A 114,363-nucleotide genomic window follows, 5' to 3' on the forward strand; every position below is an offset into this window, starting at 1 on the left:
AGACAGGGGAAAAAAACACAACCACCCAAGGGTGACACACTTTAATGGTTCGGGCCAAATTGCCCCATTTGGACAAGTTGGCAACATCAACACTGAGTATGTAAACTGGAGGACTGTCTAAGACCATGGACCTCAGAATGACACGGCCTCAGATGTCACCTGGACAGCAAGGGACAGTGTGGGGTCACTCACTGGTCAGGATTATGGTCCCTTATCCTGGTAAAGCAGAGCTCACCCGGGATCCATCAGACCAAGCCAGGGAGGAGGCTGGGAGCCTTCTAGGGAATTTCTGCCCTAAAGTGAATGGCATAAGGAAGGCAGTTGTGCTGGAAATCCTGGTTCACAGAGAGCGGTCGGTCGTGTTTATGGAATGAGGCCCAGTGGTAGACTTAAAGCTGCGTCACAGATCTTTCCCATTGGATACAAAACAGCAGGAAACAGATTTCACAGTCCTGGACATGGACCCCAGCAGGATTCAATTCTAGGTCAGTGGTGAACATGGAGGCACTAGAGGGGTATCAGGAGGGAAAGTCCTGTCTGCCTTTAGTCCATTTGCAAATCACCTTTGCGGGCCTTGTCCTCTCCACATGCATGTTTTGATCTTTTTACATTGTTTTCCCCACTTACAGCTGATGCAATTCCAGAGATTGAACTAGAAAACTACAAGTTCCTAAAATTTGGTCAAAAGAAACCTCAACAGGAGAAGCAGAAAACATTCCTTCTTCCTCCAGAATGTAGAAAGGCACCCCCTGCCTATGGCACGACCTGGTCCTGGGTAGTGCTGTTTTAAAGACATCCACATTTCAGTGGTTGTTGCTTTGCCTGTGAAAGTACCATTAACCTTTAAATCCCAGGAGAACGGGCCGGGGACCGTGTCCGCCCCTGGAGCGGCTGAATGATACTGAAATGAACTTGTTCTCGGAGTTAGGGGGAATTGGGAGTGATGTCACTAGCCAAAAAGGGGGCTGGCCTTTCTCCCTTCTCCAACATACAATAAGTTGATGACTCAGAAGAGTTCTTTTTTTTTTTTTATAATTTTATTTATTTATTTTTTTCCCCCAAAGCCCCAGTAGATAGTTGTATGTCATAGTTGCATATCCTTCTAGTTGCTGTATGTGGGACGTGGCCTCAGCATGGCCGGAGAAGCGGTGCATCGGTGTGCGCCCGGGATCCGAACCCAGGCCGGCAGCAGCGGAGCGTGCGCACTTAACCACTAAGCCACGGGGCCGGCCCAGAAGAGTTCTTGATTCAAGGAGAAATGTGAGATTCTGTGTCTCACTCACATGCCTACAGAAAGCGACAGAACCACACCACAACTCCCAAGCTGTAAAGGGAACAGGACTTTAATATAATATTCAAATATGTCATTTATTATTTACAACAAATAACCACTGTCTCTCCCCAATGGGTGAGTAGGTGCTGAGGTAGAGATGTCAGGGAGCTGGGATGGGGTCATCCCTTCTCTCTTGGGCTTCAGGGGACCCCAGGAATCAGCTTACAATGCTCCCCTTCCCATCAAATGGGAGGAGCTGACCCTGTGCATCGCAAGCATCCCAGCTGTGTCCCCGCTGCTGAGGATGGGGCTGTGATCGGCCACTGGTATGGGGTTCGGGGTTGGGGCCTGGGGGCTGAGTAGAAGAGTCGGGTTATCTTGCGTGGCCTCCCTCAGAATCATGGCCCCCCACCATGTCCCCACTGCACTGGGTGCTCCAGACCCTGTGCTCAGTGCTGTCAGCCACCAGTACCCCATTTGTCCCTGCCACGTGAGCGATCATTTAGTATTACCTATTTCACAGAGGGGGAAACGGAGTCTCAGGAAGCTGAAGAGAGTCACCCCAGTCACAGGACTGGTCAATAGTGGAGCTGGGATCCCAGTGCCAGCTATCCGACTCCCCAAGGCCACGCTTAGCCCAAAGCCTTACTGAACCCCTAGGAGTCAGTCACCCCGGCCCAGACACTCACTCACCCCTGACCTTGATGATGGCCGGTTCTTCTTGGCCTTGCGTACTCTGCAGGCCAACTAGGTCTAGCGCTCTGGCTGGCAGGACAAGGTGTAGCTACAGGACAGAGAGGCACCTGTGAGCCTACCAGGAACCACACCTCAGGGGTCCCCCCACTGCCTGCCCAGCAGCTGGAGTCTGGGTGTCCCAGAGATCACCATGTAATCAGGCTGGGGGATGAGTGGGGCACCATGGAGACAGGCTCTCTGGACTGGCCAACAGGGAGAGTCCACCCCTGCCCTCACCCAACTCCTGCCCGGCCTCACCTCTCATTCTCGTTGAGCAACTCCATGTCCTGGAACGAGGCCCCAAATGGCTCCCTCGGGCTCTAGCTTGTAATTCTTTGCAGCCTCCTGGAGCAGCAGGATCTCCCTCATGACTCGGTATTCCTGGGACCAGAGGGAAGGAGAGGATGCAGACAGGGCCTGGGTGGGGGATGCTGCAGGGGTCTTGTTGGAGGTGAGGAGTGGGGCAGGGGACCAGTCCTGGAAACCATCCTTCCCTCCAGTTCCATCCAGGATCTACCAGTTCTCAGAATGGGAATAATCAACCCCTCCTCCAGGAAGATTTCCTTGATGCCATCCTCCCCTCAACCCACCCGCCAATTGGATGGGTCTCCCACTTCTCTGGTATCAAACTCTTCCACTCAATGTAAGATACAGCGGGTGAAGCCAAGGACTGTTCTGCCCAGAAGGTCTCTGATTTCCACCTCCTTCCTCTCCCCTGCAGGGAGTGCCACAGCTGCTCCTCAGTACTCTTCTCAAGGTTGATCCCATTCCCCTGGAAGGTAGACAGCCAGAGTCCATCAGACAAAGACCCCTAGCCTGACTAGCTCCCTATGCCCACCCCTTCTCATGTTGCACTACTGCCAGATCCCCAGAGGGGGCCAGGCATGCAGAGAAAACAGGACTTGGACCTAGGCTTGCCTCTGGGCTCCAGAGGAGGAGGACATGGGGGTGTAACTGAGGGACCTGGCAGCACAACTCTCTCTGATGACAGACTTGGAGGCTGAGGCTTCAGGCAGAGGGGACTGCTCAGGCACTTATGTGCTTCCTGACTTGGGGGGGGCCGACTTCTTTCTCCCTTCATGGGCAACATGGGAGTTACAGGCTGAGTCCAGCTCAGATAAAACCTCACGCAGCTCTGCCATCAGGCAACTCTGAGCTTCCCCAGCCTGGGTAACTGGAATGGGTTTCTCTGGCAGAAACTCTGTTCACTCATCGCTAAAATAGGCCTGATGCCCCAGCTGCCAGCGGTGGCTGCAAGGCTTTCATGAGAGGAGATGTGCCAAGTGCTGAGAACTCAGAGCTCAGTTCGGGGGCTCCCGCATCCCAAGGCTCAGAATCCTGGTCCTTCCTGCCTAGACCTCAGGTGCACCCACCTCGAAATAGTCACCCATCACCAGGTGCAGCATCAGCAGGTCACTGAGCAGAGTTCCAAGATAGGGGACAACACCTTGTGACATCGGGGTGTGGGTGGGATGAACCTTTGCTCTCAAGTCGACCCCATGTAGACCCTCTCCTGAAAAGTCCCCACACTCAGCCACCTGGCCCACCCCAGGGTTCCCACGAGGAGCAGCCTAGGACCCTCAGCAGCCTCCCGTCAATTCCTACTCCCTTCACACCCCAAGAACACCACACTCCTCCTCCTCACCTCCCAGGGCCGGCTTCTGGCAAATCACAGGGTGTGCAGTCCCTTGCCCTCCCCAAAACACACTCATCCTGCACCAGCTCTTCCAGGCCCTCCTCTTGGTCACTTCTACTGGGGGATTCAGACACTGTGGCACCAAGATGAAGGGCCCTCATCTTTTGATTTCAGGCCTCCAGCTGGGAGCACAGAGCCCCTCCCCCACAGGCACACTAACCTGCCGCTGCTGCTGCTTCTCCTGCACTCTCTGGGGGTTGCTCTCTGGGGGAGCAAACGTGGAGGGCCCCTCCTGCCAGGGTCGAGGACAGTGTCAGTGAGGACATACTCCCCTCACCCCATTTCTCTCCAGCACCACTGGCCTCCGACACTGGACATCTGACTTGAGTCAACTGGTACCAATGTCATTCCATCCTCCAAGGTCTTGTGATTCCAGAACAAGCCCAGCTCCAACTCTCACTCTGGGTGTGAGCTTGGGCTTGTGGCCTGGCCTCCTTGAGCCTGTTTCCTCATCTGGAAAGTGTGAGAACTCCGGCTACCACACAGGTTCTCATGAGGACTCAGTGTCACAAGACTGTCATCATTGTTCTGGCCCTCACCCCTCCAGGTGGAGTAGGCAGAAAGCTCCCACATTCCTTTCCTCCCTCTTACCTCAACACCACCCTGTGAGGCCTGCACCACACAATCACCATCCCTCCATTTCCCTGATGAGGAGACAGAGACCCAAACATAGGCAGTGTGTTGCTCAGGGGCCCACAGAAGAGAGGCCGCTTGCCCCTCTCAGTCAGAGGCCCTGTTCCAACATCCTTGCCTAACCCCCAGCCCCACCACTGACAAGAGTCCTGTCCCTTGAGCTCTCAAAGCTTGGTCCTGGGCTGAGTCATGGATGGAGAGGACGGGGTGTCTTGGGAGTCTGGTTGAGTGGCTCCTGCCTGCCCCAGTCCCGTGGAGTGTCTGGGCCCCAGGCTGGGCCAGAGGCCAAGCCAAAGCCTTCTCCTCCCCAAGGAACGCCTCAGGACATTCCCCTGCACTGAATCCTTTTTTTTTTTTTCGTGAGGAGATCAGCCTTGTGCTAACATCTGCCAATCCTCCTCTTTTTTTGCTGAGGAAGACTGGCCCTGGGCTAACATCCATGCCCATCTTCCTCCACTTTATATGGGACGTTGCCACATCATAGGTCGACAAGCGGTGCGTCGGTGCGCACCCGGGATCCGAACCGGCGAACCCTGAGCCGCCGCAGCGGAGTGCGCGCACTTAACCGCTTGCGCCACAGGGACGGCCCCTGAACTCTTTCTTTATCCACTCAAGAACTGGACCTCCAAGGTGCCACCTCTGATCAACAGAGAAGGGGATGACAGGACATTTTGATTCCCCGTTTACATGAAGCTCCTAAGGTCCTTTCAGCAGGATCCACTAAGAATCCATCAGTTGCCTAGACGCTTCTCATAAGCCACTGGGGGCATATGTCATTGCCAACCAGGCACTCAGGTTAGACTCCTGTGGTTGATTCAAGTGAAGTGACTGCTCTAGGGGTCGAGTGGGGAGTCCCAGAATGCACACACATCTCTCACCTGAGGATGAGCAGCCTGTTTTTCCACCTGGGCCATGGGAATCCTCTGCCACGCACATCCCTGGGGCAGGCAGGATGCAGCCCCTTGGAGATGTGGTGAAGATAGAAGGAGCAGCAGGGTCCTGGCTTCCTGAGGATAGGTTTAGGCTGAGGGCTAAACCCACCCCAACCACCCAACAGCCTGGAAGAAGCTACATCCAGCAGGATGGACATACATGGAAGCCAGAGACCTGTTGATGGCGCCAGCTCGGCAACTCCTCCTGGAACAGCCCAGCCAACACCATTGTGTCTCATGACCAGGGCCTCCCGCCCACAAATGGCACCCCACCTGCCCATGGGCAGAACAGATCCCTCTGCTTGTTAATCTGGATGAGATAGACGGGAATGTTTCAGAGAAAGTTCAAGGGAGAAACTATCAAAACCACAGCCTGCCCAGTGCCCCTCCTCCGCACCCCTCCTCTCTTTCCAGACCCCCAGCCTCCACTCTACCTTGATCATCAGGTCTCTGCTCAAGGACTTGTCTTGACTATTGAGTTCCTTAAGATTTTCAGAGCTCTCTCTCAGGGGAGGGGAAAGAACGAGGGATAAATTTAGGAATAATGTGAGGGGTCTGAATGCAAATCCCTTTTCTTTGCAAACCCAAGAGATTCAAACTGCCTGAAGGAGTGTTCTCACTGGGCTCCTCTGAGCGCTAAGGTCTCATGGTACTGGGAGGGGGCTCTCCTGTTGGTCACTGGGGTCTCCACTCCCCAGTTCTACAGAACAGCTCTGTTTTGACTGCTTTGAGTTTCAACTGGGCATGGGGTTCTGTTGCTATAAACACTTGAAAATCTCCAATTTGGCTCAACTTAGTACCTGACACTTAGGGAAGCCGAGTCCTAAAGCAGAACTGGTGCATTAAGGACCCCGGAAGGTTTAGAGACCCCCTGCCGAGGCCCAGGCCCTGTCCCCAGCATTTGCTGCCTCCCAGGAGTTCCCAGCTGACTGAGGGGCCAATGGCAGACATACAAGAGATCCCCCATCCACCCTGGTCCTCCTATGGAGAGAGGCCTACCCACCGGGAAACTTCCCCCGTGTGTTCTTCAGGTGGCTTGTGAAGGTTTTCTGCAGAGCAGAGTTGACAGTGCAGGACGAGAAGAAGTTCTTCAGGATCTCGAACTCCTGGGGAAGGGAAGAGAATGAGCTGTGAGGTGGGGCACTGTAGCCCAGCTTGCTCTAGCTTCAGTACCCTTCTATTTAAATCTCCCCTCCTGGATGAGACAGATGCTCAGGGAGTCCCAGAAGGGCACATTTAGGACCCAAAGAGTAACACTCACAGGGAGCAGGATTTTAGCTCAACCCAGGGAAGGAGCCAGGTAGGAAGTGAGCATCCTCTCACTGGGACCTGGAGTTAAAGTCAGCGGGCCCCTGGCAGGAAGGTCCTAGGGACTGTGCAGGGGCTTAGACCACACACTGCAATCCTGGGAGCTGATAAATGTGGAGAGGCAGTTCCCAAGGCTTCAGAGAGGGGCTCCACTGGGCCTCCCACAGCACACCTGGGCCACCTGGATCCAGCGCTCCACCACCCTCACCCTGTCCTGGGCTGTCTTGCTCGGGTCCCCGAGGCAGGGGATGATGACGAAGCTGGCCACCCTTCTGACGTGGTCGACGGTGGCCTGGAAGTTGGGTGTCTGGTGCTCATTGCCGGGCTTGTTCCTCTTGCCCCAGGTGGAGCCCAGACACGGAGAGGACACCACCTTCTGGAAGAGCTCCTGGAGAACAGGGGGAGTGTCACCGAGCCCTGCCACACCCCAGGTCTGTGCCTACAGCCCCCAAAGTCCCACACAGGAGTCACAGTTTAGAGCTGGAGCTCAGAAAGCTCAGGATGTGGCCTGAGCCTTGTGACAGTCCCTGGCTTTTCTTCTCTGTCCACTGAGGACACCCAGCACAGGATGACCCAGGACCCAATACTGGCAGGGAAGGGAGAGGGGCATTTGAACCCAGCCCGTGCTGGCTAACTCCAAGCTCCAGATGGTGGCTCAACTAGGCTCATCCCAAGGGGGCATCTTCCAATACCCTGATCCCCCCTCTGGTCCCACTCCACATTCTGATGCACATCCCCGCGTGGCAGCTACACCCACAGGCCTTGTCTGTCTCCCTTGTAGTGGAGTACACATCAGGCGTCTAATAAGTCCTGAGGCTGTTGAGACTCCTGAGCAGACGGTTGGGCCACCAGGGTCCAGGCTGTACACAGTGAGCCCTTCCCTGCACAGATGGGCCAGGGCCCACCCAGCTTTCCATCTCTTCTACCTCATGGAGTTGGCACAGTCACTCTGTGCAACAGGTCCTCTTAATGTCCACCTCCACGGTCTGCAGGTGGACAGCAAAGGCTTGGGTGTTCAGAAAGTTGCCCAGGTCTTATGATTGGTAAAGGGTGGAGCCTGGATTTGGGCCCAGATCATAGGAGTCTGGATCAGGTCTGGGGCAACGATAGCAGAGGGAAGGCCTGCCCCACACCACCCTGAAAGCCCAGCTGCTCACCGCATCCATCATGGTAAACTGCTCCACCACCAGCTTAGGAGGGAAGGCCATGAGATTAAGCTTCTCACGCTCCTTAAGAGCCACAGGTGGAGATGGACTTCTCACTAGAAATGATGGTCCAGGTGACTCTAGCTAAGCAGCTCCTACTCCTGCTGGAGCCCATGTTGGCCCTTGCTCCACCTCCAACACTGCTGGTGGAGGGGACACTGGCTCCAGTGCTAGAGGGGGTGGTGTCAACGGAGCTGGAGCCAGCTCTACCTCCACCACTGCCCACTGCTCTTCTTCTGCCGCTGGCTGGAGCTCAGCAGCTGACGCTGGAGTGGGATAAAAACAAAGATTCACCCACATAGCTGACTTTCCATGTGACCTTCTAAACACAAGAAAGATCCCACTCCCTTCCAGGAATACCCAGCCTGCAGTCCCCCTTACCATCTGGCTCTGCCTCAGTGGCCTCCAGAAGCTCACACCGGACAAGGGTAAGAGGGTCACGGCAGCTCATCTCCTAGCCAGGCAAGGTGACATTCATGTACATCCCCTTTAGCTTCAAAAAGGGACAGCCTGAGTCTGGTCCCTCCCTAGATCTAGTCCAACCTCATCATCTCAAGCTCCTGAGTGTGGAGACCCTCTGCTCCTGCTCTCATCTCAGAGCAGCACTGGAAAGTGTGGGTGGCCTCATGTACCTGCCCCTTGTCTAGTGAGTTTGTGGAGTTGAAACCATTGGGCAGTTACTCGACAACCTAATGAGTGGAGTTCTGCAAAGACTGCCTGGGAACTGGGCCAGAAGAAATCAGGGGCTGCCTGCACACTGCCACTGGGGCCAACCACCAAGAGAATATCTGTTCCTCAGTTCAGGCACAGAGGGGCATCTCTGCAAAGAACTCTGGTCAGGGAGGGAAGGAGATGAATCCTCTAGTGCTCGGTAACAATATGAGTAGAGGTGCTCACCTTCTCATGCTGCCAGGCATGGCCTGAAGTATGAACATGACCTAGCTGTTAGGTTTCCGACACCTAACAACCAGCACCTGCTCAGGAATGACCCGCCCCTTATGTCCTGCCTTCTCTCCTCCTCACAGACACATGCACACACACACACACACACAAAGAGGGGCAAGGGGTGTGGGGCTGATCAGGTGGGATCACAGCTGTGCCCTGGCCTGCACTAGCCTCCCCTGGGCTGCCCCGTGTTACCTTTCACAGCCTCCTGCCAGATGCCCAGAGGCGTCAAGAATTAAGGCTGAGCCAACATCGCCAACTACCAAAAAGATTCTCTTTCTGGGATTTTTTGAGCCCAGATCCTCCAAAAGTTGGGAAACAACAACAAAACATCTTTGCCTGTTGACTGTCTCCAATCAAGTGAGGTGGATGGGGCAATGTGGGTGCCTGGTTACCAGAGTTCTAAGATCTGTTGAGGTCTATGACCCCACGTCATCTCTTGAACTGTACACAATGAGACCACATAGCCCTACCCACAGGTCCCTGGAAACCTAACTAGGGACCTAGTTTTGAGGAGACAGAGATGAATGCAGACCTCCTTTTCCTTACTATTTCTTCATCCTGGGATAGTCCCTGTGCCTCTCAGGTCCTCCCCAGTCTCTAAACCTGCACCATGGGAATCAAGCTAGAATCTACTTCCTAGGGACATCACCCGGTGTATATGAGATAATATCTATTACCCCTGTGGGCTGGTGTCACATGTACCTAAGGCACAAACTTAGAGATGGAAGAATAACAAGGAGGGGTGGGATGTAGTACAGAACACCACTCAAAACAGGCCTGGGCTCCAAGAATGTGATATTGGGACAGTCACTTCCAACTTGGCCTCATTTTCAGGTCAACACCATGAGGGGGTTGCAACTAATGGAAATTCAGATATTGCCATCTGTGGCATAAAACCATTCAATTGTTTCCTGTTTTATGGAGAATGAGACCGAAGTGCCTCATCTTGGCCTATGAGGTGGGCAGCCTCCACAGTGGTACCCAGTAAGCCCCACCCATGTTATACACTTCCCCGTGGAACCACAAAGAGGTTAGTAACTGGCTTCTGAACATAATAAGAGCCAAAGTGATGGGATGTCTTGTCTAAATTTTAACTAAAAATGTCTCTCACTTCCTCTTACTCCCTCTCTCATGTGCCATCTCTCTCTCTCTCACTCTGTCAAATCCCTGGAAGTGAGGAATCAAATACCGGTGTATTGGGGCTGCCCAATGTGGAGGCACATTGAAGAGAGAAGCAAGGGAGTGCCTGGGCCAACAGACAGAAAGGAACTCAGGCTCTCAATACAAAATGAATTCTGAAGGCTGAGAGTGAACTTGTGGGCCAGTCCTCCCCTAGTCGAGCCTCAGTTGAGGCCACAGCCCCAATCTGTTAAACTCACTGAGACAGAGGCACCCAGCTAAAACATGCCTGATTGCTGACCCACACAAATTGTGAGATTGTCAACATTTGTTGTTTTGAAATGCAAGGTTAGGGGCAATGAAGTCAGAGAGGGAAAGGTAACAAACACAGCCTACCAGGCCCTGGCCCTACCTTCCACCCTAGCTCCTGTTCTCTTCTCCCAGCCTCCCTCCAGTTGCATTGGCCACCTTTCTAACCTCCTCTGGCCAAACTCACTTCTGCCTGTGAGACTCAGGACCAGTGGTGCCATCTCCCTGACACACTGCTCCCAGACTTGTGCAAGGCTGACTCCCTCTTGTCATTCCGGTCCCAGAAAATGTCACCCTAGAGAGGTCTTTCAGACCCTCCTACCCAGTGACGCCCAGCCCTCCCTCACAGCCCCCTGATGTGTTTCTCTACAGCACTTGCTCTTTTCTTTCTCATGTCTTTGCTTTTGTCCATTTCCCCTCTAGACTGTGAGCTCCCGGCAGGCAGGGACCACTTGGTCATTTTCATCCTGCACTTCAGCCCACCAGGGCACCTGGCACAGGGTGAGTGCTCAGGACACAGCTGCTGAATGAGTATATGGGTAGATCTTGCACCCCGCCCCCTGCTTTTGACCAACTTTCATTGTGGAGATGAACACTAGTAATAGGAGGTACAAGTTGTTTCTGAGGCAGGGGGACAGCCAGAAAGACCTCTGGTTGACTCTTCGCTGCTCCAGGAGCTCAAGAATAGTTCAGTGGACACCAAGTAAATTCCAGGATTACAGCAGAATGACTTGATATATATATATATTATGTAATGGTTACCAAAATAAGTTTAGTTAACATCAATCACCAAACAGAAAAAAAGATTGTTTCCTGATGATGAGGCTTTTTAGGATCTACTCTCTTAGCAAGTTTCAAATATACCACACAGCAATGTTAACTTAGTGCTGTATATCAAGTATACCTCAATACAACTGAAAAAAAATAAAAGCAAAAACTCACTGGCCACCACTGACACAAGAGGCTGCCCGCCCCCTCGTGGCCAGAACTAGCACTGCTGCCCAGGCCGGAACTCCAAACAGAAAGGAATCTTTCTTCAGGTGTCCTCAAGGCAGATGCTCTCCAGGGTCCCAGGGGTAAAGCAGCAGGACCTGTCAGCTTCGAGGGAGTGGGAGGAATCTCGGGAGCCTACCGTGCACCTCTCTTGCTTTTCCCCACCAGGTGTCCTCTTCACTCCTAAGGCATCCTAACTGCAGCCATGACAATGATTTCCCCTACTTCCAGATGAGGACCGCAAGGGTCCAACAAGGATTAGTCTTCTCCCTGGACTCTGGACTTGGTGTCCAGTGCTCTGGCATCTTCTTCCTTATCCTCAGTTCTCATCCACCCAAGCCCCCTAGCCTCGTCAGTTCTAAAGGATCTCCAGGGGCTGGAAATCATTTTCTCAGGGTTTCAGAGCACAGTAGGTCATCAACAGAGAACCTAGTCCAACAGACATGTAGTGAGTGCATGGAACACTTGGAGTCACTCGCTGGATGCACTCCACTTTATACAGGAGGACCCTCACTGAGATCTTCTCTCCTGTTCCCAATGCCTACACAAAGGGAGGATGGGCTCATCACAGTTTTGGGTGCCCACAGAGGTGGACTGCAGGACCCCAGTCCTGTGATCCCCAGGCTGGGCCAGGGATGGATCTGGAACAGGTAGACACCTAGGAACCTTAGGGATTCCTCTTCCCATCTCTGGGCCCCTGTGCACGAATCTAGGAGAACGGATGCTACTGCCCCGTGGGAGAGCTGCCTCCAACCTCTCTCCCTCCTGCCTCTTGTCACATCCCCGGTGTCAGCTCTTTCTTGACTGCACCTCAGTGTTCTCCATATGAGAAGTCAAGTATGACGGAGTGTGCCTGTGCAGGTGTGATGATGAGGAGAGGAAAATGACCCCATATGGAAAAGGGTGCGCAGCAATCCTCTAGGATCTTAAAGCCACTCATTGCCCAAGGAAACCTGAGGGAAGAGGTGGAGCCTTGGCCAAGTAAGCTGGAGCTCTCTCTAGTCCTCAGGACTCTGATGACCTCCTGTGGTCTGGGACAGTACCTGCCTCTTTCTAGGCCAGTTTCCCAACTGCACAGTGAGGGGTAAGATGTGCAACAGCACAAGCATGTGCTCGGCCAGGACAAGTCATCAGGCCCCATAGATACATTAAGTATGTTTTAATGTGTATTGAAGTGTATTGAAGACATTAATATTGCTGTGCAATCATCACCACGATCCATCTTCAGAACACTTCTCATTTTACAAAACTGAAACTCTATACCCATTCATGAATAATCCCCCATTCCCCCTCCTCCCACCCACTGGCAAACACCATTCTACTTTCTGTCTCTCTGAATCTGGTGATTTCAGGAAGCTCTAGAAGGGAAATCACACAAGGTTGTATTTTTGTGACTAGCTTATTTCATTTAGAGTAATATCTTGAAGGTTCATCCATGGTGTGCCGTATATTAGACTTTCCTTCATTTTTCAAGGATGAATAATATACCATTGTATGTATATAGCACATTTTGCTCATCCATACATCCCTGGACAGATACCATAGCAAGGCCCACAACCAAGCCCAAAATAAAATGGGGCCCCAGCCAGATTTTTCTCAACAGTACCCTGGAGACTACTTTTTTAAGCCATATCCCATATGATATTTACTAAGGATTTAATCTTGGGCCGAGAGTTGCTGTTCAGAAACTCCATTTCTCTTCCTTAAGCAAGTTTCAACTACTTTGAACCAATGAGACAACAAGACGGCTTGCAAGACTCAAACTGCAACTGCATAAGTGACTGGAGGATGAACTGGGGGACCAAGAACTCCCCTGCCAATCATGTTAAGGACACCGTCTTTTGAACGTGGGATGTGTGACAGAACATGAAAATCTGTGCTTGCACAAAATAAGTGACTGGAGGATGAACTGGGGGACCAAGAACTCCCCTGCCAATCATGTTAAGGACACCATCTTTTGAACGTGGGATGTGTGACAGAACATGAAAATCTGTGCTTGCACAAAATGCCTAGGACTGCTCCCAAACTTACTGCACCCGCTCCTTTGCCCTTTTCAAGCCCTTTTCAACAGCCCATTGGGGAGAAAGATTTAACCTTCGTCTCTTTGCTGGCCAACCTCGTAATAAAGCTTTTTCCCCTTCTACAAGAGCGGGTATCCTGTTTGGCTAATGGGTGCATTGGGCTGTAAGCCCTTCCTTGATTACAATACTTGTGTGGCTTCCATGTTTTAGCTATTATGAATAATGATGCCATGAACATGAGTGTTGAAATATGTCTTTGAGAACATGCTTTCAACTCCTTGGTGGGGTATACACCCAGAATAGGAATTGCTGGGTCCTATATAATTATATTTTTAATTTTTTTTAGGAATTGTTATACTGATTTCTAAAGCAACGATATATTCCCACCACAATACACAAGGGTTCCAACTTCTCCACATCTTGGCCAACAGTGGTTCTATTCTTTTTCTTCTTCTTTTTTTTTTCTTTTTGATAGATGCCATCCTAATGAATGTGAGGTGGTCTCTCACTGTGTATCTGATTTGCATTTCCCTAATGATTACTGATGATGAGCATCTTTTCATATGCTTATTGGTTATTTGCATATCTTCTTTGAGCAAATGTCTACTCATATACTTTGTTCAAATTTGATTTGAGTTGTTTGTTTTTTGTTGTTGAATTTAGGAGTTCTCTAACTATTCTGGATATTAAGCCTTTGTCAGATACATGGTTTGCAAATATGGTCGCCCATCCTATGGGTTGTGCTTTTACTCTGTTGATAATGGCTTTTGAGGCACAAAACTTTTTAATATCCATGAAGTCCAGCATATGTATTTTCCTATTTTATTGGCTGCTCTTGGGTGTCAGAACCATGAAATCATTACCAAATCCTATCTTGTCAAGTTTTGCCTTATGTTTTCTTCTAAGGGTATTATAGCATTAGCTCTTACACTTAGGTATTTGATTCACTGGGAATCAAGTTATGTATACAGTGTTAGGTAAATGTCCAAGTTGATTCCTTTGCATGTAGATATCCACTATTTCCAGCACAACTTGTTGAAAAGACTTTTCCCCATTTAATAATCTTGGCACCCTTGTCAAACATCATTTGATCACATGGGTGAGGGTTAATTTCTGGGCTCTCAATTCTGTTTCCATTGCTCAATATGGCTGTCTTTATGCCATGACAATGCTGTTTTGATACTGTAGATTTATAGTAAGTTTTCAATCAGGAAGAATCAGTCCTCCAACTTAGTATCTCCTTTCAAGATTATTTTTGGTATCTGGGCTTATTTGAGATTCCATAAGAATCTTAGGATGGGTTTTTTTCTATTTCAGCACAAAATGCCCTTGGGATTTTGATAAGGACTGCACTGCATTTGTTGATCTCTTTGGATAATGTTGATACCGTCACAATAAGGAGTGTTCCAATCCACGGTGATCGGATGTCTTTCATTTCTAATAGTGCCGGATGGCTGTTCAGGTGGGGGGGGGGCCCTCCTCGAGGTAGTCGTGAAGAAACCCACAGTTCCTCCTCACTGTGCCTTCCCCATTTCCTTAGAACCCATCAACAGTCAACAGAGGTCAAAATGCATGTAAAATGCACGCAGGAAGTTTTCAAAGATTGGATGTGCATGGAGCACACATTTCTTCCACTCCTCTCCATTAGCAAGAACCACGGACTGAAGCAGCAGACCCTAACACATGGAGACTGCAGACTCACCCAGCAGACCCCAACAAACGGGGACTGTGGACTAACTAAGGGCCAGGGACTCGGGTTCCTGGCAGAACCATCTGGCAGCTCAAGCTGAACCACTAAGCCTTTGCCTGGCACTGCTGACTAACCAAGTGCTAAGACTGATGCTCTCTTAGAGCATCCTGTCAGTCTAGACTGACCCACTGACCCTGGACTGGAAAGCCAGGTAGATCAGGAGGTCAAGGCAAACAGAGTGGATCTCAGATCCAAGAGAAACTTACCCACAGCCCTCAGAAACAGTGAAAAAGATGGAGAACTCAAAGGTTTTGCTGGTACCAATGACTGTTTCTCATCCTCGAAGCCATCAGGCGTCTCCTTTGGATCCCACTGCTGCCACCAAACTGGTACAAAACAAAATAAAATTCAGTAAATTTTAAACATCTTATTGGCTTTATTCAACAGTTCATGAATCAGGCAGCATCCAGTCTAGCAGAGAGAAAGGACCTCCAAGGAGTTCTACAAAATGAAGGAATTTATAGGCAGAAGGGAGCAAGAACAAGGAAGTTACACTAGATAAAAAAGCGGGTTGGTTACTGCAAGGTTACTTTCCTTTAGAGGATGGCAGGGTTCTATCAGGAAGATGACCTACCTGCCGCGCATGAGGTGATTCCTGATTGACTGGTTTAAGATTCTATTCCTGGGAGGGCCAAAAGTCTAATTAAGTCTCGACTTGTTTATGTGAGGCATAGCCTAAGCGGCTCCATTTGGGTCTGGTGTCTTGTTTTAAACACATGACTTCTGCTGGTCCCTGCTTTCCCCAGTTACCCCCCGGCTGTCCCTTCACTGACCATTGTTGGTCACACACCCACTGCACCTGCCTCCAGTCCTTCCCCTTCAACACCGTAATCTCACACACAGCTCCTCCCGACACTATCATGACGTCTCCCACCACACGTCGCCTATACTTTCCACACTGCCATCAAGATGCTTCACAAACACCACCACCATTTATGTCCAATGGGCTGAGAGGCCTGCCCGTGCACTGGGAATCAGGAGCCGCAGGGTCTGTCACTTGGCCTCCAATCACCTATTGTACCCCAGCTGAAGGGCTTACCCTGCGGAGACACTCAGTTTTACCCAACTCAATCGCACAACATCTTTGCCCCAGGCTTCCTTCAAAATGCTCCACCCACTTTCTGCCCCAACTGCTCCTTGAGGAGTCATTTTGGGGTAGCCTTCGAGACCACCTTGGTGATTTTGTGCTCAGGCCCAAACAGATCTTGGCCGACAAACACTTTAACCATACCCCCTGAAATCATATAGCATAGGTAACTAGTGAATGGGTGCAAATTACTGGTTTTACTTCCAAAGGCCGTAATGAATATTTCACACCAGGAACATCCACTTTTGGGTTTTACTGTAGGCTGATATCACAAGGCTCTCACACAGTGAGGCTCTCTCTTCCCCAGCCCTCTGAGCAGATTTCTCCAAGCTATATTCTGCAATACATCATTGTTTCTATCTCAGCCTGCTTCCCTCAGGTTGCAGGTCCCCTGAGGTTCCTGCCCTGACTGGCTACCACCAACCCATGGAGACACTGTCAGTCCTATAGGACTGGGTGTTCAGTTCTACTAGGACTGACTGACTGGACTGGACACAGGTGCGGTGGCCCTACCCACGCAAAATCAGGTAACTGAGGCAACCAAGAAGTATCAAAAACCGTAACCCAACATCGACAACAACTCCATAAGACCCTATCCTAGCCCTTGTGGAACAGTCTCATGAGTCTCTTGCCTAAATGGTTTTAGAGAATGGCCTGGCCCTAGATTGTCTATACCAACCAACGAAGGAGGGGTTTTTGCCTTTCTTAGAACCACTTGCTGAATGTACATCAACACACAAGTTCAAACCTACCTCCACCAGATGGCCCAAGAGGTTAAAATATTGCGTAATGTTACCTAAATCTTTTAAAAGATACCCAAGGCCCCCGAGATCACTGACCTATTTTCATGGCTGGTCTTTCCAAGTTGGCGACAATGGAAACAGACTGGATTTTAGACTGTTGCTTGTACAATTTTAGGATCTGTTACTATAGCCATCATCGGATATTTACTCTCTTGGCTACAATGTGCCCTATCCCTAATAACTCTATTAATTACGCTTATTAACTATCCCAACCAACTTTAAATTAACTAAATTAAAATTAATCAATACCCTGATTAATTTAAATAATTCAAAATTTTTATGGAGAATCTACTTAACACAGAATACACTGTTGTAAGCATTTAAAGTATACAGTTCAGTGCCATTTAGTACAATGATTATGTCGTGTGGTTATCACCACTAACTAATTCCAGAACATTTTCAACACCCCCAAACAAACCCATACTCATTCACACTATTTTCTCCTAACCCAAGCCCATGAAAACAACTCATCTGTTTTCTCTCCCTATTGATTTGCCTATTCTGGACAGTTCATTCAAATGGCATCATGCTATCTGTGGCCTTTGTGGACGACTTCAGTGAGCACACATGTTTCAAGGTTCATCCATGGCCGAGCATGTAGCAGTAGCTTATTCCTTTTTATGGCTCCATAATGTCCTATATTATGAATAGGGCACATTTGGTTTATGCAGTCATAACTGGATAGAAATTTGGGTTTGTTCCACTTTTGGACCACTGTGAATAATGTTGCTTTGAATATCCATGGAAAAGTTTTTCTTTGAACATATGTTTCCAATGGTCTTTTGGACATACCAACCTTGTGACTCTCCTGGTCCATGGTAATTCTAGGTTTAAGATTTTTAAAAATGGCAAACTGTTTTCTGCAGTGGATGCATCAAATTACTTTCCCACCAGTAATGTATGTGGGTTTCCCATTCTCCATATCTTTACTAACACTTGTTACTTTCCATTATGTGGAGTATAGCCTTCATTTTGAGTGTGAAATAGTATCACACTATGCTTTGAATTTGCATTTTCTTAATGATTTATGATACTGAGCATCTATCTAGTGCTTATTGGCCATCTGTGTTTCACCTGGAGACATGTCCATTGCAGCTAGTTACCCATTTTCATTGGGTAACCAATGAAAATGGTTTCATTTCAAATTTCTTTGAATGAAGTTTCATTTCAAACTTCTTTGTTTTTTATAATTGAGTTCTAAGAGATCTACCCCAGGTAGATTCCATGGCTCCAGGCTCCCCGGGGGCTACTAGGAACTCAGGCCCGTGGCTTAGCACACCACCTGCCAGTTCCAGCAGCCATAGACAGCTCTCATGGAACCAGGCTTCTGACAGGCTTCTGCAGAACCAAGCCCCCAGCCCACCCAGGTGCTTGCTGACTCAGGCGGCCCCAGGCAGCTCCCATGGCACCAGGCACTGGCAGGTTCCCATGAACCCAGTCTTCCATCTTGACCCAGCGCCTGCTGGCTCCTGCAATCTCAGGTAGCTCCTGTGGCCCCAGGCTACCAGGAATCCAGACTTCTGGCCCACACCAGCACAAACTGTCTCTCATGGCACAGGCTTCTGGCAGGCTCCCGTGAGCCAAGACTCTCAGATCATCCCAGCTCTGGCCAACTCTCATGGCCCTGGATGACTCCTGTGGTCACAGGCTCTCAATGAGGACCTGCCAAACCAGGGTCCAGTGGGGTTACTCGTGAACTCAGGGTCCCAGCTGTGCCCAGGGCCAGACACAATACCGTGGACCCAAGCTTTCCACTCACCCCAGTACCAGGCTGCTCAAGGACTCCAGCAACAAGCCTGCCCCTGGACACCACCAGATGGCCTACCCAGGACCCCTAGATGGGCTGAATGTGAAGGCTTTGGTTTACTAAAGCCAGTCTGTAATAAGTGGAAGAAATGCCTACTTCCTCAAATTTGCAGACACCAATGGAAGGTCACAAGGATCATGAATAATCAAAGATCCATGACACCACCAAAGAAAAAGAATAAAACTCCAATGACCGACAAAGAAATGGAGATATAGGAACTATGTGACAAAGACTTCAGAACAATGCTCTTTGAGAAATTCATAAAACTCTAAGGAAACAAAGATAGACTACTAAATAAAATAAGGAAATAGTGCATGAACAAGTGAGAAGTTCAACATAGAAACAGAAATCGTTAAGGAAAAATAAACAGAAATCCTAGAGTTGAAGAACACAATGACTGAACTGAAGAATTCAATAGAGACCTTCTAAATCAGATTCAACCATGTACAAGAAATAATTAGTGCACTAGAAGATGTGTCATCTGAAATCATCGAGTCAAAGGAGCAAAAAGAAAAAAAAGGAACAGATAAGATTGGGGAAAGGCAGTGTGAATTATGGGATACCTTGAAAAGAAATAGATAAGCATTATTAAAATACCAGAGGAGAAGACAGGGAGAAAGGAAAAGAAAGTTGACTTAAAAAAGTAGCAGCTGACACCCTCCCAAATCTGGGGAGAGATGTAGACATCCAAGGTCCTGAAGCCGATCAGTCACCCTAAAATTTCAAACTAAAACATTCTTCTCCAAGACACATTGTAACAAAACTATCTAAACTCAAAAAAAGGATCAAACAACATGATCAAGTTCAACATGATGCAAATCAATGAATGTGATGCACCACATTGATAGAATGAAAGATAAAAATCCTAAAATAATCTCTCAAATCAGAAAAAGCAGTTTGACAAATTCAACCCCCCTTCATGATAAAAACTCTCAAGAAAGGGTTACAGAAGGAACATACCTAAACATAATAAAAGGTTTACATGACAAACCCACAGCTAACATCATATTGAACAGTGAAAGGTTGAAAGCTTTCTTGCTAAGACAAAGAACAAGACAAGGGAGCCCAGTCTCAACACCACTCTTCAACATACTGCTGCAAGTCTTAACCAGAGACATTTGGCCAGAGAAAGAAATATAAAGCATCTAAATTGGAAATGAAGAAACAAAGTGGTCTCTGTTTGCAGATATGATTTTATGTAGAGAAATACTTAAAGACTCCTCCCCAAACTGTTAGGACTAATAAACAAATTCACTCAAGCTGCAGGAGACAAAATCAACATATAGAAATCTCTTGCCTTTCTCTACACTAACAATGAACTATTTAAAAATGATATAAAGGGCCGGCCCCGTGGCTTAGCAGTAAAGTGTGCGAGCTCCACTGCTGGCGGCCGGGGTTCGGATCCTGGGCGCGCACTGACGCACCACGTCTCCGGCCATGCTGAGGCCGAGTCCCACATACAGCAACTAGAAGGACGTGGAGCTATGACATACACCTATCTACTGGGGCTTTGGGGGAAAAAATAAATAAATAAAAATTATTAAAAAAAATGATATAAAGAAAAAAATCCTATTTACAATGCCATCAAAAATAGTAAAATACTCATGAATAAATTTAACCAAGAAGGTGAAAGATCTAGAAACTAACAACTATAAGACACAGAGGAAAGAAATCAAAGACACAAAGAAATGAAAAGATATCTTATGCTCATGGATCAGAAGAATTAGTATTGTTAAAATGTTCATGCTATTCAATGCCATCTCAAGATTCTCTGCAATTCCTATTAAAATTCCCATGGCATTTTTCAGAGAAATAGAACAGATAATCCTAATATTCATGTGGATCCACAAAAGACCTCCAATAACCAAAGGAACCCCGAGAAAGAAAAAGCTGAAGGCATCACAATTTCTGATTTCAAATTTTATTACAAATCTATAGTAATAAAAACAGTATGATACAGGTATAAAATGAGACATCTAGACCAATAGAACAGAATCAAGGACCCAGAAATAAAACCACACACATACAGTTTGCTAACAGTTGACAAGTCAGCTAAGAAGACTCCATGGGGAATGGATAGTTTCTACAACAAATGCTGTTGGGAAAACTGGATAACCACATGCAGAAAACTGAAATTGGACCCCTATTTTACACCACTCTAAAAATGATCCCAAATTGAATTAAAGACTTAAAGGTAAGACACCAAATATAAAACAACTAGAAGAAAATATAGAGAAAAAAGCCCCATGAAACTGGTCTTGACATCGAGTTTTTTGGATATAATATCAAAAGTGCAAGCAACAAATGCAAAACTTAACAAGTGGGATGACATCAATCTAAAAAGCTTCTGCATAGCAAATGAAAAAATCGGCAAACTAAAGGGGTTAATATCCACAGTATATAAGAAACTCTTACAACTCAACAGCAAAGAAACCAACAAAACAATATGAAAATGGTCAAAGGACCTGAATAGATACTTTTCCAAAGAAGACATAAAAATGGTCAACAGGTACATGAAAAGATGCTCGTAATCACTCATCATCAGGGAAATGAAATCAAAACTACAATGAGATATCACCTCACACCTGCTAGAATGGTTATTCTCAAAGAGACAACAGACAACAAGTGTTGGCGAGGCTGTATAGAAGAGAGAACCCTGTGCACTGATGGTATGAATGTAAATTGCTACAGTCACTATGGAAAAAATATGGAATTTTCTCAAAAAAATAAAAATAGAAATATATATAAATGAGCAATTCCACTTCTGCTTGTATATCCAAAGGAAATGAAGTCACTATTCTGAAGAGATATCTGCACCCCCATGTTCATTTCAACATTATTCACAAACAGAGAACATGGACACAATCCAGGTGTCCCTCAATGGATAAATAGATAAAGAAAATGTGAGCTATATGTATACATGTAATATATAATGGGATATTATTCAGCCATGCAGGAGAATGAAATCCTGCATTTTGAGATACCATGGATGGACCTTGAGGCATTGCGCTAAGTGATATAAGTCAGACGGAGAAAGACAAATACTATATATTCTCACTCATATGTGAAATCGAAAAAAGCCCAACTCAAAGGAATAGAGACAAGAATGGGTTTCCCAGGGTCCCGGGGTTAGGGGAAATGGGGAGATGTGAGTCAAATTGCACAAATTTCTAGCTGTAAAATGAACAAGTTTTGGGGATCTAATGTACAGCATGGTGATCATAATTAACAATACTATATTATAGACTTGAAATTTGTTAAGAGAGTAGATCTTGAAAGTGATCACTAGAAAAAACAAGTTAATTATGTGAGGGAATGGAGGTGTTAACTCAGGGTATTGTGGTAATCCTTTCACAAATCACCATCTTGAACACCTAAAACTTACATATGTTATATGTCACTAATATTTAAAGAAATCTAAAAAAAAAATCTCTCAACAAAGTAAAACCCAGGACCAGATGACTGCACTGGTGAATTCTACCAAAACATTTAAAGAAGTATTAAAAACAAGATTTCTTACACTCTGTCAAATATTGAAAAAGAGGGAACACTTCCAAGCTCACTTTACGAGGCCAGCATTACCCTGATACCAACACTAGACAAGGACACTAAAAGAAAATAAAATTACAGACCATTATCCCTGATGAACATAGATGCAAAAATCCTCAACAAAATACTAGCCAATTAAAAATGAATTCAATAGCATATTAAAAGAGTTATACACTACCACCAAGTGAAATTTATTCCTGGTATACAAAAATCGATCAATGTAATAAGCCACATCCAGAAAATGAAGGGGAAAAAAATGACCAACTCAATTGATGCAGAAAACCAATTGGCAAAATTCAACGCCCTTTCATGATAAAACACTCAACAAACTAGGAATAGAACGAAAGTGCCTCAACATAACATAAGCCATATATGAAAAACACACAGCAAACATATTACTGAATGATGGAAGACTGAAAGCTTTTCCTCTAAGATCAGGAACAAGGCAAGGATGCTCACTTGCACCACTTCTATTCAACACAGTATTGAAAGTTCAAGCCAGAACCATGAGGCAATAAAAATAAATAAATAAATAAAAGGCATCTAAATTGGAAAGAAATAAGTAAAATGGTCTCTGTTTGAAGATGATATCATGTCGTATGTAGAAAAATCCAAAAGACTCCACAAAAAAGCCGTTTGATCTAACAAATGAATTCAGAAAAGTAGCAGGATACAAAGTCAACACACAAAAATCGGCAGCATTTCTATACACGAACCATGAGCTCTCTGGAAAGGAAATTACAAAAACAATTCATTTATAATAGTATCAGAAAGAATAACATGCTTAGGAATTAACTTAACCAAGGAGGTGAAAGGCTTACACCATAAAAACTACAAAACATTTCAGAAAGAAATTAAAGAAGACGTTCATAAATGGACACACATCCCATGTTCATGGATTGGAAGGCTTACTATTGTTAAAGTGTCAGTATTACCCAAAGCAATCTACAGATTCAATGTATTCCCTATCCAAATCCTAATGATATTTTTTGCAGAAATAGAAAAACCCGTCCTAAAATTCACATGGAATCTCAAGGGACTCAGAACAGCCAACAACAATCTTGCAAAAGAAGAACAAAACTGGAGGACTCACACTTCCTGATTTCAAAACTTACTACAAAGCTACAGTAATCAATAGTATGGTATTGTCATAAAGACAAACATAGAGATCAATGGCATAGAATAGCAAGCCCAGAAACAAACCCTCACATATATGGTCAAGTGATTTTTGACAAGGGTGCCAAGACCATGGAATGGAGAAAGGTTTCTTTTCAACAAATGGTGCTGGGAAAACTGGATATCCCCATGCAAAATCTTGAAGCTGGACCCCATCCAACACTAGATACAAAAATTAACTCAAAATGGATCAAGGACATAAATGTAAGACCTCAAACAAGAAAATTCTTAGAAGAAAACATGAGATTAAATCTTCATGACACCAGACTTGGCAATGATTTCTTGGATATGACACCAAAGGCACAGGTAACAAAAGAAAAACAATGGAAAAATTGAACTCCATGAAAATTTTATAAGTTGGTACATCAAGAGGCACCCACAGAGTGGGACAAAATATTCGCAAATCATATTTCTGACAAGAGACTGGTATCCAGAATATACAGAGAAGTCCTAAATTAAACAAATAAAAAACAAGCCAATTCAAAAATGGGCATGGATTTGAAGACTCCGTTGCGAAAGAAGACTTAGAAATGGCATATAAGCACATGAAAAGATGCTCAACACCACTAATCATTAGGGAAATGCACATCAAAACCACAATGAGACACCACCTCACACCCACTAAGTTGAGTGCTATCGAAAAGACAAAACAGCAAGTGTTGGCCAAGATGCGGCAAAATGGGAACACTTGTACACTGTTGATAGGAATGTAAAATGGTGCAGCTGCTATGGAAAACAGTGTGGATGTTCCTCCAAAAAATTGAACATAGAATTATCATGTGATCCAGCAATTCCACTTCTGCATATGCACCCAAAAGACTTGAAAGCAGAGCCTTGAAGAGATATTTGTACACCCATGTTCATAGCAGTATTATTTACAATAGCTAAAACGTGGAAGCAACCCAAGTGTTTATTGACACATGAGTGGATACACAAAATGTAGTATATCCATACAATGGAATATTATTCAGTGTTAAAAAGGAAGCAAATTCTCCAATATGCTATACATGGATTAACCTTGGAGACATTATGCTAACTGAAATAAGCCAGTCACAAAAAGACAAATACTGTATGAACTGAGAGTAGTCAAATCATAGAGAGAGTAAGTAGAATGGTGGCTGCCAAGGGCTGGGGGAGGGGAGAAGGGAGGGTTATTGTTTAATAGGTATAGAGTTTCAGATTTACAAGAGTTATGTGGATGAATAGTGGTGGTGACTGTACAACTGTGGAAATGTATTTAACGCCATTGAAGTATACACTTAAAAATGGTTAAGATGAAACACTTTTTGTTATGTATATTTTGACTCAATATACAAAAAGGAAAAAAAAAGAAATGAGCTATCAAGTCACAAAAAGACATAGTGGACACTTAAATACATACTGCTAAGTGAAAGAAGCCAACCGGAAAAGGCTATATACACTGTTCCATAGTTTTCATATATTCCAATTACACGACATTCCAGAAAAGGCAAAACTAGAGAAACAGTATAAAGATCAGTGTTGCCAGGAGTTGGGGGGCAAGGGACGAAGAGGTAAAGCACAGGGATTTTAGGGCAATCCAACTCTTCCGTAGGATACTGTCATGGTGGATACATGAGATTATGCATTTGTCAAAATCCAAGTACATGACAGCAAGACAATGAACTTTAATGTAAACTACGGACTTGGTTATGAACGCTCTATGAGCATCAGCTCCTCACTTGTAAGGAATGGACTGCACTAACACAGGTGGTCAAGCAAGATGTTAACCGTAGGGGAAACTGTGGGGGAGGAGGGAGAAATGCTCTGCACTCTCTGCTGAATTTCTCTGTCCATCTAAAACTTTCCTAAAAAACAATCTATTAATTAAAAAATAATCAATGGAAGGTAGGGAGTGGGTAGAAATATAGACGAAACAGGAATATCAGAATATTAATAAATGTTGAAGCTGGGTAATAGAAACATGGGGGGCTATCACACTTTTCTGTTTAATTTGTGTATGTTCAAGGTTTTCCACAATAAAACATTTTGAAAGCTCCAGATTAAATCTAGATTATATGTACAAGGAATCAAAGAATGTGAAGAAAACAGATATTTTTGAAGCAAGTACACTGAGGGAACGTGCAATCACACTGGATAGAGAGTGAACGTCCTGGTTCTACCAGGAAGGTTCAGAGCTCAGTGAGCAAGGCAGGTGACAGCACAGTCAGGGAAGTGACAGATAATGATCACAGAAAAATGTTTGCCCTCACTAATCACAGAAATGCCAACCATGGGCCCTGACAGAACTGCCCCAGGATTTATAATGTCATGACACCCAGAATTAGAGCGGGCTCAGGGACAGAGCACCACGTCCTGTGAGAATACCAACCAGCATCGGCTTTCTGGAGGGCAAATCTCCCTAACCCTGGAACCTGCAGGCCACTGGCTCGGCTGCTCTGTTGTATGGAATCTGTCCAAAAACAAAGGGATTGGGTACAGATGATGGACTGAATAAACACATGTAGAGCCCCTTTGACATAGAATCCCTTAAAAATGACCCAAAGATTCCTTCATTGATGAACAAATTCATAATAGCCTTGGGAACCATCAAGAGAGCCGACATTTTGATGAAAACATCAAAGAGAGTCAACAGTTGGTGATCGGAGATCCCAGTGGGGAGCTCCATGTGAGCCATGAAGACCAAGCCACAGTGTCCTCTCTCCCTCTCCCTCCTCCCCCTGCCGTTCACCTAACACCTTCTGCATCGCCCCTCCACTCCCAACCACTGCCCACCTCACGCTCCAGGAATACAGGAGCAGAGGCACAGGGCGCCCTTTCCACGACCACATCTGTCCTCTTGCTCTCTGCCCGTCACCAGGCAGCGGAGCTCTCTTGACATTAGTACAGCCATGTTTGGCCGCTCCATTGACCTACAGCCACCAGCACAAAAAGAAATAAAAAAGCTGCTTTCTGCATGGTGGGAACTGGCCCTTCTCCCATGGAGATGGTTGCAATGTGTAAAAAATTCAAGGCCCCTCAAGCGCCGCAGCCTGGGGCAGACTGGCCATCTGAGCTGGGCTGGGAGGATAAGCAGGGTAAACAATGCACGTACACAACTACTGGGCTGGGACAATAGCCAGAGGGTGGGGCTCAGTGCTAGTACGCCACTGATAACCATTTGTGCATGGGAACATTGAATGCTCTCTCTGTAAACTCTGTAACTGCTTATATAAACTGCTGGAGACTGAGACACGGTGAGCGTTCCACCTGTGGAAGAGACGCCTTGCCCAGGACTGTGATTCCCGCCCAGCAGTGTCAATTGACAGGACTCTCCCAGCAGTGGGGCATGGATGTTGTGAGTAATTGATTTATTGTGAAGTAATTGATCTGATGTGTTCTCTTTTCAGTCAACCTGGTGTTTCTCTTTCTGGTTGATTTGTGTCATTTCACTTCAGTCGATCTGGTGTTTCCTTATCCGATAGATCTGATGTTTTTCCCTCTTATTATATGACCTATTCAAATGTGCTGCTATCTCAGCCGATGGGGATGTTTTCCCTTTCCAGTCGAGCTGGTGTTTTTTCCCTCTTATTATTTGACCTATTCAGATCTGTTTGCGGACTATCACCTTTACCATCCTCTCTATAATAAAATATACCTTCAGTCCATTTGTTTGGAGTGGAAAGTTTCTTTTACCTCTCCAATCGAATCCCCAAACCTCTCATAACAGGAGCCCAGCCCGGCACCTCTTCAGGGCCCAGCAGACTCCTCCTCCCTATCTGGTCCTACCTGCAGCACAGACACCTTGTAGCTAATCTCCGCCTTACAAACAAAACTCTCCCTTGGACCCATGCTCCCTTTTGGTTATTGTCCACTTTCCCAACTCCCCTTCATGGCTAAACCTCTTAAATAAAGTGCCTCATACCTACTGCCCTCCCATGGCTTCCCTTCCCCCACTCTAGACCCAGCTTTATTCTCACCCTCTCAAGGAGACTGAGGTCACCAGTGATCCCATGTGGCCGAGTCCAGCCATCTTTTCTCCATTCTGATCAGAGCTGTATCCCATCCAGCTGAGCACCCTTCCTTTCTGCAATACCCTTTCCCCTCATGGTTCCTGCAACTTCATGCTCCACCATTTCAGGCCCCTTTCCTGGACCCTCTTCAGCTACACCTCTGCAAACACTGCCTGCTCCTAGGCTGGGCCCAGGGCCCTTCCACAGCTACAGTGTCTCCAGGAAACCTCATTCAATTCCACGTTTTTAAATATCTCTGACCTCATCCCGACTCTGCTGACACACCAATGCAACTTTAAGAGGTTAGGTGCTAGCTCCCCAGCATCAGTACCTAAGGACTATCTCAGACTCGATTCGTCTCAAAATTTCACTGTCATATGAGTTCCAAAATAGCATCAAATCTTTCCAAAAGGAGGAAAAATTTGGATACAATAAACAGTTGTGAACAAAGTAACCAATAAAACGTATACTTACATCCAATCCTGGTTGCTTGATGGGGAAAATAAGAACACAGAACTAAGATCAGATATTCTCAAGCCGGGGACCGGAAGGTGATGAGTTGGGAGTGTAAAACACAGGAACTGATCAACTCTAAGCATTTACAGAAAGAGAGGCAGAAATGGTTGTTCCTAAAAGCTGAAAGACACCCACTAAAGGAATAGAAAAATCATGAGAAAACCTAACAAATTAAAAATTAAATTAAATGGTAGACTCACATTCCAATTTATCAATAATCACAATTGTAAATAGATCAAATTGCTCTATAAAAACATGAAGGTTCTCAAGTTGAGTTAAAATATTGTTATAAAATAAAGGGATATAATATGGTTGAAAATAAGGAGATAAAGAAATAAGACTTTAAATGGGACAAAAAGGGGTTCTCTGTGTTGATAACTGTCAGGGACACTTATGCACCTAACAATATGGTCTTGAAACATAAAGCAAAACTGGACAAACAAGAAGACACAGGCACCCCAAGGGAGGTGCCTTCCCTTTCCACAGGGAAACCTACCTTACCTCTCTTAAAAAGCCACAGGTCAAGTGATACAGTAAGTTAGGAAACAGATCTGCTGACAAACACAAAAAAGCTAGATCTAGCCTCAGCCCCAGGGACAACGTAAGCATCTAGTGGAGAGCGAACATTCTCCTCAAACCACGATGAAACAGTCACCACAATGGACTGTGTGCTAAGCCACAATGAAATCTCTAAAGAGTCCAAAAAGCAGAAATCTATAAGTGACTATATTACTGGAACTTAAAGCAATAAAAGTAAAAAATAATCACAAAATATTGGCTCCCCTCCCCCAACATAGCCACTTGAAAATCTGTCCACACCCTTCTAAATCTCTCAGGTTAAAGAGGGAATCCAGACAGACAGGAGAAACTCTTTAGAAATGAACAGCAATGAGAGCAGCATGAGGCAAATCCATGACGTGGGGACAAGGGGACAGAAGAAGGGACACAGCCTCCACTGCAGGTATCAGGGAATATCACCTGTACAGCAAGCTGAGCACTTCCCTCCAAGAGCCAGAACAACACCACAATAAAACCAATGACAGCAGAATGAAGGGAGAATTCACCAGACAGGAACAACAACATAGACCTGAGCAATGGAGTCAAGGGCTGGCTGTCTGGAAAGACCTGTAACAGTGAGAAACCTTGGTCAGTCTGACCAAGAAGAACAGACAAAGGCACCAAGAGGAACAGACAAAGGCACCAAATTGTACCATCAGGTACGAGAAACTACAGAAACAGCTTTAACGTGATAGGAGAACATAGTGGATAACTCTGACCAGGACATCAGTGGTCCTCAACTGGAGCCGTCCTTCCCATAGGATGCATCTGGAAACATGCGGGATGGGTTTTGTTTCTTGTTTTGGGTTGTCCTACTGGTTGTTGCCCTGGGGGTCCCGGAGATCCTGAATAACCTGTCACATAGACCCGTTTCCCTCTTGAAGTGTTACTGACATCTGGGAAGACAAGCACTGATCCAGATTAAATGAGCAATGTGGTAGGAAAATGTTTTCCATGGATGTATAACAGGGAAAAGATGGTACCCTCAATATGTAAGGAATATCGAGAAACCAATGTTTACAACTACTAAACTGTAAGAGAGCAGGAAAATCAGAAACATAGCAAAGAAACACACCAAAAATATATCCAACCTATTTGTACAGGTGGAGAAATATGTAGGTAAAGCACAGGAAACAGTGGAGGAGATTACACACCAAATTTTACTACCGACAAGGAATAAAAGTTGGGAGGTAGGTGAGAAATAGGAGTTTTTACCACTTCTTAGCTTATGTATTTCTCTAGTGTTTTAATTTTTACAAAAGAGAATGTATTCTACTCAAAAAGATGTTTCAAATTTTAAAGAAATTATTAAAATGTTCAAAATGACTTCAGTTCAAGGATATTCATTAAAACATGTATGGAAAGCACCTCCCCATAATGTTAAGAGTCTCCTATAACTTTTCCAATAGTTTACTATGTCGATTTTATTTCACATTTAGATCCTAACTCATTGGAATTTACATTTGTGTGAGGGATGCAACAGAAGCTGATTTTCTCCTGTTCAAGTGGAAAACCAACTATCCAGGCACCATTCATTGAGTAGGTCTGGCTTTCCCAGCTGACCTGCAATGCCTCCTTCCCCACCTGCTAAACCCTGACAACTACCGGTGCCTCTTGAGCACCCTAGAGCGAGCGGGGTGAGCTCTGCAGCCTGGGCTCCCTGTGTGCAAGGGGCGGCTACCAGCAGAGCCTTCTCCCAAGACAGCAGCAGGCATGCTGCACACAGAGGTGCTCAGGGGCCGTCTGCTGTGGAGCAGGAAACTCCTCATGAGGAGCAGGCAGTGGGGGAGCCCTGAGCCCCAGGACTGACCTCGGCTGGGGGCAGCAGGCTGCTCAGTTAGGGAGCCCCTCCCTTCAGCTCGTCCAGCTCCTCCTGCAGCGTGTGCACCTGGCTGTCGGCAGCTGCCCCTCTTCAGCTCGCTGTCCTTCTCCACCTGCTCCTGCAGGCGGCACCCGTGCTCCTGTTCCCCCGGGACCAGAAGCAGTAGGAGTGCAGCGAGTCCAGGAGTTCTTAGGCCCCAGCGCTGACAGGATGACCCCGCTGAGGGACCTGGGGCCGGTGTTGCTGTGTTCATCCTGCACATCTTCCACGGCTGGCTCCGGGGTGACATCTGTTGGAGGGTGAAGGGGCTCTGGGAGAGTTTCTGAGGCATCATTGTGAATGATGAACGTGGGGGCTCTGGGCCAAGCTCTCATCAGGCCCAAGGCTGGCCCCACTGTAGGTGGGCTCCACATCTCTCTTCAGCCTCTTTCGGTCAACAGCCTCTCGAGGGACAGATGGCCTCTCTTGAGTGTGTGCTGAGGAGAAACTGTAAGAAGGATGCCAGCCAATAAATCTGCATGCCTCAGATCCTGAGGGATAAAGTCACCCACGGAAATGCCACTCTTATCCAGCAGGCCCTGGCTGGGAAGAGGCGGTCTCATCGCCAGCATCTACAGCAGACCTGTTTGCATCTCCCTGGCTGCCTCACGCTGTGGAGACCACACTGTCTCCTGGAGTTCCTTCCAGAGACTCTTTGCCCGCTCCTGACTGGTGGCTTCCTGGGTGGCATTGGGTTCGGGTTTGCCCTGCAGAAGGGCTCGCTTCAATTTGCGGGACCCTTCCTGGGCCCTCAGGTTTTCCCTCGAGGATGAGGATGAACCTGAAGCTCCTTTCCCATCTGCTTCACTGGCATGTTCCTCTTGTCCCTGGCGGCTATCTTGGTCTCATTTCTTCTGGGGCGGCAGTGGCCTTCAGCTCCTCCTTCTCAGTCAGGTGGAAGATGGAGGGCAAGGCCGTGGGCTTTAACATGTAGTACTGACCCTCCAGCCTGTTCAAGAGTTTTTTTTGGTGAAATGTTCACTACAGATGAAAGAATACTTAATAGGGTCCAGTCATCCCTGTGAACAACTTTTAGCAACTGGACAAGACGTTTTGAGTCCTTTATGTGGAGCCTGCAAGGATACATGAAAAAGTAATTAAAAAGAAAGAATTAAATGTCTCCCCCTAAAATAATCAATTATAAAAGCAAAACAAGTGTTTTTGGGAACACCCACACTTAGGAATTTTGCCCATTTAAAACTTTAGTAAAGTTTTAAGGAACACCTCTGCTTGCAAGTTATTACTGTAATAGAAAGATGAAAGACCCACTGTCTACCTTAAGGAGCTGACCATCTGTAGGGCAGAGAAGGAAGGAAGGTGAAGACATTCTCCCAGGTTGTGGTAAGTGCCCTGTAGGAACAAAGATGCTCGGGCAGAGAGCACAGGATGGCACCAAGACAACACGAAAGGCTTCAGGAAGCCTCAGAAATAGTTCCTAGAAGCTCATGGCTGTCCAACCCTCCTGCTGTCCCTGGGATGCAGGACTTTGGGTGCTAAAATGGGGAGGATTGGTCCCCCTATTTCAAAGCCAGGCCAGGTGTCGGCCAGCAGAGCCTCCCAGGCACTCAGCAGGGCGCCTGGCCCCAGCTCTACTCAAGCAGCCGAGGATGCAGGACTGCCGCCAAGAGGAGGTCAGCCCCAAGAGCTGTGGTTCTGTGTTCCTCCTGTCCTTCCACTACCAGGAGGAAAACTGCTTCCTGTACCAAGCAACCAGCCCCTGAAATGTACTGACCAAGACACTTCATAATCTTTTCTCCTCATTAAGGTAAAATCTCTATTTAGAGAAAACTATGCACATGGGGAGGAAGGGGGTCTCTCTCGAGGCTTTCTTCTCCTCCTGAGTTCATCTAACCCTCATGAGGCCGAGTGGATACTAGGTCCTCAGGGAGTTCCAAGCAACCTGACCTTCTAACATTTCTCAATGCTTTGTGACAAGTTACAAAAGGACCCCCACTTCCTTTGCCCCCATACCACGTTAAACAATGACACATGCCAAGAGCAACCTTCTCTGTAGTGTTTTGCATCATTCTCAAAAACAGTAACAAAACTTTTGGGACACAGACTCTGAAGGAAACTGTCAAGAAAGCATGTTCTCTGACTTCTGAAACAAGCTCACATTACTAGTTCTTTGGATGGATTGTAACAACTTCCGACTTAAAACAAACCACTGTTAACTTTGAATAAGACTAAAGACAACAAGTGGCATTCAGGTCTTTAAATATTCAATAACAACCTGCAACATGAAACAAAAGGATCTGCCAGGAGGTTTTCAAAGTAGAATGTCTTCAGTGCACTGTTCTGGGACCTCCATTGCAGAGTCTGCAGGAAAGGACTCACTCAACTGGCTGAATTCCAGAAGCCCTCATGAAGGGAGCCAGGCCAAAGGGAAGGCAAACCCCTCATCTTGCTGTGGGATCCCAAGGAAGAAGTGAAGAGAGGAGCCCCTTCCCTGAGTCCCCAGGGTAAGCCTCCCAGTGAGGAGCGGGTTGCAACCTCCTCCACCCAGGATGCTGTCACATGCAGAATCTGCAGAGTCAGACGCCTCTCCAGGACTCACCTCCAGTGCAGAGCCACCTTTCCCTGCACTGCCAGGACCCTTCTAGCAACAGAGCATCTGAGAGGTGTGTCAATTTGGAGGTAGAAGCTGCATTTGCTCAGCCACATTCCTGATCTCAGAGATCAAGGCAGGCTCCCTGCCATCAAAAGAGCAGAAAAGTCATGGCAAATGCAAGAAGATAGTGACCTAAGAAAGAGTGTTTCCAGAATACCCTGTTTCTTGACATTGTTGGCCCCAGCCTGAATCAGTGGAGAGCAGAGTGGCCAGGGGGTGGGGGTGACAGTGTGGTGGAGGCCATAAGGTGGGTGCCAGTGGCCATGGGATGGCCGCAGTGGCCCGAGGTGCCCAGAGCAGAGACAGTGGCACAGACCAAGGCCACATAGCGCCCGGCGCTCACTCACCTTCTGGACCGGCCCCGAGGCCCCAAGCACAGAGTGCTGCCTGCCTTGGGCTGGAACACCAGGGGTCTGACTGGGCGGCAGCAGCTGGTTACCTGTGGAATGAGATGGCTGTTTCTCCTCGTTGCCCAGTGGTGGGAGCAGTTCGTGGCAGTGCAGTGATCACCATCCCGGGCCTCAGGCTGTCATGCTGCCAGGCTCCGGCCCCCTCTTCTCCGCCCCATAGTGGGACTGCCACAAGAGTAGGGCTCAAAGCGACACTGTGCAGCAAGTGGGAGCTGGTCCCCACGCCCCGCAGGATGGCAAGATGGCGGCGCGTGCCCATCTGTCCTCCGTAAAGCAAGATGGCCACATCTGTGGGCCTAGGCAAACTGCTGCCTGATGCACCCACCCTGGGGTAGCGCTGCCAAAACGCGTCTGTTCCGCTGCCCTGATGGGTCGCTGCTGCGGTGTTCATAGCAAATGACCCAGACCGAGGGGGGAGGGAGAATGTGGCCGGCCCTCCGAGAGGGGCCCCGCCGGACGCCAAGGTGGCGACCGATGCACTTCCGCCCACACTTCTGGCCCTGCCCACGTTGCTCACCTGGATTGGCCCCAGTGGTTGAGCATCACATTCTGCTCATTCTCCTGGGCAGCGGGGAGAGGGACGCGGGTAGGGGCACCTGCACCGGTCAGCATGGAAGACTGTGCTCGCCTGGACTCTTAGCCGCTGGGACTGGCTGGCATGGTTTGGGGCGGGGCCGTCGGGGGGAGCAGCTCCTCAGGTGGAGCGGGTGGGGGCAGCTCCCATAGTGAGACCGGTGCGTCTGACAACCAGGTCCCTGCGGGTCTGGACGCTCTTTCCATCCGCCCTCGGTGCTCTGGCGCTGGCCTGACAAGCCCATGGCTGTTGGGGCAGGAGGGGCAGCAGGGAGTCAGGGAGGGGAGGGGCGTGCTGGGCGGGGCTGGGGCAATGGTTCTTGGGAGGCTTTTTCCTTCCCCACCAGGATTAAGAAGTCCCTTCTCTGGAACTGGCTTCGGATCCAACCACACAATCCCTGTCTGTGTGCAGAACTCTTGCCCTGGTCTCACGCCTGGCAAAGATTTCTTGCTTTGACCAAACTTTAGTCAGGCTCCTGAACCTTCTTGTAGGCCTGTCTGTACACTTCCTTGTAAAATCCAGTTTTAGCAAGAACCTTGCTAATTCAGTTTAACCAGAACACCCACCCGTATGTCTGATCACCATCGAGATCTGCTCAGGCTCCTCCTCCTCCTCCACCATCCCTCAGGTGGTGTCTGATCACTCTGGCCTCTCTTTGGTAAGAATCCTGTTAGGTCAGGTTAGCCAGAAACCCCAACACTTGTTTTTTCTCTTAGTAATTTTCCATCCTGTGACCCCCACCATGCTGCCTGGCCATGAATTCCCACTTGCCCATGCTGCATTCAGAGTAGAGTCCAATCTCATTTCTCCCCCGCTGTGAATCCCATCACGGTGGTCCCTACGTATCACAGTGGTTCTGAATAAAATATGCCTTACCATCTTTGACAGGTGTCATTAAATAATTTTTCTTTAAAACCTCCAACCACAACAAAAACCCAGACCAGGCTCCTTTCCTTGCTCCCTCAAGCCATTTCAGAGCTACTTCAGATTCTGGCCCTGCTCTCCTCAGAGACCTCTATTATGCGAGTCATAAGACTTTTCCTAACTTTGGTGCGTGTGTGGAGGGGGGCACACACCAACATCAGTCTCTCCATGGGAACCCCAGCACTTGCCAGTGAGCAGTCATATTTTGAAAGGAATCTCTTTCTCTGAGTGGTAGGTCTCAACAGTGGACTCAAAATATTCAGTGAACCATGTTGTAAACAGATGTGCTGTCACATCCTTGTTGTTCAATTTGAGCATTGATTTTAACTTCAAGTCAGCAGATGCATTATGTCTAACAAGAGAGTGAGCCTGTACAAAGGCCCTAGGATGTGGATCGGAGGGAGAGGGGAGAGAACAGGATCAGTTAGAGGACCAGAGGTCAGAATGTGAGACAGGATTTGGAGAAGGAGCCAGAGCAGTCAGTAACAGCACAGCAGCCAGGTCAATGCCCCGCACACCATATCTGGGAGTCAGGACCATCTCCTAATTGCAGTCAGTGGCAGAGCCCCATTTCTGGTTGGATCTCTTGGGGGACAAGAAGGCAGTGTCTTACCACATCTGTCTGTCCACGTCTACCAGACCCTGGCCAGGGAGTGTGAAGAGCTGATGCAGAAGTACCTGCACCTGCTGCAGATCATGGAGACGAGAAGACAGTAGCCAAGCAGCTACGGCAGCAGATCGAGGATGGGGAGATCAATATCGAGTGGCTGAAGGCAGAGGTGACTGCTGGCTAGGGGTGCAGAGGAGGCTGGCCAGGGGGCCCAGGGCACAGGCCAAACACCTCACACTCTGGGCTCCTGCAAGATCGGGGGGGCACATGATGGGCAGGGGGACCAGCTTCCAGCCACAGCTATGCCAGCCTAGAAACTTAAATTTAGTGATGCTGGCAGAGTGAGAAGGGCCTTAGCCAGATCTGAGTTCAGATCCTACCTCTGCCACTTGACGGTTGCAACCTAGAGTACATCCCCCCATCATCTGTGCCTCAATTCCTTCATCTATAAAGCAGCCTTTTTATACTTGCCTGACAAAGTTGTGAGGATTGAGTGAGGTTATTTATGGGCGAGTTTTTAATTACTCTGCTGATGACCACATTGACTAAGCATTCCCACATTATCAGCTGAAGTGTCCGGGGACACAGAGTTACTGGTGAGTCATCACAGTGTGGGCTGCTGGCTAAGTTCTAAGCAGTCGTTCCCTCTGCCTGTCATAAGAGCTCCTACAGGGGCTTGCCGGGCATCAGTCTGGAGGCCACGCTGTTCCTAGGTTAAGGCTTCTAGAACTTCACTACTCAAAATGTGGTCCATGAAGCAAGAGCATGTTAGAAATGCAGAATCTCAGGCCCTGCACAGACCTCCAGAATCAGAATCTGCACTTTCACAACATCCCAGTCGATTGCCATTTACATTAAAGCTTGGGAGGCGCTGGCTCTCTGTCCCTTAGATGCCCCTCACCAGCTGTCTACCCCAGCGCCGAATGATGTGATTGCCTCTCCCCCCCTCATCTCACCAGTGCGCATCAGATGCTCAGAGCAATTTGGCCACATCACATAAGGACCGTGGACTCTGAGCTGAGGATGGGAAAATGGAAACAGATTCTAACCAGGGTTGGCTGCATGATTTGTAGGGCCTGATGCAAGGGAAAAATGCAAGGCCTTGGGTGGAGTCGGGGAAGTCGACCTCCCCTTCTCACAGCCCACCAACCCACCCATGGCAGACAGGCAACCCCCTAATATCAACCTTCAACCTCCTCTAAACTCTGTGCCATGATACACTTGGTACCTAGATGAGGGGTGGGCAAGATGCCCCTGCTGAGTCACCCACCTAGTGCCCAGGCATTGTCTCCTTGCCTTGCCCTGAGACAGGATCGGTTGTTCACTGCACCCGCCATTTCTGCACCTACCCCAAGGCCCCTGCAGAAGGTGGAGGGTGACTCACTGTGGAATGTGAGTCTTCCTGGCTGACTCCACCCATTTGCTCCCAGACAGAGGATAGAGGAGGTCATGGGTTCTGGGGGTGCCGGCATGTGAGGAGCAAGCAGCTGAGACACCATCCCAGGGAGGCAACAGTAGGCAGGAACACATGAGGGCTGAGGCTCCAAGCCCCTGGGGTGTGCTCCATTGTTCCATCAGATGTTTCTCATGAAAACAAATTCAAAGAGAAATAATAACTTCAAGGTTGCAACTGCAGAACTTGAAGCCCCAAGCATGGGGCCTTCTGAGCACAGGACTCCATCACACGCCCTTGAAGCCAGCTCTGCCTAGAATGTTCAACGCTCTGAAGTTGCTAATTCCACCTTATGGTGCCGCTGTCAAGCTCTGAACTAATGATCACATCAGCTTGAAACTTGAGCTTGAACAAAAGTTTCAGATTCCACACACCTCCTCTACACTGCAGCAGGCACTGTCAGAGATGCTTTCTTAGTCAGTCCCCATAACCATCCTCATAGGTTGGAACGAGGAAGCAGGCTCAGAGAACTCAAGGCACCTGACCAAGCTCACACAGCTGGGAGGTGGCAGAGCCAGGACTAGAACCCAGGTCTGTGTGTCTGCTTGCCAGTCTTGCCACTCTACTTGTGGGTCCTGGGATCGGGGCTTGTCCCATGTCTAAACCATCTAGTTCATTCTGAGATCTATCCTAGCCCTACACATAGCCCTGAAACCAAGCTGAGTCCTTGCTAAGGACGAAGGAATAGGTCTAAGGACCAGTACCAGGTTACTGGCTTCATGATCAAGGGGGTCATTCACTCACTCACTCATTCTCTAACTGCCTAAAATCTGCTGACCACTGCCTCATCCTCTTCCCCAGGCTCCTCTTACCCCATCACTCGGGGCTCCAGCCAGTGTCCCCGGTCATGAGCTGTGCACACCTTGGCCTTTGCATATGCTGGGGCTTCTGTATGGAGTGCCCCTTCCACCCCCACGCTTCCCTGCCTGGTGGAATCCTACCAAGCTCAAATGCCTCCTCCTGGGGACTCTCATCCCAGAATGTGCTCCATGACCCCTGCTGCCACAGCTTTCCCACCCTCAGCATGCCATGGCAGAGCCGGCTCCTCAGGTGTCTGTCCCTCACCTGGTCTGGTGGGACTTCCTTGAAGGCAGGGGTGTCCTTTATCACTCTGTCCCTTCTGCCTCGCACATAGTAGGTACTCTGTAAGGACTTGATGAATGAATGGACATCAGGTTCTGTGGGAGGCAGCAAAGAGATGGAAGCTTCTAGCCTTAAGGTCTGATTGTGGTAGAGTGTGATGGGCACCATAATATAGTTTGCAGTGTGAACCCAGGTAGAAAACGAGTCATTTTATGGCCAAAGAAGGTATGGGTTCATATCGCATATGGCCTTGAAAGTTTTCGGGGGTTGGTAGGCCAGAGAAGGGGTGGGTGCAAAGGGCAGGGCCCTCTCTGGTGCTGGAGAGCACAAAACTGGTCAGTTTTGGTGAAAGTGTGTGTGTGTGTGTTTGTGTCAGCGTGGCAGCAGAGGCCTTTGTGGTGAGAATTAGGAGCAACGTTTCCAACTGAGTATATTACTCTCCAGGGAAAACGATATTTTAAAGTAAGGCTTTTTTTGTGTGTGTGTGAGGAAGATAAGCCCTGAGCTAACATTCATGCCAATCTTCCTCTTTTTGCTGAGGAAGACCGGCTGTGAGCTAACATATATTGCCAGTCCTCCTTTTTCTCCCTAAAGCCCCAGTACATAAGTGTATATCACAGTTGCACATCCATCTAGTTGTCGTATGTGGGACGCCGCCTCATCATGGCTGGACGAACGGTGCGTCAGTGCGCACCCGGGATCCGAACCCGGGCCACCAGTAGCGCAGCGGGTGCACTTAACCACTAAGCCATGTAGCCGGCCCCTAAGTAAGACTTTGCAAGATCAGCTTGGTAAACCTTTCTGGCTGTAGTCTTTCTCTCTCTCTCTCTCTCTCACTCCCTCACTCACTCACTCTCACTCTCTCTCTCTCTCTCTCTCTCTCTCTCACACACAAACACACACACACACACACACACACGCACACCCTGCAGAGCAGAGGGCACTTGTATGTTCTGGAGGGGCTCCAGGAAGTTGAAACAGAGCCCATTTCCCAGGAAGTAGGCCATCAGGTAGGCAGGAGGTGCTGAGGAGCCAAGTAAGTGATGAATGATGCCCGTGACAAAGACAGAGGGTCATAGAATGTCAGAGCTGGGAGGGATCTGAGAACTGAGAGGTCCACAGAAGAGGAAAGGACTTATCCAAGGTCACTCCAAGGTCACTTCCAGCGCTGGAATCCAGGCTTAACTTTGGGTCTCCTGGCTGTAGATCCGTGGCCTGTGCCTGCCACACACGTTATTCCTTCCTTGCTGGGGAGACGGGCCATATAAAATGTGCATATTCAGGAAACACTGTGTCACCTGATAGCCAGAAAACTCCCTCAAGCCCCATCCCACGTATTCCTGAGGATTCTCAGGGTCTTCCATTTTCCTGGCCACATCTGGCTTCCAATTCTGCTCTCCTGGCTTCTTGTATCACTTCTCACAGTGCCAGTCTCCACTCAGTCTTGACTGCTCCTTGCCCCCTTGTGGTCGCTCCATGTGTCCGTCAGGTGGAGCTAGATTCTGCTGCAATTACAAACAGCCCCCAAGTCTCAGAGGCTTAAAACAACAAAGAATGCTTTCTCTCTCACACTGTGTGTCCATTGTGTGTTCTGCTCCACAAAATTCTCACTCAGAGTCAGGGACACAGGCTGACGGGGCTCCCACCATCAGGAAATTCACCAGTCCCAGGGCAGGGGAAGGAATGTGGCAAATGATGCCTGACAACTCTGCTCAAGTTTTATTGGACACAGCGAGTCACATGACCGCACCCGACTTCAGGGCCCTGGGCAGTACAGTCCTGCCCTGACCCAGGAGGAGAACCAGAGTATCCAGGAAAGCCCTAATGACACCCAGCTGGCTCCTCCTTCACTCCCCAAGCCCTCAACATGGGCCAAGTATGGACCAGACTTTCTGAAAGGCTTAGATGCACTCGAGGGGGTTTCCAGTACTGAAACAGAAAACAGCTGAAAGCTGAATAGAAGACATCCTTGCCCTCCTGTCACTCAGCCTTTCCTGCTACAGGGATTTCTTGCTGACCTCCTCTCCTCACGCTGGCCTCTCTACACACTCTCCCAACTGCCATTTTGGTGGTGGTGCGGGGGTGTTCATAATCCCTTTATCTGCCAAGACCCTCGCCTTACATCCAGTGATGTGCTGGAGCTGGCTCACACCAACTTGCAAGTCGGTTGTGAAATTTTCAAGAATCTTGCAAGCTTGTTATTCACTCTTTGGTAGCTTAAAATGGGCCAAGGTAGGAATGTTTACAGCATGGAAATTGGCCAGTGCTACCAATCAGAGTTTTTCTTTCAGAGAGCTGGTCATTAATCCTTTACCAATATACCCTTGTCTACACCTTTTTTCAGGATCAGCTAAATACTTTGCTGGGCCCAGTGCAAATTGAAAATGCAGGGCTCTTAAGAATTTCAAGGCAACAACAGCAGAGCCTTAAACCAGGCATTAGACCCTTCTTAGCAGGCTGTGCACAGGTCAGACATCGAGGACACTGGCCCTGTCTCTACTCCCTCTATACCCTCTACACTCAGAGCCCCCACCAGCAGCCAACTCTCCCTAGAGGTAACGGGAGATCACACCCAAACAAAAGCAAAGTTATTAAGCAAAACTGTCCAGCTCTGCTCAGTCTCTTCTCTCCCATCTAAAGAGTCCTCTTGGGCTTCATCTTTTGTAACCAAAAAGCTACAAGGACCATCTAAAACAAAGGGAACATCCTCTTCTGAGAAGAATCCTTCCCTCCTCTAGAATCCTCAGTTTGGCACCATTTCATTGTTTTAATAGTTATTTTTCTCCCATTTATGATTGGAAGTAAGTTGGGACGGCTCAGGCAGCCCAAAGGGAAGGGTAGGAATTTAGAGGTGGTCATGGTATTTTCCTGGCTTGGGAGCACTCAGAATCCTGGAAGGCTGACTCTGCAAGAAACTGCACAGATCTTCAGTTCAGGGTTTGTAGTAAAACTGTAGCCTTGGGATCATGTTTACAAACCAACTTTGACATGGAGAGGGCCACCTTGACCCTCCCCAGGCAGCCTCTCTGCAGGGCCCACTCCATGCCTTGAGTCCTGTTTCCCATGTTCCTCCTGCCATCCCCACCCCTGCTGCCCTGAACTCAACACCCTGTTGTACTCTGCATCTTTGTTCACATCATCCCTTCTGCTCCAATTCCTTCTATACTCTAGCACACATGTTGAGTTTCTTTTATTTTTTTTTGTGAGGAAGGTCAGCCCTGAGCTAACATCCATGCCAATCTTCCACTTTTTGCTGAGAAAGACTGGCCATGGGATAATATCTGTGCCCATTTTCCTCCACTTTTATATGGGACACAACCACAGCATGGCATGACAAGCGGTGCATCAGTTTGGATCCCGGGCCACCAGCAGCGGAGCTCATGCACTTAACTACCACAGCACGGGGCCAGCCCAATTGGGCTCCTGTTTTGTCCTTCAAAACCTCTGAGTAGCACTTGTGGATTCCATGGTGAGACCCTCCCACTGCATTAGGGGCCCACCTCTGTTCTGGCCTCACCTTGTTGGAGTATAAGTTACCTCTGTGGGTTTCTGACCCTTTTCTTAGGCTGGAAACTCCTCCAGTGAAGGGATCTGACTTATCCCCCTCTGGCTGTCTCACCCATGCCCAGCATGGTGCCACCACACGAACTCCATCAGGACATGCTGACAGGATTGGCACAAAGGGAGACAGAGATGGGCATCTCTTAGGCTTGGAAGAGGCCAGAGGGAATGGAGAAGGAAGGAGAGAGAACTGAGTTGTGTGGCAGCTGTTTGAAAAACAGGAAGTACAGAGATCTTTAGCAAAACCTTGACTGCTAACAAAAGAGAGAAAACCATGGACTAATTCCTCCATCAATGACTGCACCGACTAAATGCATTCTGGATTAAAGACACTGTCTCCAGAGAGGGGACTGTGGTGGGGCAGGAGCGAACGAGCAGTGCCGCCGAGGGATGCGGCAAATGAGGGTTTGCCTCTGATGGGCCAAGAAGGCCAGACTGTGGGATGGCAAGTGGGCAGGGCTCAGCTGAGACGCCCGACATTGAGCCAGGTTGGGTAGCCAGAGCTGGACTCTAGCCAGCGAGTTGGGATAATAAGCCGAATTCCCAACTCTCCGTGGTCATCATTGACAAAGGTCAACTGAGCAGGCCTTGGACGTCAGCCAAGCCAACCTGGATCCAAAGCAAATGCATCCTCAGAAGGAACCTTCAGGATAAGAGAAAGGCTGTCTCTGTGATCTCAGAGGGGCTGGGGTTCCTGCGGCCATCCTGACATTGGCTCCTAGCAGGGGTGGGCCGTGGCCCAAGGCTTCTGCAAGGTCTCCAAGCTCACAGCTCTCCAGAGCATTGCCCACCCAGCACAATCCTTAAATCAGACTCCCAGACTGCCAGTGTTGCCTGTGCAGGCAGCAGAGCATCTGACCTGACTGCATCTGGTTTTTGCTCTGGTCCCAGGGGAGTAGATGTCCTGTAGATGCCTCTGAGAAGAGCGCCATCAGTTTTACGTACAGACTACATTTACCCACACACCCACACCCACACGCATACCCCACAATCCTAAAGAAAAAAGGCTACCACGTGCAAATCCCAGAACTGACCAGGAGAGCAGACTGGCATGGGGGTGATGACATCAGGGCAGTGAGGGTGCTGACTGGGCATCCACGTGTCTCTGAGCTCTCCATGAGCCTGTGTGTGAGTCCCTTAGCTCTTTAGAGTTCAGATCCAAGAACAGCCATTATTTCATGTGCCTAGGTTCTCAGAGAATGGAAAAAATAGAAAAGCTTGCATTGACACTGAATATTTCTCCATTAGATATTTTCAGCCGCTCTTCAAGCACAGGCTGGTGTAGTTTTAGCAACCCGGAAGTGGAGAGTGGCTAACTGTCCCATTTTGCTTTCAAAGTGCTCCATTCCGTCAATTGTCAGAGCCCATTCATCCTGTGCTTCAGCAAGTGGCCTTGAGGGGACAAAGCCACATGCCCTGGAAAGGGAGGGGAGCTGGCTCTGTGGCATGTTTGTGATTTCCTGAGCTACTATCTTTGGACGTGTGCCACACAGCTCAAGGGTGTCTCTGTGCCCACTAAGCACGTTCCACCCCTGCTCTTGTTGTACTGAGAGAGTGAGACCCCAAGGTGGGGGTTTGCCCTCAGGGCACAAACTGCTGGGAGAGGAGACAGCCCCGTGGCAGCTCACAGAAGAGGAAAGCACCAGGGGACTCCAACACCCAAAGTGCTGGGTCATCATAGAGGGAGGGAGCAGAGAGCACACGTGGAGAATGGGACTAGGGAGGGGCATCTGATGTGGCAGAGAAAGACAGAGACCACTGCAGGGATATGAGGACAGGCTCCTACGCTGGGGCTGCCCTACTCCCGGGGGCTTCACTCTTTCTCTCTGGGTCTGTTTTCCTGTCTACAAATGGGGTGCACGACAGAGTCCCTTTGGCTTCCCCTCTGTCGTTCAGCTCAAACACCAGACACATTGGGGTGGTTCCCAGGTCTCCAGGGTGGTAGGAGCTGAGGGTGATGAACAAGAACAGAGGAGGAACAGTTGGGAGGGGAGGGGGCTGCAGGAAGTCTCTCTGGTATCCTTACAGCTCATCCTGAGGGAGGAGACTCGGGCTGTGTTCTGGAGCTGGCTGGCTGGGGAGCATGGGCGGGGAAGAGGGTGCTGGGAGGGGAGCCACGGCAAATGTGGCTGCCAGGGGTGCTCAGAGGCCCATTACCCAACCTGGTGCTAAGCTGCCACTGAGAAGGCATGATACCCAGGGATCTTTAGGTGGTGACAGGGCATGTGCTTGGGAGAATCTGGGTGTTTTTGCTTTTCTAAGTTGTCCCCACAAAAGGGGGTGGTCGAGAGGTAGTCTTTACTGAGCAACTTCTCTGTACCAGGCCCTCAAATTGTCCCATTACTTACAGGAGTGACGTCATTTCACCTTCATATTTTACAGGAAAGACCTGAGGTTCAGAGATATTAGGCATCTTGCTGGAGGTCACACAGCTGAGAAGCAGGATAAGGTGGATTTGAGCCTGATCTGTGTGGGTCTCAAGCCCTAGCTCTTTTCACATCATCAGTGGCATTTCCTCTGAATTCTCCAGAGCCCTGAGTTCCTCTAAGATCCCTTGGGGTCACCGCAGCAGGTGGACACTGAGGGTGCCAGGAAGGCTGGCAGCGAGAGCAGCTCCCGTCCTCTGCCAGCTTCTGGGGCGTGTGATCCATGTTTAGAAAAGTCTATGTTTGGTTTAGTGCTCTGCTGTCACCATCTTGAAATTTTGTCATTTTTTAAGAAGGGGTCCTGCATATTTTCTCTGCACTGGGCCACAAGTTACATAGTCCATCCCGCTGATGGTGTTTTCACATAAGGTGTCACTTGAGAAAGGCTGCTCGAGTCCCACCGGTGGTGGCAGCCCCTGCCCTCTCCCTAGTCCCCTCAGCTCTGCTGGACTTGTGGGCGAGGTCTTGGAGGGGCAGGAACTCCGTGGCCGGAGCTTACCCTGTGGTTCCTCTGTCAGTGAGGCCATCGTGTGTTTGCACCAGATCTTGACCAAGGCCTGAAGACCTGCATCTCCAGCTGGCCCTCTGGGATCTGGGTGAGGAGGCAGCCCTGGTAGAGGTCCCCAGCCCCACCTGCACCAAAATCCACCTGAGAAGTCCCTCTCCAGGGCCCACTCCTCCAGGCTGGCAGCTCTTCCATCCTCCCGGGGTGTAAAACACACCTTAAAACACACAGAATCCCTCAGAGGGAGCAGAAGAGGAAAGACAAGTTGGCAAAAGCTGTTTTTCTAGGAGGAAGTGATATATTTTTAGTTCCTTATCTACTTTTCCCTTTTAAAAATTATGTATATGAACCCATTTGAGAAAATTTGACAATCTAGAGAATCAGAAAATGTTCAAAGCTATACCAACCATAGTTCTCCTTCCCAAAGATAACCACTGTAAACACTTTGTTGTGTTTTCTTCAAATTTTTTTCTATGCACAGACCTTGGGATGTTCCCCCCGCTTTATTTACATAATATCACATATATGAATGTTGAATTTGAATCTTGATGTGTTTGTTTTTTTACTTAACATTATAGCACAAGTGTTTTCTCATGCTGAAAGTATGCTTTTTGATGGCTGTATGATCCTCCAGTACCTGTGAGCATGCCATCATCCATGCAGCCATCTCCCATCATTGGTTCTTAAAGTTGTTGCAAATTTTTGTTACTAGAAACACTCATCTCTGCAACTGAAATGTTCCTATGAGAGAGCGTCTCCTTGGGACAGGTTTCCAAAAGTAGAATGACTGAAACAAAAGGTAGAAGCACGGTCAAGGCTCCCACTCCTTCCACCCTGCGTCACTGCTCTCTGAGCTGACTGCAACGCCCTGACGGCCCCGAGGGCTGCACAGTAGGACCACCTGCATCGCGCCTCTCCCACACTGAGTGTGACATTTTCTTGTTCACTTCCCTAAGTCAGAGAGCCCCGCTTTTCCCCCAAGGTCACAATGGGAAGAGGCCCTAGAAAGACGAGGTCTGCACTTCCTGTAGTTGTGTGGGTGATGGTGCCGTCCCATGGGTAGTGGAATGCCCTGTGTAAGCTCCCACTTAGAGTTTATTGCAAAGGAGGCATGTTTTTCTTTAATGGAGTTTATAAGCAGAGGTTTCAGTGGACCCATCCCTGCCAATCAAGTACTGAAGGGCAGGTTTGGGGAGATTGGCTGGGCTTTCGGGAGCTGGAAGGCAGGGTATTGTGTTTCCAAGAGGTTGGGACAGAGCAGGCCAGCAGCAGACCCAAGTTGCTGAGCCTGGGGAGGTGTGGAAGGACAGGGACAAATGGATAAAGGGACAGACAGCTGAAGGGACGTGACTCGGGAGGGCATGTCTTGTGGAGGGAAGCCCTGGAATGGAGGACTCAGGAGACCTGGTTCCAGGCCAGCTACTGACTCACCTTATGACCTCGGATGAGTCACTTCTGTCACTGGTGGGGCACACTGGGAGGGAGGCCTCTTGGGGGAGCCAGGGCTGAGGGGGATGTGGAGCTGCAATTCAGTGACCACGGAGGCCTCAGCTGAACCCCCAAAACTCCGGAGCTGGGTAGCCCTTCAGACCCTTCAGGCGGCGAGGCACACCACAGCACCCACAACAGCCCTCTCCGACCTTCCAATACACAGGTGTCAGACAAGATGGGGCCCCATCTCTATAAAGATCTGTGACTCTGATGGTGTCCTGATGCCTGGGGCCAACTATCTGGCCCTGGATAGGGCAGTGGTGCCAGAATCATCCTCAAAGTCAAGGGTGTCTCTGGGTGGGAGCTCTGAACTATGTCTCAACCTCTGTGGGTGGGGTTGGGTGACCAAGGGCTTGTGGAGCCACTCCTCGTGCAGACCCATTAGACATCCTGCTGCCCATGGTCAATTTCTATCAGGAGTTGGTCTCCAGCTACCAGTACAGCCTGCAGATCCTGGCCCACTGCAAGCAGAACAGTGACTTTGACAAGCTGCTGAAGCACTATGAGGCCAAACTGACTGCAAGGAGAGAGTTCTGGAGATCTTCCTCACTGACCCCATGTTCCAGCTGACACCTAGCCCTGTCCTTGAGGGCACATGCCTTGGGAGCCTTCTGGGGGTCCATGGCAGTGAGGGCCCCAGCTGGGAACAAGCCACAGCTGGGGGCACCATGGAGCCATGGCCGGGAGAGCCCAGACCCTAACAGGCCCCAGCTCTGAGCTGCCTGGAGAATGGGGTTAGGGCCAGCCCTTGACCCAGCAGACCGCAGGGTTGTCCAGCTCCGCAGAGCATGCAGTGTGGGAAGGTGAGCGGGAGCTCCTGGTACTGAGCCCACCTCCAGGCCCTTTCTCCTGCTGGCTTAGAGCATCAAGATCTGGGCTCTTGCCCCAAACAAGACCCTGGAAGATCCTCCACATTAGAGTTGAGATCAGAAGTGCTGTGGGTGTCCGTCCTCATCCCTGCTCATGAGAGTGCTGGTTGCTGAGAGAACCATTCTCCGTCCACTTGGTCACTCTCTCTCCCTCTCTACATTGCTGTTTTCTCTCTGACTTACTTCATCACTGTCTCTCTCCTTGCCTCTGGCCCTGTCCCCCTGCCTCTCCCTGCCGCAGATTCCCAGGCACATTCTGACACTGCATGAGCTCCTGGCCCACTTTTCACGAGCACATAGAGCCAACAGACTGGACGATGCCAGGGCTAAACTGGGGGAGCTCTCTGGGTGAGCCCGGCTCCGGGGTGCCCCCATCAGTGGAAAGGCCAGGGCTAAGGATGCTCCCCAGCAGGAGTTTCCTGAGCCCCAGATGCTAAAATATCATGTTCAGGTTAGGATCCCAAGCGGTGGTGGTTGGGGCACCCCCAGCTTGCCCCACCTGGAAGCAGGGTCTCCGGAGCAATCTGAGGAGTTCACAGCTCAAGCTCAGGGGGCAGTTGGTGGGATGGTGTGGGTGGTGTGCTGTCCCTGGCACAGATGGGGTTTGAGGAAGGGCCCTGGGCACTCACGTGGGCCCATCTGCCAGAACAGGGATCCGCCCAGGGACTCGCAGACACTCTGCCAACTTCCCCTGTTCTCCAGTGTCAGTGTCTCACAACCTGTGGTATAGGAGCCCCAGAGGGAGTCCTGGCTGATGGGCCTTCATGTGCCCAAGGGTGCAGTCACAGCAGGCAGTGTCATGGATGGACAAACGCCTGACTTTTCCAGTGTCAGAGGCCCCAGCCCTCTGGTCAAGGCCCCTCCGCTGCCCCTCATTCAGTCTCCAAAGCCCAGGGGGATCCTTCCTCTGCCGGGGCAGAAGCAGAGAGACCAGGGAGGAGGCGCCTACAACAGCCCAGGCAGCAGTTGACGGTGGCCTGCACCAGGTGGTGGCAGTGGAGGTGAGGAGGAGGTTCAGATTCGGGGTGTGTTTTGAAGATGGAACCAACAGGAGTTTCTGATGCATTAGATGTGGGGAGAGAGAAGATGGGAGGCAAGAGTGATTCGACAGTTTTTGGCTGAGCAAGCAGAAGGTTGGAGTTGCTGCTAACCAAGATGGAAAAACTGGCAGGATGGGCAGGTGTGGAGGGGAAATCTTTCTTGCTTCACTGGATCTTGACTGGGGGCATGTTGAGCTTGAGATGGACAACAGTGGTGGAGGGGACAAGATGGAGGAGGGCGTTTGAGTCTGAAGTGTAAGGGAGTGAGCCATTCAGGAGCCATCAGCTCGAGATGGTATTTAAAGTCACAAGACTGGTGAGATCACCAAGGGAGTAGGTTTAGGCAGGAACGAGGTGCGTACCAAGAGCTGAGCCCTGGGGTCTGCACCTTATGGAGGCTAAGAGATGATGAGCAGCCTTGTACTCAACGATGGGCTGCCAGAATCTGCAAAGGAGGGTCGGTCTGCAGCATGTAGGATCCAGTACCCAGCCCTGCCAACCACTCAGTGCCCTAAATGGCTTCCCGAGCCCAGCAAAAGGCAGCCAGTAGGGCCACGTCTCCCAGCTGGGCAGAGGGAGGACCAGGCTGGACTAGGGCAGGGCACAGGCCGCGGAGTGGGGGTTCATTCAGGGAGCAGATGTAATCAGAGTGTGTTTGTAGACTAACAAAAACCATTGTGGGGTGGAGACCCCAGTCCTCTCATGACCCAAGGAGCCAAATCCTGCACACTTCCCCAAGGAGAAGACTTGGGACTCCAACGAGGCTCCTCATCCCTGTGGCATGCCCTGTACCGGTGCGGGCCATAGCAAGGAAGGCACATGAGTGCCAAGGCATTTATCCTAAGATCCCGATCCCCTTTCCCGAAGCCTACTCATCTGATCACCTGATCCCCTGCATCTGGCCTGAACACACCCCTAGTGGCACAGAGGAGGGTTTTCCTATAGCCCTGACAGCAGCCCTTTCATCCTCCTCTCTCTCTCCCTTGGGGGACTGAGGAAAGCTCCCAGCCCTGCAGGAAGCCATCAGATAACAAACCCTCCCTGGCTGTGCTCAGAAACACTCCTGCCCTGGGGCTGACTCTCTCCTACCTCTGGCCTTTGTCCCGCTTTTTCTCCTGAACCTCATCTCTTGGGCTCACTGTAACCCAGGTTGTCAATTCCAGCTGCCCCGGTAGACTGCGGCCCTGGGAACTCCTCCCCAGCTGCGTGGACGGTGTGGCTTTCAGCACAAAACCCAGCCGGAGCTGGCAGGGGTCCTGAGCAGCTGCAGCTGGCACTTGTCTAACAGTGAAACTAGTGTTGCTACTGTGGGATCGCCCCCTTGTTTGTAGCAAATACAGCCCTCCTCAGCAAAATCTCCACCATCGTCAAAAGAAATGGTTCTGTTTACCTTTGCTAACTTCCAAAAATGAATCCCTATCCAGGGAACTAGCATATCCTTGAATGGTGCCTCCCTGTGCCCCGACCCTTCCAGAAGAGGGCTAGGGACTGGGCTGCTGAGAAGAGCATTGCTGGGAGGGAGGGACTGAGGATTCTAAGGAAGAGACTCCATCTCCATGCCACAGTCTGATAGCCAGAAAACAACGGGTAATAATAGTTGGATAATAACACCTTTGCAACCAGTGATACTAGCAACAGTGATCACGGCCCTTTACTCAAGCACCTGCCGTGTGTGCTGGGCCTGAGGTCAGCACGTGAAATGCATTCTTTTCCATCCTCACTCCGACATTCTACAGGTGAGCACACTGAGGGTCAGAGGGGCCCAGTAATTGGCTCATCGCTGAGTTCGTTAATCACCGATCCAGCTCGACCAGTGTCATCTCTCTTTGCTGGGAGGGTTAAATTGGACAGTGTCTACTAGAGAACTTTGGAAGCCATGCATATTAAGCAGCCCTCTTGGTGATCTGGTCGTGGTTGTAGAATTTGAGGCATCAGCAGACAAATAAGACATTTGTGCTTTTCTTGGAGTAAGTGGGGTACTTTCTCCAGATGCTCATCCCCACAAAATTACTATCTTCCTAAGACTCCTGAAAACCCACCAAGGCTCTTAACAAAGTTGGCAACTCACAGGCCTCTTTTCCAACGAATGCTATTTGTTTGTGTGTGAGGAAGATCAGCCCTGAGCTAACATCCACGCTAATCCTTTTGTTTTTTTTTTTTGGCTGAGGAAGACCGGCTCTGAGCTAACATCTATTGCCAATCCTCCTCCTTTTTTTCCCCAAAGCCCCAGTAGATAGTTGTGTGTCATAGTTGCACATCCTTCTAGTTGCTGTATGTGGGACGTGGCCTCAGCATGGCCGGAGAAGCAGCGTGTCGGTGCGCGCCTGGGATCCGAACCCGGGCCGCCAGTAACGGAGCGTGCACACTTAACCGCTAAGCCACGGGGCCGGCCCCACCACCAATGCTATTTTTAAAAAGCAGTTAAATGGCGCCACCTCCTGGAGGAGGGGTGTTGCGGCAGTCAGAACAGGACAAATAGGAGAGTTGTCCTTATTCTCACATTAAGGGACAAGGTGTGTCTTGCTCCCACCAAACATGCTGGAGCCTACGGGAGTCAGACTTTCATTGAGCCAGCTGGATTGCCAGGTGCTCCAAAACTAAGCCATTCCAGGACCTGAACATTAAGGAAGCAGCTATATAACATGCATTGAGGGAGGGGTGGAGACAGTAAATGCAAAGGCCCTGAGGAAGGATGGGTGGGTGGAGTTCTATGGATGGAGATAAGGCCAGCAGTGATGTGGGGGGCAGAGTAATGAAGAAAGGTTGTTTCCTATACTCCTGTCCTCCCAGTTTTGCCGTCTCAGTTCCACGTGGTTCAAACTTTTAAATCAGACCTGCTTTCTAGCTGTTAATCTCCATTTCCATTTCCAACACCTGTCTCCTTGGGCTATGAGAAGGATGATGTGATACCATGCCCATAGAGTGCCCGGCAGAGCGGGCATTCAATATGCATGCTCTCTCCCCCTTTGTGACCACAGGCTCCACCTGAGAATCCTGGGTGCCGGGCCTTCTTCCTAGGTCTGGCCAGACGCCCGGCATTCCCTTCTCCCTGAGAGACGGGGGCAGCCTGTCTCTGACATTTTCTGTCCTGACAGGATAATGTACAATGAAGTAAACAAGACAAAGAGCATCCAGGAAAACATAGCCATGGAGGGCATGATTGTCGAAGGCTGTGAGACCCTCCTGGACACCAGCCAGACTTTTGTGAGATGGGGCATGGCACCCTGCCTCCCCCAAATCTCAAGGTAGACCCCAGCAGTGGTGGCACTTGGGGACACCACCAGTTCGTTTGGCTACTATGTGCCAAAACCTGCCAGCATGATTGTGGAGTATTCCAGGGCTGCTGGAAGAATGTGACAGCTGTATGTAGATGTCGGTATCTGCACACATGGATGCAGATATTACTGGTTTTCACAGTTCTCTTCTCTCCAGATGTACACATGATTCTTCCCAGATGCCCTTGATGTGTCTTTGGATGTCATAGTAAACACTGACATGTCCTTTTGGGGAGAGAGGAGTGGAGGAGAAGGACAGATACTGATTGGCCTGGTGAATCACAAGCATGTTCAGCATCCGAGGGGAAGTCATGTGGGTCAGTCCCTCTGTCCCTTGCTCATCATCCTTAGCCCCTTGTGGGAGGCCGTGATCACAGCGGTTCTCACGGGTAGGAGGTTGCCTTCACCCTCAGCCTCCACTCTCCTTGGGAGCGGTGTTTGTGAGGCACAACCCTGTGAGGGGGCAGCTAGAGGCTGTGACTGAGGGGACTGACTTCCAACTCAGAGACGTTAGTGCCGCAAGGAGTTTGAGGGTCACCTCTTCAGATTCCACTTGCTGTGGGACCCTCAGCTTCTGCTTGCATGCCCCCGAGGTGACCTGCACCTCAGATGGGCCTCCTGAGTTCCTTCTATCCAGCCCTGGGACTCTCGGAGCAGATGAAAAGCTCGCCAGCACTTCCTGTGGCCTGTGCAGCTGCCTTTGGCCCCTGCTGCCCTTAGCAAGGGTATCATCGACTTGGAGTTTTGTCCCGAGCCCCTCTGTGTGGCCCCCTGTAACTTTTCCCTAAGCCGACGCTGTGATCTGCTGGGCCCAGAGCCAGCCTCCCTGTGTCCTGGCTCCAGCTGAGCTGCAATGGGCCAAAGCTGGAAAAGGCCCAAAGAATGACCTCTCCTGGGGTGGGCAGTGTCACCACAGTCCAGGAATCTGCTCCATTGCCCTGAGCCTAAGAATTTCCTTCCCACCTGAGGGGCTGGGGTACACGTGAAGACCAGAGAATGGGGCCCAGCAAGGTTCCAGGCAGTGACAGATGTGGGCAGGAGGCAGAGTGGTGGCCCAGAGCAGGCCTAGGGAGATGGAGCGTCAGGGAGGGCTTCCTGAGGAGGCATCACTGGAGTCGAGTCTTGAAGGGTAAGTAGGCATGCACAGGGTGGATGACGTGAAGGAAGGCCCTTCCAGGCCAAGGAGCAGCACTCAGGAGCCACAGGTAACTTGCCCTGGAACTAGAGTGGGAGCAGAGAGGGGAGGCGATGGTAAGGAAGGAGAAGTGCTGGAGCAGCCTGCTGGCGGGCCTTGAAGGCCTGAGTCCCGAGGACAGTGAGGAGCTGGCGGAGTAAGTGGGGAAAGGAGGCCTGGAGCACGTCTTAGGGGAGCTGGGATGGCAAATGGGTTCATCACTGCCCCCTGCTCTGCCCGGGAGTGGCTTCCGTGTGCAACTTGTTGAGGACTGGTGGGCTCTCTGGGCTCTGCAGCCCAGCATGTCGTGACTGATTGGTGATGTCTGCTGTGGCTGTGTGTGGCAGCAGGTGTCCTGTGTCTCTTGCTCATCCCTCTGGGCCAGAGCCAGCTCCACACTTGTCCAGCCTCCTGCCTTCCCCAGACTCAGCCCTACAGAGGTACAGCCTTTTAGATACAGGATACAACCTTCCTTAGAGAGGGAGTACAAACAATACACTAGTTGGCCTAAATTCAGCCACCAATTAAGAAAGCCTTCAGGTGCAACAATATACTTATCTTAATTTCAATCTCAGAAACTAACTCCTAATCTAATACTGCATTAATCTATTAATTCATAGAAGTAGTACTGTTACTATGAGGAACAAGAATTATTTCTCCTTGCATAATCTTAGAACAGATAGATAATCACCGAAAGTTAACAATAAAATAAATTCAACCCAATAATTATTTATTACATTAACTGTTAACCCAACACAGGTAGGCATTCAAGCAAAGATTTAAAAAAGTAAAAGATGGGAGTGACGTCAGCATCATGGCGGAGTGAGCTTTCCCGTGAATTCTTCCCCCACAAAATACAACAAAAGTAACAGCCACAGACAAACAACGGAATCCCAGACAGTCAAAAGCTGGAGCGGAGGGATCCACACTGCCGCACATCTGAGAGCGGAACGTGCTGGGCCCCCGGAGGAAGTGGGGAGAGGTAAGGAGAACTCCGCTCCCTCCCCATCAGATCAGCGATCCGGTCCGCGCGGCTCCCAGAGAGGGGGGAGGGGCGGCCCTCGGCGGGAAACTGCAGCTCTTCGGGCGCTCTCAACCAGTGGGAAACTCCCGCACAGAGGGCTCAGAGGAGCCACAGGGCTACCATCAACATCTGAGCAACCCAGAGAGCGGATAAAGAGGGGCAAACGAGAAGCCTCCCACGTCAGGGACCCAGAGGGCAAAAGAGAGAGCTCCCCCCTCCCCACAACCCGGAGTCTGCAGCTCGACCAGATCTAGCGGTCCGAGGCAGACCTGAATAAATTGGACTGGACCCGTGGATCGCAGTGGGGAAAAGAAACAAAACAAAACAAAACAAAACTGCGGATCGCAGCAGAAAAACTGGGGCAGAGCGCAGGGGGCTTAGACTACACAGCCCTTCACCACCACACAGTGGCGGCAGGTGGAAAGTGCAACCAGAGACTTCCAGGATGAGGAAAACCAAAACCAACACAGGAACCACAATGCAAAAATATATGAAATCACCAGACCAGAAACAAAATGACAAGCAACCAGAAATCAACCCCGAAGACACAGAAATCCATAAACTAAATGACAGAGATTTCAAAATAGCTATCATAAAAACACTCAACGAAATACGAGACAACACAGACAAACAATTCAATGAGATTAGGAGTTTCTTCACAAAAGAGATTGAAATCATAAAGAAAAACCTATCAGGGCTGATGGAGATGAAGAACACAATGGAGGAGATAAAGGAGAATCTGGAATCTTTAAAGAACAGAGCTGACAATATGGAGGAAAGAATTAGTACTTTAGAGGATAGGAATACAGATATACTCCAGATGGAAGAAGAGAGAGAACTAAGACTAAAAAGAAATGAAGAAAGACTCCGAGAAATATCGGACTCTATTAGAAAATGTAACATAAGAATTATAGGTATTCCTGAGGGAGAGGAGAGGGAAAGAGGAACAGAGAGCCTATTCAAGGAAATAATAGCTGAAAATTTCCCAAATCTGGGGAAGGAGCAGGAAATACCAGTAAGCGAAGCCAACAGGACTCCTATATATATTAACAGACAAAGGCCTTCACCACGACACCTAGTGGTAAGGCTAGCCAGGGTCAACGACAAAGAAACAATATTAAGGGCAGCTAGACAAAAACAAAAAATAACGTACAAAGGAACTCCCATCAGGCTCTCAGCGGATTTCTCAACAGAAACTTTTCAGGCTAGAAGAGACTGGAATGATATATTCAAAATACTAAAAGACAAAAACTTTCAGCCAAGAATACTCTATCCAGCAAAAATATCCTTCAAATATGATGGAGAAATAGTAACTCTCCCAGATAAACAAAAGCTAAGGGAGTTCATGGCCACGAGACCGCCACTACAAGAAATACTCAAGAAGGCCCTCAGGCCCGAAAACAAGAAGAGAAAGGGAACACAAAGCTTGGAGTAAGGAGAAAAGTAGGCAGACAAAATCAGAGAAATAGTAGATCTTTACCGGAATAGGTTAGCAACCACTTAAATACTAAACTCAAAGATCAAAGGAAGAAATTCACCAAAAATAAATTTAACCTCATCACTGTAAACACACAGCCACAACACAAGATAGAATAAGGTATAACAAGAGCAACTTAGAAGGGGAAGAGGAAAGTGACTGAATTGACTTAGTATAAGGAAATAGGAGGCTATCAGATAATGGACTATCTCATACAGAAGATTTTTCGCCCAAACCTCAAGGTAACCACTAAACAAATAATCAAATTAAAACCACATATGATAAACAAAGAGAAAACTAGAAGAATCATAAGACAGAACAACCAAACTGAATTGGCAGTCCAAAACAAATGGGACAAGAAACAAAGGAAATGCAAAAGAACCAGAAAATAAGTGACAAAACAGCAACATTCAACCCTCATATTTCAATAATTACCCTAAATGTAAATGGATTGAACTCTCCAATCAAAAGATACAGAGTGGCAGGATGGATTAAAAAGCAAGACCCAACAATATGCTGCCTTCAGGAAACACATCTTAGCACTAAAGACAAGCACAGGCTCAGAGTGAAAGGATGGAAGACAATACTCCAAGCTAATGGCAAACAAAAGAAAGCAGGTGTTGCCATACTCATATCAGACAAAGTAGACTTCAAGATAAAACAGGTTAAGAAAGACAAAGAAGGGAAATATATAATGATAAAAGGGACACTCCATCAAGAAGACATATCACTTATAAATATATATGCACCCAACATAGGAGCACCAATGTACATAAAACAACTATTAACAAACCTAAAAGGAGAAATCAACAACAACACAATAATAGTAGGGGATCTTAACACCCCACTTACAGCAATGGATAGATCATCCAGACAAAAAGTTAATAAAGAAATATTAGACTTAAATGAAAAACTGGACGAGATGGACCTAGTAGACATATACAGAGCACTCCACCCAAAAACAGCTGACTACACATTCTTCTCAAGCGCGCATGGAACATTCTCTAGGATAGACCATATGTTGGGAAACAAAGCAAGCCTCAATAAATTTAAGAGGATTGAAATCATAACAAGCATCTTTTCAGACCATAAGGCTATGAAACTGGAAATGAACCAGGAAAAAAAAACTGGGAAAGTGACAAAAATGTGGAGATTAAACAACATGCTACTGAACAACCAATGGATCATTGATGAAATTAAAGGAGAAATCAAAAACTATCTGGAAACAAACGAAAATGATAACATGCCATATCAAACCATATGGGATGCAGCAAAAGCGGTCCTGAGAGGGAAACTCATAGCGATACAAGCCCACCTTAACAAACAAGAAAAAGCCCTAATAGGCAACCTTAAATTACACCTAACAGAACTAGAAAAAGAAGAACAAACAAAGCCCAAAGCCAGCAGAAGGAGAGAAATAATAAAAATCAGAGCAGAAATAAATGATATTGAGACCAAAAAAACAGTAGAAAGGATTAATGAAACAAAGAGTTGGTTCTTCGAGAAGATAAACAAAATAGACAAACCCTTAGCCAGGCTAACTAAGAAAAAAAGAGAAAAGGCTCAAGTAAATAAAATTAGAAATGAAAGAGGAGAAATTACAACGGATACCATGGAAATACAGAGGATTATAAGAGAATACTATGAGAAATTATATGCCAACAAATCGGACAATCTAGAAGAAATGGATAAATTCTTAGACTTATACAACCTCCCAAAATTGAACCAAGAAGAAATGGAGAATCTGAATAGACCAATCACAAGTAAAGAGATTGAAATAGTAATCAAAAACCTCCCAAAAAATAAAAGTCCAGGACCAGATGGCTTCTCCAGTGAATTTTACCAAACATTCAAAGAAGATTTAATACCCATCCTCCTCAAACTATTCCAAAAAATAGAGGAAGATGGAACACTTCCTGAATCATTCTACGAGGCCAACATCACCCTGATACCGAAACCAGACAAAGACAATACAAAGAAAGAAAATTACAGGCCAATATCGCTGATGAACATTGATGCAAAAATCCTCAACAAAATATTGGCAAACCGAATACAACAATATATTAAAAAGATCATACACCATGATCAAGTGGGATTTATACCAGAGACGCAGGGATGGTTCAACATCCGCAAATCAATCAACGTGATACATCACATCAACAAAACAAAGAATAAAAACCACATGATCATCTCAATAGACGCAGAGAAGGCATTTGACAAGATACAACATCCATTTATGATAAAAACTCTCAATAAATTGGGAATAGAAGGAAAGTACCTCAACATAATAAAGGCCATATATGACAAACCCACAGCTAACATCATACTCAACGGGGAAAGACTGAAAGCCATTCCTCTGAGAACAGGAACGAGGCAGGGCTGCCCACTCTCACCACTCCTGTTCAACATAGTACTGGAGGTTTTGGCCAGAGCAATTAGGCAAGAAAAAGGAATAAAAGGAATCCAAATAGGTAACGAAGAAGTGAAACTCTCACTATTCGCAGATGACATGATTGTATATATAGAAAACCCTAAAGAATCTGTTGGAAAACTGTTAGAAACAATCAACAACTACAGCAAAGTTGCAGGGTACAAAATCAATCTACAAAAATCAGTTGCATTTCTATATGCTAATAATGAACTAACAGAAAGAGAGCTCAAAAAGATAATACCATTTACAATTGCATCAAAAAGAATAAAATACCTAGGAATAAATCTTACCAAGGAGGTGAAGGACCTATACAATGAGAACTACAAGACATTATTGAGGGAAATCCACGATGACATAAAGAAATGGAAAGATATCCCATGCACGTGGATTGGAAGAATAAACATAGTTAAAATGTCTATATTACCTAAAGCAATCTACAGATTCAATGCAATCCCAATCAGAATCCCAATGACATTCTTCACAGAAATAGAAAAAAGAATACTAAAATTTATATGGGGCAACAAAAGACCCCGAATAGCTAAAGAAATCCTAAAGAAAAAGAACAAAGCAGGAGGCATCACAATTCCTGACTTCAAAACATACTACAAAGCAATAGTAATCAAAACAGCATGGTACTGGTACAAAAACAGACACACAGATCAATGGAACAGAATTGAAAGCCCAGAAATAAAACCACACATATACGGACAGCTAATTTTCGACAAAGGTGCTAAGGACATGCAATGGAGAAAGGAAAGTCTCTTCAATAAATGGTGTTGGGAAAACTGGACATCCACATGCAAAAGAATGAAAGTGGACCATGTGCTATCGCCATACACAAAAATTAACTCAAAATGGATCAAAGACCTGAAGGTGAGACCTGAAACTATAAAACTCATAGAAGAAAATATAGGCAACACACTATTTGACATTGGGTTTAAAGGAATCTTTTCAGATGACATGCCTACCCAGACTAGGGAAACTAAAGAAAAAATAAACAAGTGGGACTTGATCAGACTAAAGAGCTTTTATAAGACAAATGAAATCAGAATCAAGATGAACAAACAACCAACCAGCTGGGAGAGAATATTTGCAAAACATACATCTGACAAGGGGTTGATCTCCATAATATATAAAGAACTCACACAATTGAACAACAAAAAAACAAACAACCCGATCAAAAAATGGGCAGAGGAAATGAACAGACACTTCTCCAAGGAAGATATACAGATGGCCAATAGGCACATGAAAAGATGCTCAACATCACTAGTCATCAGGGAAATGCAAATCAAAACAACACTAAGATACCACCTCACGCCCGTTAGAATGGCTATAATCACCAAGACAAAAAACAACAAATGTTGGAGAGGATGTGGAGAAACAGGAACCCTCATACACAGCTGGTGGGAATGCAAATTGGTGCAGCCTCTATGGAAAACGGTATGGAGATTCCTCAAAGAATTAAAAATAGAGATGCCCTATGATCCAGCCATCCCACTACTGGGAATCTATCCAACGCACCTGAAATCAACAATCCAAAGAGGCTTATGCACCCCTATGTTCATTGCAGCATTATTCACCATAGCCAAGAAGTGGAAGCAACCTAAGTGTCCCTCGACTGACGATTGGATTAAGAAAATGTGGTATATATATACAATGGAATACTACTCAGCCATAAAAAAAGACAAAATCGTCCCATTTGCAACAACATGGATGGGCCTGGAGCGTATTATGTTAAGTGAAATAAGCCAGAAAGAGAAAGACAAACACTGTATGATCTCACTCATATGTGGAATATAAACAAACACATGGACAGAGAAAACTGGACTGTGGTTACCCGGGAAGTGGGGGTGGGGGGTGGGGGATGGGCACAAGGGGTGAAGGGAGTCATATATGGGGTGAAGGACAAACAAAAATGTACAACCCAAAATCTCACAATGTTAGAAACCATTAAAATATCAATAAAAATGTTAAAAAAAAAAAAAAAAAAAAAGGCCAAATACTGTAGGATTCCATTTATATGATATTCTAGAAAAGACAAACCATAGGGAAAGACAACAGATCATCAGTTGCCAGGGGTTAAGGGTGGGGGAAGAGTTGACTACAAAAGAGCAGCTCAAGGGAGTTCTGGGTACTGGAACTGTTCTGTGTCTTGATTTTGGTAGTTGCACAGCTCTATGCTTTTGTCAAAACAGTTGTACAAAGAGGAAAACAAATACATCATTTCTCACTCATCAGATTGGCAAAACTTTAAAAATCTGACAATCCCAATCTGACAATTCCCAGGGCAAGGATGACTCAGACACTGTTGGCGGGAATGGAAATTGTTAAAACTTCAGAGGATGATTTGGCTGCAGCTCGTCAAGTTGCAGATTCACATCAGCCCCTTGTCCAGCAATCCACTCACAGGCAGGTTTCCATTCTAGGGAATCCACGTGTGCTCGAGGAGACACACACAAGTATAGTCATTAAACATGGTATGGGAATGAGTTAATTGTGGTTAGTAGTTATTTAAAAAAGAAAGGAAATATGCATATGGGAAAGAATCAACCCTGCTGGCTACATATGTGATCTGGGAAGGTAACTCATTGGTTTGTCTACTTAATAGTATGTAGCACAGACAGCACTGTACTAGGAATCTGGAGACAAGCATCTGAGCATATAGTTCCAACTCTGCCACTAAGTAGCAGTCAGACTATGGACAACTTAACTTGAGAAACCTCACTTTCCATTTCCTGGAAAATGAAGAGGTTAGGCTCGACAACCACTAAAATTATTTCCAACTCCACAATTCTATGATTCAATGTCAACAATCAAAAATTATATTCCAAAGTACCTATGTTCAGAAACTGTTTTTCCCAGATACCCTGAAACTGGAAACTATCAGGGAAATAGGATATCTTAAAATATTGATACATAAAATGGCCCAAATTTCTTGGTACGTCTATGACAAGCTGTTTAATCAAGATTGTAACTCAGAAAGAGCATATAAACAGCGAAACCTACCATATTGACTTGGGTCACCCTCAGGAAAAACATATGTCCTCTCCCATTTTAACAATGCAAAACAAATTCACTATATTAATGAGTCCATCTTGTCAAGTTCAGGTCTGTCTAGCCAAAAGTCATTCATGTATATGGTAAGATTTACTTGATTTTTTAACAAAGATAAAAAGATAAATGGCTTTTTGTATTTTTGCCTGTTTCATCTATAAAGCTCTTACATTACAATTTAATAGCTTCAGCCTGCTACAATAATTTAAAGAGCCTTTTGAAACTTGTAATATGCCATGTCCAACAGGATCTAGTAAAAAAATCAGTAGTTCACAATCCAAAAATGCTTATTTAGATTCATTACCAACAATACTTACACTTCAAAGACACCTATAACCAACATGTCATTTGTTCCTACTGCAGAATTTAATAGGTTGTTAAATTCTGGTATCATCCAAAACTATAATTAGGCTGCTATCAATAAAATGTATTTTATTAATCAGAGATATTAAAACTAATGATTAAACTATTAAACTAAATGATTAACTAAATATTAAAACTAATGGCAACTAACGATCTGTTGTCTTTCCCTATGGTTTATCTTTTCTAGAATATCATATAAATGAAATCCTACCGTATTTGGCCTTTTAACCTTTCACCCTCTCATCCAAATCAAAATTTGAAAATTCTTGTTCTATGAGCTTTCCAAATCAATCTTACAATTCTAAATGAGTATGGAGACAAAACACACACTATATACTACTTCTAAAAACCTCCTCCTTATCCGATTTTAAATTTAGCACCAACTGCCAAGAAAAACCTTTCCACTGAAAACAAAATTCCGTACACATTATGTCAATCATCAATTGATCAGTCATCAGTCTATGTTAACATATGGTGAGTTATTATTAGGAAGCTACATAATTTTCACCAAAGACTGTTTAAAGCTCCTTTCATTAAATGCAGTTTACAACAATTCACAGGCTTCAAAGTTCACCTTGCAAATATAGAGTCAATTATCAGAAACCATTAATGGGATTAGGCTTTTCTCTGAAGGTGGTCCCAAGGAAGTAGGAACGTTTATTTGTTTAAAGAACGCAGTGAGGAGCCCAATAGCCTGCGCGGAGTCAGGCAGAGGATCGCAGACCACAGTCCATCTTCTGAAGGAAAGTGTTCACCCGGGGATGTAGAGACCTGGCCTAGACGGGGCCCCCGGGGGCACGAACTCAAGGGCGCGCGCAGAGGGCTGGCGACTCCCTGCCGCCCCCTGCACCTCCGCTGGGTGGACAGGAGGCCCCGCCGGGGTGGGGCCCCGCCAAGGCAGAGGGGCCCGCCGGCCAGGCGGCGTTCCTCTGCTCCTCCAAGGGACAGAGTTGGGCTCCCCCACCTGGGGCAGCCCGCCAGCAGCCCCGGCCCCCGGCCCCATCCGCCGACCCCCCACCGCGCTCCCGCCATCTGCGGCGGAGATCTCCACGCCGAGCCCGCCGCCCACCGCCTACCTCAGCGCTGCCTCCTGCCCAGCGCTCCTCCACACTGCAGAAAGGAGAGCTCCCCAGCGCTGAAAATCCTGGAGGAAGGATCCAGAAACCGCCCATCCCCCCACACAAACCTCCGAGGAGGCCACCTCAGCACCAGGGACCCCGCCTCCAGTGCACGTTCCCCGGGGCTCTCCAGCTCGCCATCCCCTCTGCCGCTCTGAGAGCCAGTCCTGCGCATGCGCGGCCTCCAAGGCTACAATGGGAACCTCTGAGGGGCACCGGGAGGGGGGTGGGGGTGTGGGGTCCAAGGTGTCCCTGAGAGGGAGAGCGGAAGCGGGCTGGCTCTCTGCAGCCCTTGACTCTGCTCTCCCTGGATGACCATCAGCTCCTGGAGAAAATCTGCCTTCCCTTGAGGTGGCTCCTCCTGTCCTGAGAAGCACGTTACATGATCTAACATTTGTTTAAAAAAGAATGACATCCTTAACACCTGATGTGTCGTGTCGTGTCCCCAGAAGAATTCTCTGCTTCCCCAGAAGACTAGACAGCGAGCAACTGGGACTGAGTTCTGACCTAGGAAGGAAGGACACTGAGGGCACAGCTGTCTCCCCTCTGCTGGCTACTTCCCCTGATCTGTGGCCGTGATGGGGACACAGCTTTGGGGACTCGTGCAGGTGACAACGCTCACATGTTTGCCCACCATATTACATTTCTTATGATTGAGTGGTTAAAACGGGAGGCTAGCTGTCTGTTTTTCCGATGATTTCACTTGCAGAAATGTCTTTGGACAAAGAAGTTTGTTTTCTTAATTTCTGATTTTAGTAATCAATAACAATTGTTAAAATACTTATTTTCTTAATCTCATTGGCATGCTAAAACAAACAAGTCACTTGGTTTTCACCAAATTGGCCACATTTTCATTAAAACTTTGGAAGTATTGCTGTTTGAGGTAAAGAAAGCATTTGGGAAGAACAATTACCCTTGGATAATATCTTCCCAGATAAATGTACAAACACACAGTTATGAGCCGTTATGAGGGGCCTGGGAAATCCAGTTTGAGTTCTACAATGGATCATCTGAAGTAAGGTTAAATCAGTAATTTCTGAGGAGTTTACAAGTAAATATTCACGTCGCCTTCATCAAATAGGTCTGGTGATTTAAATGAAGGTTGAGCTTAATGATAAAAGTTTTAAAGAGGCTGAGAAATGTTAAGTAAATGCACTTAAAACAAAAAGGTGCAAATCAGAGTAAAGCCTGCCATTATCCTCTTTAAAACAGAGTCACAGTAGCAGTATTGTCAAGGTATGAGAAGGAATAGAAATGCTTTATAAAGTCAATTCTTCACTTCTAAAGGACCTAACGTGACATTCTAGAAGTCTCCATAGTCTTTCACTCATCTAGATAAAATTGCTCAATTTATATTTTAAAGACTAATGAATCTGAGGGCAAAATATTCAAGGTCAGTGTTCAATTGTTTTTCATTGTTGCAAAGTACATGGGTATAAAATGTGTCTGAAATCCATGGTCTTGGAGAAGAAAAATATATAGAACTTATTTATCACTCTCGCAGCATGTCCTGACTTAATCCTACAAATATCCCAAGAATAAAACCTCAGTGAATTCCATTCTGTTCTTAAATATGACATCTTTCATTTCTAATGAATATTCTCAAATTAGGCTCTAGCTAGTAATTATGTTCCTGATGCAAATAGGAAGTAAAAAAGAATCCATGCTTGATTAACTTGGGCTCAAGAGGACTACTTAGAACCAAAATTTGTTTTTTGCTTTGTTTTTCTTTATCGATTTCTTTCTTTCTGCTCAGCGGAGTCAGCAGATAAATGACACAGAAAGCTGAGAGACTGGAGGGCAGGGTCTTGAAGAATGTAGGATTTCCTAAACTTCCAGATCTTTTTTATCTTTAAAATTCTGTGATTTTTGCTATTTATATAGGGGTTCATTTTTTTCATTATTTCTAATAGTGATCATAATAGTGAGACTAACAAAACTTAGCACCTGTGGAACATTTTTCGTCGTAAAAATTTACGTCATTCTGACAACTGTTAATATTTTAAAAAGCCACTAAGAGCTAATCTGATGCTCAGAGGATTTTTAGGGTGGTGAGATTGTTCTGTACATAATGGTGGCTACGTGTCACTATATGTGTGTCAAAACCCATGGAACTGTACAACATAAAGAGTGACCCTTAATTTAGGGACTGTAGTTCATAATGTGAGAGATCAAGATTTGGCCACCCTGAAATCTATCTCTTTACCTTGGTTGTTTTCTCTGAGAACATTTGACCTCCCCCACTAACTGCCTAAAGAATTTGACGTAGTAACTCCTTCCTGGAACAGATCTTCTATCTAATGGCTGTAATATATTGTAAAATAGATGTTACAATAGAAAAGGCACCAACAAGCCCATCTTATCAGAAGTTCTGTCTCCAGAACTGTCTCTTTGTATGGCCCTGCAAGGAGTTGCCAGACAGACATTTACATTTATAAGGGAAATCTCCATTTGTAAAGGTATCTCCCTCTCTGTATTTGGGAAGAGGGGGGATGAACTCATTCCTAGAAACTTATCAATGTGAAAAGTGAGGCCTTAAATCTGCATAACAGCCTTACTCTTGTTTACTGTGCTTTAGTGGTAATCTCCTGTAACTGACTCCCCCCACCCCCAACATCCTCCTTTGTCATTAGCTCCATATGGTATGTAAAACGAGAATTTCTGCTATTGTGTTGAGAAACGCAGTGTCCCTGCTTTCTCCCATGTATACATGTTATTAAACTTGGTATTATTTTCTCCTGTTAACCTGTCTTGTTGATTATTTGGGCAGCCATAAAATCCTTAAGGAAAAGGGCTTGGGGGGATTCTCCCTCTCTCCCCACACCTGCAATACCTACACATTTGGGTGAATTCCTCTCTTCCGAGATTCCCCCAAAATATTTCGAGGTTCCTTGTACCTGCTACATAAGTGACATTCTTTACTTATCCAGTAAATGCTGCTTGGAACATTGAACATAAGGTACCAGGCCAATATTTCCACATGGCTTTATTCCATAAAGTCCAATCTTCATTCCTCTAAACTGTATGGCTACATCGCAAATATGATGTTCCAGTCACAGCCTTGGTAATATAACCAGTGTTTCCAATTGTGTCCTGTTATAAGGAGAACAGATTCTTATTGAACTTATGCGAATAACTATATTGCCATGAAAACAACAATACTTACTTACTAAGAGTTTTTAAATTCTGGAGGGATCAGGTAGAGAGAAAAAGAGAAATATTTAATATTGCTTACAAAAGTATCGTTTAGCAAATTGCTATAAGTCATAGCTAGCTCAGGAGAAAAGAGAAAAAGTTTTCCTTAAATTTGAAAAAACAAAACATTAAAAATTCCACAATACTTCAAATAAAAAATCATAAAAATTATAATCATCCTTATCAGTTCATTCAGTCCTGTGTAATCCATTTTTGATCCCAATCATTTTGTTAGTGGCCTCATGAAGTCATCAGTTTCTCCATCATATTTCTGTAATTTCTTACCCAGTTCAGTTTTATGATCAACAAGTTTATCAGAAGCCTGTACTCCAGTGTAACTGTCACAGTCCTTTCCATGAATTTTTCTGAAGTTGAAACATTTTGCAAAAGCATTAGAGCAAAGAAATAAGTCTGCTAACAAGACCTCAAAATGGCAATTGACAAAGAAATTTGGTTAATTTTGTGACATACGACACTTTAAAATAATAATAACCAGAATTATGACTGATAACCAGGACAGATCAGAATTTCAGTAATTTTTACAATTTTAAAACGCCTATATCAATAACATTTACCCACAAACTACCACCTAAGCATGTTTATCATCACTTGTCTGACAATGCTTCCCATGTAGTTTAACATACTGAGTAAGCCTAATAAGTTTAGTATCTTCCTCCTTATAGGAAGAGAGCAAATATCTCCAAAATAGGATGAGAAGAAGACAACATCAGTTGTAGACAGCTGTCCCAAGACTCCAGACCAGGACTGTATTCCCAACTTTACATCCACTCATTTAAACCTTTGTTATGCTTAAACTGTATACCTATTTTATAATTGTTACATTTAAGATTTTCAGAATACTATCATACTTAAGGAAAGTGATTGATTTGGAACAGACTGGTCTTAAAGTCCAGGCATTTATCGGGTGGCTCCTAATAGAACTTAATGGTTGTATAGAACAAATCTCTGGCCTTGACTACTGGCCTGATGGCTAAAACTCTGCACCCGATCTTCCCTTAAATGCAGCGAAGGATTCACAGTGACAATTGCTGCCAACCTGCCGCTGCTTAAGGCCAGACGGGCTCATTCAGTGTTCCCCTGGTATGACCACCGAGCAGCTAGCTATATTTGTTCCTTTTTTAGGGCTAAATGGTGTCACATCACATACAGAAGCCCTTAAAGACAGTCAAGCAGGAATTGCCTTATTAAATACTAAAATGTCTTTAATAAAAACACTGTCCTTCAAAATAGAAGGGCCTTAGATATTTTAACTACATCCCAAGGTGGTACATGTACAATCATTCAAACTCAATGCTGTGTTTTCATACCTGACGAGTCTTATAATGTGTCGTCTCTGCTAAAGCCCATGAAAAAGCAGGTGAATGCCTGAAGCGAGCCTGCACCCGGTCTTGAGTTGTTCGGTTGGCTCCCTTCTGGTATTGGTTCCCTTTTTCCATCTGCATTGCAATTCCTATTTCTATTACTTCTTGGAATTCTTGTACTAGCCATAATGTTTAAACTAATTGCTGTTTTCTATACTCAGTGCTGTAAGACTGTCATGTAAGCTAGAGTAATGAAAGCTGAGGTGGTCGATTGATCTTATAACCTTGGACCAACTTCCTTTTTTCATAGGGACTATGCCTAAGAACTCATTTTACACTAATCTTTTCAAAGATGTTAAATTATTATCATTGTTACTGTACTTGTTCTATAATTGTGAATAGCGTAAATATAAGGATTCATAAAAAGCACAGATACAATGTTTGTGCAACAACCTAAAATTAATCCAAAACCCATGAAATGCTTCCTCTATTAATATATATATACCTCTTTGCTTGTCCACTATATCCAATTAATTCCCCCCAAGGTGGACAATTGGGCAAATAAATGAGATAAAAGCCTGGCACCGAGGGACATGAGGGACCCAGGGCAGGCAGCAACCACTCTGGTGCCGAGGGACAATATTTTGATCATTCAATGCTTTCTATCAAAAGATTATAGATCAAAAGGGAGAAAATGACAAATAAATGGCAAGCAATAGGATATATTGGAACATATGAGGAAGCCGTTTGGGGTAAAACAAATTTGGCCTGGGTTTGTTTTTCCAGAAGGGCCTGTCACCTGCGTTGTGTATCTGCTTTGCCATGTCCCAAAGAGAAGAATAAATGCCCTTAATATAAGGATTCAACTTCCCCCTCCTTGGCATTTCCTTAAGGATAAGCATTTCTCCCTAGGCTGGGATTTGACTGCTGCACTGATCCTGTGACCACCCAGCTCCAGACAACAGACCTGACACCAGCCACGCCCTCCCCACTGTGTCCATCAATAGCTATTCTGGCAGGGCAATCTGGCAGGGCGATCTTGTGGTTATTGTGAAAGGGACATTGCAATCTGATGTGATACATGCTCTTTGATGGTATATAACAGCTCTGTACACTCCACTTCTTTGGTACCCTTCCTTCTTTAGGGAAGGAAGGCCCTGGGCCATGGTCCTCAAAAGTTGGTTCATAATAAACTCACCCCAATTTGATTTATGGATTGATTATAGATTATTTACGTCGACATGTTTTACAAGTAATATCTTGAAAGGAAAAAACAATAAAGCAGCAGCCCTGCATTACACATGAAAGTTGTGCTCCCCCTGGAGGGAAAATGAGGATACAACATTGGTCAAGTACTTGATTTTATAATCCACTCGTGCCTTTCAAAAATATAGCTTTATTATTGTAAGAGTAAAGATATCCTTAAGAATAGTGCCACAAAACAGGTTTTCCCAGCTTCTTTTTGTCAACTATGAGAGTGACATCAGCCTGGGGCACTTGAAGAGGCATGGTGGACTCAGCTGAGGGCTATTTAATTACTGTGAGATGATTAGCCAATAGCAAATAAGATGCAGAATGATTAAAAAGAGTTAAAGGGACATAAAGTTGGAAATAATTAGGAAAAATAGTGCCTTCAAAATATCCTCTCATTATTTTATAGCATTTTTTTTTGAGGCATAACTAGGATAGTATGTTAGATTTTTCTAAATCTTTATCTCCAGGACATATATTACTGAGTTCTTCATTAAATAAGATAATGCCAAAGAAAACCTGGACAAAAGTATTCTGTACTATCAACAAGGACAAAACATGTACAATATTGCTCTATATATTAAGATTCCAGCTGTAATAGTTAAGATATATATTCATGTGAGTAAAATTATAATGAATTTCTATTTTTCTCAGGCAGTGAACCATGGTAAAATATATAGTAATAAGCAGAAAACCTGATGAACTAGGTGATTTAAAACACCTGATGTTACAGCTTGGACATTCAAGGGTGAAATAGATCAATTTAAATTTCACACCTTCTGCTTTCCTTGTAGCCAGTGAAGTGTCTGGAAGACGGAAAGCACATAAAATTAATTGAGAGTTAAGAGTATTTGGAAGCAGTTGAGGTTAAGCCCTCAACAATGGTGGCCCTTACTTCTGGAGCCATTGACTCTTTGTCATAAGTTTATTGTATAGACGAGTTCTCTCCTTAGATGATTTGTGTATGTTTCATAGAAGAGAGACAGGGCGGGAGAATTAACTATCACTCCACACCGGTTGTGGAGTGATATATATTACCTCATGCAATTCTTACAGTAATCCTTTAAAGTAACTATTATAATTCATATTTAACTGATAAACAAAACCATGTTTAGGGGCCTGCCCTGTGGCGCAAGCGGTTAAGCACACGCACTCTGCTGCGTCAGCCTGGGGTTCACCAGTTCTGATCCTGGGCACGCACCAATGCACTGTTTGACCAGACATGCTGTGGCGGCGTCCCGTATAACGTGGAGGAAGATGGGCACGAATGTTAGCCCAGGGTCGGTCTTTCTCAGCAAAAAAAGATGAGGATTGGCAGAAGTTAGCAGAGGGCTGATCTTCCTCACAAAAAAAAATAAAAAAGACCATGTTTACAAAATTGATCAAGGGTAGAGGGAAGATCTGAACATCAGTCTGTTGGGTTTTATGCCTCTATTCTCTCCACTGTGATAAAAATGGTACTTCAACATGGGTACTCACCATCTGGCTATTTAATACCGGCTCCTGCCAACATCATTGGATGAGATGAGATGAGAAGTTTACTTCCAAAGTTATCCTATTATATTTAAACTATACTGTTTATGAGTCAAATGTCAAGTCATATTTTAGAGGCATAGAGAACAACTGATTACTTCTCCTACACATTTTTCAGTTTTATTATAACTTTGTTGTGCCACATTGTGTCAACTTTGTGTCAACTTTACCAACTTTAGTGCTTCACTGTTCTTTTTTAAAACACTTACAATTTCATTTTCCATGTAAAGCACCTTGCTGTTTTCTTCTTAGTCACTAGATCGCAGTTCTGTATGTCTGTAAATTACCACTGCAGCAGGAAACAAGAGGTCTTAAGCCAGTTTGCTCTGTACAAATGATGGACATAGGAGGATTTCTGGTCCATCAAGGCTGCCTGTGTTATTCTGTGGCCGTAACAGGGATGTCCAGGACTGCTTAGTCAGAGGCATGAAGCAGAGTCAGAAAGCATCCTCTAAGTTCTTCTTCAGATGTGAGTTCAGGTACTTACCCTCTCACCTGAGCACACTGGAGTTTAATGAATGTGTTCTGACTCTTACTCTCACCCTCTAGTTAATAAGTCTGGGAGATCCATACCCCTAGAAAAAACACACGACTCATAAAGCCTTTTCTCAACTAAATGGAGTTGAGGGCTATGGTGCTGCCCGAGAGTCTGATGCTTAAAGCAAACGCAGCTGGTGCTCATATGGAGGGACAGAGCGTCAGCTACACCTGAAGCGCTTTTATTGATGCTCTTATGGAATGAGCAAGTTTAAAATAAAACCACATTGCTTAAACCTCACTAACTGATTATTTTATTTTCAAGTAATATGCTGTGAAAATCTGCTACGTCTAAGAAACTATTTCATAAAACTGAAACAATTCTGTTTTTTATTCTCTGGTATTTGAAATACTATTAAAACTGTAACTCCTTTAACGTTCTACAATATACAAATAGGCAAATATCAATTATATTCTCTAAAAATGTTTGCTCCCATGTTAAAGATTAATATATGGTAGCAAAACGGGTTACCACCCAGTTTTTAACTAATTTTTTGCTTTTGAAATTACATATAAAATTTGTGTTTTGAAGTATTTTCCTAAAACTCAGCAATTTTCCGATATAAATAGACTAGTTGACAGGTAACTAGAATGAAATTTGATCTTTGAAACTCTAGCTTTGTGTAAGAATTGATAATATCAAGCAGTTGAAAGTTGGGTCTCTCCACATTATGATATTTATTAATTGTGAATAGCCACATCTATTACAAAGTGCTGAATAATAAAAAGAAATTAAACAATATAAGCCTTCTCTTACCCCACATGTACAGTTTATACGCAAATAAACTCTCAAAGGTCAGGAAAATGCTTATGATTTCAGCTAACTGGTAAAATACTATCTCATTCCAGTTTTAACCTCATTTGAAATTGACTTAAAACTCTTCTCTTAGGATCCTGCTCTGATCAGTGCCCCCTGGTCCCCTCAATGTCTCATTTGATTGCAAACCTATCTGAGGAATTGAATATTCTTTTCCATTTGTTCTCTATAAGGTATCTGTGTCAGTGCTTTTTATACAATGACCACTTGGTACAATTTATTATTAGTTTCAGAAACATCTTTGGCCGGCCTTGTGGCTTAGCGGTTAAGTTTGCACGTTGCACTACTTGCAGCCTGAGTTCTGATCTCGGGCGCGCACTGACGTACCGCTTCTCTGGCCATGCTGAGGCTGCATCCCACATACAGCACCTAGAAGGATGTGCAACTATGACATACAACTATCTAGTGGGGCTTTGGGGGAAAAAAAAGGAGGAGGATTGGCAATAAATGTTAGCTCAGATCTGGTCTTCCTCAGCAAAAAAAAAGAGGAGGATTAGCATGGATGTTAGCTCAGGGCTGATCTTCCTCACAAAAAAAGAGAAATATCTTTATTTAGGAACAAATCAAGGAAACAGATGTGAGGAATGTGGGGTAGCCTAGTTGATGGTGCTTGAGGGATTCTTCACGTGTCTCAGCATAGAAAAATTTAAAGAGTAAAGCAGCATTGGTCAGATCAAAAGTGTGGGGTGAACATAATTCTGAAGGAATAATGATGGAGACGTAAAAACAAGAAGCCACTTGAATTGCATTGGAAGATATTAGACACATCAAAGGGCTGGGAGAAAACCTTGTTTAATGTAAGTTCTTTCTAAACTCTAAGGCAAAAAGTAATATGAATTTACATGGTAATTATAAACCACAAAACAATTGACAAGTAAACAACTAAAGTAGAAACCAAAATAAGAAAAATAGAGGTTAAAGGAGAGATGGAGAGAGCTGGTTGGGGTCAGAAAACATGGCATAGTCATCCTTGAAGTCTCCCTCAGACTCTGATCATTCTTAGTGCTCAGTAAACACTTTGAGCCCATGAGCCTGGGGAGGGGCACAGTGAGAGGTGGTTGGGAGGGGAGACAATGCAAGGATACCCTTGTGGAGGCACTGACATTGAAAATCAGTGACATTTTGCCAAGGTGTTAACCATAATATATTATGGATTATTCTGGAAAGTTAAGGATTTTTCTGGAATGTACATTTTCATTTTATAGAAACTCCAACTAGCCCAGAGAACGATTGAGACATTTCAGCTTTAGAAATAAAGAGAGGGGCCAGCCCTGTGGCACAGCGGTTAAGTGCCCGTGCTCCACTGTGACAGCCCCGGTTCACAGGTTCGGATCCTGGTGCACACCGACATACCGCTTGTCAAACCATGCTCTGGTAACATCCCATATAAATTAGAGGGAGATGGGCACAGATGTTAATCCAGGGCCATTCTCCCTCAGCAAAAAGAGGAAGGTTGGCATCAGAAGTTAGCTCAGGGCTGATCTTCCTCACAAAAAAAGAAAGAAAAGGAAATAATGAGAAACTTTTCTGTCAGTTTTAAGAATGAAAACCAGTTAGCATCTGGAAAACAGTTGCAATTTGAGATCAGAATGTGGAGAAAGAATTAGATGTCACAAGTTGTTTTTGCTTTTATCTAGGACAGTAAGGCTTGCGGGGGGAATGAAGTTCCATCTTGGCTCTATTGAGTTTGAGAAGGTGTAAAATTCATTTGTTCTGGTCAACACTGTTGACCTGCGGAGAAAGACAAATGGTTCAAGCAGCTAATCTAAAGGCATGACCTATATGTGCAAGGTATTTGTGGTAGGTATTGAAGGAAATACAAAGAATTATAAGGTTCCAAGCTCCTCCACATACATGACATGGCTTGCAAGATGTCACTTGATTCTGCCAAGGTATTTAGTGTATGTTGTATTAGAGAACCTAAAAAAAATGGGAATGTTATCGAGAAATTGTAATTAAGGAAAGCTTCTTAGGAGAGGTGGACTACATCAAGTGCTCAAAGGGACCACTTTTGGGCAGGTGGAGGGAAGAAAGTGTGAGGATTTCAGATGGGGGAAGAGAGGAAAGGTACAGACATAGAAAGGAACATGGCATTTGGGCATGGGGGTGGGGAGGCCATGACAGGCACAGTCTTCCCCTGACTGAGAGGGAGCTCAGTTTCCTCCTCCAGGAGCCCAGCACTGCTTCCCACTTCCTGGCCTAATCCACCTGCAGACCTCCCGCCTGAGCCAAGGCCTATCTTATCTGGATCACTGCCTAATCTCCCAACAGGTCCCTTTACTTCCAGTCTTAATTTCTTCTAATCTTTCCTCCACAATGCCTCCAGAGTTACCTTCTAGAATCTAAATTTGTTTAAATGTGACATCTGCTTATACTCTTTCAATGACTGCTCAGAGCATTGGAGAGAACATTCAGACTCCTGAGCTGGACACGCAGGCTTTCCCTTGCTGTCCTCATCTTTAGCCTCATCACCCACTGTTTCCTACATGTTCGCTTTGTTCCAGCCTTAAAAATACCCCCATACTCTGAAAGCTTTAGCATCCTTTATATCTGCCTTTTTTATGTGTGTCTACTGCACTCCTACTGCACTCCTTGTTTAATCAACTTAATTCCTATTTCTTAATCTAAACTCATATCAAATGTTCCTTCCTCTTGGACACTTTTCCTGAGAGGTCTCCATCTAGAGACTCCTTTTGATGTCCCCACTCTGGGACCCTGTACTTATCTGCTTTTCCATAACTGTTGTTTTATTCATGTCTCATAGACAGTGAGCTCCTTCAAGCTGAGACTATCCTTCTTCTTGATAAATAAATGGCATGCAGTGGGATACATTGGAGCATATGAGGAAGCCATTTGGTGTAAACCTAATTGGGCCTGACCTATTTTTTATAACTTTTTTCCAAAAGGGGCCTGTAGCCTCTGTTCATCCATTGTACATCCACTTTAAGCAGTTAACATGTCCCAAAGACAAGAACAATGCCCTTAAGATGTAAATGCAACTTCCCCCACATTGGCATTTCCTTAAGGATAAGCATTTCTCCCTAGGCTAGGATTTGATTGCTGTGCTCATCCTGTGACCACCCAACTCGAGACAACAGCCACGCCCATGGAGACAGCAGACCTGATACCCACTGTGTCCATCAATTGAGGTGCTCACAGGTCAATGTCACGGCTATTGTAAAAGGGACATTGCAATCACATGTGATACGTGCTCCTTGATAGTATATAACCACTGTGTACACCCCACTTCTTCAGAGTGCTCCATTTCTTCATGAAAGGACTCTCCCAGGCTATATGGTCTTCAAAGGTTGGCTCGTAAGAAACTCACCCCAGTTTTGATTTATAGATTGGTTATGGGTTATTTGCATCGACATTTCTTGGTGTAATTGCGGCAGGATCTCAGAGAAACCCACCGGATACCACCTGGAATCTACACTGAACCGACAGTTGGTACCGCAGGGGCACTTTGAGCCCCACCCGGATCACTGCATTCTTCAGGTGACCCTGGTGAGTTCTCCTGAATCCTGGACCTCTTTATTTTAAGTTGATAGTCCAAGAGTTTATTTGAGCTGTTTTAAGATATTAAGACTAGAGGCTTTGAAGGGTACCAGTACATTTCCTAGGTGGAGAAAAACCTAGGGGGAATTTCCCAGGCCAAGGAACTTTAGGGGAAGCTTGGAGTAAACTGGGTTGGTTGTCCTTTTAATTTGGCTTTAAAATTGGAAAGAATTATGTTTATAAGGTCTGAACAAAACTGCTTGATAGAGAAATGAGAGTCTGATCTTGTTCAGCTATGAAGAAAAGAGACATGGCTCCTCCCGGCTGAAAAGGCGTTTTACAGGTGACTGAAAAACCTCAGTAGGAGTGTCAGAGGTGAACCTCACGATGTGTAGCCGTCCTATAAGGCATTCCGTTATCATTCACGTTAATTAATTATAGCTTCGTCCGGGGATGCGCACATGAGGGTTGGTCACCCGCGCTCCGAACCGCCACAGTGGTCCTAGACTGCCAGCGGGAGAAACCTAGACAAATAAGACAGTGATTACGACATTCCTTTAGGGAATAACACTCAAAGCAGCACACTTGTGACCCACTACACAGTTCAAGAAGTTGTTCAGACTTTAGAAAAAACAAACGAACAAACAGAACTAAAAATGGGAAACCGTGCTTCAAAAGCCTGCCGGCTTCCAGATGGACAACCCCCGACGGGGACTCCCGCTGGTTTCCCGTATACTGCAGACGGAAACAATGCTTGCAAGTATTTAACTAAATGGGAAAGGTTAACTAAGGATGACTTAGGTCGTAAATGGCCAAAATGGGGAACGTTTGACCTCTGAAAACTACTGTATTTGCACGCCCATGTTGAAAAAGCCGGCGATAAAACCAAAACAAAAGAAGGGGAAGATTATTACGATTGGCATTTAGAGGCTTCAAAGTGTAATAATGATAAAATGACCTCTTTACAGGAGACTAACCATAAACTGACTGAGAATATTTCTGAATTAAAGAGAGATAAGAAGTCAGAAGCTGTCCACCCCCTTCACCTCCTCTACCTCCTCCACCACCGCTGCTTTCAGCACCTCAGAGCTCATCTCCTTCTCCCTCAGCACCCGTGTATCCTTTCCTTTCTGAGCTTCCGTACCCTGACCTATCCACTTCACCTCCTCCTCCCTCACCTCCTCCTCCTCCCTCACCTCCTCCTCCTCCCTCTCCTCCTCCTCCTCCCTCACCTCCTCCTCCTCCCTCACCTCCTCCTCCTCCCTCACCTCCTCCTCCTCTCTCTCCTCCCACACCTCCTCCTCCTTCCTCTCCTCCTCCTCCCTCACCTACTCCTCCTCCGTCACCTTCTCCTCCTCCTTCACCTCCTCCTCCTCCTTCACCTTCCCCTCCTCCTCCACCCCTAGAGAAAACAAGAAGTAACTCTCAGGGAGCAGATACTGAAAGTCCTAAAGTTATAGTGGCTGTCTTTAAGGAGAAAACTGTTACTGGGTGAGGTGAGCCTGCTCTTGTGTATACTCCTTGGACTAGAACTGAATTTAAGAATTTGACGAAGGACTTCCCAGGCCCTCTGCAAGATCCTTTAGAGTTTGCTCAAGAATTTGATTTTATTGTTAGAACATATGCACAGGATATTTAGATTTATATCAGCATGTGCATTTGCTGGTGTCTGAGAACAAAGCAAATGAATGGATAAAAGAGGCAGATTGGAGAGACGCCCTGGAGGATTTCCATAAGCATGAGGCTCACCACCTTAAGGAGTGTAGGAATATTGCTCGAAACTTACACAAAGCCATTCCAGTAGTTTTTCCCAGGAGGATAGATTGGGCTAAAGTCCATCAATGTAAGCACAGACCCGAGGACTCTATCTTTGATTATTTCGAAAGGCTTGAGAGAGCCTTCAAACAGCACTCTGGGGCGGCTCCCGAATGTTTTGAGGATCATTAAAATGATTCAATTTTCAATTCAATTTCCTTGGAAGGATTAGATGAGGAATTAGCAAAATTAGTTAAGAGACATGAACTGGATTGGACTTTAATGCACACTAGTGCTCTTGTCACTATTATGGATAAACTATCTAAAACCCTCCAGAGGGCCGGCCCCGTGGCTTAGCGGTTAAGGGCACGCGCTCCGCTGCTGGCAGCCCGGGTTCGGATCCCAGGCGCGCACCACTTCTCCGGAACATGCGGGGGATGCATCCCACATACAGCAACTGGAAGGATGTGCAGCTATGACATAAACTATCTACTGGGGCTTTGGAGGGAAAAAATAAATAAATAAAATCTTTAAAACCCTCCAGCAAAAAAAAAAGGCCACTGAGGTTATGAGTATACAGCTACAACAGCTTAGTGGCCCAACAAACGCCATCCTTTTAAAATCTGACCAGAAACGAAATCACCGTGTTTGTTACTATTGCAAAAATCCCGGTCATTTCAAACAAGACTGCCATAAACTCAAATGGGATTTAGGGAGTGACAACAAAACACAGGAATAGGGCTGCTCCAAGGATTACGAGAGGGCATTTCCCCTCCTCCTCACAAATGCCTTAGGGGAAATTAGATAAATAATGGAGGAGAAACTTTAAAGGTCCTTGTAGATACCGGGGCTACCTTATCTGTCCTCAACCCTACCCTTATTCATTGCCCTCTCCCTCGGAGTAAACAGGCAGTTGAAATGGTAGAGGTTTCGAATTTTCCAACGTAGGTTTTTAAATCAGAACCAATAATTTTTCAATTAAGAACCATCACAGTAAAAATGTGTTTCTCCTGGTTAAATGTGCTCCAATTCATTTGATTGGACGAGATCTTCTAGAACAATACAACGTCCATATTGCCTTTTCACGAAAGGGCAAAATGATTCTAGATTCAGAAAATCGGGATGCTGACCAGACTGTAATTGCTGAAAGGTTGATGATTGTGAAATCAATGACTCAAATAAAAGAGAAATTTGATGACCTGTTATTACAAGTGCCTAGAGAATTATGGTCATCGTCCTCTTCAGCTATTGGGAAAATTAAATCAGCCACTCCTATTAAGGTGACTGTTGACAACCCTAAGCCTCTATCTAATATTCGGCAATATCCACTTAGACCAGAGGCATTAAATGGGATAAGCCCTATCATTCAGGAATTTCTTGAAAAGAGACTTATAATTCCTTGTACTAGTCCCTGTAATACACCTATCTTGCCTGTAAAAAGCCAAATGGGAAAGGCTGGAGATTTGTTCAAGATCCCAGAGCTATAAATAACATCGTGATTCCCCGACATCCTGTGGTTCCTAACCCACACACTTTGCTCTCGGCCATTCCAACTAACAGCTGCTATTTCTCAGTCACTGATTTATGCAGTGCCTTCTTCAACATTCCCGTAGAAAATAATAGTCAATATCTTTTTGCCTTCACGTGGGAAGATCGTCAGGATACCTAGACAGTTATGCCACAGGGCTATACTGAGATGCCCACTTATTTTTCCCGGATACGCCAGGCTGATTTAGTGAATATAGAATTCCCTAATGACTCCACTTTAATTCAATATGTGGATGATTTCTCTTGTGTTCAAACACTAAGTTGGATTCTGAGAAGGACACAATTTATCTGTTGCAACAGCTAGCATCTAAGGGGCATAAAGTCTCCAAGGACAAATTGCATTTTTGCCTGCCTGTTGTAAAATATCTAGGACACTTGATATCTAAGGATGGACTGTTGATTGATTTTGAAAGGATTAAAGGAATCCTGGCTTTTTCTCTCCCTAAGACAAAGAAACAGTTGAGGATTCCTAGGACTAACTGGATATTGCAGGAACTGGGTACCTAACTTTTCACTTATTGCCCAGCCCTTATATACATTACTAAAGTCTGACCAGCCTGATGTAATTGAATGGACACCAGAAGGAGAGAAGGCAGTAACTACCTTTAAGTCTGTTTTGGCCCAAGCACCAGCCTTAGGACATCCTAATTACAGCTTGCCATTTTTCCTCTTCGTACATGAAGATAAAGGAAATGTTTTAGGTATCTTAACTCAAAAACACGGAGGTCGACATCTACCTATAGGGTATTATAGTCAGCAGTTAGACTCAGTGGCAAAAGGGCTTCCGCCTTGTATGAGAGCCATTTCAGCAGCAGCGCTCTTATGCAAGACCACTGAAGAAATAGTGATGGGGTCTCCTTTGACTATCTACGTTCCTCACTCAGTCTAATCTCTCCTAAAATCTCATCACACTCAGCATTACTCTGTCAGCTGACTAGCCTCCTATGAAGCTCTGTTGCTCTCTGCTCCTAATATTACCTTAGCCCGGTGTAATAATCTTAACCCTGCAAATTTACTTCCAACATCACAAGAAGAAGATGCCCACTACTACATTTATTAACTAATTACCTACTTACTCCTAGGAATGATTTGCAAGAAACTCCCATTGATAATGCTGATCTAATTTGGTTTACAGATGGATCTTACTCAAAGGATGAACAAGGGTGTTATCGGGCTGGATATGCAGTAACGTCCTCAGTAGACGTAATTTACCAGAGATAAAGTCAGCACAGCAAGGCCGAGTCAATTGCTTTAACTCGAGCTTGTCAATTGGCCAGAGACCAGGTAGCAAATATCGACACTGACAGCCGTTATGCTTTCGGAGTAGCACATGACTTTGGAATGCTGTGGAAACAACGAGGGTTTTTAACCTCTTCAGATCAGCCTATAAAGACGGAGAAACAGGTTGCAGAATTATTACATTCTATACAGCTGCCGAGACAACTAGCGATTATTAAAATACTAGGGCATTCCAAATCTGATACTTTGGAAGCTAAAGGAAACCGGCTTGCTGATGCAGCTGCTAAACAAGCAGCCTTGAAGGCTTGCCCTACCCAGCCTCGAGAATGCCTGCTGCTTCCTAGTAACTCTGCTAACCCAGGAAAAGACTTCCTTCTACAGGCCCAAGAAGTGGCCACGGAAGAAGAAAAACAGATATGGCAGTCAAAAGGGGGAATTTTAGACCCCCCTCACAGATGTGGTTTGGGCCCAATAGGAAACTCATAGTACTTGTTGGAGCACAATTGCCCCTGCTCCAACATATACACCAACTAACCCACTGGGCACCTGAAAAGATGATTTTATGGGGAAAACAATACTTTTGGAAACTTTCTCCCACAGTGGCCCATACAACTTATATTCGTTGTGTTATATGCCCAAAGTAGAATCCAGGGAAACCACTTCATGGGTCACAAGGTCTCTTTCCCCTTCCTAAGGGACCCTTTGAGGTATGGCAATTGGACTTTGTCTAAATGCCACCACCTCAAGGATATAAATACATCTTGGTAATGATCTGTATCTTCTCACATTGGGTTGAGGCCCTTCCTTGCAGAAGAGCAACGGCTCTAACAGTAGGTAAATTACTATTAGAGAGAATAATTCCTGCTTGAGGAATTCCTACCGAGTTACATAGTGACAAGGGAACTCATTTCACCGGACAAATAATTAAATCTATTTGTAATATTTGGCCAATAATGTAGCATTTCCACTGTGTTTACCATCCCCAATCCTCAGGATTGGTGGAAAGAACTAATAGCAGGATCAAACTTCAATTGGCAAAGCTTTCAGAAGCATTTAATCTCTCATGGCCAAAAGGTCTTCCGTTAGTGCTCCTCAGTCTTAGATCTACATCATTTGGTAAATATCGACTGTCTCCTTTCGAAATAATAACTGGACGACCTATGCAATTAAATGAAGAAATGTATGAACCAACTTTACTTAAAGGAGATATTTTACATTATTGTCAAGGTCTCATTGAGGGTCTTAAAAGAAATGAGAAACTGGTAGCTAATTCTTTTCACAGTAAGCTCCCGGGAGACGAAGACCTTAAGGATCATGGATTACAACCTGGAGATTTTCTTTATTGGAAAAGACACCTGATAAAGGACTCTTTGCAGCCCCGTTGGAAAGGACCATGTCAGGTGCTTTTAACCAATCCATGTGCTGCAAAATTAAAAGGCGTAGACTCATGGATTCACATTTCTCATTTAACATAGTCTTCTCCTCCTGAATGGACTTCAACTCCAGTCTCTGACACCCAACTTCGACTGACCAAGGCGAATATCTCCAAACCATGATGAGAAGAAGATGACATCTGTTGAAGACAGCTGTCCCGAGACTCTGGACCAGGCCCGTATTCCTAACCTTATATCTCCTCATTTAAACCCTTGTAGTGTTTAAGCTTTATGTAATTGCTAAAATAATCAATTTCTAGATTGCCTTACCATTTTCCTACACCAATGCTTTACCCTTCAACTTTATAAGATAGATCAGAACCTAATTACAAAACCTTTTGTTGATTACAAAAAAAAAAATGCCATTCAAGGTTTCCCTAATGCTTTGTTTTTCCAGTCTACATCTGAATGGACCTCTGACGGCAATGTTTTTCTGCAATGGGCACATTTCTCTGCTACACACAAAAATCAGTCCAATTGTTGGCTATGTGGCCAACTTCCGCTTTCTAACACCTCTGGGTTGCCTTGGTGGGTCTTTCCCTTTCAAGGCACAGATTGGAAAGCTCTAAAGCAATTTATTGTGATAGAAAGATCTAGTTCTAATGTTCACAGTTCATCTGATATTACTAATTATGATCCTGAAACATGGTCAATAGCCCATACTATTAATAATACAGGACACGGTTATTCTTTTTCTGTTACTCAAACCATCCAATTATCCGAACAAATTGCAGATAAACAAAAGAAACCAGACATTACAGTAAAAACTATGGAAGGTTTCACACAAATTTGGATGGGTATGTTTGGCTTACTCCTAGCCATGGATCTTTAAACATACCAGCACCTTTATGTTGGGAACAGAGAAATCATTCCAAACAAAATCTACCAAATTACACTCTAAAGATGGGCTGGATATCCCCCGAGTAATGTCAGAATACTATTATACATAAAAAAAGTGATTGGTTTGGAACAGACTGGTCTCGAAGACCAGGCATCTATTGGATGGCTCCTAATGGAACTCAATGGTTATGTGGAACAAATCTCTAGCCTTGGCTGCCACCAGGATGGCTAGGGCGCTGCACTCTTGGCTTCTCTTGGATACAGGGAAAGATTCGACCAGAGCTAATATCTGTGGCTAATCTGCCTTTCCTTAAGGCCAGATGGGCTCGTTCAGTGTTCCACTGGTATGACCACCTAGCAGCTATATTTGCTCCTTCCTTGGGGCTGGAAGACGTCATATCACATATAGAGGCTCTGACAAAATTTACTCAACAAGCCCTTAACGATAGTCAGGCAAGAATAGCTTTCTTAAATACTGAAATGTCTTTAATGAGAAAAGCCGTCCTTCAAAATAGAATGGCCTTAGATATTCTTACAGCAACCCAAGGTGGTACACGTGCGATCATTCAAACTGAATACTGTATGTTTATACCTGACGAGTCTTCCAATGTGTCATCTCTACTAAAGCACATGAAAAAACAGGTGAATGCTTTAAGCGATCCTATACCCAGCCTTGATTTGTTTGGTTGGCTCCCTCCTGGTATTGGTTCCCTTTTTTGAACTGGATTGCAATTCCTATTTCTATTACTTCTTGGAATTCTTGTACTAATCATAATATTCAAACTGATTATTGTTCTCTTTACTTAGTGTTGTAAGACTGGCATGCAAACTAGAGTAATGGGGGCTCAGTGACTTGAGATGGCCAATCAATCTTATAACCCTGGACAAATTTCCTTTTCTGATAAGGACTATGCCTAAGAACTCATTTTAAACTAATCTTTTAAAAAAATGTTTAATTATTATCATTGTTACCGTACTTGTCATATAATTGTGCACAATGTAACATAAGGGGCTATATATATTTAAAAATATATTTTTTTAATATAAAATAAAAATAAATATAATATAAAATATAAAAAAATTTTAAAAAAGTGCATATACAATGTTTGTGCAACAACCTAAAATTAATCCAAAACCCATGAAATGCTTCCTCTGTTTATATATATATATATATATATATATATATATATATATATATATATATATATATATGTACCTCTTTGCTTGTCCACAATATCCAACTAATTCCACCCAACGTGAACAACTGGGCAAATAGACGAGATAAAAGCCTGGCCCTGAGGGACATGATAGACCCAGGGCACGCAGGAACCACCCTGGCTCTGAGGGACAATATTTTGATCATCAATGCTTTCTGTTGAAAGATTATACATCAAAAGGGGGAAAATGATAAATAAATGGCCAGTGATAGGATATATTGGAGCACATGAGGAAACAATTTGGTGTAAAACTATTTGGGCTTGACCATTTTTTTTTTCCAAAAGGGGCCTGTAGCCTCTGTTCATCCATTATATACCCACTTTAAGCAATTAACATGTCCCAAAGACAAGAACAATGCCCTTAAGATGTAAATGCAACTTCCCCCACATTGGCATTTCCTTAAGGATAAGCATTTCTCCCTCGGCTAGGATTTGATTGCTGTGCTCATCTTGTGACCACCCAACTTGAGACAACAGCCACGCCCATGGAGACAGCAGACCTGATACCCACTGTGTCCATCAATCAACGTGCCAACAGGTCAATGTCGTGGCTATTGTAAAAGGGACATTGCAATCACAAGTGGTACATGCTCTTTGATGGTATATAAGCACTCTGTACACCCCACTTCTTTGGAGTGCTCCCATTCTTCATGAAAGGACTCCCCCGGGCTATATGGTTCTCAAAGGTTGGCTCATAATAAACTCAACCCAATTTTGATTTATATATTGGTTATAGATTATTTGCATTGACATTCTATTTGTCCCTCCAGTATCTAAACACAGTACCTGACACATTTGGGGCACTCAGAAAATGTTTGATGAGTGAATAAGTATGTGGGAGACCACACTTGGTGGAGCAGAAGGGGCTTTTTGGGGAGTGGTAGAAAATTCGCTCACATTCCCACCATAGTAGTTGAGGCTGTGGGCTTTGGACTAGTTTGTCTGGGCACCAATCCCAGTTATTCCACTTTCAACTGGGGAATCTGTGCAAAATATTTACTCTCTGAGCGTTAGTTTCCTCATCTATAAAATGGGGCTACTGCTAACTCCTGTCTCATAGGGTTTTAGTGAGATTGAAATGCATTAACTAATATAAAGTGCTTAGAAGAGCTCCTGGCACATAGTAGGCACTTAAATGTTAGCTGTTGTGTTATCATTATTGCTCTTATATCTGAGCAATACTCTGGTTTTGAAAAGATGCTTTCATAATATAGTTGATCCTCATTATTTGTGGATTCCGGGTTTGCACACTTGCCCACTAGCTAAAATGAACTGGCAGCCCCCAAATAAACACTCTCAGGGCTTTCATGTCCATTTGTAGATATGCACAATGTGTTGAAAAATTTGATTCACTCGACGTGCATGTTCCCAGCTGAGGGGAACAAGGTGACGCTCTGCCCTCTTGTTTCAGCCCATACTGTAAACAAGTGTCCTTCTTGCAGTCTATTTAGTGCCCCATTTCTTATCTTTTTGTGCATTGTGTTGGTGACTTTGCTGTTTAATATGTCCCCCATGTGTAGTGCTGCAATGCTGCCTGGTGTTCCTCAGGGCAAGAGGCTGTGACGTGTCTTTACAGAGAAAGTATGTGTGTTAGACAAGCTTCTTTCAGTCACGAGTTACAGTGCTGTTGGTGTGAGTTCAATGTTAATATATCAACAATATATATTAAATAAGGTGACTTTAAAGAGAAACACAGAAAACAAAGTTATGTATTGATCAGTTGAAGAAAATGTGACTAAAGCTTGCAGGAACCTAACCCTGCATTTCCCATAGGAGCAGTGTTCCCGTAGGAGCATATTCACTGATTCAGTGTTCACAGTGAATTTATAGAATGTCACACTGTGCATAATGAAAACTGACTGTATCTTATGTAATCCTCACATACTCCTTTATAGTAGATAGGTAGGGAACAGGGTGTCCACATTTTACTATTCAAGTAAGGCTATTAAAGACCTTATGAGCCAAGTAGAGAATTTAAAATGTCTTGTGCTCACCATAAGAGCCATGAATTTTTTCTTTTTTTTTTTGGTTAGGAAGATCAGCCCTGAGCTAACATCTATGGCCAATCCTCTTCTTTTTGCTGAGGAAGACTGACCCTGGGTTAACATCTGTGCCTATCTTCCTCCATTTTATATGGGACGCCGCCACAGCATGGCCTGACAAGCGGTGCATTGGTGTGCACCTGGGATCCGAACCTGGGCTGCCAGCAGCAGAGCATGAGCACTTAACTGCTACGCCACGGGGCTGGCCCCTAGCCATGAGTTTTTGAGCAAGGAAGAACTATGATGAACTGATGTTTAAGGAACAATTACCTGGCAAGAGAATGTAGTATTGAGAGGAAGAGGGAGAACTGAGCCAGAAAGGAGAACCAGCTGTGAAACTCTCCAAGTATTCCCATTGCTAGGTGAGGAGATTCAGAGCTAAGGTGTTGATGTGATAAATGAAAAGTAGCAGCCAAAGGATGAAATAATGGATTTGGTAACCATATATAGGGTGTAAGTTAGGCTGTGGTTCTCAAAGTGGGGTCCCTGGACCAGTAGCATTAGCATCACCTGGGAACTGGGTAGAAATGCAAATTCTCAGGTGCTGCTGCAGACCTGCTGAACTGGAAACTCTGGGGTGGGGCCTGGCAATCTGGGTTTCAACAAGGCCTCCCAGTGCTTCTGGTGCCCATCAAGTTTAAGAGCCAGGGAATTAAAGAAATGATTCCAACACGTCACCATGCCCAGGTAAGCCGCAAGGCAGGGAGGTGGTATTTGTTTGGAGGATAAGACGCATTTTAAGTTTTAGGAAAAAATAGTTTAGCGTCTGTTTCATTTTAAGGGTTCCAGAGATGCCATTTTAGCTCTCTGCCTGTGAAGCTGTTTTGTTCACAATATGTTCTCCTCTAGAGAGCCCTTGGTAAGTTATTTACCACTTACCACATGTTCTGAGAGTCCCTTCCTTCTTGAAATCCCCTTTCAGACTTGAATACCTACTTTATTTTTGTGCACAAGCTCCTCTACTTAAAATCTGGATTTTTGGGCCGGCCCCGTGTCTTAGCAGTTAAGTGCATGTGTTCTGCTGCTGGTGGCCCAGGTTCTGATCCCAGGAGCACACCGACACACCACGTGTCCGGCCATGCTGATGCTGCTTCCCACATGCAGCAACTGGAAGGATGTGCAGCTATGATATACAACTATCTACTTGGGCTTTGGGGGAAAAATGAATAAATAAATAAAATTTAAAAAAAAACAAAATCTGAATTTCTCTTCCTATAGGATCATGTATGCCCTACTGTCAATTTGGAATGCCATTGGTTTGTTCCAAAACCTTAGAAGGTTTTAGAATTTAGAACCTGATGAATAGAGAATGTATAAGCTTCTGTGTAGGACTCATATTTTTCAGATGTCTAGAGGTATCCCAACTTGCCAGTAATGTGGCCTTAGATTTAGCGGAACTTGATAATCCTAATATAGTAGAAAATGAATTACATCTCTCACATTAACATTTACAAAATAAATGATCACAATGTTGACTTACCAATAATGACTTTCTATATTCTAAGCTCTGAAAGTATCTTGCTTACATAATAAACATGATAAAGTTTCAAAGATGAGACAATTAACTTTTCAGCAAAAGCTTGACTTGAGTGTATCTTGGCTTCCTTTTTGACAGTTTTAGCCTTAATTTTACAGTAATATTTTCTTTTTCTGGGAATCAGATAACCTTGTATTTGGTGAATATTTTAATTTTTAATGGCCACTTGTGTTTTGTGATATGCACGTGTTCGAACAATCTATAAGAACTAACCATTACCACCCATATATAAGATTATACAGGAATGGAGGAATTTTGGCTGACTTGTTGTATATAACTGTTCAGCCAAAGCAGATGGCAGACTCTACCACTTACAATGATTTAGGGGTTTGAAGCAGTATTTTTAAATACAAATAATCTCAAAATTGATAATATATAAAGTATATTACTTACTGTGTTAACTAACCAAAATAGTTAAATTTGTTATCTTTCCTCCATTTATAAGGATGCACCCATTACATAGATTCTGTACAAAATTGCAAAGATCATTTTTTTGCTTTACAAAATTTATTTATTTTAATTTTCAATAGTGAGAACCTTAGTGTTGGGTAAACTGCTGCACAATTACTGGAAATGCTGAAAGTCTTTTTGAAAAGTGTAGAAATCTAAAGATAATGAAAAGTACATTTCTCCAATGTCAAGTCCCTTGAGGATCTGATAGGCCTCTGTCTAGTTGCACCCTGAAGAGATGGAAGATTAAACACCAGCACAGGACACAAGGGAAGAGGCTGCCAACTTGAGGGCTTCCCACGGACCACAGAGTGCCTGGCAGACAGTTGGAGATTAAATCTGGGCTTTGTCCATGGGTGGACCCTGAGAGGAGGATTTTGCATAACTGACCAGAGAATAGACAATATTGGTTCTTGATAACAAGTAATACCATGTAAATTTCTTTATTAATCTCTGAATAAATAAAAATTATAACCTGTATAGAAATCAACTCTTACTGACAAGCCCCGCAGCCTTCTCTGGAGAGCTCACCAGAAAATGTCTCAGCTGACTGTGAATTGCTCTTTTCTGAAAGCCAGCCAGCCCTTCACTGATAGCCCTGGATAATGAAGGCCAGACACAATTCTTTGAAGATGTTTAGCTGAATTCAGAAGCAAAAATCCTACCTCCAGTTGGCTTCTCTGTGAGAATGGATGGCCGGCCTTATTTCACAGGCTGGGCAGTTGAGGTTTCAGATGAGCTTAATTGCTCTGTTCCCCAAGTATGGAAAAGGAGGATTGTGACATTGATCCAGGGCTGAGATTTTGCAGATAAAGATAGGGTCATAGAGGGGAATAAGTATTTCAGCAAATTGATTTTTTGTTCTCTACTGTGGAAGTAATTTAAGAAGCAGATTGTCTCTTAATCGAACTTCTCTTCCCTGTTCTCGATCTGTAATATCGCTGTAAAATTCTCTCTATACAAATTTTAGTCTTTTCTTTGCAGTCTGTTTATTATCATCTTTACGAATTCTTTGACTTCACCACCTTCTTGGCACCGCAACGCTAGCCATTGTGATATTATCATAGATTCAGTTTTGCAATCTCATCCTCTTATCTCTATCTCCTCTACCATTTTGTTAGTTTTAGTTCTTATTGTATCTTATGCTTGAAAATATTTGAAGCTTACAGAGTATATCAGTTCCTTATTTTCTCAACTTTTGATTATCTAAGTGGCCTCAACTATCACTCTTTTTTTTTTATAATTTTATTTATTTATTTTTCCCCCCAAAGACCCAGTAGATAGTTGTATGTCATAGCCGCACATCCCTCTAGTCGCTGCACGTGGGACGCGGCCTCAGCATGGCCGGAGAAGCGGTGCGTTGGCGCGCGCCCAGGATCCAAACCCGGGCCGCCAGCAGTGGAGCGCACGCACTTAACCGCTGAGCCACGGGGCCGGCCCTATCACTCTTTTTAAAAAAATGAAATACATAACAGAACAATACACTGTCATAAATTGACCACTTATAAAATTAAGTTCAACCTGAAATCCCTCCCCACTTAACAGAGACCATCTTTTATAATTCACCATGCATTAGTTTGGGCAGGGTCAGTTTATCAATGATTTTTGGATGTTTTAAACAATATGAGACAAATACAGTGTAAGCTGAAATTGTTAATCTTGCAGAAGTTGTAGAATTTCCTGGTTGGTTAGGGAAGTTGATGGCAGAGAACCTGAATCATATGAAAAGTAGTTGATTAATTACCACCTGACAGAGTTTTTTAATTTGGTAAGGATGATGATATGACATGTTGAAAAGATAACTTTGCATATCAGAGTATTGTCAGAGGCCACTGGGAAAATTCATAGTGTTCTCAAATACTACAAAAAAATGACCATTTTTTCGTAAAAGATGTCATACATGATGGCATCATATACTCCTGTCAGAAAATTTGCAATGAAGAAAATTAACACTTGAGTCATTTTAATTCTAATGATTTGTTTATGCTTACTATTAGGTTAAAAAATCTTTTTAGAAATAAAGTGATAAGTGATGTTCTTGCTTAATTTTTAATTTTTTTTAGGAAAAAAATTTTTCACATTAAAAAAATATTTATTTATATTACTTTATGTTGAATTTATTCCTGGGCCCAAAGACTTTCTTTTAATTCACTAACACCAATCCTTTTCAAACTATGCCAAAAAGTTGAAGAAGAGAGAATGCTTCTAAAGTCACCCTAGGGTGTTAGCACTACCCTGATATCAAAGCCAAAGACACTAAGAGAAAAGAAAACTACATGTCAATATCTTTGATGAATAGTGATACAAAAATCCTCAATAAAACATTAGCAAACCAAATTCAGCAGCATATTGAAAGGATTATACATCATTTTGAAGTGAGATTTATTCCTGGAATGCAAGGATGTTTCAATATATGAAAATGAATCAATGTAATAAACCACATTAACAGAATGAAGGAAAAAAACACCTGATCATCTCGATGGATGCAGAAAAAGTGTTTGACAAAAGTAAACACGCTTTCATGTTAAAAACACTAAAAAACCCTCAGAGTAAAAGGAAGTTACTTCAACATAATAAAAGCCATGTACAGAAATCCACAGATAACATCGAACTCATGGGTGAAAGACTGAAAGCTTTTTCTCTAAGATCAGGAAAAAGGCAAGAATGCCCACTTTCACCACTTCTATTCAACATGATATTAGAAGATCTAGCCAAAGCAATTAGGCAAGATAAAAAAAGAAATAACATCCAAATTGGAAAGGAAGAAGTAATATTATATTTGTTTACAAATAATATCTTATACGTTGAAACCCCTAAAAATTCCACATAAATAATTGTTAGAACTAATAAATTCTGCAGACTAGTGGAACACAAAATAAACATGAAAAAATTAGTTGTTCTTCTATACATTAATAATAAGTAATCTGAAAAAGAAATTTACAATCATTATATTTTTATTTACAATAGCATCAGAAAGAGTAAAATACTTAAGAATCAACTTACACAAGGAGGTAAAAATTCCAATGATGTTTTTTACAAAAATAGAAAAATCTATCCTAAAATTCATATGGACTCTCAAGGGACCCTGAATAGACAAAACAATCTAGAAAAAGAAGAACAAATTTGGAGAACTCGCACTTTCTGATTTCAAAACTTACTACAAAGTAATCAAAACAGTGTAGTACTCGCATAAACAAACACAATATACTAACGAAGTAGTATACAGAGCCCTGAAATAAACTTTTACATATACGGTCAAATGATTTTTGACAAGAGTGCAAAGACTATTCATTGGAGAAAGGATAAGTTTTTCAACAAATGGTGCTGGGAAAACTGGATACCCACATGCAAAAGAATGAGGTTGGACCCTTATCTCACACGATATCTAAAAATTAACTCAAAATGGATCAAAGATATAAATGTTACAGTTGAAGCTATAAAATCTTTAGAAGAAAACACAGAGAAAAAGCTGCATGTCATTGGGTCCAAATGCCATTGCCAACAATGATTTCTTCAATATGACACCAAAGACATAAGCAACAACAAAAAAACAAATTGGACTTCATTAAAATGCAAAGGTTTTCTGTATCACAAGATAAAATCAACAGAGTAAAAAGGCAACACACAGAATGGCTGAAAATATTTGCAAATCACATATCTGATAAGGGATTAATAACTAGAATATATAAAGAACTCCTACAACTCAACAATAAAAAAAAACAATTTAAAAATGCACAAAGGACTTAAATACACATTTCTCCAAAGAAGATATAAAATGGTCAATAAACACATGAAAAGATGCTCAACATCACAAAGTATCAGGAAAATGCAAAAATAAAACCACAATGAGATACCTCTTCACACCCATTAGGATAGTTACTATCACAAAATAAGAAAATAACATGTGTTGGTAAGGATGTTGAGAAATTGGAACCCTTATACTTTGATGGTGAGAATATAAAACTGGAAAACAGTATGGCAGTTCCTTCAAAAATTAAAAATAGAATTACCATATGATCTAGAATTTCCACTTATGGGTTCTGAAATGATAGAAAATATATTTATTGGTGTCTGCCTCCAATTCCTGGCACAGAGCTACTGAAAACCTTTTACTTTCCTAAACAATAAGAACACTAAGAGCATCTCTTGTTCTAATATTTGTCTTTGACCCATTCCTTGACACAGAGCTCCTAAAACTTTTGTAATTTCCTAAGTGATAAGAACACTAGGAGAATCTTTTGTTCTATTGAGGCAACTCTGGGTGGGCTCTTGGATGGGGGCTGGTCACCAGAAAGACCAAGCCCTCATTAGAAGCTTGGAATTTTTAGCCCTACCCCTTATCCTCCAGAGAGGGGAGAGGGGCTGGAAACTGAGTTAATAATTGATCATGCCTACGTGAGGGAGCCTCCATAAAAATCCCAATAGAAGGAGGTTCAGAGAGCTTCCAGGTTGACAATGACAAGGAGTGCTTGAAGAGTGGTGCATCTGGAGATTGCATGAAAGCTCTGTGTCCCTTCTCACATATCTTTCCCTATGCACCACTTCCAACAGGCTGTTCTTGAGTTATATCCTTGTATAATAAACTGGTGATCTAGGAAATGTTTCTCTGAGTTTTGTGAGCCACTCTAGCAAATTAATCAAACCCAAGGAGGAGGTTGTGGGAAGCTCTGGTTTACAGCCAGTCAGTCAGAAGTACAGGAAACAGCCTGGGCTTCTAACTAACATATGAAGTTGAAGTGAGGTTGGGTGGGTGTGCAGTCTTATAGGACTGAGCCCTCAACCTGTGGAATCGGATGTATCTCTGTGTTGACAGCATCAAATTGAGTTGAATTATCTGACGACCAGCTGCCATTCCAAGTATTTCTTGTTGGAGGTGTGGGGAACCCTCCTCCATGTGAAAAAATGAATCTCAAACACCATTTATGGGTATACATCCAAAATAAGTGAATGCAGAGGTATAAAGACATATATGTACACCCGTGTTCTTAACAGCATTACTCAAAATAACCAGAAGCTTGAAGTAAGCCAGGTGTCCATCAAAGGATGAATTGACAAAAAAGAAAAATGTGGTTTATAACATAATGGAATACCAATCACCCTTAAAAAGGAAGGAATTCTGGGTCCGCCCGGTTGTGCATGCGGTTAAGTGCGTGCGCTCTGCTGCGGTGGCCAGGGGTTCACCGGTTCGGATAATGGACACGCACTGATGCACTGCTTGGCAAGCCATGCTGTGGCGGCTTCCCATATAAAGTGGAGGAAGATGGACATGGATGTTAGTCCACGGCCAGTCTTCCTCAGCAAAAAGAGGAGGACTGGCAGATGTTAACTCAGGGCCGATAGTCCTCACCAAAAAACAAAAAAAAAAAAGGAAGGAATTCTGACGTATGCTATGACATGGATGAACCTTGAAGACTTTATTCTAAGTGAAATAAAGCCAGCCACAAAAGGAAAAATACTGTATGATTCTACTCATATAAGGTACTTAGAGAAGTCAAATTCATAGGAATAGAGAGGATAATGGTGGTTCCCAGGGGCAAGAGGGAGGGATAACAGGGAGTTGTTGCTTAATGGGCACAGAGTTTCAGTGCAAGGTGAAAATAGTTCTGTGGATGGTTGGAAGTTATGGCTACACAATAATGTGAATGTACTGAATATCACTGAACTGTACACATAAAAATGGTTAAAATGGTCAATTTTATGTTATGCATATTTTATGACCATTAAATAATTAATTATTTTCAACAAATGAACGAACATTAGCTACATGCAATAGCATGGATGAATATCACAACCATAATGATACATAAAAGAAATTATATTCAAAAGGCTATGTATTGTATAATTCCATTTATATAAAATCCAAAAAAGAAACAAAACCGAGGTCTGGCTTCCAGTAATGGTGGAGTAGCTTGTTGAACTAACACTCTCACAGATAACAGTGATAAAATCTGCATAAAATATTTTATATATTTATTGTATATACATATTGTATATATATATATATAGTATATACATATTGTATATATATAGTATATATATATACTTTATATATATATATTTACATAGACTCATGTATCTATATGTAATACACATACAATAAATGTGTATATGTGTGTATGTATAAATCTCTTCCAAAGCAGGCAGAACTGAGAGGGAGTCTTCCCTTGAATGATGGGAATTGCACCAGGAGATATTTGTAAGCTTGAGGCTTTTAACTCAAAGCATTCCAAAATCTGTACGTGGCCCAGACAGGGGAGAAACTACAGTCTTACTTGTAATGTTAGAGGATGTATTTTGGGGCTGCCAGAGTAGCTGGAAAGTTAGGGGAGAAATTCTGGAAAGGAGGGAGCCACTAAGAGGAAAATCTCAAAATATGTATGAAAGTCTCCCCCACACACACACCAAATTGGCAGATCTTTGAACAACACACATGCAGGGTAGGTCCCAGAGGGACTATTGTAAAAACAGCAGTTGGAGGATGAAAGATCTGATTGAAGATTTCAGCTATGCCCACTGTAAAGGAGATAGGATTGGAGTTTCAGTCCAGCCAAGTTAACTCCCTGCTAGAAAAATAACAACACTCTTCAAAGGAATACAATAGAATCCAAAGTCTCTATAACTATCATACATGATTTCCGGTACACAATTTAAAAAAGCATGAGATTTGAAGAAATAGGAAAATGTAATCCATATATGACCAAAAGCAGGCAGTAGAAACTATCCCCAAGTTGTTGCAATTAGCAGACTAGGATAAGAAATTAGCTTTTATAAAGATGATAATGGTGGTAAAGAAACATATTCTCATAATGAATGAACAGATGTGGAAACTCAGCAGAGATATGGGAATTATAAAAACGAACCAAATAGGAAGATGAAATAAAAAAAGTACTTATGAGTTTACCAGTAGATTAGAAACAGTAGAAGAAACATGAAGACAGAGCAATAGAAATTATCCAGTCTGAAGAAAAGAATGTAAAATTTTTGAAGGAAGATGAAGACAGCCTTACAACCTGTGAGATGATTGAGTCCCCAGCAGAGAGAGGAATGACAGAAAAATTAAATGAGACAGAAAGGCAAATCAATAAGTAATAACATAAAACTTCCAAAATTTGGTGGAAAATCTAAAATTTTAGATCTAAGAAAGTCAACAAACCCACAAAATAAAATACAAAATAAAACCATACCTTGGCACATGATAGTCAAGCTGTTAAAATCCAAAGATAAAAAGAAAATCCTGAAAGCATTCAGGGAAATACATACATACCAGGGAAGACATTACATAGAAGGAGAAATAACGTGAATGAAGGATGATATATTAAAAAAAAAAAAATAGACAAATCAACAACAAATTCACATCTTTCAAGTACAGAAAGAAAACCCAAAAGTCAACACAGGATCCTATATTTAGCAGAACTCACTTTCATAAAGGAAGCAGAAGCCACAACAGGATACCACACACCAATTAGATGGCTGAAATAAAAAAATAAAATTGCAAATACCAATAAAATTGCAACTACAAAGTGCTGGTGAGGACTAGGAGCAACTAGAACTGGGAATGCAACATGATAGTTGCATTCAGACAACAGTTTAGCAGGTTCTTATAAAGTTAAACATATACTTATTATATGACACAGATATCCCACACCTAGGTATTTAGTGAAACAAATTGAAAACTAATGTTTAAGGAAAAATCCTTGTGTGAATCTTCATAGCCATTTTATTCATAATTGTCAAAGATGGAAGCAAACTAAATGTCCTTCATAAGGTGAATGGAGAAAGAAACTGTGGTGCATCGGTACATTAGAATACTACTTGGCAATAAAAAGGATAAACTCTTAATTCACACAACAACATGGATGAATCTTGGATGCATTTCTCTAAGGGAAGGAAGCCAGATTCAAAAGGCTATATAGTATATGATTCCATTTATATGACATTCCAGCAAAGGCAGAAATACAGGGATGGAAAATGATCAGTGGTTGCCAACGGATGGAGTGGGGGAAGGGGTTGACTACAAAGTGACAGCATGAGAGAAATTTGGGGGTGAATAAAACAGCTCTGTATGGTACTGTGGGGGTGGATATACGACCATAAAGTTGTCAAAACCCATAGAACTGTACACCACAAAGAGTGAATTTTACTCTGCAAATTTTAAAAATCAATCAGGATGCTAGGGAACTCAGATGGAATGAAGTGACAAATGAATCTCACTGTATTATGAGCATGTGACATAACCACACTGAAGGTGTGGAGATGAAAGGTCCTGACCTGAGTAACTGTGGAAGACAATGTTTTGACGGGATATTGTAAAACTAATGTACTCGACACAAATACTGTACTCTAGGTGGTAAGTTTGTTTTTCATAAGGGTATGGATTAGCAATTCTGAAAGTAGTTGACACATTAGTAAATATATTGTAGCTAACTGGAGTTAAGTTTCTCACTGTTGGTGAAAGAAGTTACAAATAAGCAAAAGGAGAATGCTAGAATAAACTCTGTGGTGCTGGATTGGAGTTGGAATTATCAGTATGAATCCATGTCTCTTTTAATATATCTATCCAGATAGACAGATTGATAGATAGACTGATAGATCGATTGATAGATGTGTATACCTGAGTTTATATTCATACATACATTTCCAAGCTCTGCTGAGAGGGTCTAGAAGCAGTGACACCCTAGTATCAATGAGCACACCTAGCTCCTAGATCTTGGTTTCTAAATATCATTTTCCAATAAAAATAAGCAGGTTTTCTTGGAGAAATGGGTACTTCTAGGGCTGGAGATGGAAAATACAAGATAAGCCTGGAGCATCTTGTAGTGCCAGGAAGTCTGAAAGTGCTTTAAAAAAAAAACACAGAAAATGATGAGATGTGTCAAAAGCAATCAATCTGAAAGACTTCCCAATGGCTCAAGTTGGAAAACTGTGAGCAACAAAATAAATAATGGTAGCATTGGATTATTACCCAGAGAATAAAATAAATATCCATGAGTCTATACTGTTATAAAAAAGATTAAATAAGAAAGAAAGAAAAAAGGGGGAAAAAAGAATGAAAGAAAGAGAGAAAGAGAGGAAGAAGGAAGGGAGAGGGAGGAGGGGAATCTTCCTCACAGAATTCCAAATAATAACCGCAGCTGGATAGCGTGAAATAGAAAATTGCCACTAGAACACCACAGTAATAATTACTGTGGGCAAGACTGACTGGTGAATGCAAAAACTGTGGGTGAAACTTAAAGAAGAAACAGTACATTTGCAGAACCTCAAAGCATCTACCACCAAATACTTAACTTTTTTCTCTTAATTTATTTAAAAGTCCTATGACTATTTAAAGCAAAAATTATAACACTGTATTGTGGGATTTATAACATGAGTAGATGTAAAATTTATGAAAACAATAGCACAAAGGTCAGACAGAGTTAAGTGGAACTGTTCTGTAGCAAGGCTTCTATATTTTACATTGATTAAATTGGTGCACTATTAAGTCTAGGTAGGCTGTGATATGTTAAAGATGTATATTGTAATCTGGAACAACCACTAAAAAGTGCAAAATGTGTGTCACTTAAATGCTAATAAAGGAATCAAACAGCATACAAAAAGCTTTTGTACAAGAATGTTCGCAGGAGATGACCTGCAAGTCCCCAGGAGGAAGACGAGCACACTGTGGGGCATCCACAGAGCAGAACACCCTAAGCCGTGCCAAGGAGCAAATGCTGACACACACATGCTGGGTGAGTCTCATCAACCTCGTGCCGAGGGAGGCAAGCTGGACAGAAAACAATACACGTGGGATGATTTCAGCCAAGATGAACCTATGGTGAAAAAACCAGAACAGAGGTTGCCTCAGGGGAAGGAAAAAATTGCCTGAGAATGAACAGGAAGGAGTTTTCTGGGGGTGTTGGAAACATTCTATTCTTAAAGGGGTGAAGGTTATATGGGCATGTTTATTTGCCAAAACTATAGAATTGAGATTTGTGCCTTTCACTGTACATCTTACCTCCACACACACACAAAAGACTAAAAAAATAATAAAGTGAGGTGGGAATGGGATGGAGTGTGGATGAAACAAAAATGGCAGATGATTAGTAGTTGTTGAAGCTGGGTGATGGGCCTACTATGCTATTTTGTTTTTTAGTATATTGTTTAAATTTTTCTGGCATCCACAGAGCAGAATGCTCTCAGATATTGTTCTGTAATAAAACAGAAATTTTCTGTAATAAAACACTTGTATAAGAAGACAAACTTGATATACAGTGTTTTTTGGTAAGATATTGGTTACCTTTGAGGAGGAAGGAGGAAGAAAGGGATTGTCCAGGTCTGAGTGAAGCTGCTGCTAGTTCTTGGTCACACAAGTATCTTCACTTTATAATAATTCTTTGAGGTTTACATGGATGACTTCTGCATATATTTCTGTACGCATGTTATACATCAATAAACATTTTAAATCCTGCATATTTGCACAAAGATCCTAACTCAATATCTCAGAATAACAGCAGGGTTTTGTTTTAAAGTGGAACACATTCACTCATGACATCATCAGATGGATTTTAATACTCCCAAGTATCTATTAATGCCCTCACCCTGTGTGGTCCCCTGGGTCTTTCCATTCTTGCCTCAATTTGGTAACTGGCATGGTTTTGAGATTTTATGATGTCATCTTTCTCCAGCAAGTTCCACTCCCACGATGATGCTCACCAAGGCCTCGACACCTAGCACAGTGCAGTGTTCACAGCATGCACTCAAGACCTGTGGGACTGGGTTGAATGAGGAACAAAACGAGGAGTACATGATGTTCGTAACTTATGTCTAGGTGCCATATCATGACTTAGGAAATTGGTAGGGTTTTTCGATAGATTTGCTATGTTTTCTAATTTTTCCTATTGAAAACAATGGGAAATAGGGTCTCAGAGTTCTTTCTCAGAGACAGTCTGACATTTCAGGCACAGATTACTGACAATTATTAATGGCATATGACTTTCCCACCTCATCTTAGTTTTAAGTTTTTAACTCCTTACCTCGGAAATGACATAACTTTGCTTCTTCTAAATCTTGTAGTAATACTGATGCTCCGGAAAGTCGGGCCATGGATATTCTGCTGTTGTGCATCCTCTCTGCAAAGAAGTGGAGCTGTGCATCCACCAGTCTGAGAAGCATGTGGTGCTGTAGTATTTGGAGTCAGAGTAGCTAAATGGAAAAATGACTTCAGAGAATTATCACCATAACCCCCAACAGCAACAAATTATTTTGCTTAATTATTTTGTGATTCTGAGGGTATATTTAAAAAGGGATATTAAAACTGGTTGCCAAGGAGCCAGCCCTATAGTAGAGCAGAAATTGCATATTACCTTCCTACACAAACTTGCCTAACATAGTGGGAAAGAGCAACGAGAAGTTTTGGTGCTGTTGCCTGTGTTAACGAGGCCAAGAGGTCCACACTGGGATAAAGAAGTCCAGTGAACAAGCCTGTGTGCAGCGTTGGACAAGGGGCATGAGTGTGGTTACCCAAAGTGGCTTAGGGGTCACTTACCAGTGCATCTGAGTTTCCTGTCTGTACAATGCAGGAATTGGGGCTGTGCACTGTGATGTTTTCTCCTTTTTATGACATGTCTCAGGGCAGTCCTTCTAAGATGCCTGACCAAGGTATGGGCCCTTCAGGTGGGTGGGGTCCAAAAGGAGGATCTCTGCAGCGACCCTGACCACGGGGTCCAGAGGGAGGATCATGGCAGCCTGGAGGGATGCAGGGGATGGTAGGACCGGTGGCCTTGAAAAGGCAAATTCCAGGATCCCAGGCACCCGGTATTTCCATTTTAGATATTGAATTTACTTTTCAACTACTGACCAAGGTGCTTCCAATAGGGCTGCAAGCATCCTCAGCAACAGCTAGTCTGGTGAGCCCCACACCTACCTGAGTACCGGGCTCAAGGGATGCAGTCCATCCTCACTGCGCATACTCTGGGGGGTACACAGGGCATGAAGGGTGGGTGTGGTATAGAGAAGAGGCGGGGTAGAGAGTGGGGTGGAGAAGCAGAGGATTGGGGCCCAGGGACGGAGGGACGAGGCAGGAATTGGGGCCCCTAGCTGTGCATGCTGGGAGCTTTTGTCTCTTAACTGCTCCCAGCAGGCAGCCTGTAGGGCTGCAGGACTACAACTCCCAGGATGCTCTGGGCACAGGGCGGTGCCTAGCCCTAGGGGGAGGAACAGGGTGGTGTGTGTTTGGCTGAGGGCAAAACCGTCATTGGTTGCAGACACTTGTCCTGCACCTGCTCCACGTGGACTGAGCCCCGGAGGGATGTGATGGGACGAGAAGGACCAGGGAGTTAGGAGGGTGTGGCGGCTGCGTGGGCAGCCTCGGGCCTGCAGCGTGCAACTGCTTTTGTCCAAAGTTGAAGCCAGACTCATCCCTCTTCCACACCGCCTCCCTCCGTGGCTTGATTCCTCCTCCCACCTGCATGCCTGTGGGTCTTTCCACAGCCTCCTACCTAGTCCAGGGCCAGGTGCTTCTCTAAAATGCTTATGGGAACTGGTTTGACATCCCAGAAACTTTCCACTTTGCATGTTGCCCTCTGCCTTCTCCAGCCAAAGTGCCAACATTTCATTAGCTTTTGGGAGAAATTCGCCCTTGTGGCCCCTCTTACAAGCACAACTTAAGAGCTTTGCAGGGTGGTAACATTGGCTGTTGCTTGCCTTTTTTGCAGATGTGGAAGTTGAGGCATCCTTGAGGTTAATCACTGGTTTCCCCAGGATCCGCTAAGAGCAGAGGAGAACAAGCCAATTCCCAGGAAAGTATCTAGTAGGCCATTTTCACCAACCCATTCCAGTGTAGAGGCCTCTGAAACAGCATCCTTAAGATGAGAATAGCTTAAGCATTTTGCCCTTTAGATTGATCACCTAATCTCAGCTCAGGCCTGAGTGGCCAGTCTCTCAGAGACACAGGTGACGACTCTGATCCCTCAGGAAGAGACCGGTGGTCCACCTTTGGGAGACGGATGTGTAAGGTAGACAGCACTTGGGCAGCATTTGAAATTCGTCAGCTTTAACATCTCTGCTTTGGATTCCGGCAAAGTTCCCGGATAAACACGCCCAGGGATAGTCAGATGTACCGTATTCTTTAAAAATTGATTAGAATAGTGAAAGGAACAGAGCATAAAATAGCTTGCTTATTTGCAAAAGATGAAATGCAAGCAAGATCTTCTTGTCAATTTTTTTCTGTTTATTCTCTTGGCTGTACTGTACACTTGAATGCAGAAATAAAAAATTTGAATGGCCAAAATCTCTTTTCCTGAGATTGGTAAATTAATTTAAAAGTTCTATTGAAACCTGTGGAGGAGTGGTTAGCAGCTTTCACGACTTATGTCCTCCCCAAAAATCTGGGCATTGATCTACATGAAAAAAAGTCCTTGTTTATATTACACATCCCAGTAGGTTACATTTCCGATTCCTGAATGTGGGATATTATCAAAACAACTGAAAAACCTGGTCATGGAAACTGGACCCTGTCACTTTGTCAAGAATTTGCCTCTTTATGAATAAATGACACATGAATTCTCTAACATTTTTGTAAAATGTTATTTTGTAAAATGGACGAGAAACTCTGTGGTGTCTCTGAATGTGGCAAGACAGGGAATTCTCTTTAGACCACATCCTCGGATTCTTCTCTCGTGTTCAATAGGCCCAGGTGATAGTCCGTGTGGTCAGGTGCAGCGCTGCTCCCCCAGCGCCCAGTGTTCCATCCCACTCTGGCCTGTGCATTTTTCAGGGGGTTCTGACAACACTCGTCCACATGGGTTGGAAGGAGACATTGAAACATGAGGATATTCATCATCTTAAAACAAGAATTAATGGAGAGGAAAGTTTTGGGGTGTGTGTGCTCCGATGCACTGCTGTTGAGGTGTGGCTGCAGTGACCACTGTGCCCCCAGCGTCCCCACAATGGCTTTCTCAGATGTTTGATCTCCTAGCGCAACCACAACAGCTGTTGACAGAGCTGGGCGCTCATCGTGGTTCAGTGTCTTCCATCAGATTTTGTGGCTCTTACCCTCCTCTGCTTGCCCCTTTCCTATTCCTATCTGCTGTGTTGATTGCTTTGTAGTTGTTTTCTAGGAGCCACTGTGTGTAACTGTATTTCGCAGTGTCTTTAGGGACCCACCCTCACTACACGAGTCATTGTACAACATTGACTTATCCAGGTGTAGCCCGTGTTCGTCCTCTCCAGTGGAGCTGTGAAGAACCCTGCTTAGTCAGAGCTCCTCTCACTCTCATGCTGCTTACGAAGCTGGGCATCTCGTCTTTGGTCTCATTAACATTATTCTTTTCATCGATTATTCTGAAGTCAGATACAACTTTGTTAATAATGTGGACACTGGCTGTCACAGGCACTTTTATGTATCTTCCCCAACAGCTCTGTGAAGTAGACCTGTGATCCCCATTCTACAGGGGGGGGGACACTGAGGCTCAGAGAGGTCGAGTAGCTTCCTTCACTTCACAAAATTTCTTGGTACATTTTGAATCTCCACTTGGAACTCCGCCTCTCACCCCATCCTGAGTCCATTATCTGCTTGATGGCAGTCACCTTGCATAAACAGGCCCCGGGCAGGCAGTGGACTAGTTGGGCGTGGTCCTCCGGCTTATCCTGGGAAGGTTCTAGGTTTATTGCGAGAGCTGGAGCAGTGGACACTGACCATCACTCGCCTGGAAGGTTTGTTTATGTAGAAATACTCTTTTTGCGGGTGTCATGTCTTCTTTGTCTTCATTGCTCCCCTGGGCTTTCTCCTACAGTCCGTGCTGTGCAGTAACATACAGTACAGAGACTGGTGAACATAATACTGTTGCCCTGCACAAAATGGCCACATCACTCATTTTTCTAATTATGAAAGAAATACATCCTGTTAAAAATGTCAAATTACACAGATCTATAGAAAGCGAAACCCTCCACTTTCATCCTCTTCCCTGAAAACTCACTCCTCTACTCAGAGGGAACTGTTGTTAACAAGGTGGGGTTTATTCTTCTGGACATTTCCTATGTATTTATAAACACACATAAAGTTTTTAACATAAATTACATAACTACATCGTTTTGCAATTTGCTGTTTCCTAAACCATATATCATAGACGTTTCCCGTTATCAGTGCACATCATTCTAACTTACCATTTTAAATGTTTTAGAGGTATTCCAAAGAACAGGAATACCATAATCTGTTTACTTCTTCTTTGATAGAAATGGGATTACATCCAGTTTCACTATTGTACATAACGCTGCAGTAAGATCATTGTATGGAATTTATTGCACTGCTATTCAACTCCTCAGTTTGCTTTGTTTCCTTTTAGTGAGAGACTATGATATATTTTTAACATTTTTATGGGAATTATTTTATAGGGAAATTAATTTTATCACTGAATAAATACATTTATGGGGAAATTGGCCTTCAAGGTCATCCATCTCAGTATTCTGGAGAAAAATCTTGAAACTTAGAAGGTATTATGCTTGCTCCATCACATTCTAACGAGTCATGTTAACAATTTAAAGTTGAATGTTTGAATAGCCTCTACTCTCTCTGTTCAGAAGGATGACTTTTTCTTGTCTTGAAAACTTCTGACTCCAGGGGCTCTCAGTTGGACTTCAGAGAGGATAAGATATTGGTGTCGCATCAGTTTCTCTTCAGCTGTAGGCTGAATCTTCCAAAGATCATAGAATTGAGCATGGTCCAATCGATATATATGATTTGGGTCAAAAATTCAAAGTAATGAACCCAAGATAGGAATCTATAACTTTGGTTCTTAATAAAGAATTTCCTTTGAGGACCTGCCCAGTGGCACAAGCGGTTAAGCCCACACACTCCGCTGCAGCGGCCCGGGGTTTGCCGGTTCAGATCCCAGGCACACAGCGATGCACCGCTTCTTAAGCCATGCTGTAGCAGTGCCCCATATAAAGTAGAGGAGGATGGGCACGGATGTTAACCCAGAGCCGGTCTTCCTCAGCAAAAAAGTGGGGGATTGACATTGGATGTTAGCTCAGGACTGGTCCTTCTCACACACACACACAAAAAAACAACAGAATTTCCTTTGATATTCTTAAGTCTCTGTGATTACTAGTAAAAACTCACCTATGGGTGAAGAGATTTGGTTCTGCTGGCAATGTCTGGCTTGAACATCCATAGTTAAGCCTGCCACATCTGTAGGTAGATTAGACTTGACCTCTTGATGACCTCTGCCCTTGGTCTTTGACCGGGGAAAAATAAGAATTTTAAAAAGCTGCTGTTATTAGCACTCAATGCTAGAAATGCCCATTAAAGAGTGAGTTTCATTTGGTAAACCAAAGGGAATATAAGCAAAACAATGTCTTTAATATCTATAAAATTTCAAAAAATTCTCATTTTTTAAAATGTAACTCTGTTTTTGCCACAGTGAAAACTGTGTATATATAGGAATGAAATATTCCTCTGTTCATTTCTTAAGTTGTTTCCATTGACTTGGATTTATCCTCTAATCCGTATTCCAACTGTGAAAGAACGTCTTGGTCCTTGAAAGAAAAGAAGCCATTGAAATTTGATTTTCTTTTAGCTCGGCATCCTACAGGTTTGAGGAATAAATGATCATGTAATGATACAATGATTTTGAAATCTAATTGTAAATTAGAGGGGTGTAAGGGATGATTGAATGGTGTTTCATCCTCATGGTCAGGGGTATTGTACACATGGACATGTAAACACAATTCAGAAAGCTGCTTCAGCCCCGTGACATCCCTGAGAACCACAGTTCAGGGAGGATCTAGGCACACAGCCATCTGCCTCGATCTCCTGGGTTACATGTAGATCCAGCTGTCTTGAAAGTGGCTTTAGAGCAGCTATCTATTTCTCCCCTACCTTCTCTCCAGCTTATCTCAAAAAGTCTTGACTATCATATTTTAAAGTAAGACCAATTATAGTTATTTATATGAGCTTCTTGATCATTATTGCAGAGTAATAATCAGGCATACCATTAAATATCATTTAATTGATCTAATTAAATTTGTTGTACCTTATAATTGATTAGAACACTAAGTTTAGTTTAGAGTTTCATATTCACCAAATCTGTTAATCTACTTACAACTGCCATGTGCCTCACTCCTCTTAGAAGTGTATCTTTGGCCCATCACAAGATTTTAATGAATGAAATCATCATAAATTAAGATAATGTACTGTCTTTTGGATGATAGGGAGGCAGATGGGTCCATTTTGGAAATATGCCCATCTGTCTTTGCTCCCCATGGGAAGTTTCTGGTCACTAGGTCTCCAGGTGGCTTGCACAAGCCATAGGTCTGTAACAGCTTGGTGCCTCTCCTTCTAATTGGGGTAGAAATAAAAGAGGTCAGAGAGCCTTATTAAAGTTTTGGTTGCATGAAGTCTTCTATGAAGACCATCCATGCATATTGTTCTGGGTAACTCTCTGTTCCTAGGACTACTAGTTACTTAAAGCGCTTGTCAGGAACTGTGAAAGGCCTGATATTTTACCTTACCTGCAAGTTAATAAGTCAGCCTACCATGGTCTTATAGATCTTGGCAAAAGACATGAGACCCATGGGTCAGAGACAAAGGACTTAATGTCACAGCAATAGCAGTGGCCAGAGTATCAGCATTTGCACCGGTTCACTAAATCCCACTTCTTACAGGGTGATACACAGTGGGCCGGGTGACATGCAGAGGTTTGCAAGAATTCAGAGCTTAAGGAACTCAAATCTTTGATAATGGGCAGGAAGTCTGCTGACCTTTGCCCCAGGGAGGGGTGTTATTTCTATTATACTGGGCAGTAAGCAAGCCTGCCCTTTGCTCCAGAGGAGGTCACTATTTCTGTCTTCCAAGGCTGACAGCTCTACACACATCCTTGAAAAGATAACCTGGTTTTACTGGCTTTCAAAGATAAGCTTGAATGAGAATCAATCATCATTCAGTTCTTCTGTTTCCTTTATTGAGTGTGCAAATATGCTCTTTTCTCTGTAAAGTTCACTAACTTTATTCATACATAAGGGATGCTTTTGGTTTTATTTATTAAGTTGAAATTTTCTTATTAGAGCAAATAATGAAACTATTATGGGTTGGATCTGAAAGTATGCTTTTCCAAGAAAAGGTGAATGATCAGTGCTCATAGAACTTTGCCACAAGGAGCTCATAGCAACTTAAATGATTTTAATTTGATTACTGTTTTGTACAACTTTCTTCCATCTTACTTCATCCTCTCTGCTTCCAGTAACTCTCATATGGGAATGGGGCAGTTTCAGGGATTCACTGAACTCATTTACAATATTCAAATGGTTTTCTCTGTTATATTGTCTTTATTGAGGTAATGTTGACATACAACATTATATTAGTTTCAGGGGTACAACATAATGATTCATTGTTTGTATATATGTTGAAATGATGACCACAATAAGTCCAGTTAACATCCATCCCCATACATAGTTACAAATTTTTTTCTCTTGTGATGAGGACACGGTGTATTTCAAGGTGCAGAGGAATCAACGATTATGTCTTACTTTTCCATATACAGCTTGATGGATTTGGACCTAAGTATACACCCTTGAGACTGTCACCACCATCAAGGCCACAAACATATCCATCACCTCCCAAAGTTTTCTCTCAACTCCTTTTGTACTATTATTCTGTGGTAAGAACTCTTAATATCTACTCTATTAGCAAATGTGACGTATGCAATACAGTCTTGTCAGCTGTAGGTACTATGCTTGTCCTACATCTCCAGAACTTATTTATCTTGATAACAGAAATTTTGTATCCTTTGACTATCAGCTCCTTATTTATCCATCCCCCCAGCCCCTGGTAACCACCATTCTAACCTGTGCTTGTATGAGTTTGACTATTTTAGATTCCACATATAAGTGAGTATTCGCCTTTCTCTGTCTGCCTTATTTTACTTAGCATAATGTCTTCCATGTTGTCAAAAATGGCAGAAATTCCTTCTTTTTTCAAGGTTGACTAATATTGCATTTCTTTATCCATTCATCCATCAGTGACATTTATGTTACTTCCGTGTCTTGGCTATTGTGAATTAGCTGCAATGAACATTAGAGAGCAGGTATCTCGTTGAGACCCTGATTTCAATTCCTGTGGGTATATACTAGAAGTGGGATTGCTGCATCATATGTTAGTTTTCATTTTTGGAGGAAGCTCACTGTTTTCCATAATGGCTGTACTAATTTACATTCCCACAAGGGTTCCTTTTCTCCACATCCTCACCAACATTTGCCATCTTTAGTTTTTTTGATAATCACCATCTTAACATGTGTGAAGTGATAGCTCATTGTGGTTTTGATTTGCATTCCCTGATTAGTGATGCCGAACACCTTTTCATACACCTATTGGTCCCTTGTATGTCTTCACTGGAAAAAGTCTATTCTGGTCCATTGCCCATTTTTTAATTGATTTTTCTTTTTGTTATTGACCCAACACAAAAAAAGAGAACAAAATTTTCAGGCATTATGGGTGCTTCCCAGTTGATGCAGATGGTTTTGTTTTTACAATGGTACCAAAAGATAATGTTTCATGTTTTTTCTTCAGTTTGTTATAAGACCAGCAGTAGCTACGGCATGGCAGATAATTGGGAACGTCTTGGTTTGGAGGTTTACAACATAAATGAGTGGTAAGGAATTTTTTATTATTCCAAGGAAAGTATTGAGATCATAGTCCATGGAATCCAGGATTGATAGGTGTAGGAGGAACTTAAGGTGGGGATCGGTGATCTGGCATTACTTCTGATCTTGAGGGACAGGTATCTACTGTATGAGTGTTTGAATAAAAGTATTAGAGATCAGGAATTTGTGGTGACTGAATACGTTTTCTGAATTATTTACTTTTGACCATAATTGTTTGGATTATGTGAACATCTGGGATATGGGAGTAAGTCGTTAACAGGGGGTGGTTGATAATGTCACTATTGATTTAACTTCTATGAACACCAAGTGGTCAATGGATTAAGCAAATGAGTAGTCAGAAAACACAGAAATGGTAGGATTTGGGATTTAGTAAAGGTTTGGGGACCGACTGCCCTGAGAGGGAGTGTCAGGACTTGTGCGGTTTAGAGTGACAAGGACAAGAATATAATAGAAACACACTCAAACAGGGAGGGGTGTTAACAGGATGGGGGAGGAGAAATGATCTGGAGTAGCCTTGAATTTTGACCTGGAGCTTTCTGTTCTTGATGCAAATTTGCCTGATGACATCCCAGGACACAAGTCAGATCTATCCCTGGAGGACAGAGGGAGGGTGGAAGTACAAAACAACCAGGATAATTGTCCTAAAAAGTCAGGGTTCCTTTGTCATTTGACCCAATTTCATGATTTACTTTTGTAGGGTAAAAGGAAAAGAAGGATGATAGTCACATCTTCACAGAGGAAGCAGTGTAACTGTGGGAACCAGTCCAAACCAAAGCCTGGTTTAAGCATCTTCAACCCTTTGAGGATGTCCAGTGACATATTCAAGAGGCCGGATACTAGAATCCCATCCCATTCTGGCAGTGACGGGTCTCTGGGAGGACACTTTGGACCAGCCCCACCAGGTCTGCTGGCCCGAGAGACCGCAAGGACTCCAGGCCTGCAGCAATGCAGGACAACTGGTAAGTCCTTTCAATCTTGCCAAAGCGTTGCAAAAACTTGCACCTAGTCACACAGGTGAATCCCTGCCAGGTGTGCTCGCAGGTAGTCTGCACTCCAGGTTCCATGCCCACTCCTGCCGGTCTTCAGATTTGGCAGAGATGATTCCAGGAGCTGATCTGGGCATTCCACAGTTCCACTGTCAACAATTTCTGGCGACTGAGGAAGGTATCAGGAAGGAGGAAAGGGCAGTGAAGAGCACAGGAGAGAGACTGGTGGTAGCACTGATGGCGGACAGACTTGCTAGCGAGGCAGAGAAAGTGAGGGGCCAAGAAGGACGTCCTGACAGCAGATGAAATGGAGCAGGCACCTCAGTGAGGTCTCTTGGCAGCGTCCCTAATGTTTCCTTGCTTTGAGCTCTTGAAACTTTAAAACATACCAATACGTTTCTTTTATTAAACTCTGCTGCATGAAATAGAAAATATAGACAGTGGTTTCTTTCTGAGGTGAGAGGTTGAGTTTCAGGCGAGGACAGAAAAATCTTTTTTCATGCTGTTCTCTCATTTTCCTTTACTATGCACATTATTTATTTTTACTTTCAAGTCAGCAGAGAGTTATCAACGTCACGGGATGATTCAGTTTTTCCCCATACAGTCACAGTAAAACCTACTTAAAGTGGATTATTCTTTTTGTGTAATATTCCAATAGATTCCAAAATATTATTTCAAAAGCACTTCGATGTCTATGTTCTCAAATTAGATATTTACTTCTAAGTCTCCATTTTTATGTTCTTTGTTGCATGCTACTTCAGAGTTGCATCTAAGGAAATACCAGATTTCCCTCAGTTTTTTAGATCCATATGTGTTGGAAATTTTATTCATGTAGATGGACACGGCAGTTGGGGGATCGTGCTATTATCAAAAGAGGCCTTTTCAGCATCAGTAATCTGACAAGAACCCACTGCTTGTTGGGATTCAATTGTCTATTTGGGGGATCAATCTTTCACTGTTGGCACTTCGCTTTCTCTTTGGAGGGAAAGTATGGCCTTCCCAGTTTTTTCATTACCAAACCACTTTCCTGGGTGGTTATGCTGTGTCAGGAAGGGCCTGGGATGCCGGGAACCCGAATTCATCCTCAGCTTCTGGCTGTCCTGAGAAGGCTTCCCTGACAGAGTCCAACCTGTGTGTCTGGGTGACACTTGCAGCCATCAGAAAGGAGGCGATAACTCACAAGTGCCAAGCGATTCATCTGGCCCTCGTCTTACAGGGTGTTCCCAAGGGAAGAGCTTCAAAATGCCACTTAGTAACCCTTTGAAAGCTTCTAGTCATGTGGTAGGTTCTCGGTGTGAGCTCAGAGCAGTGTCTATTCACCATCAGATGGGGAGCATTTCAGTATTTTAATTGGTAAGGCTGTGTTCATGTACGTCCATGGATCATCAGTTCCGTGGCTTTCCCTGCTGGAGCCCCCCACACCTCCGTCATACCTGATCTTTCAAAGCTCCAAACAGGGTTCACACCCCAGCAGGTGGTTGTAATGTAACCACAACACAAGACTGGGGAAAAAATCACAGACACCCAGGGTTGACACACTTTAAGGGCTTGGGCCCAGTTGCCCCATTTGGACGAGTTTGGAGCACCAACACTGAGTGTGTAAACTTGAGGATTGTCCAAGACCATGGACCTCAGAAGAACACGGGCTCAGAAGTCACCTTGGACAGCAAGGGACAATGTGGGGTCACTGACTGGCCAGGATTATGGTCCCTTATCCTGGCAAAGTAGAGCTCACTCGGGATCCATCAGGCCAAGTCAGGGAGGAGGTTTGGGGCTTTCTAGGGAAATTCTGTCCTAAAGGGAATTGCATAAGGAAGGCAGGGGTGCTGAAAATCCTAGTTCACAGGGAGCAGTAATGTTTATGTAACAAGGCCCAGCTGTAGCCTTAAAAGCTGCATCACAAATCTTTCCTCCTGGATACAAATCAAGCAGGAAAAGGAATTCAGGGTCCTGGACAAGGATTCCAGCAGGATTCAAATCTAGGTCAGAGGTGAACATGGAGCCCCTAGAGGGCCCTCAGGAGGGAAAGTCCTGCCTGCCTATAGTCCATCTGCAAATGAACTTCCGCGGGTCTTGTCCTCTCAACGTGCACATTTTGATCTTTTTCCATTGTTTTCTCCACTTAGAGCTGATATATTCCCAGAGATTGAACTAGAAAACAACAAGATCCTAAAATTTGGTCAAAAGAAACCTCAAGAAGAGAAGCAGAAAACATTCCCTCTTCCTCCAGAATTAGGAAGGCAGCCCCTGCCTGTGGCATGACATGGTCCTGCGTAGTGCTGTTTTAAAGTCACCCACATTTCAGTGGTTTTTTTCTCTGCCTGTGAAAGTACCTTCAACCTTTAAATCTCAGGAGAAGGGGTGGTGGGCTGTGTCTGCTCCTGGAGGAGCTGAATGATACTGAAATGAACTGGTCCTCGGTGTTAGGGGGACTTGGGATTGTCCCCACTAGCCAGAGAAGGGGATGGCCCTTCTCCTTTCTCCCACATATAATAAGCTGATGACTCGGAAGAGTTCTTGATTCAAGGAGAAATGTGAGATTCTGTGTCTCCCTCACATGCCTACAGAAAGCGACAGAACCACACCACAAGTTCCAGGCTGTAAAGGGAACAGGACTTTAATATAATATTCAAACATGGCATTTATTATTTACAACAAATAACTACTGTCCCTCCCCAATGGGTTCATAGGTGCTGGGGGATGTCAGGGAGCTGAGATGGGGTCGTCCTCTCTCTCTTGGGCTTCAGGGGACTCCAGGAATCAGCTTACAATGCTCCCCTTCCTGTCAGGTGGGAGGAGCTGGCCCGGTGCATCGCAAGCTTCCCAGCTGTGTCCCGGCTGCTGAGGATGGGGCTGTGATCGGCCACTGGTATGGGGCTCGGTATTGGGGCCTGGGGGCTGAGTAGAAGAGTCGGGTTATCTTGGGGGGCCTCCCTCAGAATCATGGCCACCCACCCTGTCCCCACTGCACTGGGTGCTGCAGACCTTGTGCTCAGTGCTGTTAGCCACCAGTACCCCACTTGTCCCTGCCACGGGAGAAATCGTTTACTATCACCTATTTCACAGAGGAGGAAACGGAGTCTCAGGAAGCTGAAGAGAGTCACCCCAGTCACAGGACTGCTCAGTAGTGGAGCTGGGATCCCAGTGCCAGCTATCGGACTCCCCAAGGACACGCTTAGCTCAAAGCTTTACTGAACTCCTAGGAGTCAGTCACCCCAGCCCAGACACTCACTCACCCCTGAAGTTGATGATGGCCGGCTCTTCTTGGCCTTGAATATTCTGCTGGCCAATTAGATCTGGGGATCCAGCAGGCAGGACAGGCTGTAGCTACAGGGCAGAGAGACACCTGTGAGCCTACCAGGAGCCACACCTCAGGTATCCCCCCACTGCCTTCCCAGCAGCTGGAGTCTGGGTGTCCCAGAGTTCGCCAAGCAATAAGGCCTGGGGCTGAGCAGGGGGCCATGGAGACAGGCTCTCTGGACTGGCCAACATGGAGAGTCCACCCCTGCCCTCACTCAACTCCTGCACAGCCTCAACTATCATTCTCGTTGAGCAGCTCCATGTCCTGGAATCAGGCCCCAAATCACTCCTCCAGCTCTGGTTGTAATTCTTTGCAACCACTGGGAGCAGCAGCATCTCCCTCATGACTCAGTATTCCTGGGACCAGAGGGAAGGAGAGGATGCACACAGGGCCTGGGTGGGGGATGCTGCAGGGGCCTTGTGGGGGGTGAGGGGTGGGGCAGGGGACCAGTCCTGGCAACGCTCCTTCCCACCAGTTCTATCCAGGCTCTACCTGTTCTCAGAATGGGAATAATCAGCCCCTCCTCCAGGAAGTTATCCTTGATGCTATCCTCCCCTCAACCAACCCGCCAATTGGATGGGTCTCCCACTTCTCTGTTATCGAAGTCTTCCACTCAATGTAAGATACAGGGGGTGGAACCAGGGACTGTTCTGCCCAGAGGGTCTCTGATTTCCACCTCCTTCCCCTCCCCTGCAGGGAGTGCCACAGCTGCTCACCTCAGTCCCTTTCTTAAGGTTGATCTCATTCCCCTGGAAGGTGGAGAGCCAGAGTCCATCAGACAGAATGCCATAGACTGACTAGCCCCTTATGTCCACCCCTTCTCATGGTGCCCGACTGCCAGGTCCCCAGAGGGGGCGGAGCATGCAGAGAAAACAGGACTTGGACCTAGGCCGGGCTCTGGGCTCCAGAGAAGGAGGACATGGGGGGAGGCTGAGGGACCTGGCAGCACAACCCTCTCTGATGACAGACTTGGAGGCTGAGGCCTCAGGCAGAGGGGACTGCTCAGCCACATATGTGCTGCCTGACTTGGGGGGGGCCGACCCCTCTCTCCCTCCATGGGGAACATGGGAGTTAGAGGCTGAGTCCAGCTCAGATAAAACCTCACGCGGCTGTGCCATCAGGCAGCTCTGAGTTTCCCCAGCCTGGGGAACCGGAATGGGTGTCTCAGGTGGAGCCTCTGTTCACTCATCTCTAAGATGGGCCTGATGCCCCAGCTCCCAGGGGCCACTGCGAGGCTCCCAGGAGAGATGTGTCAAGTGCTGAGAGCTCGGAGCACATTTCGGGGGCTCCCGCATCCCAAGGTTCAGGATCGTGGTCCTTCCTGCCTGGCCTCAGGTTCACCCACCTCGAGATAATCACCCATCGCCAGACACAGCATAAGCAGGTCACCAAGGAAAGTGCCAAGATAGGGGACGACACCTTGTGACATTGGGGTGCGGGTGGGATGAGCCCTTGCTCTCAAGTCGACCCCCTGCAGACCCTCCCCTGAAAAGTCCACAGCCACAGCCTCCTGGCCCACCCCAGGGTTCCCACGGGGAACAGCCTAGGACCCTTACTAGCCTCCCCTCAATTCCTCCTTGCTTCACACCCCAAGAACACCACACTCCTCCTCCTCCTCTCCCAGGGCAGGCTTCTAGCAAATCACAGGGTATGCGGTCCCTGTCCCTCCCCACAACAAACCCATCCTGCACCAGCTCTTCCAGGCCATCCCGGTCACTTCTACTGGGGGATTCGGACACTGTGGCACCAAGAGAAAGGGCCCTCCTCTCTTGATTTGAGGCCTCCAGCTGGGAACGCAGAGCCCCTCCCCCACAGGCACACTCACCTGCTGCTGCTGCTGCTCCTTCTCCTGCACCCTCTGGGGGTTGATTTCCGGGGGGCAAACGTGGAAGGCCCCTCCTGTCAGGGTCGAGGACAGTGTCAGTGAGGCCATAGTCCCCTCACCGCATTTCTCTCCAGCACCACTCGCCTCCGACACTGGATATCTGACTCGAGTCAACTGGTACCAATGCCACTCCACCCTCCAAGGTCCTGTGATTCCAGAACAAGCCCAGTTTCAACTCTCTGAGTGTAAGCTTGGGCTTGCGTCCTGGACTCCCTGAGCCTGTTTCCTCATCTGGAAAGTGTGAGAACTCCAGCTACTTCACAGGTTCTCCTGAGGACTCACTGTCGCATGACTGTCATCACTGTTCTTGCCCTCACCCCTCCAGGGAGCAGGCAGAAAACTCCCACATTCCTTTCCTCCCTCTTACCTCATCACCCCCACGTGAGGCCTGCACCACACGATCACCATCCTTCCATTTCCCTGATGGGGAGACAGAGGCCCAAACAGGGGCAGTGAGTTGCTCAGGGGCCACAGAGGAGAGGCCACTTGGCCCTCCCAGCCAGAGACCCTGTTCCAAAATCCTCACCTAACCCCCAGCCCCACCACTGACAACAGTCCTGACCTCCGAGCTCTCGAAGCTTGGTCGTGGGCCGAGGCGTGGATGGAGAGGATGTGGTGTCTTGGGAGTCTGGTTGAATGGCTCCTGCCTGCCCTAGTCTCGTGGAGTGTCTGGCCCCCAGGCTGGGACAGAGGCAATGTCAAACCCTTCTCCTCCCCAAGGAACCACTCAGGATATTCCCCTGCACTGAACTCTTTCTTTATCCACTCAGAAACTGGACCCCCAAGGTGCCACCTCTGATCAACAGGGAAGGGGTGAGAGGACATTTTGCTTCCCTGTTTACATGAAGCTCCTAACTTCCTTTCAGCAGGATCCACTAAGAATCTATCAGTTGCCTAGGCGCTACTCATAAGCCACCTGGGGTATATGTCATTGCCAACCAGGCATTCAGGTGAGACTCCGTTGTTGACTCGAGTGACTGTTCTAGGCGTCCAGAAGGGGTCGCAGAACGCACACACATCTGTCTCTGGTCCAGCTGTTCAGATCCAAGGATGAGCATCTTGTTTGTCCACCTGGGCCAGGGGAATTCCCTGCTGTGCCCGTCCCTGGGGTAGGCAGTGTGCTCTCCCCTTGGAGACATGGTGAAGATAGAAGGAGCAGCAGGGGCCTGGCTTCCTGAGGACAGGTTTAGGCTGAGGGATAAACCCACCCAACCACCCAACAGTCTGGGAGAAGCTACATTCAGCAGGACGGAAGTGCATGGAAGCCAGAAATCTGCTGATGGCGCCAGCTCGGCAACTCGCCCTGGAACAGCACAGCCAACACCACTGTGTCGCATGACCAGGGCCTCCTGCCCACAAACGGCACCCCACCTGCCCATGGGCCAAACAGATCCCTAAGCTTGTTAACCTGGAGAAGATAGATGGGAACGTTTCAGAGAAAGCTCAAGTGAGAAACTATCAAAACCACAGCTTGCCCAGTCCCCCTCCCCCCGTGGCCCTTCCCCTCTTTCCAGACCCCCAGCCTCCACTCTACCTTGGTCATCAGTTCTCTGCTCAAGGACTCGTCTTGGCTATAGTGCTCCTTAAGTTTTTCAGAGCGCTCCCTGAGGAGAGGGGAAAGAGGGAAGGATAAATTTAGGGATAATGTGAGGGGTCTGAGTGCAAATCTTTTTCTTTGACAACCTGAGAGATTCAAACTGCCTGGAGGAGTGCTCTCACTGGGCTCCTCTGAGGGCTAAGGTCTTGTGAGACTGGGAGGGGGCTCTCCTGTTGGTCACTGGGGTCTCCATTCCCCCGCTATACAGAGCAGCTCTCTTTTGACCACTTTCAGTTTCAACTGGGCATAGAGTTCTGTTGCTATAAACACTTGAAAATCTCCAATGTGGCTCAACCCAGTACCTGGCATTTAGAGAAACCGAATCCTGAAGCAGAATTGGTGCACTAAGGACACCAGGAGACTTAGAGACCCACCGCTGAGGCGCAGGCCCTGTTCCAAGCATTTGCTGCCACCCAGGAGTTCCCAGCTGACTGAGGGGCCAATGGCAGACGTACGGGAGATCCCCCATCCACCCTGGTCCTCCTATGGAGAGAGGCCTACCCACCAGGAAACTTCCCCCATGTGTTCTTCAGGTGGCATATGGATGTTTTCTGCAGAACAGAGATGACAGTGCAGGGCGAGGAGAAGTTCTTCAGGATCTTGCACTCCTGGGGAAGGGAAGAGAATGAGCTGTGAGGTGGGGCGCTGGAGCCCTGCTTGCTCTAGCTTCAGTCCCCTTCTATTTAAATCTCCTCTCCTGGATGAGACAGATGCTCAGGGAGCCCCAGAAGGGCACATTTAGGACCCAAAGAGCAACACTCACAAGGAGGAGGATTTTAGCTCAACCCAGGGAGGGAGCCAGGTAGGAATTGAGCATCCCTGCAGTGGGACCTGGAGTCAAGGTCAGCATTCCCCTGGCAAGAAGGGCCTAGGGACTTGCAGGGGCTTAGACCACACACTGCAATCCTGGGATCTGATAAAGGTGGAGGCAGTTCCCAAGGCTCCAGAGAGGGGCTCCACTGGGCCTCCCACAGCACACCTGGGCCACCTGGATCCAGCGCTCCACCACCCTCACCCTGTCCTGG

At 45.1% G+C, this 114,363-nt stretch overlaps 2 protein-coding genes and 1 long non-coding RNA gene across 11 annotated transcripts; all 3 read right to left on the minus strand.

The window, feature by feature from the left end:
- Positions 1–1,325: 1,325 nt before the first annotated feature.
- Positions 1,326–113,324, minus strand: LOC131410021 (ral guanine nucleotide dissociation stimulator-like 3). Of its 8 annotated transcripts, none has more exons than XM_058547739.1 (7): positions 61,682–61,808; positions 15,129–15,248; positions 6,273–6,375; positions 5,216–5,344; positions 3,865–3,936; positions 2,599–2,780; positions 1,762–2,057 (listed from the first exon to the last, which is right to left on the minus strand). In XM_058547739.1, the coding sequence occupies exons 4-7, from the start codon at positions 5,249–5,251 to the stop codon at positions 2,027–2,029; spliced, it is 321 nt and encodes a 106-aa protein (XP_058403722.1). In that variant the 5' UTR covers positions 5,252–5,344; positions 6,273–6,375; positions 15,129–15,248; positions 61,682–61,808; the 3' UTR covers positions 1,762–2,026. The 8 variants fall into 8 exon arrangements, 6 of the variants coding, with proteins under 6 accessions (XP_058403722.1, XP_058403724.1, XP_058403723.1 ...); XM_058547741.1 differs by lacking the exon at positions 61,682–61,808 and adding an exon at positions 30,200–30,267 and having other exon boundaries at positions 5,216–5,340; XM_058547740.1 differs by lacking the exon at positions 61,682–61,808 and adding an exon at positions 30,200–30,267.
- LOC131410023 (ral-GDS-related protein-like) lies at positions 6,605–7,818 on the minus strand. 2 transcript variants are annotated; one of them, XM_058547745.1, is made up of 2 exons: positions 7,735–7,818; positions 6,605–6,965 (listed from the first exon to the last, which is right to left on the minus strand). In XM_058547745.1, exons 1-2 carry the CDS (start codon positions 7,783–7,785, stop codon positions 6,714–6,716), a joined length of 303 nt encoding a protein of 100 aa, XP_058403728.1. In that variant the 5' UTR covers positions 7,786–7,818; the 3' UTR covers positions 6,605–6,713. The 2 variants fall into 2 exon arrangements, 1 of the variants encoding a protein (XP_058403728.1); XR_009221101.1 differs by lacking the exon at positions 6,605–6,965 and adding an exon at positions 7,549–7,634.
- Positions 109,179–111,879, minus strand: LOC131410024 (uncharacterized). The gene is made up of 2 exons (XR_009221102.1): positions 111,682–111,879; positions 109,179–109,453 (listed from the first exon to the last, which is right to left on the minus strand). It is a non-coding gene; the product is annotated as an uncharacterized LOC131410024 (long non-coding RNA).
- Positions 113,325–114,363: the final 1,039 nt, after the last annotated feature.

The sequence above is a fragment of the Diceros bicornis genome, chromosome 9 (genome assembly GCF_020826845.1).
Source record: "Diceros bicornis minor isolate mBicDic1 chromosome 9, mDicBic1.mat.cur, whole genome shotgun sequence".
Lineage (NCBI taxonomy): Eukaryota > Metazoa > Chordata > Mammalia > Perissodactyla > Rhinocerotidae > Diceros > Diceros bicornis.

Coding starts and splice junctions, on each gene's coding strand:
- LOC131410023 (XM_058547745.1), bottom strand. CDS start 7,785: ATGGCCTTCCCTCCTAAGCTGGTGGTGGAGCAGTTTACCATGATGGAT. Junction 6,966..7,734: donor AGTTTACCATGATGGATGCG/GTGAGCAGCTGG, acceptor CCTGTTCTCCAG/GAGCTCTTCCAGAAGGTGGT.
- LOC131410021 (XM_058547739.1), bottom strand. CDS start 5,251: ATGGCCCAGGTGGAAAAACAGGCTGCTCATCCTCAG. Junction 3,937..5,215: donor AACAGGCTGCTCATCCTCAG/GTGAGAGATGTG, acceptor CGACCCTGGCAG/GAGGGGCCCTCCACGTTTGC. Junction 2,058..2,598: donor GAGACCCATCCAATTGGCGG/GTGGGTTGAGGG, acceptor TCTGTCCTGTAG/CTACACCTTGTCCTGCCAGC.